Source organism: Abramis brama (genome assembly GCF_963993115.1).
Source record: "Abramis brama genome assembly, chromosome: 4".
Taxonomy (NCBI): domain Eukaryota; kingdom Metazoa; phylum Chordata; class Actinopteri; order Cypriniformes; family Leuciscidae; genus Abramis; species Abramis brama.
Window position 1 is genome coordinate 40,388,009 of NC_139966.1, and position 134,200 is coordinate 40,522,208.

The following is a 134,200-nucleotide window of genomic DNA, read 5'->3' on the forward strand; positions in this document are numbered from 1 at the left end:
ATATGAAATCCTATTAGCCTACATGTTATTATATTACATTTCTTATGGCTGTTCTAAAACAGAAAATGTTCTTTTCTTTTGACACTTTTCCAAGTTGTGAGTTTTCCAAGTCATCTGAATCTTTTCGAAGTCGATATAGTATTTCAAAGTCACTTTTGAATCGAAATATTTGTAAACATCAGCTCTCGACTGAAAGTGGCATTGGCCTTGGCATCTGTAATGCCGTGTGTTACGCGCCCGCTCCCCGCCCAGCAGTGCGTTATCGCGCGGAGATAACTCCGTCTAACGAGGGTCTCCTCCGGGTGTGATAAACGGCAATCCAGTCCTCTATCTCCTCCTCTACAACCTTCGATCCCTGGAACTTACATAATTCCCTGGGCGACCTAATGCTCGCACCTGCCGCGCCGCCGGTCAGTGTTGGTCCAGGCTGCTGCTCGTGCTCGCCATCATGACCTGCTGTGATCAGAGATGCGCGCTCATCACAGGGGCCGTGCTGGGCGCCCTGATCGCCGTGCTGGGTGGGATTTTAATCCCGGTGGGCGACATGGTCATTGAAAACACCGTCAACAAGGTAAGCCGTCGTTTTTGCATATCAATATTCGGCGCACATGCGTTTGCAGATACTCCAGACAGACAGATACGGTACATGATGAAGTTGCTGTGGAGAAATATTCTGAATAATTTGGGAACAGCACATGTTGGGTACAACGTACTCTTAATTATGTATAAGATTAAATAAAATGGGGTTTTGGGGTCAAGGGCTTTTTTTTTCTTTTTTTTTTTAATAAATGTAAGAATTTATTGATTAGAATTTTAATTAATCATGAACTGTCATAATTTTTAAATTAAAATGACGTCTAATACAATTTAAATATATGTTGTGTGTATGTAAGACATTTAAACAGCAGGTTCTTGTATTGCCTCATAGTGTCAAGGTCAGTGATCGTGTGTGTATTTTTCTTCTGAGGCAAAAACATTAGAAATGTTCAATAGCATTATTACAGTCAAGATTTTAAGGTGTGTGCCTATACAGAAATTGACTGAAAATAAACTCATGTTGAGAAATATTCATTGGATTGTGACAACTTGCCCCACTCTCCCCTATTTTTAAGCATTAAAAGGTATAAAATATGTATAGAGTGTCTAATACCAAGTGTGTTTTGTGTCTCTAAGGAAACAGTGTTGGAAAACGGGACTTTAGCATATGACACCTGGACGTCTGTTGATGTAGCAATATACAGGCAGTTCTGGCTGTTTGACGTTCAGAACCCCGATGAAGTTGTAAGTCAAGGGGCCAAACCTGTGCTGGTGCAGAAAGGACCGTACACGTACAAGTAAGGCTTGTGGCCATATAGATACATATTCAATCTATACTCATGCAAACAAACCATTCTTATTTTTCTCTTAAAGAAAATCTTCAAATTTCAAATTTACTTGACTAGATCTCCATCTCCATGTGAAATAAAGCAGAAAGAATCTCAGTACATCAGACTTTTGCCAAAAGTATAGACTATTTTTGCCTACTTCTAAGACTTAAGACTGCTAAAAAAAAGACAGTATCAACATAATGCACTTCAAGCTTGTTCAAAAGTTTTGTCATGCCGTTTGTATGTTGATAAGTTTATCTGATGGGGTGATGCTTGTCTAATCTAAGGCAAATGTGACACTCCGTCCTTGTCACGTACTAAAGTAATATAAAAAGCAGTAGTTTAAACAATGTATAGTGAGTACTGTTGCTCATTTTTTATTTTATCTATATATTTAATATATAAATACTATTTCACATATTTAAATGTTATTTAATTCTATTACCTTTACATTTTAAATGGATTGTACATTAGCATCAATTGGCTTAATTACCAAGGATACAAAAAAAAGTTACATAATGTGGTGATGTTATATATTCTTAAAATATGACATAATATGACCAGTAAAACACCACATTAACTAGCATTTATATTCCAATTTTAAGCCATTAAATGGTCATGATGTATTTCCTAGTGGTCTGATGTGCTCTCATCCTCTCTGTTGTCTTCCAGGACACGTTTTATCCCCAAAAGAAATATCACCTTCAATGATAACTTCACTGTGTCCTTTGTGCTGCCGTATGGAGCCATCTTTGAGCCTGACATGTCAGTAGGAACAGAGGATGACATGTTCACATCACTAAACCTGGCTGTAGCAGTATGTATTTTAACAACCATCTCTTGCCATTCCTCTCTGCCCTCCTGTCTTCCTCCTCGTCTCTTTTCCTCCCTAGTTCTCCATGCCAAATTAATGTGATGAGTAATCCTCAAGACTGGAGTAATGGCGGCTGAGAATTCAGCTTTGCCATCACAGGAATAAATTATATTTTTAAGTATATGAACTGCTATTTAAATTTGTATATATTTAAAAATATTACTATTTTTACTGTTTATTTGATCAGATAAATGCAGCCTTGGTGAACATTGAGACATAAAAAAATCTGGTAACTTTATATTAGGTGTCTTTGTGCAGTACATTAACACAACAAGTACATTACTTAGTACTTATTTTTTGATGTTGTATTGCAAAGTGTTTATGCAGCATATCAATTATTTAACGGATATCAATTATGGAAATGTGATAATGTGTTTTGTATTCTAAATTCAAAGAATTTGCATTGGATCTCAGAGGGTTACATCTCTGTAACAACACATTTACATGCAACATGCGGGTATTACAGTTGTATGCAAAGTATTTGACGTTAATGCTTGATTAAAGACTGACAGAGTGTGTCTGCTTCCTGAACAAGGCTAGGAAGACTGTTCCTGAGTGTAGGTGCTAAATAGGAAAAGGATTAACCGCCTGCAGTTGATTTTGATATTCTAGGTATTATCAACTGGATATAATTTTGAGATCGCAATAGACGAGATGGACTAATATATGTTAAGAGCTCGCTCAAGTACTATATATACCGTTACTTTTTAAGTGATATATACTTTTTAAATAGATTAAAAATAGAAACAGCTATTTATAAATTGTAATATTTCTTCATATTATTATTATATTAGTAATATTAAAATTATTTATTAAATATATACACAGAACTGTATATAACAAATTGTTACAATTTCAAATTTTATATATATCAGGGTCATTTCCTCCGGAGGCAAGGGAGGCAGAGTCTCCTCAAAAAATTGGATGAGAAAATAATCTATATTAGAAAAATAAAACAACTCAAATATTACAAAAAAGAGTATAAATCTAGTATAAATAAATACGTTTTTTTTTTATTTTTAAGTAACAGTGTCTAACAGTGACACCCGCAGGTAACGTTACCTTCCCTGAGCTTGGTCCTTTCCCAAATGGCTAACTTCATATGCACTTACGGTCCTGTGGACTTGCAGTGGCTACCACATGCGTGTGTCCATTAAGTCCACAAAACTGTAGGGCGACATTTCAAATGATACCAAACATGTATAATACTGTATGATAATTATTCACACTAAACCATATAGATTTTTGGGTGAATATCTGTTGCCTTTGGCTTGCTCAGTTGGGGATATTTAATTTAATTTAATCAATCAATAATACTATTGATCAGCCTTACCAAACGTGGATGTTTTTTCCACTAGAAACAAACCTTGTTGTGCTATTTTGATTTAATACTGTGAAGTTGCTTTGATACAATCTGTATTGTGAAAAGCGCTATACAAATATACTTGACTTGACTTGACTTGACTTGAATATCTGGTGATCTCAGCGTGAGAGAGAGACAACATGGGGGAGGGGATTGACTCGGGATGCTAGTTTCTCGAGAGAGTCAAATGTTAATTTCCAGGAAGGTCCTTTGTCTTCTGCAGTCTGTTCCTCAACCAGACTGCCCGGCATTTCTCAATTCTTCCAATTTCATATGATTAAAAGAAATTAGATACATTTTTTATGTCTTCATTTGATTACTAGTAAAAAATACAACACCGAATTTGTGTGGGAAAAAAACATTTCATAGATTTTTTAAAAAAAAATGTTGTATAAGTTTAATAATTTTATAAGTTTCATGATTTCAATTAATTAGACATGCTTTTAGATTACAAAAAATTGTACACCACGTATCACTAGTAGTTTTGGGGTTTCTACCATAGGAATAAATGTAAAAATGCTTAAATTAACTTGATGAGATTTATACTTAATGAATATAACATTAATTACATGTTTACATAGTTAATGTAAAAATACAAAATAGAATTGTATTTGGTGTCTCTTTTATATGTAATGTTTATTTAACCATAAATATGTGACAACATTACGTATAACTGGGACATGAATTTACATTTTATATGTATATACATATACACACATATATAAAATAATAGTAATATTAATCTTTAACTCTTTTCACTCACGTACTGACCCTTCATATAGATTAGACTGTTTCAGCATTGGTTGTCAGCTCTAAAGCATGTCAGTCATTGTTTGCCAAATCAAAAGATAAAATGTTGATATCTGCAATTATCTGTCCAAAGGCAGCACAGCACTTGACTCTGTATGTTAATGCATAACTAACAAAGTTGTATAATCATCATCCCATATTCATGGTTATAGCTTATATTTATAATTACAGATGATGTTTAATCAGATAAAAGTGCTTTACAAGTAATAAATGCAAATAAACTTTGCTTGAGGCTGAATACAGTTGTTGATTTCAAGGTTTTATTAGGCAGATGAATTTATGATTCCATTCTTGATCAGTCTTTATTTCCTTCTCTTCTAGGGTGTCTACGCTTTACTTGATCATAAATTGGCAAATTTGTTTATCCAAAGTTCCAATTCCAAACTTTTCCAGAAAAGGACTGTTAAGGAGTTGTTGTGGGGCTACAGAGACCCAATGCTGAACACCATGTTGGGAGTTTTCTATCCAGTAAGGATGACAACACTTGATGGCATTCACTTGCTAATAAAGGACCTTTATTGATTGATAAAGTGTACAGTAAACAGAAAAACTGCAATTAGATAAGATTTATTGTGTTGTTGTGAGTGTGCAAAATCATTTGCAAATTTGAACATGGCCAAGACCAATTTCACTTTACATGTATGTAAGAATACCAAAAATAAGAATGTCCTATGTAATGATTAAAGATACATGAAAAAGCCAGAAAACTCCAATTTTAACTTCTTTTAATTCTGAAGGTTTTTAAATCAGAGTTTAAAAATGCTTATGTTCCTAGTTGGTATTGCCCTATTTGTTGTGTTATTTATGCATTAATGTTCAAGAGAAAGTACTTTGTTTCTTTCTTTCAGTACAATGACACCACCGATGGACCATACACTGTGTTCACAGGCAAAGATGACATCAAAAAGGTAGCCACGATTGAACGCTGGATGGGTGAAACGTAAGTATGTTACATTAGCATGAAGAATATGTGCAACATGGAACATATATGTGATTATTTGAGTTGTAGCTGTTTGTTGTTCTCTAGAATACAAATGGTTCACCAATTGTCAATAAATGTCTTTCTGATTTTTTTTCTATTTTTTTTTTTTAATTAATCACATTCATATATTAAATCCAACATTAGTAAAACACAGACTAACAAAAAAAAAACTATTGCACAGATCACTGAGTTACTGGAATGACTCTTATTGCAACATGATAAACGGAACAGGCAAGTTTACCTCTAATATATTACATTTGAATTGTAATTATCTTACTGTTGACATGAAAATGTATGGTATGACTTCTGTCCCAAAGCTGTTGGCCTAAAACTGGTAGATGTGTCCAATAAAGAAATAGTGTGCAGAGCTTAAAGTTTTGCATCTGTTTATCATCTAATTATAGGGCCTTCAGCACTTTTAAGTCACAATTTATTCTGATTTCTTTTACAAATGTAATATTTCATACATTATTTAATTGTTATTCACTTTTGTATTCATATGTCAACAGATGGTTCCTCCTTCCACCCGTTCCTGGACAAGAAAGAACATCTGTACTTCTTTTCTTCTGATATCTGCAGGTATTTTCAGTTCGTTCCCTATGTTAATCAGTAGAAAAAGTACTTAAACCACACTTATAAATTATATCAGTGCCTTATATAACAAAATATGAAACCAAATCATCTGCAAACAGCTGTTTGAACAACATGATGTGTCTTTTACTAATGTTAGACAACCACAAAATGTCCTTCTGAACAGTGTATCTATTGATTTGTGAACTTCAAAATGTTTTGCTTGTGCTTATGCTAGCATTCTTTACAATAAATGGCATTTAGTTTGACACGGTGTATGACATTTATACATTACGTGTGACATTAGTGTCCACATATTTTATGAGGCTACTATAATACAGTATTTTGAAATGTCACACATCAGCAATGTTCTCATATTATGTTCTCGATTAAAGTCCCGTTACCTCCATGGACTTTCATCCTTTCCCATCCGATTAGATTTGATTTGGAATCATGATAAGATATAATGAATCCAAGTGCGTTTCATGCGTCCACTCTTTTGTTTGTCATTACCACCAGAGGTCAGGCCACTCATTTTCTTCTGCAGGGTCAGAGATGTCAGAAAAGATTCTAGCAATGCCAACAATCCTTCACTTTCATCATAATACATCTTCTGTGACTGGAGGAGATCAAAGCTAGACAGTGTATTTTTTCTTTTAGTCATAAGTGATGCAGTAATTGTTAAAAATGTTTTTTTATTTATAGAATTTTTTTCCTCAAGTTTTCATTCATGCATACACAATAGCTAAAAAAGCATTTAGACACTTAACAACACACTTAAAAATGTTATTGCATATATATACAGTATATACAAAAAATATTACATTAAATGGCACTTATTTTCAAATATATAGCACACTTAAAACAAAATATGTCACAAAAATATTAATGTAATATGATGAAACAATAAAAAAAATAAAACAATTCATATACACTATTGCTTAAAACGTTTGGGGTCAGTATGATTTTTTCTTTTTAAAGAAATTAATACTTTTATTCAGCAAGGATGCATTAAATTGATCAAAAGCGACAGTAAATGCTGTTCTTTTGAACTTTCTATTAATAAAAAATTTGAAAAGAAAAAAAAAAATTTTTGTTTCCACAAAAATATTAATCAGTACAACATTTTTCAACATTAATAATAAGAAGAAATGTTTCTTGAGTTGCAAATCAGCATATTAGAATGATTTCTGAAGGATTATGTTACACTGAAGACTGGAGTAATGATGCTGAGAATTCAGCTTTCATCAAAGGAATTACATTATATTTTAATATTCACATAGAAAACATTTAAAATTGTACTAATATTTCACAAGATTACTGTTTTACTGTATTTCTAAACAATTAAATTAGCCTTGGTCAGCATAAGAGACTTCTTTCAAAAACATTCAATCTTACCGACCCCCAAAGTTTTGTGTATTACATCAATTATAAAACTGAAGACAAAAAGTATGTGGACACTTTCTGGTTGTCAAACAGTACGATAGTGGACAAATCATTAATTAATGAATTAATGTGATGAAGCACACCTTGCCCCCTTTGCAATAAATCGTATGCTTGTCTTCTAGGTCAATATCTGCTGTATATGAGAGCACTGTGGACCTGAAGGGAATTGATGTGTATCGGTACATGTTGCCTGCTGAAGCTCTGGCCTCTCCAGTGGAAAACCCAGATAACCAGTGCTACTGTACAGACCCGGTGATCACCAAAAACTGCTCTATGGCAGGACTTCTCGACCTCACTGCGTGCAGAGGTCAGTGCTTTGAGCCTCTTATAAAGTCAGTCGAGACTAAAATGTATTGAATGCATTAGTCCTTCACAATGTAATTTGTGAATTTGCCCACAGGAACCCCAGTATTCCTCTCTCTACCCCACTTCCTCTATGGCTCCAAAGATCTCGTCCAGTCAGTGATCGGACTGAGTCCAAACCCTGATGAGCACTCCATTTTTTTGGACGTGGAACCGGTGAGGAGCTCATTTCACTTTACATAAGTTTTCTTTCTTTAAAAGCAGGAAGCTTGATGATATGATAATATAATGGTTATGCATCTTGTGTCATTTGTAGATTACGGGTTTCACTATGAGATTTGCAAAAAGGCTTCAGCTCAACATGTTGTACGGCCCATCGAATGATATTGTGTACGTAAACAGACATCACACGTTGTCATGAATGCCTGTGCGCTTTGCTAAAATTCATAAATGCCTGGTCTAACATGATGTCTTATGTGTGTTTTTTTCTCACAGAATTTTGAACAAAATCACAGACCACACAGTTTTCCCTATTTTGTGGGTGAATGAGGTGAGTGCTATTTAAAGCGGTTAAGTCCAGCTAAAGCATAAGAGTCCAATAAAGAAACCAGGGGCCGTATTCACAAAAAATCTTAAGTCTAAAAGTAGCTTCTATCTTACTGATTTAGGGAAAACTACTTAAAAATAATGTAGTCAGTCCTAATTTTAAGACTCTTACATTTTTATTTTTTCATTTATTTCACAAAGTATCCCAGCGCTAAAACCAGCTTGTCACTAGGACCAAATCACAAACAATCCTAAAATGGCTGTTGCTGGCAATCCGCCCCAAACACACTGGACACCATTGAGGCAACAGGCGATAGAGACTTGAGTGCTGAGCCTTTTCTTCATCAATGCAACAAATATTTTGATTTATGGATTTTAATCTGCAATGGCATAACAATAAGATTAATTTATGTACAGGCAAACACTGAATGATGTACTGCACTGTATATGTATTAGTATAAAAAATACATTATTTATTTTTAAATAAATTATATTTTAAATAATATTTTATATTTATTAATAAAAATGAATTATATATATATATATATATATATATATATATATATATATATATATATATATATATATATATATATATATATATATATATTTATTATTATTATTATTATTATTATTATTATTATTATATATATATATTTTTTTTTTTTTATATATATTTTTTTTTTTTTATATTTATCATTGTATTTTTCTTATGCCATTAATTAAAACATTAAAAAAACAAAAATAAAAAAAAAACAATTTAGGTTGAATTAAACCATTTAAGTCCAACTAAATCATTTATGATTATATAAAACATTTAGGTAGAATTAAAGCATATAGATCAAATTAAATAATTTAAGCTCATATAAAACATTTAGGTTGAATTAAAGCATTTAGGTCCAACCAAAGCATTTATGCTCATACAGTATAAGGTTGAATCAAAGCATTTAGGCCAAATAAAGCATTCAGGTCCAACTAAAGTGTTTAGGTTCAACAATTGACCCAAGGTATATATATATAACAGGCACATGTTTATAATATATGCAAATGTGACATGTATAGTGCGTGATTGTATGCTGTGGGTTATGAATATAGCATTTTGATAGAATAAGCCCTCTCTAGATCCGTTATCTCCACTAAGTACTTTAGACCCATTGGGACCAATGGAGTACTTTCTGAAATCTTACAACTGATATATCAGAAGAATTATTACGGTCCATAAACAGCTAATCTCACACATGTCTGACCCCTGGAGCATCTGATTGTCTCATCAGAGCAGGATTAGGTGCCGCCTCGCTGCTGACTATAAGATTTCTGTCTCTTATTTGTGTTAGACTGCAGTCCTGGACGACGAGACGGCCGACATGTTCAAGAAAGAGCTGATTTCTCGATTGGACCTGCTGGAGGGGTTTCAGATCGGATTTATAGCGGTCGGCTCCATCATATTTGTCAGCTGTATGATCGGATTGATAGTGGTGTGCACCAAGAAAAATAAACAAGGTTTGATTGCATAAAGGGAGGGATGCTTGGTGCTTTGTGTCTTTGATTTTGATAGCACCCTTTGGGGGAATTGTATATTGTAATTGTTATTTGAGCTCAGAGTATCGCAATTCTATTTATATCATTTATATACTCTGCAATTTTGAGGAGCAAAATGATTTCCTTTGTATTTGCTTGATATTGTATCAAGTCATACTTTCAATAGTTATCAGGGTAAATATTCTGCATTTATGTGGTCATACTGTGGTTGATTTAAATTTGAAATAGTTTTGTATGTCAGCAGAATTTCAGTAAAACAAAGAACTGTGAAACTTGGCCTCATTGTTTTTTTTTCCATTGTTTTTTTTTATTTATTTTTTATTCCTTTCTGTACTATTTTTATAGTTGTTGCTTTATACATGCCTCAAATCACATATCAAATTCTAGCTTCTCATGCGTAAGAACAACCACCAGGCTGAAGAACAGAGAAACAGCAGAAATTCTGGAACAGATTTCTCTGTTATTCCCTGTAAATCCATACGATTTATTTTCCACTCTCCAATGGCCGCTAAATCAAAATGGGAGGGTTTGTAGAATAAGAGGCCGGTGGTTGAGTGGGACACAGGGGCTTGTTTGATATTAAAAGTAGGGCTGGGAGCACCCTCTCTCTGCTTTATGAATTATGAAGCGCCACTGGTCATCTCCGACTGTTGCTTTTCTGCTCTGGTTTGAGCTATGGGTTTTGAAGTGGTAAAGGCCAGAGCGAACAGCATGTAGGTTTATACTTTGGAATACAGGCTTGGATAAAATAATAACATTCTGATAACTTCTCGAGTTATATGAGGCCATGTATAATGCATTATATACACAGTACATCAGAACCATATTGATACTTGGTTGGTATTAAAGGTTTTTTTTTTAGTTGTTGGTAATAGTATATCATTTACCCTCTTTTAACGTCCATGCACCATCATATGCTCACCCAAAATCGATTTCTAAAAACACTAATAATTTAATAACAGCATTGAATGTAATCTTTAGTAAATCTCAAAATAAATTGCGTATTCATTTTCATGCTGTCCATTATAAAGCTGTGGTACCTAAATTCTTTTGTAATGTTTAAAACAGTTGATTTAAGCAGTTTTGAGCAGTTAAATCAGGCCATAAGGAAAAATTGCTTTAAATGTTATTTTTATAATATAGGCTATATATGATTATAATATTGTAAAGCAGTCAAAGCAGGCTATTAAATTAAGATAAGGGACAGGGAATGTTATATAATTTATATATGATTTTGTACTGTAATAAACAATGTAATAATAATATACAGATTGGTTTAAAGTAAGTAACCTGGTTGCCTTAAAATTGCAATTGAGTTCATTGAAATTAAAATTTTGAGTTAATACACTGAAAAAATGGATAAATCATGAAAATATATATTTTTTACAGTGTAGCCAAGTATATCCGCTGCCTAAATGGTGCAGAAAAGGTAACGTATGTAACATTGTAAATTGTATGACTATCAAAGTCGATATTGGCTACGTGTTTGCATTTTTATAACAACTGCGACTCTTAAACTGTCCGATCGATGTTTTCTAATCTCGCGATAACTGACTGTTGAACGTCACCTGCAGCAGGTAGGCTATGGCGCGAGTTTATCAGTCAATTACAGTCTAATTAACCGATAGCAAATTTAATACCTGAGTGAAGACGACCATAAAACTGACTGGAGCAGCTCCGGTGGAAGATGACTGGATCTAAAACACTGTAAGTTACCAAAAACACACATGAAAAAACCCAACACGAGACGATGGCGCTTTCAACGTTACGTGACAGACAACTGTGGGTTCCAGTAAAATTCGGTTGTCACTCTCTTGAAAAATTCAGAGTGTGAACAACCTAACCGTATTATGCACTCAAACACAAGACTGATAAACGTATTCTCTGCTGCTCTGTGAAGTTGGTTTTCCCGTTCCATTATTGTCCTCATAACTTCAACAACTTAATTTGACTGTTAAAGTCATGAATTGAATGTGAATATTTTTCGGTACTACAAATATAAGGAATTCTCTGATTCTCTTGTAAAGAGTCCTAAAACATGACATGAAGTTGTTTAATGTTCAATCTTATATTATTAATAAATAGGAATACACGAATCAAGACATTTAATAAAATAAAATTATCATTAACATTCACAGGGAATACAGCATATTTTCTATAGTATAATATTAAAACGTTATATCGTTACTCCAAATGCCATTTATAGAGGGCACAAAATGCCACAGCAAAAAACAAAAACATGAAACTTCTGCGAAATGCAGATTATGTCAAAAACATCTCAAGTTTGGCATAAAAATTAATTTTCAAAGGAAAAAAATGTGTAGATGTGAATGAAATGCATCTAATAGCATGTTTCTAGAGCTGAGCTTTTGAACTATTTACAGACATTCAAAATACAAAAACAAAATATAAGTTACACAGACATCAATCCAAAATTATAAGCTGTACAATGCTATACATCATCTAAAATGAGAGACAATCACTGTTCACACTGAGCAAACCAGAATTCATTAACATATTCATTCCCAACATCATCAAACATGTGCCTGTATAACAATTATACAACATGCATGATCACATGCCTCATTGGGCATTTCCTTACGTGAATTAAATACTATGGTATTACTGGGGCTTGAGTAAATCTACCATACAAAAAAAAAAAAATCTGCTTTAAGGCCTATTCACACCAAGCATAACTATAAAGATAACTACTGTAGAATAACTATATTAGCGTCCACACCAACAGACAGTAACGTTCTGTTTTGTCGTCTGCAGTTTTAAATGCTCAAGCTCTTTAAAGTAGGATGGATTCTGATTTGCTGTCAATGTTTTTATCATTCATCAACTAAAATTAAAACTATATCTTTATTGTTATCATTATAGTTATTGTCATTGGTGTAAACGGGCCTTTAACTGATTTACTGTGGTTCAGTATACCATATTAATAAAAGAGGAAAACGTGCACATACACTCACATTTTAAACCAATAGTTCACCCAAAGTCTTAATTTACTCTTATGTCATTCTTTCTTTCAGGAAAGACAAAAGAAGATATTTTGAAGAATGTTCACACTGCTCTTTTCCATGCAATGAAAGCATGACCGGTGACTGTCAAGCTCCTTAAAGTCCTGCGTGTTTGGAAGGTCGTGAGGGTGAGTAAATGATGATGAAACTTTCGGGGGGTTGAACTATCCATAAGGAAGCAGTGATGTATTTGGATTATTGATGTTTCTCAAAGCACACTGGGCAAACACACAACACTCTTTACAGTTTTATGGGCTCAGAGAGCCACCTGTCTGGTACAGTTTGAAATGTCTCCAAACCATCTTCTCTTCCCTTATGAACATCTGTGGTGCAGCTGGGCTGATGTACTTTGGTCAGTGCGTCCAAGAAGAATTCTCATGATCCATTCAGTCACAATTAACAATTAATTTGTTAGAAAACAAGCTTTTACTTTACTTGAGATGAGCAAGTACTTGAGAAAGTGCCAAGAATATGTGGTATGTACCAAGAAATCCAAATTAAAATTAAAATTGTCTGACCTTTAGTCCATTTATGTTAGCTTTGAGGCTAATGCTAATGTTAGTGTTTGTCTAAAAGTTAAAACTGCTTTCATACTCTCATGAAATTCTCTTGCTTCTAATCCATTTATTTGAGCTTAGAAGCTAACTTTTAGCAGCTATATGTACCTAGAAATCCAAATTGAAATGTGGCTTTTAGTCAGTTTCTGTTGGCTTAGAGACTAATGCTAGTGCTAGTTTACACAAAATACTCTCATGATCCATATCTGATCAAAATGGTATTCGATATGTTGTACTAGAAACCAAAACTGAAAATGTTGTTAGTTTTAGTCCTTGTCTGTTAGCTTTGAGGCTAATGCTAACGCTGGTGTACTCCTAAAATTTGACAACATAAACCTTTAACACATATGCACATTTAAGTCTTTGTCTTTAGGTAAACAAACCAAAGATATTGATGACTCATCTTGCACTCAGGAGCATATGCTACATTTTGTCCAATCAAAATGCTCTTTAGAATGAGAATGTCCCTTTAGTTGGTACCACCTGCCTTTGGCTAGCATTAGCAAAAAGCAAATAACGGTTCATTGCTGTGACGTAAACTAAAGTAGCAACTATTGACTATTTAAAAGGATGAGCCGTTAGATATGTTCCACCAAAAGCAAAGAGCGTTGATTGATTTTATATATATATATATATATATATATATATATATATATATATATAAAGACGGCTATACAGGAAGCACCTGAGATGCTTTGAGCTTGAAGAAAAAAAAAACAGTTAAGGTTCATATCAGAGGAATCTTCTCCAATATTCTCCTCCTCTATTTTCCACTCGAGTTCTCTCCTGATGCATGTCTTTATTCCTTTTCATCATCTCTACATCCATCTCCTTCCACTATGTTCCACCTCTATGCCTCTAGTAAGTGGTTCCGGCGGTTCCTGCTCTTCCTGTGTTCCAGCAGGGGTTTGAGTTTGCCCAGATCGCCTCTCATGGGGCTCTGTATGCTCTGCAGACTCTGCATCTGCTTGCGTTCCTTGCAGTATTGGTGCATGGCCAGCGTCTCAGCCGGGCTGAAGGCCGACACCAGGGCTTTAGGGTGCAGTGCGGCTGCCCAGCTCCAGGGTGACTGCTGTTTATTGCTCAGGGCGCTGACTAAAGCCTCGCTCAGAACCTGGAGACGGATCTTAGCCAGAGTGCGCTTGAAGCCATTCTCTGTTGCCAGACAGTAGTACAGGCCCTGGTCTGAAGAATGCACCGAACGGATGAGCAAACCGTGATTGGTGGACACCACACGATCGCTCAGCTTCACCTGCACACAAAGAAAAGAAGGACTGATTAATGCATGGTTTTTAAATGCTAAGCAGATACTAAAGTACTTTAAAAAAGAATAAAAACATAATACATTGATTTTCGAAATTTATAAAATATCTGCTTATATACTATTTTGCTTATACATGCTTAACGCTCTGGTGTTTTTCGGTAATTTTTTTATTTTTTATAATTTTTTACAATTTTTTACTTCATTGGAATTGTAAAAAAAAAATATATATATATATATAAAAAAATAAATCATGGACATGATTCAAAAAGGTTAAATGGTCCTGAAAACAGTCATTGTACTTTTTTACTTTAATTAATACATTTAGAATAATGTAATCGTATGAGTATAGAATGCTATTATAGTAATATAATAAAAAAAAACTAATATTATATTAAAATATAATAATGTTTTATTTAATTATTTAATACATTTTATATAATTTTTAGGGGTGTAACAATATATCGTGTCACAATATATCGTAATACAAAAATGCAACAATATATATCGTGTCATAGTGACAATATGTATCGTGGATAGTTCAGTTTTCAGAGTCAGTACTACATTAAACTACAATATATTATGTTGAATATAATGTATAATAATGGGGGTATTAGTGTATATATATTAAATATATATTAGTGGGTCCTGATAATGCTTATGTTATAAGTCTTATGTTACCAGTAAAAAATGGCCTACATTATTATAAATATATCTAGTCAGTGACAGTGCAAGCATATTCGTCTAAAATAATTCTGTATTTTCAGGTTCAGAATCATGAATATATTTATTCTGGTGTCACCATTGTCCAAGCCTATTCATTTACACCCACAATTTTATATCAAATTTAGCATTTAATCAACAGTACATTTTTTCTTAACCTTTTATTATATGTCTTGGAGTATCGCAATAATATCGTATCGTGAGTTCAGTATCGTGATATGTATCAAATCGTGAAATTAGGGTATCGTTACACCCCTAATAATTTTACATAAAACATTAATAATATAATTTATTTTATTTATATAAAATATTTTTTTATGAGATATATTCATTCACAGTTAATATTAATTTGTTCATCATCATATTATAATAGCATAATTTTTAATAACTTAAAATGTCATCATATAATGAATATATGAAAAATAATACTATTATAATATAATTATCAAATTGATATTATATTAATATATATATATATAATGTGTGAATTATTTTATGCAATAATTTATTTAATAAAACATTTTAATTATTTTATATAAATAATAATTATTTATTTTGCAATATAATTATATAATATTCATATATATTATATAATTTTGTATATTTTATATAAAACAATTATATAAAATGTATAAATATATTACAATATTTATAAAATTTGTATAATGATATTCATTTCTTCATTATATTATAATATTACTTTTTTAATTTATTACTTATGATAACATTATTCTAAATTAAGTAAAAAATATACAATTTGTATTTTCTAATGGGAAGAAAGTCCTTTTAGAATGTTTACATTCTGAAAATTGTCATATATTTTCTTAAATGTAAATTGTTTTGTGTGCGTCCCTATTCTTCATTCTTTATTGTAAGTCAGATGTGTTTGTAAGAGAAATAAGTTTTGAACATCCCTGTGCATCCTTTTATTTTCTTATTCTCCAAGCACAAAGGAAGCATTAAACGTTTAGGAGGAGTCAGTCTAATGGGGCTGTTTGATGATTACGAACACATGATGATATTTCATTGAAAGCATTGGAGCAGTGTACTGTATGTTGCCTGTTGAGGATCGGTGTTTAATGTTGGACAGGGTTGTCTGACCTCTTTCCTGCGATCGTTGTCTCTCTGAATGAGCCATTTAACCGAGGCCTGGGGAGATTTGGGCTGACACTCCAAGAAGGTGGTGTTGTTTTTGACTCCATACTGAGTCATCTCCACTGCATTCCTGTAGGCTGAAACCAGACATCAAGTGTTAGCCAATTCTCTCACACACTTAGTGAATATATACTAATTGTAATTGCACTGCTGTTATTCAGCAGACACGCTAACATCTGCAGATCATGATGGGGTCCGAGTTCACCGAGTTCATGCTCTGAAGAGTAGTGGGCCAGATAAGCGAATAATTGGATAAGTTACCCTGTACACTGGCCAATGATATCATATATTCAACATCTGTGTTGACTTTATGCTACTTTTGTTTTGTGCACACAGCTGGGATAACGCTTTCGCTCTTCGTTAAGACTGATATTTAATAATTCTGATGCGTCCAAGTGTTGAACTGAGTCATCTGGATCACTGACAGCATCAGTGCCAATTGTATTCAAATTAGCAGGTGTTCTGAATCTGGTCCCATGACTTTCACAAGGACAGAGAGACTGAGACAAACAGAGAGAGAAAGAAGGAAACAAGGGTGGTGGAAGAAGAGAGAGAGAAATGTGTGAGGAATTTGCACAAGATAAGTACTGGAAGTATGCACTTCATTGGGAAATTACATGTAAAATGTACATGTAACAGTTAGTATTGGAAGCAATAGTATTGGACATGCTAGTATTGGAATACTACGTCAACACATCACAAAATGACTTTGTTGCATGAGCATGTTAGCATTAGCATTGGCTGCGTTCACTTTTGAATTAGCATAATTACAAGATGACAACTTGGAGATTCTACTCTGAGCAGTTTGAAATGATTAGTTTCTATGGCAACATTCATAACGGCTGTGTTGTTGATGAGCAAAATACTTAGTCACTAGATTGATTCACCTCTAGATGCTCTTGCAAAATGTTTAATTTTGTGTCATAACCAGACGAGATTTAGTTTCTAGCAATAAGCAATTCGTACTCGCATTCAGAAGCAAAAATGCAGCACAATCACAGCCAATCTGAACATTGTTCTGCAAATTTTCTGTGACAGGTTCTGCAAAATCCACGCAATCTGGAATTTTGCGTCCGAGTGCAAATTTCCACAAGCAGATTTCGCAACAGGTTGGCCACAGATTCACCGCATTGACTAACCGAAACACTATTGACAATTGACAATAAAATAGACCTTTTTTTGCCAGCTAAATTTAGCTAATATGACCAGCACCCCAACTGTTAAAACCACTGCCAGATGATGAGTTTTCAACTAGTAATTACAAGTTTAACTAAATAAAGTTGCATTCACGAAAAGTCACAATTGTGAAAAGTGTGTTAGAAAGTCACAATTTTGAAATATAGAGATATAAAAGAAATATAAAGAAATAGTCACATTTACAGGAAAAAGTTGCAATTATGTTAAACAAACTCACAATAGTTATGTTTCAATCCATCTATTTTTATGCAAATTTTGGGATATCGTATTAAAAAAAGCTTGATAGAAACGCCAATATGCGCATAAATTCTAAAAATGTGCATAAAAAACGTATGCGCTCAATTGAGGCGGATAATTTTTTATCTAAGACAGGGTTCCCACGGGTCCTTGAAATCCTTGAAAGTTTGTGAATCTGAAAAAAAAAAAAAGTGCTTGAATTTATTTTGTTCAAATTCCATATTATTCCCTCCGGTCCACTAATGTGTTATTTCGCCAACACTTCGTGGCCTATGCACACTAGCTTGCTTGATTAACATTATTTACGCGCATTTATTTGTTACGTTACGTGTTTCGCGTTACGCGCGCATGAAACTACTACGATGGTACCTCGAGTTTCACAGACACACTGAAACATTGCAAAACTAGTCTGAAACCGCTGAAACGCAATGCCTGGAAAATGCAAGTTTCAAGATATTTGGCTCAACAAAGAAGATTACAAAGAATGCTTAAGGTAATGTAAACCCATAAGGCAAGACTTAAACTTAAAAGCATATTCATACATATATCTTACAACTTCTGGTTACATGAGCCTAATTCTTTTCAATAAAATCCAAAATCCAGATAATTTTAGAATACAGTATATAGGATGTACCGAATATTCTTCAGTTTTATGCAAAACAGAAATACGACAAATAGAATATCAGATCTCTGTCATATGGACAAAAATAAATGCAAAAAAGCTTTTTTGCATAGTTGTGTTTGACACATGAAAACTGTAACAATGTATCTTACAAGGTAACACGATGTAACCTTGCTCTCTCTTGATATGTGTCCCCACATTAAGTCCTTGAATTTGAGGGTATTGGACCTGGAAAGGTCCTTGAATTTGAAGTTAACCAAGGTGTGGGAACCCTGTAAGAAGACGTGCATTAACTAGAAACACATTTACCGAATAAAATTCCTCGATGCGCAAAAAACAAACAAACAAAAAAAAAAGCCACGTGACTGCCTCGGCAGTGGATGTGATTGGATAACTGGACTAACCAGCAGAAGTCTGCTAAAGTCTGTCATCAGAATGATTTGGTATTATGACCTCTGGCTCTGTTACGTTCCCAATTAGATTTCTAGGGGCAAAAAGGGAGTAACGTTTTACAGCAAAAGTTAACAGAAGCGTCTCACACAATTGCGTTCACAAACACAGGCATCCGAACGTAAGATAACTTCACAGTGTTGTTTATTGTGTTTCGTCTTCGAGCTCTGAGACGCAAGTCATTTATGATGGAGGATAGAAGAGCCACAGCTGCTTCCCCGATTGCAGTTCCCTCCATTTTTATTACAGATATTTTGCACCAATTTCCCAGGAAGTAACAATTTTGTTCTCTTGAACACATGGGATGGAAACAGCGCTTTATTCGCAAATGTTTTATGCGACATTGTTTTGCACATAAAATAAATGTGCACCTTTCGATGGAAACGTAGCTAATTACTTTTTAAATTTTATTGAGAATCTTAATTCTCATCTCAGCACATAACTTTGTGACATTATTTGCTTAGCCCTAGTGTTGACATGCAGGTAGTTATTACCTTTTAGATTGAACCCTCTGCACTGAGTCAGTGGATTCCCATGCATAATATCCTGCCTTCTGCTTCTCCTGGAATAACATTTACACAGGATTAATCCAACATATTTTCATATATGCATTCTTTCCTTTCACTCTTACATTCTCTCACTTTATATCAACATCTCTGTCTGAATGTTTGCACACTTCTCACTTAAAAAAACACACTCCTTGTCATGAAAGTCAAATACATTTTAGCTTAATTTCTCACAATTAACAGGATTCAGCTGTCACAAGTGCAGTGGAGTGAAATATCTGTCTTTTCCACTTCATAACTTCGGGAAGGATGTTTTGATGGGTGTTCCTTCCATCAATATTTTCCCAACTCAACACATCTGACTTCAAGAGAAACTGTTTGACTAAAGTATCAGATTAGTTTTTAACATGTCCCATTCTGAAACAATCCACAATGTAAATACTTGTGAATATGCAATATGTGGGCTGTTCTGTTTGATTGACCGGCTGTATGTGTGGGGTCCGAATGCCAAAGACTGGGTGGTTTCTGAAATGTTGCCACACAGTTGCCAAAGTGTCATGAGTGTTTTTACTGTGTTGCTATGGTGGTACAAGGTGGTCACTTACCGGCCCAAGTCAAAAATACTCACCCTCAAATCTCTCTACTGTCAGTCTCTAGTCCGTCGATATGTCTCAGGCTTTTTTTTTTAAATGTTTTATCATCTGTCATGGAAAAATCTTAAGCCAAAACTTTTTAAAATATAATAGTGTCTAAATTAATTTTAATGTGTTGGGTTAGGGTTTTGTTCAAATCCCACAAATAATCTTCAGCCCAGACTGTGTGTCTCTGCATTACAACTAAATGAAACCAAAACTGTCCTCAACATTTATTTCTGCTCCACTGCTGCTGCAATTTGCGCCACCATGAGTGTTAGTGTTTGTGTGTGTGTGTGAATGTGAGTGTGAGTGTGTGTGTGTGTACCTCTTGCCAGTGGGGTAGAATCGAGAACAGCTGAGGCCATCCCAGGCGCAGTACGGGTCCCGCGCTAAACAGCAGTCTGCACAGGCAGAGCCGTATGCGTCGCAGCGGTGCAAAGACACCTGGGACACTCCGTGCTCAGAGCTAACATACAGCTGTTGCTGTAACGCAAACAAGCCACATATCACAAAAGCTGTTCATTTAACCCACAAGACTGGTGACACCATAATTACCCGGAATTAAAGCAAACATTTCCCCCGCCACAATTTATTACCACCCCCACTTACTATATGTAGCTCTTAGTCAGAAAATGCAGCTAGATAGAAGAGCTACTAAATAAAGTTACCTTTTTAGAAGAGATTCTTAGCTTGGTGATAGGAGACTGCTTCTGAAAATCAGAAAAGGAATAGTGCCATTGAATTTAGAAGATTTTTTGTCAGGATATTCATTGATTAAAAAAAAACACACATTAGAAATTCAATTTATGCATACAATATCTTTTCCTATGAATTTATCTATATACATGTTTAAATTTCTACAGATGTTGTAACTGTCCTGAGCTCATAAGAGATGGAAAAAAGATGCATTAAAAGGCTCAAAATCTTCTTCCTTAAAAAGAAACCTAGCATTGTTTTTTTTTTTTTGAACAGACAGTAGTGCAAATTACAGTTTGTTCCACCTAGCGGCAATTAATCCCCTATGATGTTGTTGTACTTTGTACGTTTGACTGAATTGTTTGCTTGTCTTTATTTCTTATAGCTTCTTATATTTTATATACTTATACTTTTATATTGGATATTGATCATTAAAACTGGCATTTTACAAAAAGAGACAGGGTTGTGTCATTTCATTTTATTATAGGCTACATGTTTATACAGTGAAAATAATCAGAGTACATATGCACATATTCCCTGAACCACTTATTAATGTTTCATATTTTTTAAATGAAAAGTCATGTATTACTGATTTAACCGGAGTAGCCAAGGCGAGGTGAGTGATTGATTGATTGATTTTTATTTGACCCTTTTTTTTTTTAAATACGATAGAGCTTTGCACCATACATTAAAAAGAAACTAAACAAAGTCAGGATAACACAATAAAGCCCTAGGGCTTATTTCCATTGTGGAGTGACGTTATAAAAACCGCTTTTGTACCATTTGCAGAATCACCGAACTTGCATCCTCGAGTTTGTACTCCCGAGTCGAACTTGGCAAGTCCAAACTACCAAGGACGCAATTCTGAACTTTGTGTACTTGGTATTTAGAAACGCCCTTTGCTGCGTCCCAATTCAGAGGCTGCATCCTTCGAAGGGCGCATTCAAAGGCTGATTGTGTCACTGCGGCACGACAAAGGCTCTCCCAATTCGAAGATTCCTTCAAGTGCGGCCTCCAAATGCGTCCTTCATTTCCCGTGAAGTGAAGGATACAACAGATGGACCCTTCGCGGCCTTGCCTAAGAATTCATTGAGCGACAGGGTTTTTTTTAGAGAAATTTACGAATTACACTTTTAAATGTAACTTTTGGCTTTCAACTTACTCAAATATCTAATGATACAAGTGTAAAAATTCAAAATACATTTTTAAACCGGTTCCAATGTTGACATATCTTACTAAGATGCGATTATATATAGTTTATACTCTTTATTATATTCCAAAATGGGCCGCGGTGAACATATTTAGACAGTTTGTAAAACCCTGTTTTGTTTTCAGAAAGTTTAAAATAACTTTCAGAAAAGTCTGAAAAAAAAAAAAACTGTCACTCATCAACGGCAGCTGGCTATACCATCACATTTAGCAATGCTCAGTCCGAGTCTGAGTCCTTCGAAGGATGCAGCCTTTGAATTGGAACACAGCTCTTGTTTTGGACTGGCTCTTGTTTCCTGTTGTGCGCCTCCTTCTGAATTACATTTTCTAAATGCATCTTATTGATCTTAATGTGAACAACTCATCCATGCATGTTTTATTAAATAAGAATAAGTTTTTCCGGTGACATATGCCAGACTTCTATCTTTTAGTCTGCTTAAACTCCGCCCGTTTCTTACAATCGACTGCAAGCTCGTATTCAGATCTGCCTCCATCCAATCAACAATACCCGGCCTACTCTCTCTTTTTTTTCGATAACCGTTTTGCTCGAATGTATGTCACAATACGAAAGAAAAGATCTGTCCCTATTTCTGTTACATCGCATCATTAATGACATTTCTAAGAACTGTTCATATGTGTTTTAAACTAGACTTTTAAAAATTGTTTGCTTATCATTAAAAAAGGACATCCTTTGCCTATTGGTCATTGATCCAATAAAGAACATCGCAGCGTTGAGTTTGTATGTGCAAGTGCGAATATGTGAGCGTGTGTTGAGATGCCAAATTAAACAGTCCAGCTACATTTCATGGTCCATAAATTGATGATCATGATGCCTAAACCTATTTTGACGATTTCAAGCCGTCAAAGCAGATCATATGAAACCTCACAATGCAACCTTTTCCTCACCTCACGCCCAGCCTCTGTTCCTGTTAAAAATGTGCCTTTGCTTAGAAACAACATTGAGTTCTAATAAACGCTTTGTGGCACTGCCAGCTCTGCTCATGCAGTCTGCCCTCTAGATACTTTGATGTGTGACGTGTGGCGAGAACTCAGACCTTAAACACTTCCAGCTCCTCCAGGATTAGATCCTCATCCAGAGAGCCGTTTGACGGCAGAACCACAACCTTCTGTACCGTGCCTTTATCTGTGAGTGGAATTTCAGAACATCAGAAGTGTTGGACAGTCAGGGAAGCAAAAACAACCTCGGGAATTTAGTCTGAACTGCGTATGAACTCTCCATTGTTCACAGATTTTCTCTGTGAAAGCTTTTGTGTGTATCTGGGTTGGTTTTTGATGTTGTTGAGCATTTGTTCTGAGAAGCAGATCTGCATACTAGACTTCAGAAGAAAATGTGAGTGCTTTGCCAAGGTGTTCTGGGTGGTTTCTAGGTGAACTGGTTCAAGTCAAAAGAGGCCACTTTCTAGTCTCTAAATATGGCCCGTGGCCCTCCTTCAATGGAAAGGGTTCTTGCCATCTGTCTGGTGGAAATTATTTATTGGATCTCTTCAGCTGTAGAAATGTTTAAAGAGATGAGTTTGCTGTCACTAGCGGCTAATGACATTAATTCTGTGAGATCATCATAGGTGTGTATATTTCGCTGAAGATGTTCAGAGAGAGGGTTGATGGGGAATTGAGCTCAAACTCTGGAAATTCCCATTTTAAATGGCCAGCATTTCAAGACGAAACCCTGCCAAGGAGCAGCCAGGCCGCTCCGCACAAGGCTCCTGGCTTCCCATCAGGAATTTTGATAGGCAAATACAAACAGCTGTGATTTTGAAGTCTCTCCAAATGTCCCTATCCCCGTTCCCTAGTAACTGCAGAGCCTGTCTGCTGTCGCGTCTCTGATTCTGTTCTCAGATAAACACACACTCACACTCTTTCTTTCATTCTTGCATACCCATCCCAAAATGTAATATTATGTATTGGTCCTGTGACACAGCAGGACTCTATCCTCCACTTAATATTGAATGGATAGCAAACAATATGTTTATGGTTAAATGATTAGGTTTTAATGTTTGTGTAGACTCGTTGCCCCCTGGTGGTAGTTAGTGGTACACACATTCATGCCTGAACAAATGGAAACAATAGTTCATAGAAAAACCAAACCCCTATAAGTTTGCTGAGGCCATCTAGTGCGTCCTGGCTCCCTGGTTGAGAGCAACTGCTTTACATTTATAGTATGGAAATTTGTGGGAATATATATTGGGAGAATGGGATGATGACATGTTGTAGGCCAGATTTCAAACCTGTTTCAGATATGAGAAATGTCTTATGTAATGTTTTTGTGGTAACAGTAACACTCTACAATAAGGGATTATTGGTCAACATTAGTTAATTACATTAGTTAACATGAACTAATAATGAACTGCACTTATACAGCATTTATTAATCTTTGTTAATGTTAATTTCAACATTTCGAATGTGTGCTCATTCCATAATTTATTAAATTACAGTATCATTTTAAAGTATAGTAAACAAAGTATAATTTTACTGACAAATCACTTCAAGTAAAACATCAGTCAGTAGAAGATTTTACAACTTTGTCATTTTAGTTGGGAAAAGTTAAGTGTGCTAGCTCCTTCCACGAACATGTGATCTGAGGCAGCTGTAGAAATAAATTGTGCCACATTCTAACATTTTTTCATCTGGTGGTTTTAATTCTGAGTAGGTAAATGTTCCAGCATGGTCATTAATTTTTCTTGAGATGTGTGGTGCTGTGAGCTTTACCTGTGCCCAGAAATAGAACCTGGTAGTGTCCGTCTGCAGCGGTGACCTGGTCCACGGCGATAGAGGTGTATTTGTAATCGGCATGCGTCCGCACCACCAGAGGTTTCCTGCCGACCGGGTAAATGGGGTTAAACATGACAGGGTGATTCCTCGCGAACGTCACCACATCATCTGGAAACTCTTTAGTACTCTGGATGTGAGGGGTGAATGCGCCACCAGGACACTGACAGGAAAAGGATAAAAATGAGAAGATTAGATGATCATGCTGAAGCTTAAAACTGCTTTATCCAGTGAAGCTTTGTCACTTTAATTGGGTCTTTTCATCAAACAGACTCAAACTCATGTGAGCGAGTCTTCGTCTACATGCACGTAATGTTATAAAGTACTGTTAATTTAAGGTTTTAAGTGAGGGTGGGGGGGACCCTCTGTGTTCCTTTAACATTATAGTGGACATAGACATATACTGTATATATATATATGTCTATATAACCTACATACAATAGGGCTGCACGATATTGGAAAAATTACATTGCGATATTTTGTTTTTCTGCGATATATATTGTGATATTAAAATAATTTCACCAGATGACTTGAATTTGGAGCTCTATTTGGAAATAATTAATCACACGCACATCACGGTATCGATGCTAAAATGATACATTGTGCAGCCCTAATATATAATATATATACACATATATTTTATATGAACAAAGACTTTTGTTAGATGAATTTAATTGCAATTAATCGATTTAACAGCACTAATATATATATATATATATATATATATATATATATATATATATACTGAACTGAAAACAAGATATTGATTATTATTATTTTTTACTCATAATTATTTGCCTTTTTAAATAAACTGTATAAACTCAACTGAAAATAAGACGTTGATTATTATTATTTCTCACCCATAATTATTTGCCTTTTTAACTAAACTGTATAAACTCAACTGAAAATAAGACGTTGATTATTATTATTTCTCACCCATAATTATTTGCCTTTTTAACTAAACTGTATAAACTCAACTGAAAATAAGACGTTGATTATTATTATTTCTCACCCATAATTATTTGCCTTTTTAAATAAACTGTATAAACTCAACTGAAAATAAGACGTTGATTATTATTATTTCTCACCCATAATTATTTGCCTTTTTACCTAAACTGTGTAAAACACAAACACTGACTCTGTTTAATGATGTTATAAACAGAGTTACTGTACCAAGGTGGGACATTAATGTGTGTGACTCACAGTTCCCGGTCGTGGGTAAGGGATCCGGCCCTGGAAAGCCACCCACTGGAAGTTGGGCCCTTCCCTGTGCGCAAACGGTCCATTGAAGACCGTCAGGATGTCGGCCATGTTGTAAACACAGACGGCAGAACCTCTGAATACAGAACTGGAGGGAATGACACAAAACACATACATATTTAACATGGAAGGAAGTCAGACAGTAAAAAGACGTTCTTGCACATCCTTTCTGACTGTTTGGATGGAAAGGATGATGTAACATGGTTACACTGGAGACTCAGTCCGCAGAGAGAGAAAAATGCCGTATAAAGGAAAGGGGACACCACTTTGGTTACACTCTGAAGTGTGGTTTGGCTGGACATCGTACATTTTGATCAGACAGCAAGACAGAGTTTCTTTGTTTGAACGCAAAACAAAGGAAAAGAGACGACATATAATGATAAATAACAGAGCAGGGCACATGGACAAAGAAGCCGTTGCTGTCTGGATTGCCCTCATTAGGAACACCACACCAGCTGAACGTGGTTAGAGATTGAGCCACAATTCGGAAACCTTGACCGAAGTCTCACCTCACATTAAACCACTGCCTGCGTACAAACATGCAACCGCTGACACAAGTAAACATGGAAACCCACTGGAGCAAATGTAATGAAATCACCCATAGGAAATATCACAAATGAGATTTCATATCTGACCTGAAATGAACTGTTTTCTCCTAAACAATGAGATAACTAATGGAGACTTTTGCTCCATTGGCCTCTCGGATCTTTCTCTTAAGAAAAAGAAAACAAAACTCTTTTTTTAATCTCATTTGTTTCTTCACTAGAGCTACAGAAGAGATCGCAACAATAACTCAAACTCTGCTGTACCTCACATGTCTCATACAGTATTAAAAAATGAAATGATCGGTGTTATGCTAGATGGCTTTTTTTTTAATTGCCCCCTAGAATGGATTTTCATGGGCACTTTTGACCTTCTTTTTTTCTATTTTTAAATTATATTGCAGAATAAAGTATTTAGAATATATACAAACACTTACAAATAATAGAATATAGTGAACAAATATCATATATTACCAAATAAATGTAATTATATTGTATGTACTATATTAAAAGTATGATATATTTATAAACTCATTAGTTCAATTTAAATATTAATGTAATTCAATGTAATAAATAAATTAAAATATAATAAAATATAAAAATATACACAAACATGGAAAATAGAAGAATAAAATTAATAATGTTTATAAACTCATACTATTATTTTAAATTAAATATAATAATTAATTGTAGAAGAATATAATATAATAGAATATTGTATATAGGAAGAATATAATGAAATAAATATATGTAATATAAAATATTTATAAACTTAAAATATTGTTTTTTAAATTATTAATTAAATTATTATAATTAAACCTAATAGCCTAATTACATTTTAGTAATAAATAATATGGGGGAAATTCAATTTAATGGTTAATGTCTGTCACTGGTAACTAGCTATATATTTGTCACCAATTGTCTCATTTGTCTAAGTATTCTGTATCATTTCTGAGAGGTAACACTCATTTACACAAAACACCAATAGAGACATTTAAACTGGCTGAGTGAAATCACACTTGTCTCTCCCTCTTTCAGTGTGACATTCCAATTTAAATCATTCAGCGAGACCTCCTCATCATAATGTAAAATTCATCACAGTAAAAAGCTATTGGATGACCCCCTGAACTAACATTAGATGCATGTTTGTAAAGAAGTGACCTTTCGCTCCCCTCACCACCCTTAGGTGTGATCACATGTTCCCAGAAACCCCGTCATCCCCTCAGCTCCAACCCCGCCTGACCTATATTTGGCAAATACACACATAAAAACATGCGCATGCATAAATACACACATTAGTGGCAAGCTCAATATTGCTATTGGCTTTACCTTGTAGAGGTGAAGACTCCGAAGATGAGGAGGCCCTTTGGGTGGTCCGTCTCCAATAAAAACACATTCTCTGGAAGGAAAGAGACAAGCACTCACTCAATGGCTGAACATCTGTCCTACAACATTGTTACACGGTTCTAGTGCAGCCTAACAAGAATAAAACAGGTGAACGTGTAAATCCATCATGGGCTTTAAACATCCAGTGTAAACTATTTGTGCTGAGTGTTTTATGATCGTAAAAGGATTTTAATGAGGTGAAAAGCTTTACAAATGACCTAGGGCCATTGTTGAATGGTAATACTGACAAACGACTGTTTTATGGTTAATGACCAATTATTAAAGGAGGCTGTTTAAATAGAATGTGAAATTTGTAAGGCTTTTAAAGGAATGTGTTGGGTTAAATACAGTCATGACACCATCCCCTGGTTTCACAGACAAGGTTTAAGTTAGTCCTAGACTAAAATGCATGTTTGAGTTGTGTTAACTGAAAGCAACTTTCACTGGCATATCCTAAACTAGGTCAGCTCCATTGTTTTGTCTCAAGATGCACGTCAGTAATGTTTTTTTTCTATGACATGTTTATTAAAGCTACTTAAATCTCCTAATTGAACTAAGGTTTAATCCTGGCTTAATCTAAGCCCTGTCTGTGAAACCGGACCTTTATCTAATTAGGGTGCAATGGGGTTAAAGGTCATTTTTTTTGTCTCAAAATCAATCAAACAAATATATTTATTTTTATTGAATATAAATAAAGCAAATTACATAGTGTAAAAATGAACCATAAAAGGTTTGTTTTTATTAAAACATTTACAATTTAAATATAAATGTACAATCTTAAAAATAAATGAAGAACCTTTCAGATAGAACCTTTCAATTGCACAAAAGGTTCTTTATAGTGGAAAAGGGTTCTTTAGATTATTCTATTAACTAAGAAAAATGGTTCTTTTAAGAACTGTTCGCTGAACAGTGTAGCTCTTAACCCAACAACCAGGGACTATAGTGATATGTTGTAGATACTGGAGCAATAGTGATATGGTAAAAATTGTCAAAATATGCCAATTCATTTCATATCACAACATATTAGAATTTGTATAGTCTTAATAACATTTTAAAGCTTTTTAAAAAAGAAGAAAAGTAGTGCACTACTGTAAATTTAGCTTTTTTGTTTATTTTAACCATTCCTTTACAGATCGTGTGTGTGTGAGTGTGGCCTGGTAAACTCTACATTATGAAGACAAAATGTCCACACAAAAATGGCAATATCTGAAATCCTTGTCCTTATGGGGACTTTTTATTTTGGTCCTCATGAGGAAAACAGCTTATAAATCATACTAAGTGATGTTTTTTTGAAAATGTAAAAATGCAGAAAGTTTTCTGTGATGGGTAGGGTTAGTGTAAGGGAATTGAATATACAGTTTGTACAGTATTAAAAATCGTGATGTCAATGGAATGTCCCCATAAAACATGAAAACACAACACAACATGTGTGTGTGGTTCAGATATTCCCTATGTTGTGGGGACAACATTTAGCCACAAAAATAGTAATACCAGAAACTTTTGATCCTGTGGGGTTATGTTTGGGTCCCCATGAATAAAATCATATTAAATAATTTATTTTTAAAATGTAAACATGAAGAAAATTTTCTGTGAGGGTTATGTTTAGGGGTAGGGGAGAGAATATACAGTTTATACAGTATAAAATATGTCTATACACATACATATGTATAACAATGTCTTTGGGAAGGCCACATAAAACATGGAAATCCAATGTGTGTTTGTGTGTGTGTGGGTGTGTGTGTGTTTGTAGTCTCACCAAGCTCATCAAAGTGGGTCTCGGTACCGTCTCCCTCTAGTACCGAACATACCATCCGAGCCTTCAGAAACGTGGTCCACTTGTTCACCAGACTGCGCTGACCACCAGTGTCATTCTAAATAGATTTTACAATGACATAAAATAAAATATAGTAATACATGTATATATTATAGAGTCAATGATATTAATATATTTGTAAAAAATTCTGCTGGCACTCTGAAATTTAAAATCTCAATTCCTTTTAAAAAACGGACCTCCCTGCACATCATTGCTTAACTCGCAAACCGTAACAAACTGACAAGATGCTCAAACACACACAGAGACTTACAGGGCACACTCGAGCCACCATAGTGTGGATGTTCTTAGTGTTTCCACTACTGTCTGTCATTCTCTCGCGCAGGAAAAAGTAGAGTTTGGCGTCGTTTGGGTCTGAGCCGTCAGGAATCAACTGGGCATCAATGAACACTGGCTCTAGTCAAAATAGAAGCATAACTACAGCTTAAACACTCAATTTGCTGTACATGAACCACAAAAGAGAAATAAGAATATTGTACCCTCTCATTTCTCTCCTAAAAAATCAAACATCTCTGAATGGTGCTAATGCCTGAGTTTATGTGAAATTTAATATAGCTGTTGGCGAACTGAGATACCTGACCAAATATGTGCTTCACTGTGTATATTTGGATAGTATCACACAAAAGATAATGTGACACCCTTGAGAAAACCATTATGCATGTACAATATGTTTTCACTTTCCTGGTGGACTCATTGTAAACAGACTATCCTGTCTTCAGCCTTTTCCTTTGATGTGGGCAAAGACAGTTTTTGCTGTGTGATTTGTGTATTGTTTTACTGAAATGCCATGGAACGTGAACGTGTAATTTAATGCCAGCTACACATATGTAATTATTTGTAGTTTCAAGTAAACTTTATGAGCAATTTCCTGATTGAACAGGCATAATAATGTAGATAGATGAAATAACATGTAGGGTTTGTATACCGCTCAGCCATTTGGAGTTATGTTGGTCTGTCCTCACTGCGTTTCTTGTGGTCAGGCTCCTGAAAATGGCCGCGTCCGTCCCCATGAAGTCGATGTACATGCCAGAGAACAGCTCCTGATCTAACCATAGACACAAACACAAACGTGTCCCATAGTTGCTTTATACCGATTTTTCATGTTCAGTGAAAGATTTTCGTTTGAGAAAACGTCGTATTCTATATCTTCTCAAAAGAATAGTGATTGTCCTTTTAGTTTTAATATAATCAGTTCCTCTTAAGAAAAAAAGTTTTTTTTTTTTATTATTGTGGATGACACTTCAATAAAAAAAATTATAATTCAATAATAAAATTTTCCCCGCACTTTATGGACTTAATATTACATGTTTAAAGATGTTTTCATGTTCACACACAAAATCACACAAAACAGACTGGAACAGTTATGATGTCAAATGAAATAAATGTAATATTGCTATAAATATATATATATATATATATATATATATATATATATATATATATATATATATATATATATATATATATAATTAGTGCTGCTGTCAAATCGATTAACCGCGATTAATCGCATCTAACATAAAAGTTTTAGACATAAAAATGTGTGTATATACTCACACATAATTATATATATATATATAATTGTATGTGTCTACATCATATATAAATATAATAATATATATACATATTATTTAAACAAAAACTTTTAGATGCGATTAAACGCGATTAATCAATTTGACAGCACTAATATATATATATATATATATATATATATATATATAAAACATAAAGATTTAATTGCATGCGTTAACACATTAACTTTGACAGCCTTGTTTAAAACACATTTATTTTGTAAACCTACTGCATATAACTGTGGTTTCTGCTACTGGCTGAACGGATCTTTCTGTTGAATATGAGACATAGGGATTTATTGTGGCTGTACATTTCTCTGCGGTGTGCTCTACTAATGACCTGCTCAAATCTCCATTCCCCAAAGCTCTCCTTCCTTTCATCAATCCACTACTCTATCACTTCATCACTCCATCTTGCTTGGTCCCGTGGTTGACGTGTACAACTAAGGGCCAAGTGTATGATGGAAATTTGCAGACAGACGTCAGACAGAGAAAGCTGTAGGCTGTCATGTCAAGGACCGTCAGTCTTTGATGCCGTCTAGACGGTTAGGAACTGTTCTACTTAATGGAATAACCACTTAAAACTTTCTCTCATATACAGATGACTTCACGATAACCAATAGCATATTATATTTAGGCATGCATGTGTGATTTCGTAGGAGAGTATATGTGGCGCATGCAGTTAAATGGAGAGATTTGTTTCAGGGTTATTATAGTTAAATAAAATTAAAACCATAAAACTTGATGTTAGTTTAACTTGATGAACTAAAATAACTAAATCAAATAAAAATGAATAAATGCTATGTAGAGGTGTGACGATACACAATGTTGAGTTCACAGGAAAGAGACAAGACAATATTTTAACACTAATTTTAAGAAATTCAGTGATGAAATATATGACTGGAAAATAGTCGACTGAAAGACACAAAATGCAAAACAATGCAGGTGCATTTTGAAATGTTTTAACAAATCGTCTTGTAATGAATGTCACTTAGGTGTATGAATGATCAAATACAGTAAAAGATAGAACAATTTAATGCAAGCATTGTAAAAGGTTTTGCCACAAACTCAAGTCCGTCATGCTGATATCGCGAGACAGCTTTTCACGTCAACTAGAAATATTGTGAGATATTTTGGCACAAGATCTTGTCACACCCCTGATTTAAGTGTAAAATTAAAACTGACATAAAATGTAAAAATATATATATAAAAAAATTAAAAAATAATAGTATATCAATTATACTAAAATAACACTGGTGTATTTATATTGCTGTTCTAATGGCTGTGTGTGTGTGTGTGTGTGTGTGTGGGAGGGGGGGGGGGGGTGTGTTGGGGTGTGTGTGGGTGTGTGTGTGTGTGTGTGTGTGTGTGTGTGTGTGTGTGTGTGTGTGTGTGTGTGTGTGTAATGTAGCCCAAGAGCTGTGTCAACAGCAACCTAACACCAACTAGCCAATTACAGATCAAAGGATTAAGGGGGCGGCACTGAGCGACCCAAAGTTGTCACATCGGAAGGGGAGCAGACACCCACAAAATGTGGGTGTTTGCTGACGCTATGGGGTCATGAACAAAGAGATCACAGAGAAAATTAATTTTAGTAAGTGTGCAAGACAAAATGGCACCTGTGGATAAAGACACAAAAGACGCCAGCACTCACTGAGCATGACCGAGACGGTGTTGACTTGTGGGTTGAAGGAGCACCTCCCTTTCCCTGATTCTACTCGGGAAGAGATTTGAAACACTTGCTCCTGCCAATGACACCAAAAACACACAAAAAATGTCACAAAAAATTTCACAATCACAATGTTATTATGGTATCAACTATTTCAGATAAACCTGCCCATTAAGGCACGTGTATAAACATTAGGACTGGGCATTTGACACAAATTTCACGATTCAATTACAATTTGATTCACAAGCTTGTGAGTCAATTCAAAATCTATTAATTGGAGCCTAAAGATAAAAAAATAATACTAATTCTGTAAACTATACAGGAAACCCCAGTTGGTACATCACTATAATATTAAATATTAAAATAAACTGATTTGTAGACTACTTGCGTTTAAATTACACATAAGGAAGTTGTTATAATAATACATTTTTAATGACATAATTATGTTTCTACTCTTTATATATATATGTATATATATATATATATATATATATAAACATTTTTAATGGTGGCTGCCATAAAAACATGAAGATTTATTCAGATTTAATATTGAAGAACAGTTTAAATACAATGAATATGTAATATAGTGAATAAATTAAACAAAATGCTATTATTTGAATTTTGTAATAAAATTGACAGAATTTGAAAGCTGAGACTTTTTCATATTAGAAAGCACAAAGATGATTGAGATTTATTGGATGGGTGTACGATGTAAAATTTGATTCTTGGGTTTTAAGAATCTATATCAGTTCTTCAAAATGAGAATTGATTAAAATAGAGAAATCTAATCTTCTTTCCAGCCCTAATAAACAACAAAAAAAGTCTGTTATATGTCTGTCAAGCAGTTTTACCCTGAGTGGCCGATTCTTTCCCAGAATAAGCTGCAAAGTTGACCAGACTTGAGGTTGATAATCAGATCATAGTCTTCATAAATATAAATGACTCTGACATATGCTCTTGCTATCATTTTATCCCATTTCCTTTCAATCTGATCTGAAATGTTTCACAGCCAATCTAAAATAAACAGTTTTCCGAGTAATTTCCTTGCACGCATTTGTGCTGTGATTTTGGAGAGCTGCCTTTCTTCTGATTGGTTGGACAGACTTGCCCAGATGCTTCCAGGTTTCCGACTGCCAGGACAATTTATCCCCTCCTTTGGTGTCGGGATGTTGGCTAGTCACGTGAAGTGAGAGAAACCAGAGACGTGGAGAGCCTCCGTCAGGACATACAGCCGCTGGTGCTAGAGCTTCTCATTTATCACGAGGACGCGTGTGTTCATTAACTAATGTATTGCCTCTTTACATCACACGCAACTATAGGCAAAGAAACAAGTCACATGGTGACTCCAGGGTGGCCCTATCATTGTTATGTCACAAAGCTACACTGCACACTTTTAAAGGTCACAGGTCACCCCGTTCTGGAGTTTTCTGCTCCTGTAATAGTCCAGCTGGTGTGTAGCCAAGAGAACTGGACACGGGTGGAGGGTTGAGAAAGTAAAATGCTTTTCAAACAAAAAAAAGAATGATAGAAAACAAGCTGCTGAACTCAGATGGCTAGCAGTAACTCTAATCACATCTGGTCTCGCCTGGTCTCTTCTCTTCATTTTTTTTCTTCTTTTTTCTCCTTTTACCTCTACAGATTCTAGTTCCATTTTGTGTCATCTCATCTGGTCTCACTCTCATCTATTCATCTTATGTTCTGTTTTAATCAAATCTAATCTCACTTCTTAATTAATTTGATCTTGCCTCATCTTAGCTTGACTCTTCTCTTCACCCCTCCTTCCTTCCCTTTTCTTTTTTCTCTTTCTCTAAGTATTTGTGTCTCGTCTCATCTGGTATCCTCTTTTCATTTTGTTTAACCTTGTCTCACCTCATCTCTTGTCTTTTGTTTCACTTTGCTGTGTCTTGTCTCAATTTATAATTTGTAATTTTTTCTCTTCTATTTTTCTCATCTTGTCTCATCTCTTCTCATTAAATTTAGTCCTGTCACATGTCTTCTCCTTTAACCTTTAATATTTAATGTATTCAGGTCTCCTGTTGTGGCTTGTCTCATCTCATCTGGGTCTAGGTTTATATTGTTTCATCTCATCTCAACTAACCTCATCTCATCTCCTCTCCTCTCTTTGATTTCTCATGTCTTGCCTCATCTTATCTCATATCTCTTTTCATATTGTCTCATCTCTTCTCATTTCATTTAATCTTACCTCATCTGGTTTCATCTCAGCTGGTCTCTTCACTTTTTTTCTTATTCTTTTTTATTTCATCTGGTCTCATTTTATCTGGTCTTTCTTGAAACTTTAAGGATTGTTGTCTCGTCTCTTTTCTTTTCTCTATTCTCTTCTTGTTTTAATTCTCATCTAGTTGCATTCTTCTTTCTTTTTTTAATTGTGTATTCCCATCTCGTGTCACGGCTTGTCACCTCTCGTATCATCCTATCTGGTTATTACTTTTTGTCATCTCATCTTGCCTCTCATCATCTCTTGTCTTGTTTCATCTTGCCGTGTCTTGTCTCTTCATTTTTATGTATCTTCTCTTCAATTTTCTTTTAATCTCATCTTGTCTCATCTCTGCTCATTTAATTTAATCTTGTCTCATCTCTTCTCTAACCTTTAATTATGTCAAACATGTTGCAGCTAGATAAAAAGTTGTAAACTTGTCTGGTTCTTGATTTTTCTTGTTTTGTCTAGTCTCATCTCACCTTGTCTTATCTCGTCCCTTGTATTGTTTTGACTAGTCTCCTCTCATCTCACCTTGTCTTTTCTCGTCTCTTGACTTTTCTCGTTTTTTTCTTGTTTCGACTAGTCTAGTCTCATCTCACCTCGTCTTTTCTTATCTCCTGTCTTGTTTCATCTAGTCTCCTCTTATCTCACCTTGTCTTTTCTCGTCTCTTGACTTTCTCTTGTTTTTTCTTGTTTCGACTAGTCTCGTCTCTTGTCCTGTTTCATCTAGTCTCATCTCACCTCGTCTTAACTCATCCCTTGTCTTGTTTTGACTTGTCTCGTCTCATCTCACCTCGTCTTAACTCGTCCCTTGTCTTGTTTTGTCTAGTCTCCTCTCATCTCACCTCGTCTTAACTCATCCCTTGTCTTGTTTTGACTTGTCTCGTCTCATCTCACCTCGTCTTAACTCGTCCCTTGTCTTGTTTTGTCTAGTCTCCTTTCATCTCACCTCATCTTTTCTCGTCTCTTGTCTTGTTTTGTCTAGTCTCCTCTCATCTCACCTCATCTTTTCTTGTCTCTTGTCTTGTTTTGTCTAGTCTCCTCTCATCTCACCTCATCTTTTCTTGTCTCTTGTCTTGTTTTGTCTAGTCTCCTCTCATCTCACCTCATCTTTTCTTGTCTCTTGTCTTGTTTTGTCTAGTCTCCTCTCATCTCACCTCATCTTTTCTCGTCTCTTGTCTTGTTTTGTCTAGTCTCCTCTCATCTCACCTCATCTTTTCTTGTCTCTTGTCTTGTTTTGTCTAGTCTCCTCTCATCTCACCTCATCTTTTCTCGTCTCTTGTCTTGTTTTGTCTAGTCTCTTCTCATCTCACCTCATCTTTTCTCGTCTCTTGTCTTGTTTTGTCTAGTCTCCTCTCATCTCACCTCATCTTTTCTCGTCTCTTGTCTTGTTTTGTCTAGTCTCCTCTCATCTCACCTCATCTTTTCTCGTCTCTTGTCTTGTTTTGTCTAGTCTCCTCTCATCGCACCTCATCTTTTCTCGTCTCTTGTCTTGTTTTGTCATCTGGTCTCATCTCTTCTCTTGTTTAATCTCATTACAATTCATTTTATTGCTCTCCTTTTGATTGGCATGTCTCATCTCATCTGGTCTCTTCTCTCTTTTTTTGACCTCTAACTACCCTCATTCCCATTCTGGTCTAAATTATCATGGAGGATGTCATATCAAAGGATGGATGATGTATGACCTTACAACTCAGTGGTAGATTACAGAAGCACATTTTTATCAGGAAATTAGTGCAGTATGGGCTTACTGTCCATTTCCCAATACAACATTTCAGAAATCTGAAGCAAATGTAGTAAAAATTAAGGTGAAACTGAACTAAATCAGACCGCCTGACTGCTTTACATTAGTAAGTGTAAACTGACCTCAGGACGCCTGCCACGGTTAACATATCCACACACTGGGCTGTAGGCTCCACTGCCGCAGATGAAAAGATGTGTCCTGTTATAAGGCTGGATCACTCGTAAAAAGTTTCCACATCCATGCTGAGGAGAACAAAAGAAACAGAGATCATTGCTTTTGATCCTAAAAGTTATACTACAATCTTTTTTTACAATCTAATTTTAAAGTCATGTAACGCTGATGCTACAAGAAAGCTGACTTCTTTCATTTTGGAAACTGAAAATGCCAATTAAAATTAAGACGACTTGTATCGATCCAAACCTATAATTCAGGAAGTGAAAGTTTATATAGGTCAGGAATTCAAGGCCTATTCAAGGAATCCAGGAAACCCAAACGAAAGTGTGGCCAAACCAACTGCACACGAAAAAGAGGGAGAGAGGGATGAGTCGAGAAAAGAAAAGCGCCAGGGGAGCAGTTAGGAACTTGGCGAAGTGTGTCAAAACAGCAGCTGCATGAGCTCTCGGTTAGCATGTGCACACACAGGCCCTTCATGAGCAACTCCAGGAAAATAACTGCACTTCCAACAGTACACACCCCACCATCCACTCCTCGCTTTCACATGTTTGTCATTATTTCTTTTTCTGTGGCACATATCAACATTATCCTCTTCTGGCTTGTAAACTTTATCTTCCGCAAAGGTTGAAAAGACGTCTTGACAGCTTACGGTTCACGTAGAGATCAGGCAAAATTAACAAGAGCAAGCTCTATAAACATGTCTTAATATCATTTACAGCTCTGTTAAAGAAATGCCTCAGTGTTTCCCAAATGATGCCGATGGATTCGGATGATGTGAGGTCACGCGCTGCTGATGATCCTATCAGGGGACAGGTATGGGGTGTATCCCTGTGAGGGGAGGAAACCTAACAAGTGGGCAACACTACAGATCCATAGATGCAAATAAAACGTCAGGGGAAATATGTGGTGCAAACCTTAGTTTAAACATGTACACAGATAGACTCTAGGAAGGGCTAGATAAACACAAATATTTGTCAAAAGCAGTGCAGGAAGGCTGAACTGCATATTCCACCATGTGACACATTGCTCTGTTAAACCACCACTGTTAAAGTTATTAAACCACTGTATTCCTACAATCAAAGTATCTAGGGCTGGGTAAATTTTGAAGTACATTTCTTTGGCATTTTTCACCCTAAAATGCAAATCAAAAGAAATAAATCATAAAAAAATAAAATACATTTTGAATAATCAAATATTTTGAATAATTTTAGATTTATTTATTTATCTATTTGCATTCCGGCATTATTTTTTTATGACAAATTAAGCGCATTTTCCTCCAATTCTTTCCCACAATACTGTAATGTAAAAAAAAAAAAAATTACAATACTTTACTGCAATTGCTAAAATATTATGATGTTATTTATATTCATAGATTCATAGAGTTGGAATGCTTTTAAATTATGTAGAATTTTATTTATAAAAAAATAATTATTTTTATTAAATCAAGTATGGAGACTTTTTTCTGCCACAGAATAAAAAAATAAAAAAGGTAATTCCGAGTTTTTATTTTACAAATCTGACTTGCGGAGTTCAATTCTCAGAATTGCTCAGTTTATTTCTGGCAATTCAGACTTTATAACTTGTAATTGTAACTTTATACCTCGCAATTCTGACCTTTTTTTCTCAGAATTGTGGTATATAAACTCAGAATTGTGAGTCTCACAAACATTCTTGCAGTTCTGACTTTATTTCTTGCATTTGCAAGTTTATAACTCTGAAAAGTCTGAGTTCTGAGATAAAAAGTTGTAATTATCTTCTATGTAACTGAACTGGAAGGACAATGTGCTTGCTGTCAAAATAATGTCAGAATGCAAAAAAAGTCATTAAAAACATTCTTTTTCCTTCTCTTTCTTTTTAATTCAGGTGCCCTATTTTTACAGTTACATGCAATTAAAATATACTTTATAATATTTAAAAAACATTAGTCCATTCCTGCATTTTACTTTATTCTAACACGTAATTAATGACACATTGTGACCTCCCATTGCGCTACAGACAACATCTAGAGACAGCTTTTATCACGGGCACTGGGGCAACAGCATCTGTTTCTGATCCAGCCATGACTGATAGAAATTGGAATAATAAAACGTTATTTTGAAAAACTCATGCATCTGTTCCTGATCCAGCCATAACGGTTAAAATCCGAGGTCTAAACACTGATTTAGAATCAGCTCATGTTTGGAGCTCTTTCGATTGATTTGGGACAAGTTTAATTAATTGCTGTGATTGTAGGGAGAACAATGCTTGTGAAAACAGCTCACTGGATGATCACTTCACCAAGCAACAGAAAATTAGGATTTGAATCAAGAATGCTGCTGCTGTGTGTGAATCGGAGGCATAAAAAGGTGGCCAACCATAACATGCCAGGAGTTTAAAAGTGTCAGTGTTCTTACTGTGGGGTCTTTGCCAGCCATCTGACACTCCTCGACCTTACTGGTGGATGCCGGCCAGAAGATCTGATAGAGAAAAAATAAAAGGAGAGCAATGTGAGTTTTGTAATATTGATGAAAGAACTTGATATGACAGTGTAGTGTTTTTGACTGATTTTCGTTATAATGCACGTCTAATAGTACTACTAGACAAGTGTTATTGTTCATATTTAATCAATAGTTGCCATTTTGTAATTAAAATTGACATCAAACCTGGCATGACACGTCTTGATGCACCACATTTGAACGTATGCAACCGCAAATAAGATTTGGGAGCTGTGGTGAAGGGTTTTCAGGGGTTTCAGAAGACTTCAAATATAGAAAATGAGTGAAATATACATTTCCTAATATTTTTTTTGTCATCAACAGTCCTAGTCACCTTTCATTGTATGGACAAAAGCAGCCTGGACATTCTGCAAATTTTCTCTTTTTTTTTGTGTTTCATGGAAAAAAAGTTACTATAAATATCAAATTTAACACCTAGGAGTTATTTAGCAATCACAAGCTCTAAAAGAAAACAAAAATCATGCTGTATTGTTCTCAGGCTTAAGGCTTTTTACTGGCGAACTCATGTGATTCGGGTAGAGCCCTGCAGGATAGACCAGCAGAATGCAATGAATCTGAAGTTTTGCCAGCCTTAGTTGGAGGAGGAAAGATAAACTTCCATACCGTGTGCCAGTTGTGTTTAAGCTGTCTCTGTGTTTAAACAAACTGCATCTCTCCCATTTGTCAAATGAGATGTGAAAGAAGAAATGTGGTCACCATTGGTTTTTCAACAGCTGCAGAAGTGTTCTGCTGCATTTCATGTTGATCTAGAGGAGTGTTGACTGCTCTCTAACCTTCAGCGTGGTCTGGCTGATGTTATTGATGTCCATCGAGAGTACATGGTCCTTGCAGCCCACGTACATGCGGTCCTGATCCTCATCCATGAAAAGGATCCTGTAGTCCATGGCCTTATCAGACAAAGTGTAGTGCTCAAAGGACGGGGTTTTCTGTAATTCTGTAATGCAAACACAAACATGTTCTTTTGCATTAGTGTGAGTGAGGTTGTGGTGTTTACTTGGACGAGGCTGCCGAACCCTGATCTTATTCAAAAACACACACACTCTCACATACTTCTAGATGCAGGGCCCTTCACTATACCATCAAAGTCTCTAATGAAGAGTGACCTCATGAATATTCATTGTTGTTTCTCATTAGTCATTCACTATTGTATGGAGAAACGGAGGCCACATTGATACCCTCCTCCTCGTCTTTATTCTTTTTTAACACTCTTCTAAAGCCACCCCTCCTTGTGTTTCTCTTCCATGTTCGGATAACTCCCTCCAGTTCTAATCAAAGTCACATTTATCTTCTCCACAGACATTTTCCTTTCATGTTTCTGCTTTTTATCCTAAAATAAAGAGAAGCCTACGAAGACAAAAGCAGCGCAATTCCCACCTTCCTTAGTGGATCTCATGACAAATATCTCCATCCCCTGCTTCCTCAATTCCCAAAATTCAAACCAGCACATCCAATGCAGGATTGGGCAAAATTAGGAATTTAAAAATGTGTAATAAAAACATTCTAAAATATATTTAAAAATATATTAGGGATGCACTGATATGAACATTTTGGCCAATACCGATAATTCTTTATATTTGAAAGCCGATAGCCGATATATTGGCCAATAAATTTAAATCAAAATTTGTATATAATTTTTGAGAGCCTGACCACTTAACTGTATTTTACTTTTTCGAAGCGATTCCAATCATATTTCAACCAATTCAAATTATTTATCGGCATTAATATATTGGTCAAATTTTCTTATTAGGCCAATAATGAAAACATTAAAAATGAACGTAACTAGCCGATATGGTCGCCGATATATCGTGCATCCCTAAAATATGTACTTTAATATATGAATCTCAAATTATTAAACATTTCTCATAGTTCAGTACTGTCAAAACAGCAATCAAATTCATATTAATTTTGTCAAACAGCATCACAAAATTGTGATGAATATTAAAAGCAAAAAATATACATATATACATACACTAGTTCTATTGGTGATATTTCAAAGATCGATTTAATATTATTTACATTTTTTTTTAATCCATTTTATGTTCCTTTTGAAATTCATATGTTTCTACTTAAAATTCTGTTTACAATTGTACATTTCAAATTCAATTTAAATTCAGGAATTTAAAGGAACACTCCATCGTTTTTTGAAATAGGGCTTATTCACCTTCTTTCCTACATTTAGATAGGTGGGCAAATGCATTTTTGTCTCAGTGCATGCATTGTTTTAGTTTGACAGGGTCGGCGCTAGCTTAGCTTAGCATAATGAATGGAATCCTTTGTTGCCAGCTAGCATGTCCTGAGTAAAAGTGATATAAAAAAAAAAAAAAAACCCCACCTAATTACTTCTTGTGGCCTGCATATTCACAACAAGTACAAATAGCGATGCAGATTAACACTAGGTGATTTCCTAGGCAGATATTGACTTGGGACTATATTAGGGGGAAGCACAGGCGAAGCACTGCTACTTGGGAGCAGAGATATCACGCCCAAGTAGCAGTGCTTCACCTGTGCTTCCCCCTAATATAGTCCTTAATATATAAGTCAATATCTGCCTAGGAAATGGCCTAGTGTTAATCTGCATCGCTATTTGTACTTGTTGTGAATACGCAGGCCATTAAGAGAGAGAGAGAGTAATTAGGTGGGTTTTTTATCACTTTTACTCAGGACATGCTAGCTGGCAACAAAGGATTCCATTCATTATGCTAAGCTAAGCTAGCGCCGACCCTGTCAAACTAAAACAATGCATGCACTGAAACAAAAATGCATTTGCCCACCTATCTAAATGTAGGAAAGAAGGTGAATAAGCCCTATTTCAAAAAACGGTGGAGTGTTCCTTTAAAAGACATTCCGATTATAAAGCGACCAGCACACAAGACGAAGTGAAGATTGTCACCCCAGGCTCTCTGAAGAGCATTGACAGTAGACAGCATGTCTCACCAGACTATTATGGGATTATATTAGGGGAGAGGGCCTTGTCAAACCCGTCATTCTAACGTGGGTTTAATAAAGAGGAGGTGCGGAGGGCAACAGATTACATCAACCAGGCTTCAAAGCACCACGGATAGCATCTCAGTAAGATAAGAGCGGCATTATTACTGCTCAAAGAGCTCATCAGGGCGAGACTGCAACGTGCTGTGAGCATGAGAACTAGACAGGAACGAAGACGTGACGTTGCAGAAGAAACATAGGAGGAAGCAGATGTGAGGAAATAAGTATTAAATAAAAAGCCTCGAAAGAGGGAGCGAAAGAGAGAAATCCCACTTCTGGTTAGGTTTCAGGAGACTAATTAGAAACATTCTGCTTCTGTAAACTCAGACAGGAATCGTAAAATCCCATTTCACCCTATTCAGCAGACTAAAGACTTCAGAAAGATTTTCCTTTCAGAAAATTGCGTTGGTGGGTGAGCCTTTAATTTCAGTTTATTTCAGCTTCTGTTTTAGGTTTGTTATAACATAAAAATGCTGTGTTGCTCATAACTTATTCTTTCTTTCGTAGCTGGTGTGCTGCACAAAATATTTCCCAGATGTTAAATTCTAAAGGCCCATTCACACCAAGGTCATAATAAACATAATTATAACTATATTAGCATACACACCAACATAAGTGCTGTCAATGTTTTTATCGTTTTAGCTGGGGGAAAAAAATCAATCAGTCAATCAATTCTTTGACTCTTTGCATTTTTGAAAGATTATGGTAATTATAATCGTTCTTGTGAACCTTAAGAATTACATTTTATATTTTCTGAAGGGAATGTGAGTGGTGCTTGCCTGGGCAAAAGTCACCACTTCCAGGGTGTTCTGGGGGATGTTAACACACACACACACACTAGCCTACCGTTTAAAACTTTTGGGTCTGCTTTAATGATTTATTTATTTTTTATGATTTAAGACTGCATTTATTTGATAAAAATACAGTAAAAAACTGTATTGTTCTTAATTATTTTAAAGCTGAATTTTCAGCATCATGACTCCAGTCTTCAGTGCACATGATCCTTCAGAAATCATTCTAATATGCTGATTTGCTGCTCAAGAAACATTTATTATTATTAATGTCAATAGTATTGCGGAAACCGTGATTGATGAGGGATCTGATGAATAGGAAGTTGAAAAGGACAGCATTTATTTGAAATAGAAATCATTTGTAACATTAGAAATCACTTTTGACCAATTTAATGTGTCTTTGCCGAATAAACGTGTTAATTTCTCCTACTTTTTAAATCTTACTAACCCCAAACTTTGAACGGTAGTGTGAATAAAGCTTTAGTTCAGGTTTAGGTTTGAGTGCGTTAGGTTAAGCAATGATTAACCTCAAACTGTTTATTGTTGAATCTGACTTTCATATATTCTGTCTTTCTAAACAGATTTCTGATATGGTGAAGTAAAAGACAGCACAGTGGGAAACGTTCACAAGACCTTCCCACCCCATGGATAAACAGGCACACGTTCCCCCTCTCGGGAGGATTGTGTGGTGTTTTGTGTCCGCCTGTCCTGACCCCTGAGCTCTGAAAACATGAATCATTCTTAGAGCTATGGACACATGTCTAAGTCAACATTCCCCACTGACAGGTGCTACCACACCTGCTCATAATGCGATTAAGAAGAATGCTGTAGTTTATTTCATATTTGGGTTTACAGAAGAAAATACAACAGACCGATGATCTAATTTACTCTAAATGTAAAATAATATTTTACTTAAGGCCAAAGGTCACTTAGCACATTTTTCAGTTAGGGCAGACAGAGGGTACATCCCAATCCACATACTTATACTATGCACTAAAAGTATGCACTTCAGATAGGAAAGTTTATACTTTTGAGTGTGTAGTAAGACTAATATATAGAAGAATTGCCTGTTCTGGTCTTATGAGTAGTATGTAAATTGGGATGCAACAAGAGATTTGTTTGAAAAGCATTTTTGACTAACTAACTAGCCAACTAACCAATTACAAATGCACAATTTGTTTTAACTAACAAGCTGAATTATGCTTTTATTTTAAATATATTTTAATATTTCCCAATAAAGCCCATTTTTCTAGGCAGATTCACTCCAGGTAGCCTGAGTTACAGTAGTTGGATCGCACTTATGCAATGCAGTTTTCAAATTGTGCCAGGCCAGTTGGATTAGGATCAAGGCTTTGACTGCGTCAATGCAACATTCATCTAATTGTTTATGAGCCACTGCAGTGTTAATTTGGCCCTGTGTTTTGGATCATGAACTTTCTGGAAAGAATGAGGGTGCGCATCACAGTGAAACACTGGCTGATCGTCTCAAAATGAGATCTGATTTGAAAAGGCAGTGTGTTTATATGCCATGTGATATTGCAGTATGGCAAATAGGATTACAAAATCAATCACAAATATAAAAATTGAAGATGATAAAAAGACAAATCCAGTTTAAACAGTTTAAAATGTTCTTAGAAATGTCAACGGTTTTGATTTATTCTTTCTGCAATTTACATCAATATGCCAGTAGGTGGCAACAAGTATCTGCCATTATGAATGAGTCATTGAATCATTCAATCAAACGTTTTGTTCAAAAGCACTGATTCATTCAGGTGTAGTCACATTTACCGTTGCTTACTGACATTTTGTGGGTGAAAGACACATTTCATGAGTTTCACTTGAAGGTGAAAAATTTCGCCACGTAAATTTAACTCATGTTCAGTTTGGTCATGTGAATTCGCTGCGCTCAACAGAAAGCTACTTGGTTTGAAAGTGACTTTTGAGTGAGCTGTGCTTCATACATCATTATGCTATTGTCAATGATGGTAGACATTGAAATATGGCTGAAATTTTGCATATTTTCCCAGGCGCAAACCTAAATTGGGGTATTAGTTAGCAACATTCTATCTAAAAGGAAAGATACTCAAAATTAACTTCTTGTTTATTGAACTATTGTATAAAACAATATCCTAATTACTTTCTATACAGGGTGTGAATAACATGCAGACTATATTTGTTAGTGTCATGATAGTTCAGCGACAATGAAAATCAAACTCACTATCCTAAAACTCGTTAAGCCAGTTAATTAGCCAGCTCTAATAAGTTAAAATATTCTAAAACTTGCAATCAAACTTAAACCGTCACTGTTTCACTCTTGTGTTTAGCTTTGGAAAGGCTGATTCATTCTAGTAATCTATTTTTTTGGATTATGTCAATGAAAGTCCCATTGGAAATGTTTCACCATTTTATTCATATCGAAGTATAGTTAAATGCTGCTGCTTATTTTCATTTCTGTTTTGAGAAGCTTTCACTGTTGTTTAACTACTATGAGCAGCATTCAACACTGATTAAGCTTTTTTTATGTTTTTGAATATATTAATAGGTCAAGACTCCAGCATCATGTCAGTGATCCATCTACAAACAGCGCAAGCTAATGTCTGGAGACACCATTCATCAGTTAATGGGAATTACAGACCACATACCGGTAAGCATTTCTGTAAAGGTAACCCACAATTTAATTCATGTTATTAATTTAAAAAATATCATTCAGTCCAATCATGACTAGTGTCAAGAGAATATTGATAAGGGGCCTGACCTAATATGAAGAATGCATAGTTATGCTACATCATGGAAAGTTGGCAGACATCAGCCTAGCAAACCGCTATACAGTGAAAACTTCAGAGAGACTCTGAGTTTAAATGCTTCCAGCAATCAAACTCACTGTCAGTAGTCAAAAGCAGCACACATGATGAATATGAATCAACATCAAGCAAATCAAAACCATATTCCATAACTTAAAGGCCAATATGTAACTTTAAACCCCAGGCTAATTCACGTCAAGAGGGCTTTTGATTAATGAATACATTTTGTTTGTGAACATACAGTATTAATCATGGGCTTGACCACATTCCTGCATGGTTAAATCAGGAAGATCAACCCAGAGATGTTCATCAGACGTCCTGGTAGGATTGGTCCTAGAGGAGACATTGTGGGTGTTGCTCTGTTGATACGGTTGACCATGACATGGGCTGTGTTGTCCACTCAGCGGGGTGCTCTTTACACTGCCGATGGTGTGGTTTTCTGGAAGGGTTGTATTGCGGAGAAGTGCTGGGAACATTTTCCTCACAGGCGTTATGTCTAGGCCTCTTCCTGAGCTCTTCAGTGGAGTGATATTTGATATATGTGGTTAAAAAGCACTTACGAACTTGTGTAGTCAAATGAGAAGGTTGATTCTCTTTTTTATACTACAGTTTGATTGTCTTTAAATCATCTGTGAAAGGAACGGAGCTGAAAACAAGTAGCAGTAACAACTCAAGAAGTTGGTTGACAGTTTGCCGCAGTTGTTGTGTGTAGCAGGGGTTTTCTAATTTGGGGCTTGGGGTTCTGCAAAAAATGGAGAGAATTTGCTATTTATTATTATTATTATTCAATTTTACAAAATGTATTTTTAGGGTTGTTAAATTGAAATATTAATTGTATATATTAATAATAATAATTTTAAACGAACTTATTTTTAAACATACCAAATTTCATACTGCTGTATTACATTTTCATTTAGTGACTTTAATTTGTTGTTATCTGGGGATAATTTCATTTCTAATAAAACGGCCCTGTTCAGTTTTTTTTTTTTTTTTCGTTTTCTTTTTTTTAAAGTAAGGCATAACATCCAAATTTGCATTTGTTTTTATACATGTGTTTTTTTCACTTATAGTGGGTAGAATATTTTTACATATTGGGTCATATTTTAATCATTTGTTTTTGCTTCAGTACAATGAGAATATGCAAAAATGTGTTTTTATAATAACACTCTTTATAATCTCCACAATAGGTCTTTATACATGAAAATACACTACCGTTGGGTTCAGAATTAATTTTCTTTGAAAGAAATGAATACTTGTATTCAGCAAGGATGCGCTAAACTGATGAAAAATGACAGTAAAGACATTTATAATGAAAATAATGCTGTTCTTTTTAATTTTCATTTTATCAAAGAATCCTGAAAACCGTTTGACAATCTCCACAAAAATATTAATCAGCACAACTATTGTCAATACTGACAAAAATAATAAATGGTTTTTGAGCAGCAAATCATCATATAAGAATGATTTCTGAAGGATCATGTGACACTAAAAACTGGAGAAATAATGCTGAAAATTTAGCTTTGCCATTACAGGAATAAATTATATTTTTATATATATTAAAATATTTTAAATTTTAGTCATATTTTACAATATTACTGTTTTTACTCTTTTTTTGATCATGTAGCTGCCTTTCTATTTTAAGAAAGGGGTTCCTCACAAAGAGATTTAAGGGTCTTTGGCATCAAAACATTTGATAGCCTCTCATCTATAGAGCTTAATTTATAGTGAACCCAGAACAGTAACCCATAAAGAAGGTTATTTCATTAACAATGTGAACAAGATGATCTTTTTCAGATCTTTAACATGAGCAAGCTTTGAGCAGCCATCCAAGTGATGAACTAAGAACTTGGACCATGCTAACTGGCTATAGATAAGTTTCCTCTTCCCCATTCCACTCACAACCTTTTTGTTTTCATTTACACTGAGCAGTCGAGCAGAACTGGAACAAGGCCCTTTTGAAACTTCTTTAACATCCATTATTAAACAGCACAGAAAGGGTTATGGGTCTCGATCTTCTCAGAGGAGACCACCAAGACATGCAAGACCGCATGCTTGATCAAAAAAAGAGAAGCTTCCAGAGAAATCCATACTGCATGTATGTGGCACAAGGTTACGAGATTAGAGAAACGCTGGTAGGTTTAAGAGTTTAATGAGTACATGGATTCACCTTGACATGGATCAAATAATCCATATTTTTTGCTATGCTTCCAGCCTGGTGTTGTCAATACTAGCTTCGCTCTGTTCATATTAGCTTTGTGAAGCTGCTCTACAACGATAAAAATTGACAGATACTTAAGATGAGATCAAATTAAGTAAATAAGTTAATCTCGGGCCTTATATTCCAATTAATGTAGCTTGGCCTGAGTCAAAATCAGCGAATTCGACTGACAATACAGTACAACAGTAGCTTTTTTTAGCCTGTTTTATCACCTGTCAGGTAAAACTCATAAGTCTGAGCTCTTAGAATATTAGCCCATCTCTTCTCAACTCAAGATTGTGCGGCTCATTCCATATCCCAAATATGTGGAACAAAGTTTAAAACAACAACAAACCTTTAAATGCAAGTATAAATGTGTGTAAACCTTAAGCTAATGCACTCGTCTGCTCAATGCATTAAATATAAAAGTATTCTAAGACTATTCTGATTATTGGCCTGATCAGAGTAGCATCAGGTTCCTAGAACTGGCTAACAGAATACTATCAGTCTGTTAGCTTTACAAGGAGCATGCTTGCTCTTGGCAAAATATCAGCTGAGCTCTTTTACAAGAGAAGCTGGATTGATTTAAAGTCATGATGCCAAACGTCTGGTGTAGGTTGCCCACTAATGTCACTGAAGTGCTGCATTCTCCTCTGTCTCGGCTGCCAATGCTTTAACCAAAGGCTGAAATTAGCGACGGATCCAAAATCAGCCTCGTGTCAGATTAGAATCACTACAACTGATTTCAGAACTGAGCTGCAGCTTTGTCATGTAATTTGAAGGTAAAACAACTATCAATCAGTCAAACTGGCAGCCCTAGCCATGTTTAACCAGTCTGTATGCTTAGATATCCAATTGAATAACCTTCATTTATGTATTCATCTTTATTATATACGTGTGTGTGTGTGTGTGTGTGTGTGTGTGTGTGTGTGTGTGTGTGTGTGTGTGTGTGTGTGTGTGTGTGTGTGTGTGTGTGTGTGTGTGTGTGTGTGTGTGTGTGTGTGTGTGTGTGTGTGTGTGTGTGTGTGTGTCTGTTACCCCTTTTCCACCCAAAAAGAACTGGTTTGGAACTGGTGCTGGTTCAAAGTTGGTTCAACTTGCGAACCTTCTCAGAACCTGTTTGTTTTTCCACTGACTAGAGAGCCCAGCGAACGACGTCGTTATATCACTGTGTACGTTGCCATAGGCTACGTCTTAGCTTTCCTAGAAAGGCTTGCGCCAAATTCAAACATAACAATTACAATGTTGGACTACATTGTCTTTCTGCAAATGTTTCTCCTTGCCTCGCGATCCTATATTGGGGTCAGAAGAAGACAGAACACATTTGTGCTGCTCGTCTGGATTACTATAGACGGAGATTATGCTCGAGAAGAAGTTCGACAATAACCCCACCCCCCGACGTAAGCGTGACGTGGTTAAAGAACGGTTCTAGTCCAGCAAAGAGTTGGTGCCGCTTTGGAACCAATTTTCCTGGCCGAGAACTGGTTCTTTGGCTGTCGAAACACAAATAACTGGTTCGCGAGTAGGCACCGGCTCCGAACCGGCACCAGCACTGCTTTGGTGGAAAAGGGGTAAGTATGAGAGGGAGAGAGAGAGATTTTAAATACTGTATTTAATGTTGTTTCTGCAATCATCTGGAGATTCAGTGTGAAGATATATTTTAGTAAAAAAAATGAACATTTTTGTGAAAATATATTTTAATGTTAGGTGCAATTAATTACATTTTTTTGGTTATTTAGTTTCATCGCTCGACAGCCCTATATATATATATATATATATATATATAAAAACACATATACATACACACACACATATATATATATATATACAGTGAGGAAAATAAGTATTTGAACACCCTGCTATTTTGCAAGTTCTCCCACTTGGAAATCATGGAGGGGTCTGAAATTGTCATCGTAGGTGCATGTCCACTGTGAGAGACATAATCTAAAAAAAGAAATCCAGAAATCACAATGTATGATTTTTTAACTATTTATTTGTATGATACAGCTGCAAATAAGTATTTGAACACCTGTCTATCAGCTAGAATTCTGACACTCAAAGACCTGTTAGTCTGCCTTTAAAATGTCCACCTCCACTCCATTTATTATCCTAAATTAGATGCACCTGTTTGAGGTCGTTAGCTGCATAAAGACACCTGTCCACCCCATACAATCAGTAAGAATCCAACTACTAACATGGCCAAGACCAAAGAGCTGTCCAAAGACACTAGAGACAAAATTGTACACCTCCACAAGGCTGGAAAGTGCTACGGGGAAATTGCCAAGCAGCTTGGTGAAAAAAGGTCCACTGTTGGAGCAATCATTAGAAAATGGAAGAAGCTAAACATGACTGTCAATCTCCCTCGGACTGGGGCTCCATGCAAGATCTCACCTCGTGGGGTCTCAATGATCCTAAGAAAGGTGAGAAATCAGCCCAGAACTACACGGGAGGAGCTGGTCAATGACCTGAAAAGAGCTGGGACCACCGTTTCCAAGGTTACTGTTGGTAATACACTAAGACGTCATGGTTTGAAATCATGCATGGCACGGAAGGTTCCCCTGCTTAAACCAGCACATGTCAAGGCCTGTCTTAAGTTTGCCAATGACCATTTGGATGATCCAGAGGAGTCATGGGAGAAAGTCATGTGGTCAGATGAGACCAAAATAGAACTTTTTGGTCATAATTCCACTAAACGTGTTTGGAGGAAGAAGAATGATGAGTACCATCCCAAGAACACCATCCCTACTGTGAAGCATGGGGGTGGTAGCATCATGCTTTGGGGGTGTTTTTCTGCACATGGGACAGGGCGACTGCACTGTATTAAGGAGAGGATGACCGGGGCCATGTATTGCGAGATTTTGGGGAACAACCTCCTTCCCTCAGTTAGAACATTGAAGATGGGTCGAGGCTGGGTCTTCCAACATGACAATGACCCGAAGCACACAGCCAGGATAACCAAGGAGTGGCTCTGTAAGAAGCATATCAAGGTTCTGGCGTGGCCTAGCCAGTCTCCAGACCTAAACCCAATAGAGAATTTTTGGAGGGAGCTCAAACTCCGTGTTTCTCAGCGACAGCCCACAAACCTGACTGATCTAGAGAAGATCTGTGTGGAGGAGTGGGCCAAAATCCCTCCTGCAGTGTGTGCAAACCTGGTGAAAAACTACAGGAAACGTTTGACCTCTGTAATTGCAAACAAAGGCTACTGTACCAAATATTAACATTGATTTTCTCAGGTGTTCAAATACTTATTTGCGTTCACAATTGAATTTAAAGTCGGCATGAAACGGAAGTTGCGATAGTCTATTGTGAAGTATAATTGAGTAAAATGCTTCTCGAACAAGGACAAAATGTCGAGGGGGGACTTGACTTTGTCAGTGGGGAATTAATTGGATCAGTGGATGGTTGAGGTTTATTGCTGTGATGTCATGTGATTGACAGGTTGTGCCGCCCTCACGCAAGTAAACGTCATCTGAGGAGAAGTTATTTTGATTTATGATTACAAGGGCACATGAATAAATAAATAAAAACTATTTGCACAGATAAATCATTTATAATAAATAGCTACCACAATATTCCATAAAAAACAAGAATTGTCCATTTTGATTTCATGGTAACTCATGTACATAGGCCTAGTAATGCAGTTTAAGATAACTTAGACATCTCAGATTGACTTGGATTCACAGAAATCTGCACGTGTAAACATAGTAAATATAGTCACTCTAACAAAGAATGTCAAAGAATTATCAAGACTATAACACAACCAACACCATGTGAACAAATGATTGCACGGACCTGCTGAGAGTCACTAATTGCAGTTCAGCACTCGAGCCAAAGTTTTCCAAGCTCCATTAACTTTGCTTTACTGGCTTAAGCTCCAATTACAGCCGCAGCTTTTGTTAACTTCCTCCTCGATGCCTGAACACCAAAAGCTTGCGTGCATAAATTAACTGTATGCAAATATATCGGCCATGTCCCATTCATTCAGAACGCTACTGGTGCCAGTGTTGCTCGGGGTAGAGCCCGAAGCCATTTGTTTTGAGAATAATGGCTGGCTGATGAAGTTATTGGCTGGCTAGCCGGCTCAGCCAAAACCTAAATGGCTGCTGCAGCCGCCAAACTTTTCATAGCTGCAAATGGCTGAAGCTGCCACTTCATGTCTACAGATGTCTATGTTATACTGATTTACTAGATCTCAATATTTCCAAGCAATGCATGGCTTACACTATATTTTACACTATATTTCTACAAAATGCAATACAATGTAATAAAGAAAACACCAGATTTTACTTTCACAACGTATGTACATATTTATTTTGTAGTCTGTATGCTACTAAACATTTTCAAATAGCCTACAATGTGTTGTGTTTAGGCTAAATGTATGTAGGCTAAGTTGTATACAATAACTTGGCATTATCATGGATGAAGCTTATCATATTACACCTTGAAGGAGCAAGTGATCCATATTTGGATCCAACAGAATTGTACAGAAGAGAGAGAGCTTCCTAACGGTGCATGTGAGAGGGTGACGGCAGAGATCGCGGAGAAGTATGTTGATTAAGAACGCAAAATTTTGTTGAATTTATGAGAAATCTACAGACGCAAACAGACGAAGTGTAGTAAAATAAAGACCTAAATGTGTATTTCGGACTTTTTTTCACCACAAGTCTGAAAGAAGACATGTTATTGAAGACAAATATCCAAAAATCTCAAAATTGACCAGTAAAAAAAAAAAAACGATGCCTGCCGTGTCTCGCCTTAATATAAACACATCAGTATTATTTTGGACAAAGTTTTGCACATTTCACTTCAATTTACACTGAAGCATGCGTCGTGAATTAGAAACGGTGGTTTGTTACTGCAGTAATATCACGTTCAGTGCTATAAATCTCCGTTCCAGAATATTTGGTTCATAACATCAATCTTTGATTCAGGTGTTTGTGCAACCGTGCCCTGAACAAAAGTCTGGGTAGGCCTAAGTTAAAAAAAAAAGTAAGTAGGAATTAGGAAAGTATGTGAGAAGTGAGATCAAAATTACCTTGCTTGCTTCTTTCCACCATTTCACCTCAGTGCGAGAAAAAAATGCATCGCTTCTTCTGTACGGAAAACGAGCAATTTTAATTGGTCGTCAATTCACTGTGAGTCTGTGTATCGTAGCAACGAGCACAAGACTGTGCTGTTATGAATCCAGTGAGAAAATAGATCTCATGTATTGTTTATATTTCGTGTGTGTATGTCTCTATGTGATAGAATTATTATTTGATGCAAATAATTCTAGCCGGCTCAGCCAAACTTTATCAGATGGCGGCTCAATTTGGCTTACGAAATTATTGGCTGGCGGCGGCTGAAATTCTAAATGGCGCAAATGGCGGCGCCTGGCGGCGGCTTCGGGGTCTAGCTCGGGGAAACAAGTGAGTGGAGTACCCAAAACTCATGTTCTTCATTGAGATGGAGTGCCCCTGCCTTCAAGACATGACTTAAAACCCCTTTCAAAAGCCACCGCTGTTTAGACAATAGCATGGTTCTTTGGTTTGGTTCTGCATGGTTACACTCACATAATGTGATGTGTAAGTGATTTCACACATACTCGTAGAGCTCAAAGCCTCTGTCCAGGCAACTGTAAACGTCATCCTCGTTAAAGCGTACAATATATTTAGCCTTGATTCAGACGTATGATCTATCTTGCTGTAAAATGGAAACATGGAGGATGCCAAGTGATTGGTGCTTGCTAGGGCACCATTACTGTTGATCATGATTAGAGTCTTAAAGTCTTAAACTTAAAGGGCCCTATCTTACACCTGGCACAATGCAGTGCCAAGCACGATGCAAGTGTCTTTTGCTAGTTTCAGCCTGACGCAGTTATCATTTTCACGTCCTGCGCCACGTTGTTTAAATAGCAAATGCATTTGCACCCATTTGTGCACCCATGGGCGTGCTAGTCTGAAAACAAGGTGTGTTCTGGCGCATTGTTGGCACGTTGCTATTTTGAGGCAACAGACATAGACTGTGCCATTGACTTTAGACCAGGTTTCAGTTGGTCAGTGACACAGTCTATGTATATATTATGCAATATTTTTTTTTTTGTTATTTAAAGAGCGCATTAGTAATGTGCGCCTATAAGCGGGTCCACAACGTGCATACACTCTGCTTATTAAACACAGGAACGCACAGCAGCACACAAACATGCCAAATATTTAAAATAAAAGGATTACAATGTAAAAGATTATTATTGTGTACATAAAGATATGGTGGAATCCGGCTTGTCCCGTAGATGGTCTTCTTGCGCACTTTTACCTCGCGCACGAGCAGTTCCGTTTGCGCTCTGGAGATGCGTTCGGTCTTTCCACTATCAAATTCCGTCATGTAAATAGCGAATCTGCCATGGCGCGAGCACAACTGGCATTTAAAGGGAATGGGAGATGAGACTCTGATTGGTTTAAAGTAAATCCCAAAACACACCCATTACTCATTAAGAAAATAGGGACAACCCTTTTAGACCATGCGCCTGGCGCGACGACCATTTTTTCCTTCGTTAAACTAGCAAGTGGATTCGGACGTGCCCTAAGTGAACTTGCGCCCTGCGCTTTAGATCATGCGCTTAGATCGTTAAAATAGGGCCCAAAGTCTTAAACTTAAAATCGGCATGAAATGGAAGTTGCGATAGTCTTTTATTGTCTATTGTGATGTATATGAGTGAAAGAGCTTCACAAAGCAAGAAAAATGTGGGCGGGATTTGATTTTGTGCATCAGGAATTGATGGATGGTTGTGGTTTGCTATTGACTGATCTCATGTGATTGACCAGTTGCCCCTCCCACACGCCAGTAAACGCATCATCAGAGAAGAGAAGTGATGTCACTGCAAGGGAGGGAAGTTATTTTCATTAAAGATGACAAGGGCACATGAAGTGAAAAACAATAATTATGTGCACGGATAAATCATTTATAATAAATACTTCCATTAAAAAAAAAAAAATCTAAACTAAAATTCAATGTGATCAAGTATTACACTGTAAGGCGTGGTAAGAAACTACTGATTTAGGGTGATCAGGTGAACACAGCAAGCAGGTTGGGATGCGCTCAATGGGTTATGACCACACAGACTGTAGGGTAACATGCGACAGTGTCGTCAGACAGTCTGTCCTCTTGACATTACCCACATTCCTCTGGCCTCTAGAATGCACACATACACAAATACACAAGCACTCTCATTCAATAAGCGTTTATAAATACTGGCATAGGGGAAGAGGACCTGTATGCATTGCATTGCATTGCACACTGACAGCACTGTTAGCAAATGACTGCATCAATTAGCAAATGGGCTGCCATTTTGCCCTTAAATCCTTCAACACATCTGTCCTCTGGGGTAACCAGTCAGAGAAGAACTGTTTCTGCCACACTATTTCCATATACAATGGTTCTCTTGTACATGGTACAAGAAAAACAGGACTAGTTATATGGTTGTGTACCAATTTGCATACTCGTACACTGCATAAAATAGTAATAAAGTTGATAACAGCTCCAATTTGTGGGATACTTTTTGCAAGTGTTGGCATCTAGCTGAATTCAGTTTCTTAAAATTATATAATATATAAATAATAGTAAAACTTTATTTACTTTATAAAAAATATATTTATATATCGCCTTTAAAGCAAGCTTCTAATAATATAAAGCAAAACGTAGGAACAAAAGGGTTCCTGAAAAGTTATAAAAATAGTTTATCTTTATAACATTTATGTTACAATTTATTATATTATATTGTATTAGGAAATACAAAAAATAATCATATATATAATAATGTATAAAGTACAATACTTTTAGTACTCTTTATTTTTTGTCCATTTCTGCAGCATCAACGATCAAATACACACTGACATATCACAATACATCACAAACATAAAAGAACCACATAAACCGGGCATTTGTTGAACATCCATTGTATGTCTTCACTATGTCAAGTGAACCATCACAAACTCTTCTTCTGTTGGACAATGGATTATGGGCGTTATTAATTATAATTGATGCACTGATCTACACTTCATAATTGGGTTAAAATGTTCAACCTGCTGTGATTTGGGATGTTTTATTGCATGCTATTAGGATGGATAGTAACTAAATAGGCAAAGTGAATTTAAAGGCTGCGATTGTCATCATCATGCTATTTATAAAAATTATAAAAATGAATACTTAAGCTTCACAAATGAAACTGTTGAGGTCAACCGAGAGCAAAGCATGTAATACAAAAAGCCTGCAAAGAAAATAAGTGCTTCCTGTTTAAATACGATTAGAAGTGATTGGGCTTTCATTCACATTTATTTGTAATACTTTTACAGTTCTGTCAGATTCCCCAACAGATAGCATAATATTAGCACTGAGTTCAGATGGGGTAGCTCTCTTGGCAGCATTGAAGTTTATCAGCAGTCTCAGATCCTCCGTATCTCTCTGCGTCAGGTCGGGCTCAGTTACAGTGCTGTATTTCTCTGGCACCACACAGGGTTTCCCATAGGAGCTGTAACTTTACACGTTAACCTACCCATCGTACTAATGGCTGCTTTGCCTCAATTAGCACATGGGTACATCTTCACCTGTCACCGTTCCCCCTGGGCCCCCCCGTGACCTTTCACCTTAACACGAGGCACCCCTACCTTATACATAAACATGCATGCCGATTTACTTAAAACAGTGACAATGGAAAGTCTGTGGTGAATCCCTAAAATATTTCAACCCAAATCCCCCCAACCCCCATACATTTTTGTTTTGCTTCCTTTTTACTATTTTCATGACAAATAAGGACATTTCATACTACGTAGTTTAAAATGAATAGTATTTTGTTGTACAAAAATCCTCGTAAAAAAGTTAATGTGCTGTAACTTTGGAGGTATACAGATGAACACAGACATGACTAGAAGAAGTCTCATTTTGAAAGTGAAATTCACATTAGAGCACAGGAAGGACCTGTCGACGCCAATGTTTCCTTCGTTTTTCTTTTGAACCAACCTCTTTCCTTTTACAATTTAGAGTTTTGGCCACTCGGCTGGAAAAGCTGTAAGAATCTTCAAACCATAGACCATATTTGGCTTTAAACATTCTTTTCAAAGTCTTAGGCCTGCACGGTTTGAGCAAACAGATAGCATAAAAGGCTTAAAGGAAATCTTGGAGGATGAAACATGGAACAACGTTTGAATACATTAGCATGAATCAATCGGGGAGAACATGCATGTTAACGGCAACATTATGACGGGCCGTTCTCAGTATTGATGGACATGGATTGATCATGGTATCTCCATGCAAACAGAGTGAACCAGTGGGATTTAGCAAGGTTAGAAAGGTGAGCGACAGACCTTCAGGCAGAGATGGAGGTGAAATGGGGGCGAGAAAGAGGACAGAGATTGTCTGCCTTGAGCACTGCAGTCCAAGCTCTAACTCGATCAGTACAGTTACCCTAGACATAGCCTGCAGATAAACACATTTGTTGGCCTTAATATGCCACTGCTGACAGCCTCGACAAACTATGTTTTGTACGGAATGGAATTCCCCCAAACGTTTTGCACTGTGTTTGTGTGTGTTTGTGTTCATTGCTTAATATTTTACATGTGTTCAATGTTCATAACTGTTGTCCTTAGCCAAAAAAAATCAGTGTTACGACTACAAAGAACTATTCGCACTATTCAGATCTCAACTTGAAAAAGACTGACGCTCCATATAGCAGACCTCACTTTAACTCTAACCTATAACTACGACCTCTTAACCTCACACTCAACATAGAGGCTAGTTGCAGGCAATGATCTTTCACCCAGCATTGATATTTAGTGCTGTTTGCTAAGGCAAGCATCAGTGTTACTATTTCTCATACTTGGTGATAAGCAATCCTCTAGAAAAAACGGCAAAACACTACTAGAAACCATCCTAGCAACTGTCCAGAAAACCATCGCAAGCACCTACACTGAAAAAAATGATTCGTTGAATTTACTAAAAATGTTTATGGTAAGTGGTTCCACACAATTGATTTTAGCTACATTTAAAGAAATGCATTAAGTTGAACTTAATAAATTTTAGTTCAACTTAATGCATTTGTTTAAATGTAGCTTAAATCAATTGTGTGGAACCACTTACCATCATTTTTTTTAGTAAATTCAACAAATCGTTTTTTTCAGTGTAGCAATGAGCTTACAACTACTGAGAACAAAGCTCATATTTTTTAATATCAGGTCAGTGGTCTCAAAAACCCATTACAGTCAAACTAAAGTATAAACTTTCCGTCGTTTGAATGGATTGATCATCGTCACACTTCTGGGCTTCAGCCACAGCTCTGAAGTGATTTATGCCTAAGACGTTACCTTATAGACGATGAATGTGATGTTGGCTCAAGTCATTTCAAAGTGATTTTTGGGGTAGAAAATTCAGAGAATGTTTTACCCTGCCTATGACTGGGATTGAGCAAATGTTAGTTTTGATTTTCTGCTCTAAATGGGCTATAGTTAAGATAAAAATCAGCCCTTCATAGATGAGGCCTTTTTCAACGTTCCCGAGTGTGTATTTTCATAAATGACTTAACGGTCTCAAATTATGCCATTGTTGCTATAGTATATGGCACACATACACTCTTAAATTATGTGTTGTGTTGCTAGAACATAAAAGAGTTTTAATACTGCATAATTGCAGTACGACTAAAGCAATCAGAGGACAAAAATGCGGTACGTGTTTTTGTGGAAAGAGAAAATTAATGCATGCACGCAAACTGGCATAAATTTGTCATAGATGATGGCTTGTTGCAACATAAAAACACCCAGCTATGCTGTCCAATACAGCTGCTTTCTCCATCTCCTATTTTTCATCAGCAAGGCTTATGAGATGAAATGCATTTGTTGCCTCAGTCGATACTCTGTTAAATATCAGTTTATAAATAACAAAGAACAGATCTGTCAGCTGATGTAAACAGAGTTTGACACAGCTAGTAAAGCAACGTAAAGGTCAGATTAGTCCTGTTGTGTGTGTGTGTGTGTGTGTGAGACATGAAAAAGCTGCATTAAAGGGCAAACATTTATGTTGATCTCATGATTGGAAAGATTACTTTATGAAGGATTCCTAAAATGCCCAAAATAACCAAAAACCACAACAAACAACCCAGACGTGGACAAATCAACATGGGTATCGATTAAATCATGCATGATCTCCTTTATTTGCGAAGGGTGTTGCCTTGTGTTACCTGGCTCAATTTCACACATGTGGCTTAAAGCATATTTTGGAAAGGGTCAGAACTGATAAACAGTTCTCAGTAATCCTTACAAAGTTATCCTTACAAAGGGGCCAAGTTAACACCCTATTGTTTGCGATTGTGGCCTAATTTAAGTAAATGCATTATTACCAAAGCTGATTCATGACACTGGCAAATGTGCAAATGTCTCACTGAATCCTCCCAAACAGTAATGCACCAAAAATGTGAATGGGTGAATCTCTTGCTGAGAACATGTCTTGGTCATAAGCTAAAATAAATTTTGGTCATTGTGACATTATTTCTAGTATTAAGCCATTTTTTTTACCCATTACTGTAATGCAAAAAAAAACCCCACAAAAAACACTCATTATCATTACCATAATGTAAAAAGTGTGTATGTATATATATATATATATATATATATATATATATATATATATATATATATATATATATATATATATATATACATACATACATACATACATACATTATATATATATATATATACATATATACATATATACATACATACATGCATACATACATACATACATACATACATATATATACATATATATATGTATATATATATATATATATATATACATACATATATACATACATACATATACATACATACATACACACACACACACATATATACATATTTATTATTATATTATTACATGAGGAGAAACAAATCTTTTGGATAATTTTCTGATTACTCAGGGGAGATTTATTATCATACATCATCCCTAACTTATTGTTGTTTAATGCAGATGTTTATTATTATTCATCGGGACCACATGGTTCAGATGTATTGTTTATTATTGAGTTTCAGTTGCCAGGCTATTGCATTGGATGAACAGATTATTAGGCAGAGATAGGGAGAATGTCATAGACAGCAACTCTCCTCTCGACACGACACAAGCGCTCGACATTTTGCCTTATGCCAATATACCCTCAGAATCAAGTTTCAGAGCTCTCGCCGGACTGACCGGCACACAATCAAACACTCTGACCCCCGACTTTATCAAGCAGGTTTATTTTCTCACAGGGTGTTAGTTTGCTTCAAAATCACATAGAGTAACTAACCCTTTGCCAATTCTGGTTGCTGTTTTTGGCAAAAACAAACTTTACAGGACGCCCTATGCAATGGAGATTTTCACAGTTTTAAGTAAAATGTGCTCATAAATTATGACATTTAAAAGCACATTTATCTTTAGCATTTCTCAATTGTTCAGTTAGCATCTAAAAGCTACATTCTGCTGTTTATTGCTTCCTTCATTAAGGAAGATTAAAATTCCACCTTCCATTACAGTTCCATATTGAATTTGTATTTGTATTTTACTGCCCCCGCCTCCCCTTCTCTAGTCATGGAAGCTGAGAGACACCCAAAATTCCCAGCTCTCTCCATAAAGATGCTTTCAGACATGACTTTAATGGAGCACCTCAAACACCCCTGAACATCTGGAGTATTCCTAGTGCGATCCAGCTGAGATATTCAGACCCTGTTCTGTGTTAATATTGAGTTTTTTTTGTAACCTATACATCTGTCTTCTTCCGAAACTCTCAGAATGATGAAAATGATCCAAAAGGTCTAAGGGACTAAAGGGATGTCTAAATCATGTAGATGACAAACCGGGACCTCATAAATTGTTTCTGTTGATAGATTCCCAGGCTATACATTACATTGTTCTTTTACAATGAAACACTCTCCAAAACACAAACACATCTGATTTTTCAGATATAACACCTGTCGAAATAGCACCTATAGCACCTAGCGAAATCTTTTCTCAAAACTAAATAATTTTTAGAGGTCTCTGTACTGAAAGACTTATCCAGAGACCATCTCAAACTCAGAGACATTACTAAAATCCACACCTGCAAAAGACTAGTCTAAGATCAAGCTGGCTTGATAATTGCAAAACTAATCTGGCTCGAAAACTCATATTTGGACACTTTAATTTGCAGCACAAGGACTTTCAGCTGTTTAGGATGTCCCTATCAAACCGAGCGTGTTACGTGGCATTCTTCAGAAAGACACAAAGCCGTTCCAGAATGTTTTGAGTCTGAGCGGAGTTTTTCCATGGCACAATCCACTCTGACACTACTTGTGTCTCCATGACGAAAGCTTCCCACTGTTTCTTTTCAGCACATAAGACATAGACGGATGACTACACTAGGGAATGCTCTGGATTGACAATGAGAAAGAACGGAATGACAAATTAGGCCAAAAACATGAATTGAAAAGAATGAGAACGCTGGACAGCATGTAAAAACAGTTTGAAATGTTAAGAACAAGAAACAAATGTCCACCACTGACAAAACCAGACAATGAAAAATACTGTGGAACAAAGCAAGAACTAGACTCTCATATTTGAGTCAGTGACATGATGCTCAATATTTCCTCCAAATCTATTACGTGTTTTTTTTTTACATTTAAATACACAGTTTCATTGATGAAAATGTTTCCAGTTTCTGAATTAAAAGTAACTTTGTTACATTGTTAATTAGTCAAACGTTTACATGGAGGAACTTAAGGGATATAAAAAGAAAAGAAAAAGTGAAATCCTTGGAAAAAGAACTGGGGATATTTTTTCTTAAAAAAATAAAATAAGCATAAAAGTAAATACTTTTCATTTTTAAATTGTCAGGTCAAATGGGGTAACTTTTTTAAAAAGCGGGGGTGGGGGTGTATAAAGTTGTAAACACTTGTGTCTATTTATGAGATATTTTACTACTTTCCGTATTATGGTTACACCACTTGACTTTTACTAAAGCTTTTTTTTGTGTGGGAAATGGTGTAAATGTTTTTCAAAAAAAAAAATTGTTGGATTATGCCAAAAAAAGTTTCTGATCCATTCAGATCAGAAAATCACTTTTTTTTACCACCTTTTCATGTTTGCAGTTGTCCTGGCAAGCCCAGCAAATGGTATCCTATGACCGTCTAGATGCCCTGTGCACTGACACCCCACCCATTTCCTCACTCAACTATATTAAATGTTTGCTACAGCAGATAAGAGAGGAAAGATCACCCTTGACATCTGATATGCGACCAGCGCTGTCAGCCATTTCCATTAGAACGATCAAAGTCATGAAAACATAACTCTTGATTTTGCACTCAGAGATAATGTTGCAAGCACATAATATAAGCTTTATCTAATACTGTGGATATACAACAACAAAAAACCTGCATTACATGTTTCTGTGATGTTTAGCACATCAACTCAACAAACAGGTTATCATTACAGCCCATTAAACCATCTGCAGTATAGGGACCACATCACTTTTGGACTGTGCAAGTCTTGTGTGACGCACAAGCAAAAGATTATATATTTTTACACAGTTCAATGTGTACCCAAAAAGTATTCACTTCTTTCCTGATCACACTTTAGTTTAATCATACTAAAGGGTTTTGTCGCAAATTATGTTACTTTACCACATAGGAGCTAATCCAAAAATACAGCCTTTCAGAAAATGCTCACATTGTTCGACAAGGTTCAAAGGTGACATGAATGAATGTGGAGCTTTTCTCTGCCATTCAATTAACAAAATATAAGGTGCCAATCGATCAATAAACAACATACCTTATGTAATATAGTAAAAGCTTTTTTTTATTTCAGCTAGTCCTTTGTAAAAAGTATCTTAGCAATGTTGAACACATAATATTGTTAAAGCAGAACATTCAAAGCTCATGGCAGCGGCACTAGGATGTAATGAGGAACAAATGGAGCCCTCAATCTGGTTTAAAGCACTCTGATGAGAATACTTTTATCAAGGGAAGTGACCTCACTTAAAAAGGACATGATGTCATTACATAAGAATGTAATATGCCACCCTGCTATGCCTTCATAACATCAGGAAGCATTCTTATAATTAACGTAACCCCATCTAAAAGGAAATGCCTTGATTAGAGAATGACATTGACCATTCTTACCTTGAAATGACAGGAGGACTCGTGGCTGTGGCGGAGAAAGACCATGGATGCAGGTGATACAGAGGACGAGGGGAAGGAACAACTGCACGCTCGTCCCCAAAGACCAAACCCGGAGCGCTCCTGACCTCCCCATGACTGCTGAGGAGACACCCGGACCAGCCCACCTGCAAAGACAAGGTGAAGGAACTGTAAAGGACAAAAGAGTCTTGCCAATGGAAAACTAGGTTTCAAAGACTTCAAAATTGCACAATAAAATACAATTGGAGTAAGAAATATATGCACTTTGAAAATAGACATGGATTACTTAGAGGAATAGACAATTAGAATCATATTCTTAATAAAGAAAGATTCTTAATATCGTTATATATTTTTATTTTCTAAAGTAAGTTTTAATATCTAAACATTCCTGAAGCAAGATACATTTTGATAAGCAGCACTAAGTAAAATGAATCTAGATGAAACGTAAAATGTACAAACTTAACACATATTGTCATGTTGATACTAACTATATGTGCAAATCACAAGAATTACCTTAGTAAATTATTATAATTCCCCTTGAAAAGAAGTCCCAGCTGTAGAAGGACAATTTGTATAACTTTATTTAGCTCAAATAATGCACATTTTTGTACGAAACAATCAGCATGACCATTTTAACATAAAAACAAGCTTCACATTTCTGCTTTTAAAGTTTTGCTCTATAGACTTCCATTGTAAATGTATCACTGTCCATGCAGTTTTACAAAATATAGAACAAATCTTAATAATCTGTGGTAATTGACACCTTTCTACAGATTTTGATAATGCTCAACTTGTATTTGAACCCACAACATTCCTTTTAAAAGTTCAACATTTGTGACGTTAGCCACGTTCTGGGTGAGGTAATGTATTTGATATAGTGTTAAATCAACAGTGTTTCAAAAGCAGCAAGTTAAAATGCATATTTTAACGGTTATATCATAACAGTTATGCTTGAAAGCTTTTTCCTTAAAGGCATCCTGTACGTCTTCTAGTTAATTAGTCTGAGAAAGTGTCATGACATTGATCCACTTAGTTATGTTTTTAGCCAATGCCATATAAACAATGGCTCCTGTCCAACCTGAGTCATTATTTTACCTTTAAACAAGGACGTCTTGTACAATGTAATAGGAATGAAATTAGTAGTGGTACCTCAAAGAAATGGATGCTTTTTTTTTACTTCTAGTTCTAACAAAAGAATGAATGGACACTCCCCTGTGTTTCTCTCCTCTCTATTCTATTATGGGACAACAGAAGTTCAATAATACATGGAGAGAAGTTTTGATTTCCTGTGGAAGAACTCTTTCTTCATGCTCCAGGGAGAACAGACAGCTTTCTCTGTCCAGGACACTCTTGGAAAATAAGAATGCATGCAGTTCATAATTATATATTAATAATATGTTTGTTTTGTAGCAGAGAGGGTGCAGAAGGACAAAGAACAGAGTAAGAATAGCACAGTCTCTCTGCTCATGTCTTATACATGACTCATGTGAAAGATTGATAGGACATCTACAGTGCATGTCTGACTCAGTGAGGTATGAGCACAATGCACAGGGTGTGTTCACAGTCAACAGAAGTGCATGAATACCAGAAAACACCATGCAGGGTGATGTTTAAATTATTTTGTATGGAGTCATCCGCTATATGGATGATCTTCAAGTGTTATAGTCCGCTTTAAAGTCAATAATTTTAAGAGAATTTAGAATTTCCCTTTTTTAAAGGGAATTTTTAATAGGGGCCCTCTATTAAAAAATATTGAATTTCTCTATTGAATTTCGCATAGGGGACGCCTTTTTCAGAAAAAAAGTAGTGTAATGAACAGTGATAAACTCTTCCTGGCCTTAAAGATACTTTTGTTTGAGGGTGAGCCAAAGTAGCCAACAGGCGGGCATTATGCAAATGTGTTACATGGTGATGTAGCCATGTCTCATATATAATGGCATAATATATAATAATGACAATGCTACGAGGCATTAAAGGCAGCCGTTTTCTGTTGGAGAGATTCACTCTATTTGGCATGGACTTTGTGCTTTGTAACTTTGAAGATTGTTTACATGCACAAACAGCTATATTACACATTAAAGGAAAGGTAAAATAAAAAAAACATAATAGGCCCCCCTTCAACCTGTGTGACTTTAGTTATTTGCTGGTAACTCTATCGCCCCCTTACTGACATTTGTTACCGTCACACTACTGAATGAATATTATGTACATTCACTACTGGGCAAAAAAAAAAGTCTTAACCACAAACTATTGGTCAGAAACTTGGCTAAATTTAAGCAAATACACTACTAAGTAATTTCCGTCTCAAAGAACGTTTGTTGGCAGAATATGGGAAGTTGTGTGAGTAGTGATGAATCACAGTGAGACACGAGTTGTGTGGTGACGCTCTAGAGCGGTGTCTTTGAAAATCTGCTGAGAAATATAATAATAAACTCAGTTGGAAGCATGGAGGAAGAGGTGTCATTGTGCGGGAGTCTATTTATCTGCTGGTATGTGTGAGCCACTTCACTGTGAAAAGTTAATTAATGCATTGGAGTACAAGAGAATATTGCAGAATGGCTTGCTTCCCACAACTGAAAAGTTGTTATCTAAAGAGGAATGATCAGATGTAATTTTTCAACAAGGCAATGCCTAAATTGCAAAGACAACCAAGTAGTGAGAACAAGTCCATCAGGCTCATGATTTGGCCTAGGTCAGAGTCCGAATTTGAACCCTATAGTGAATTTGGACTCACATTAAACTCAAACAAACTGAGAGACATTTTTCAACTACTCATATTAAACTGTTTGAACTGAGTGGAGCAACAGTGACTCTTCTTTCTGTAAAAAGCGGCCTGAAAGTTGGGGAAGGCTATTCCGTGCTAAGTATCTATAGTATTTGTGCAATTCGTGCTAATTTCCTGACCAGTGATTTGTGATTTAAAATGGTTAAGACCATTAAAAGACTACCAAATATTTTGCCATTTTTAGCATGGCCCCTTTTCTTTCTTTCTTTTTTGCCCATGAACAACAGGACCGCATGAGTTTGTAGGCTTGTGCAGAGCATGTTTATAAGTGAGAGTGTTTGCCTGAGTGTTTGTGATGGGGATGCTGTTTTTTATGAGTTAGTACATATTTACAAGTGTGCGTATGTGTATACATATATGCGTATGTTTGCTTGAGCATATGATAAACGGCAGAAGGCTGAAATGTCTTTGGCAGTGAGTATTGGAGAGAAGCTCTTAAACTGGGTGGAGGCTACCGCTCTCTGGACAGTAATGGCTTTCTACTGCTGGTCAAGGCCTGCCAGACATACATACAGCTGCTAAACTCATCACCGGACCATCATAGATCCGTCACTGGCCCGACACTGAACATGAGCTGATGTTCAAGCTTCTATGATCACAACCCTTAAATGAGACGTAATCCCTCATTATTTATGTGCCTAATGAACAGGTTCCGTCAAGGCCTTGATATAAACTGAGCAAAGATTTATACGGCTTTTCAGTAAATTTCATCAATGATGAATGCTACTTTAATGTCTCACTATGTATCACTCCGCAGTCTCTCTCTCTTTTCATAACAAGTTAGAATAGCTACTTGCCACCATCTGATGACTTGAAACCATTAACTACCAAATGTAGTAAAAAATGGCCTGGGAGAACTTAAGGACTTTAATGGTGAGCATAAAACATTTGATAGATGTCTAGAATTTGGGTTTCCAGTTAAAGCAAGAGGATGAAAACATCACTTGGAAAAATAAATCGGTATCACAAAAAGCTGGATGAGTAAGACATCAAATTGTATCTAAATATTGAATTGAGAACGAGATCATTGAGAAATTAACTTAATTGCATATTAATAATAATACAATATAAAAATATAATCTACAAATAACATTTTAATTTAATTAGAAAGTTAATCACTTCATTTCTTGTTGGTTGTCGCCTGTTGCGTTGCATCTGGTTAGGCCAAAGAAAGAAATTTTGGCTTCACTGTATCATAGGACAGTGTGTGAGTATCAAACTTTAAGATAGTGCCTCTCTCATTTCTGGAGAAAATGTGAAGTCTATGACATCTGGTAGACTATTTGCTGAATTGTTTCACTGACACCTCTAGATTCCTAATGAGTTCTGTCATGAGGTGATTTCTGACTGGCTTTTAACCACAACACTAAAACTGGATCGCAGTGTCATCTTAGAAACTCAAACGTCTGTCAAAGCTGTCATAATGCGCATTCACGCCGCTTCAGCTGAGAGCACAGCAGCCTGGATACGCATTACGAGCGGTTTATCTTCAAGCTTATCGTCTTGTGTTTGTCATGGCTATCTGCGTAATGAGTTTTCCATCTTTCTCCTTATGAAAGTGTCAGTCAAAACCAATTATTGCTCACTAGAAATATGACAGCCAACTTCAACTAAAAACTGGCTCATCTAAACAGCTGGAAGGAAATTAAGTGTCTTTTGTGATGTTTTAAAACAATGATATGGAAACGGCATTATACAGTATGAATGTTATGTTACTAGATTGTAGTGGTACTTGCCTGTAAATGCTGTGATGCTAAGGTGGTGTTGGTGGTTGATGTAACATGCTATGTGGTTTCACTAGCGTTTGTTATATTCAGGTCTCTATACTGTATACACTGTAAAAAGTGATTACTTCATTTTTAAGGCAATGGGTTTCCTCACTTTTTTCAAGTCAACTGATCACTTCTTACAGTGTATATGGCTTGGGTCCCTCCTTCAAATTAATTAAATGAGAATTATTTCTCCACACGCTTAAGGTGTGTTGACATTTACCCCATTCACATTTTCACAGAAATCCAGTCTTTTAAAAGAATCTACGCAATCTGAAAATTCATGTGATGGTGAATAATTTCCCATCGCAGATGTCGCAACGGGATCAATTTGGTTGCGCAAATTCGCTGTGTTGACCAACAGAAAGCTGATTTCTGAAAACAGAAAGTGACTTCTATGTGAGCTTCTATCACTACACTATTGACAATAGACAATAGACCTTTTTTGCCCAAAATGTGATTTCGCGCTTCGCCACTACATGATGTACATATCACAAACAGTACTGGACGATAATGTGCCAAAGTTTAATACCTTAAGGTTAGAGGTTAAAATCTTTCATGAAATAGAAAACATCAATCCAAATATTATGTTTTACACAAGTGTTTCCCTAATTTGATGCAGAGAAAATGTATTCTGGAAGCCTACTGTGTAAAATTTTCTTGTTTTTTTTCTGAGAGATGCCCATCACCGTACCACACCCTGTCATTCACCAGCTCGCACACATTTCCAACCATTCACACACTACCACAACGTGACAAAAATACAAATCCCCATTCAATATTGCATTTTGTATTGGACAAAATCTCAGATACTATCTTTAGAGCACATTTATATAATAACATCATTGTCTTAGTCTCAAATTCCCTAGACTCATTCACACTCTCTGCTGTCCTGTCTGTGAGACACAGCGCACATTCCCCGACGTCTCTACCAATATAAAAAAAAAGCTCAACACCCACAAAATAATACATATCAACTGAGTAATGAAAGAGTGTTCTTCACGATACTTAATAATCAAGAAAATTACTAAACATGAAATCAGATTTTGTTAAAAAATATATGTATCAAATATGGTTGAATGCAAAAATTGCACCTTTTGAAACAGGAAAAACACTTAAATATAGCAATTTTCTTACAATCAAGCAAAATAAATTAATTTAAAAAAAAAGCCAATGGGGAAAAACATACTAGCAAAGTAAATTTCAGTTTCAGTTAACATATTAATGAATCTTAAACCTAGACAGAAATTATGCTATTTAAACTTTTTGGCACACCATCAGGTAAGATAATTGCTCATAATGTTTCTTGAATAAATAAAACATATTAACAAAGATTAGATATAATAATTAAGAGTGTATATTTGTAAAATAAGCATTTTTTTTTTTAATATAGATGCTTGTCTCAGTGACTGAAGTATGTGTAAGGTCTTGATTTCCTGTCTCTGGTGGGCGTCTGCACCTGTTAGCCTGAGCCTGACGTCCCCCCCCCCCCCCCCCCCCCCTTCCCTAAATCTCCCCCAAACGGGACTCACCTTCTGAGGCTTCCCAGCCGGACTGTCCTCACTGAGCAGAGAGTGGGTGAATGCTATAGTCACAGACGTAGTGAAGAAACAGCCTTGTGTGGACTTCCCCAGCGAGAGTGAAGAGAGGTGTTATTCCAACTGGCTGACTGTGGGACAGGGAAGAGAGAGGTTGAGAAGATTGAGAGAGGTAAAGAGAGTGAGAGAGAAGGGTGGACTGGTTTCCTATTACACTCCTCTCCTCTCGAGCCCCCCCTCCTCTTTTCCCTCCTCTCTCTCTCTCTCTCTCTCTCTCTCTCTTTCTCTCTCTCTCTCTCTCTCTCTCTCTCTCTCTCTCTCTCTCTCTCTCTACGAGTAACTGAACAGATATTCCAGACCTCTGACTCTGAGTCTCACTCTGCCTGTGCAGTGAGCAGAAGTTTAGGCAGACAGTGCCAAGACTCCAGAGTCAGATTCTGCTTATTTGCTTATCTATCACTTTAGATACCATCACTGGATGCAGAAGTTACTTAATTTACTTATACATAAAATGACAACACTGCAGGGAAAAAATATTTTCCATAATTCACAGACTATTCTTAATCCAGCTGCCATCTTTAACTGATTAAAATATCAATCTTTATAACTATTCAAAATAAAAGTATCATATGCAACTAAGTTAATGTAAATATAAGACATGCATATACTTTCCAAAGTTTGGTGTCGGCTAGATTTTTTCAATGTTTTTTTTATTTTTTATTTTTTTTATAAGGCTTGCTCACCAAAGCTACATTTATTTGACCAAAATTACAGTAAAAACAGTAATATTGTGATTCATTAAAATAGAAAATGGTTCAGTTGAATTGTAATAATATATATATTGTTTAATTTACATTTATTTTATATATATATATATATATATATATATATATAAAATATATTAAAAAAAAATATATATATATAATGTGCTGGTCAGAATGATTTGCCCCCTTGGTAAATATGATCAAAGATGGCTTTAAAAAATAAATCTGCATTGTTAATCCTTTTGATATTTTATGAAAAAAAATTGCAAAAATCTAACCTTTCATTGACGTAAAATAATTGAAAGTGGGGGGAAAATCACATTATTAAATAAATGTCTTTCTCTAGAACACGTTGGGAACAATTATTTGCCCCCTTTTATTAAATGCTTTTTGCAACCTCCTTTTTCCAAGATAACAGCTCTGAGTCAGCTGTCAGGTTTTGATTTGTTATCTGTTGGTATTTAATCGAATCCATGATGCCATGTATCCAGACCTCTGGCAGAAAATTAGGCCCACAGCATTAAAAATACAGCAGAATATTACATTTTAAACATGGGGTACTTTTTTTTATCCCTGTATGAACCAAACCCATTAAGTGTTTGCTGCCAAAAAAGCTACTTTTTTTGTTTCATCTGACCATAGAACCCGTCCCGTTTGAAGTTCCAGTAGTGTCAGTTACTTTTAAAACGTTCTATGGACAGATGAAACAAAACAAAATGGCTTTTTTGGCAGCAAACACCTAATATGGGTTTGGTTCATACAGGGATACCCCATTGAAAACCTCTGGAATGTGATCAAGAGGAAGATGGAAGGCCACAGGCCATCAAACAAAGCAGAACTGCTTACAATGTTTGTGCCAGGAGTGGCATAAAGTCACTAAAGTACCAACAATACCAAATACTTTCATGACCTTAAAGGCCCTTATTTATTTATTTATTTATTTATTTTATACAGGTTTCCTGAATGCTCCCTTGAGCAGGAAAGTGTTTTCTCCTCAAATATTTTTTAAGTTGATAAGCATCTAGATAATTTACAGTCAGCTGGTTATTATCATAGAATGAACCCCAACAGGCATGTCAGGAAACCTATAATTTTGCTGTCCTAACTGGACACACAATTATATGGTTAGTAGCTTTTTATTATTTGCATTTAGAATTTCGCATCCCTGCTGTATATGGCTATCAGATCAGACCTGCGGTGTTGGGGCCCACTAGTTGATAACCACCGGATTAAACTATCATCCTGCCGTTAATAAAAAGCCCAATAAATCAACAGAGAAATGTCTATACACACTTCCACAGCCCAGATTAAATGTTATTTCTATCCAAGATTCCAGTTGCAAAGGGAGTGCAGGGAGCTGGACGCTCTGGAGCCAATTTCCAAACCACATTGTGCAGACTTCAGCAAGGAAAGTCAGAATTGCCCTCACCACCGCAATTCCACTGCCAAGTTATTAATTACAGATGGTGAAAGCTGGATCTGTATCATGTGAATGATAGCCAAATGTTCAATGGAATTGCGAAGAGCCCATATATAGTACTCCAAATGAAATGCACAGTACAGTGGCCCCTAAAGGTTTGACACTTAAGCCACTTAAAAATGTTTCTTACTGTTTTGCTTACTTGCTTTAAAATGAATGCCACTTGGTTTAAAATTTTCTGTCTAATGTAATAACTTTCATGATTTTTAAGCGTGACTTTTAAGCGTGAAATTATTCTTAATACCTTTAATAGATATAATAGTAGATATGCAGTCAAAACAAGCAAGAAGATGCTACATTTGTTTAACAATAAAGCAAACACTGGGTGCAAATGGACGATCGATTAGAAAAGACAATTTGATCACCAGTGTTGTGACACTACAAAGAAAAGTGCCATATCTTGTAATCCTTTTACCAAAAAAATATTTTCTAAAAAGAAAAAAAAGTGTACTATTTAGTGTACTAGAACTATTTGTGATTTATACACGTTCCCTACTAAATAATGAATAAATTAATGAAATTAAATACTATTTAAATACTAATTTAAAAAAATATTTTTCTTAAGTATTTTTATATTAGAAATAGTCATATTTACATAAAAATGTGATTTGATTTAGTAGAGAACAAACATTTTCTAAACTTTTCTAAAAATAAAAAAGTTGAAAAATGAATTGTATAATTGTTTTCCCTAAAGAATACGTATAAAAAAGTGTATATTATTTGTTTGTTTATGTTATTATATATATATATATATATATATATATATATATATATATATATATATATATATATATAATAACATAAACAAATATATATATATATACACTCACCTAAAGGATTATTAGGAACACCATACTAATACTGTGTTTGACCCCCTTTCGCCTTCAGAACTGCCTTTCGCCTTCAGAATTGATTCAACAAGGTGCTGAAAGCATTCTTTAGAAATGTTGGCCCATATTGATAGGATAGCATCTTGCAGTTGATGGAGATTTGTGGGATGCACATCCAGGGCACGAAGCTCCCGTTCCACCACTTCCCAAAGATGCTCTATTGGGTTGAGATCTGGTGACTGTGGGGGCCATTTTAGTACAGTGAACTCATTGTCATGTTCAAGAAACCAATTTGAAATGATTCGAGCTTTGTGACATGGTGCATTATCCTGCTGGAAGTAGCCATCAGAGGATGGGTACATGGTGGTCATAAAGGGATGGACATGGTCAGAAACAATGCTCAGATAGGCCGTGGCATTTAAACGATGCCCAATTGGCACTAAGGGGCCTAAAGTGTGCCAAGAAAACATCCCCCACACCATTACACCACCACCACCAGCCTGCACAGTGGTAACAAGGCATGATGGATCCATGTTCTCATTCTGTTTACGCCAAATTCTGACTCTACCATCTGAATGTCTCAACAGAAATCGAGACTCATCAGACCAGGCAACATTTTTCCAGTCTTCAACTGTCTAATTTTGGTGAGCTCATGCAAATTGTAGCCTCTTTTTCCTATTTGTAGTGGAGATGAGTGGTACGCGGTGGGGTCTTCTGCTGTTGTAGCCCATCCGCCTCAAGGTTGTGCGTGTTGTGGCTTCACAAATGCTTTGCTGCATACCTCGGTTGTAACAAGTGGTTATTTCAGTCAAAGTTGCTCTTCTATCAGCTTGAATCAGTCGGCCCATTCTCCTCTGACCTCTAGCATCAACAAGGCATTTTCGCCCACAGGACTGCCGCATACTGGATGTTTTTCCCTTTTCACACCATTCTTTGTAAACCCTAGAAATGGTTGTGCGTGAAAATCCCAGTAACTGAGCAGATTGTAAAATACTCAGACCGGCCCGTCTGGCACCAACAACCATGCCACGCTCAAAATTGCTTAAATCACCTTTCTTTCCCATTCTGACATTCAGTTTGGAGTTCAGGAGATTGTCTTGACCAGGACCACACCCCTAAATGCATTGAAGCAACTGCCATGTGATTGGTTGATTAGATAATTGCATTAATGAGAAATTGAACAGGTGTTCCTAATAATCCTTTAGGTGAGTATATATATATATATATATATAAAATATGCCAAGAGAACAAAGTGAGAAAAAATTAAATCACATTTCTTTCTGAAAGTAAATATGTATTTTAAAAATAAAAATGTTTATATATTTATTTTCAGAATTTATTTTTTTATCTCTGTTTTCATTTTGTTTTCTTTGCATATTATATATGTACAATAGCCTTATTTATTTATTTATTTAGTAGGGGAACAGATTATAAATGAATTGATTTAAATTGCAGTAATAAATTGCAGTAGGCAAAGCTCTATTGTAAAATATCTGCATTGTTTAGCAGTTGTGTGGTCACTGATATGTGAAAGGGCTTCCTGTGGTTGTGAGTTGTAATTACACGTTATTATATTGCTATGTTGTAATTACAGTCTGAAGTTAGATACTCTCAACAGGTCTCAGGTTGCTGCCACTTTATGGTTTCAGTTTAAATAAGCAGTCTGTCTGGCTTGCAGTGCCTCGACAATAAGACTAGCCAAAATCAATTGTGTGTATTTGAGTGTGTGTGTGTGGGGACAGCGGGAAATAATTAGCTATTCTCTGACTCTTGAAGTGATTTACAGCTTTCCAGTGAAATGGTCAGAGAGAAAGTTAATTTGGCTGTAAAACCACACACACGCACACATCGCATTACAAACAACAGCACAAATCAGAAATAGTAAATTACAAAGTGTCTCAGACAATATCTAAGGCATAAATCAGCAAAAACAAACACAAATGTGACTTGCTGAGTGAGATGCTGAGTTGTGATCGTAAAACTCAGTGTCTGAGTCTCTGTGATATCTCAGTGTCTCAGATATCTGTGATGATAGAAACGTTTGCCTAAAACGGGTGGTCACTAACTGCCAAAATACCTCTTTGGCTGAAGGAATGTTTCTGGCATATTAAGGAGATTATTTTAATGAAAGGAAAAAAATACATTGTAAATGGAGATCAAATCTGAGTCACAGAGCAGAGAAGTGCTGCATTTGCTTTTGTCCACTTGTACTGATGTGTCTATGTGCTTCCTTGCGTGCTTACAGATGTTTAGCATTTGTCACACTAATGTTAAGTGGCTCATACATAATCTGGGGTCAGAGGTGGCTTAAACTCTGCATTAGTAATGGCCATCACAAACAGACACACATGCTAATGTAAGGACATTCTACACAGACCAACCCCTCCATTGCAAAACTTTATTTGTAAGGACAGAACAAGTGGAGTAAAGTAGGACATTTTTATTGAGTTTGGGAATGAAAGACTTAAACGTGTAGCCTGGTGTGATCAGTGCTGCTCCAACAGGTTTGCTTGTGTATTTAAGATGGTTTCTAGTAATTACCAGAAAATAATTTAGACTTTTCCCTCAGTTTTTAAAAACAAGCAAAATGCACTATAAATGTAAAATGAAAATTTAGAAAATAGAGCCACAAGAGTTAAACATTACGTCTTAACATGAGAATAGTGTGATACAATTGCTTACTAACATTATCTGTGTGACGTTCTATCCCATTTTCTCCTGGCATGACTGTAAAATCTGAAAAGTTGAAACTGTTCGAATGGAGAAGAGTTTCTTGAACTTCAGCTCTTAAATCCCTGAGGGTTCGTGAGCTGATGAAAAGCAAAAAATTTCAACAAAAAAAAGTAACATTAAAAAAAAAAAAAAAAATGTCAAATGAATCAAAATGAAACCCTCACTATAAAAATATGAAATATCTTATTTGTTTACTTGCATGTCATATGAACATTAACCGACATCAGAGAGCCAGGATGATGTGAATGTGTTGTTAAATTAATTATTGATATATATATATATATATATATAAAACACTAAAAAAGATTAGAATTCTTATTTGTTTACTTGCATGTCATGTGACCCTTAAACGACATCAGATAACTGTCACGGTACACACACACGGGTAAAGGTAAGTTCCAAGAGCAGTATTTATTGGGTAATCCGTACTCAACTAGTCCAGGCAAGGGTCAAAAAAAAAATCCAAAAACACTCTCAAATATCATTGCTGTGCTTTATTTTAAAACCGGGACAAGATTCTAATTATATAACACACTAATAAATGAACATATGAACAGCAGATATATTAAACATTTGAACAAAATATGAAATATAAAAATATAAAAAATAAATTAGAGCAATGACATTCAAGGTAAAAAAAAAATATAAATTTAGCAGCATTATCTCATTTATCATAAGAAACATAAGAGCTTTATCTTGATTCTGAACTTTGAATAAAAATATGAACAGCGATTATATTAAACAATGTTTAATATTGGTAACATATGATAAGCCTCATTAGTGATATATTTGACGTGGGGAGAGAGTTGTGGAAGGCCTATACTTCATGTTAAACATAAATATATAGCAGCAAAGACAACGTCGACAGTGTTGACGGCAAAATAGGCTACAGAATAATTAGTTCTGTATTGAGAGGTGCAAATTACATTTTATATTGTATTTGTCAAAACTTTCAAACATCAAAATGTCATTGATTAATATGTATTCATGTCAAAATGACAGAAACATCTTTTCCTATTCTATTTTGCCTGGAAACGCTTCCAACACGCGTGCGTGTCACGTGAAAAATAGGCGTCGGTTCTATTTCTAGCATGCACACGTTTTCCGCGCGTCTCGAGCTGCGCCCAGACTCGTGTGTCACGCAGGCAGTTAACATGGGAGCCGAAATAATAACGGACACGACACGCAGCCAGTGTGTCGCCGGCCTTACAAATCTGGTACGCGGTCATTCTTAGAAGTATCGATACTAATAAATTAAGGAATCGTGACGTTTTTAATTTCCGGTTTACTTTTGAAGTATCAGTGCACCGTGCAACAGAGCAAGGTAGGCAACGTACTTCCATATGTCACTCCTCTCGTCATCTTTTTCTACGAGTCGTGGACCACTTGTGCTCGCACATGCAGCCATGTCGCTGTAGTTTGTCACATGACACTAACAGCGGCAGGTTCTTTGCTGCGTGCGTCAGGAAAAAAAACAGACGTCCATAGGGAGGCGTTTTTTTTTTTTTTTTGTATCGATACTGATAAATTTAGGTATCGTGACGTTTTTAATTTCCGAGTATCGCGATACTTTTGAAGTATCGGTACATCGTGCAACACTAGGGCAGATACAAACTTCGGAAGTGCTGTGACATAAAACAAGGACTCCATGACAAACACTGAAACAGACAGGGTATAAATAGACAGATACAAACAAGGTGATGGGGAACAGCTGAGTGCAATCACGAGTGATGGGAACAGACAAAGGATTATGGGAATTGCGGTTCCAGAGTGAATGGTGACAGGAAGGGAAAGCGACCTCTAGTGGACACCCGGGGAAACAAACCAGACACTGTGACATAACCCCCCCTCTACGGAGCGGCTACCAGACGCTCCACGACACGAAACAAAAAAACCAACAAAAGTCCAGGAGGGAGGTGGAACGGTGGAGGATCAGGGGGAGGGATGGAGGGCCAGGACCATGGAAGGGAACGGAAACAGGGGGTGACGGTTTAGCCGATGGCCAGAGCGAAACAGATAGTCCGTCGGGTGGGCAGGGCGGAGACGACCCTTCAGGCGACCAGGGCGGAGCAGATAGTCCATCGGGCGGCCATGGCGAATACGACCCCTCGGGCGGCCGCGGCGGAGACGACCCCTCGGGCGGCCATGGCACAGGAACAGACACCGGCACTGGAACTGGAACAGGCACCACCGGCTCTGGAACTGGAACAGGCACCACCGGCTCAGGAACAGGCACCACCGGCTCAGGAACAGGCACCACCGGCTTCGGCGGTGGCCATCTTGTCTGAAGACACAGGCTCGGCAGACGTGACGTGAACAGTCTCGGCGGCGGCCATCTTGTCCGAAGACACAGGCTCGGCAGGCGTGACCTGAACAGTCTCTGGATTGGCAAACGTGACGTGCACAGGCTCTGGATCGGCAGACGTGACGTGCACAGGCTCTGGATCGGCAGACGTGACGTGCACAGGCTCTGGATCCACGGAACTCATGCGCTTCCTCCATGCACTCAGAACAGTCAAAGTATAGAAAAGGAAGACCACCTTCTTGGCCATGGCAGGACTGATGATGGGCAGTTCTGGGATGATCTCCGGGACGACAGCAGGCTGCACGGGGACGGTCTCCGGGATGACAGCGGGTTGTTCGGGGACGACCACCGGGACGACAGCGGGTTGCACAGGGACGGCCTCCGGGATGACAGCGGGCTGTTCGGGAACGGCTTCTGGTACATTGGGGAGGCAGGAAGTCCTCCTTCTCCTCCGCCGTCTTTGATGGCGAATAGCAGGCTCTGGGCTGGACAGAACCAGTGGTGAAGGGAGATCTGGGTTGGGCATCACCAGCCCAGGGTCGAAGAGAGACTGAAGCGGAGAGTGGTGCCGCGGCTCACATCTAGCACCTCCCCTCCCACGACCTCCACGGGTCCCAGAAAACCTGGCCAGACGAGTTCCCTCAAATGATTGTCCGTGTCTGATGGAAGGGGACTCGGGGGAATTAACCGTCATGGCCTCCTCAGCCTGACGGGCCCACAGCGCGAAACACTGAAAAATGTTCAAATGTGGTTCCGTCTCTCCGGCTCGAGAAACCCCACCGTGCTGGGTTCCTTTCCTCCCAGTAGGGGGAAGGATAAGGAAACCCGTACTGCTGGACATTGTGATGGAGTCCTCCTGTCACGGTACACACACGGGTAAAGGTAAGTTCCAAGAGCAGTATTTATTGGGTAATCCGTACTCACAACTAGTCCAGGCAAGGGTCAAATATCCGGTAAGGCAATCCAAAACAAAAGAAATAAACATGAACAGGGCAGATACAAACTTCGGAAGTGCTGTGACATAAAACAAGGACTCCATGACAAACACTGAAACAGACAGGGTATAAATAGACAGATACAAACAAGGTGATGGGGAACAGCTGAGTGCAATCACGAGTGATGGGAACAGACAAAGGATTATGGGAATTGCGGTTCCAGAGTGAATGGTGACAGGAAGGGAAAGAGACCTCTAGTGGACACCTGGGGAAACACAAACCAGACACTGTGACAAATTACCGTGATGTGAATGTCGTTAAATTATTAAAATATTAACTTAAAATCACAAAAATTGTAAAATAAAAACAATCAAAATTAAACGCTTATTTAAAAAAGTTTTTTTTTTTACCTGAATGTCAATGTGACCATTAACCAACATCAGACAACCGTGCCTTGAACATTAATGTTGTTAAATTACTATAAATTATTTAGACAACTTTACAGCTCAAATATGGACACATTTATAACTAAACTTTAACTAAAATATAAGCTTCACATATTGACTGAACATTCTTGCCCCATAGACTTCCATTGTTAATTTCTTGAACCAAAATTATTATTTGTTGTCATCAAAATCTGGAGCTTGAATCCAGTATTGGATAGCCCTTTAAATATCACTCTCTAGGTAAATCTGTACTTTATTTATGCCTCTTTTCAAAGTTTTTGCTGAAACCTTTTTCACCCAGCATGCTCCAGGGAAATCCACCAGCTTCCCCTCCAGTCACCCAGCACGGCCCTTTGTAGCTCTCCTCTGGAAAAGTTCCTCAGTTCTAGTAAAGTTCTTTGAGCAAGTCACTTCTAAGCACCAGATCTGCTGATTGATAGCCTTGCATGTTCGCTGATGACTCTGAATAGAAACACATTGTTTCCTGAAAGGCCAGGGGACCTAGCTTTAGCATATCTAGCGTAGCTGCGGCCGGGTCTGGAACCTGGGAAGCAAAGCTTGGATAAACAAAGTAGAAAGGTGAATAATGAGAGTGCTAAGTAGCAATACAGAGTGCAGAGCCACTGAAAGATTTGGTCAATGAGCTTCAAATTTGAATCATTGTCAAAGAAACGGCACTTTGGTTGGCCACCAACTAGACAACGGTGGTATTCACGGCTGAGGGATGGTAGTCATGCTTCAAGCATTGAGAGTTCCTCTTCTCTGAAAGTCATGCTAAATCAAGTTGCTAATACCTCAGAGAACACACAGACCTGTAGGTTTAGCCGTCTCAGTTGCAAAGGGCTTGAGTGAGATTTCCATTGACACTCGTTTCTTGAAGAATGAGGCCGTTCAGACTTGGTTATTGATTTCAGGCTCTTGTGTTTGATGGGAAATGACTCGGAGTTTAGAGTATTTCCATATCTAAGGGATATCGACAGCACTTGATTTTAGGAGTGATCCAAAGGATTGGGCGAAAGTGTGTGAGCAAGCGACGAGGAGGAAAACAGACAAAGTCAGCTTTATACCAGAGCTGCGTGATCTTGATCTAACAAGATTAGCTCATCCTGACTCACTCAGCAACCATTTCTCCCTGAGTGCATGTCGTTGTGTCAGAATCATTCGGTTTCTTTCCCGAACAGTAGCCCAAAATAGACAACTACACATGGACCTAATGACTACAGACAAGCGCAGCGGTGCAAGTGGTGAGAGCATCAAAAGTTGAAATGGAATCTGTTTATAGTGCTGGGGATTATATGCTACTATATTTAATTTAGATTTCAGTTTGTTGTGGCTGGGTTAACAAATAATTAAATTGACACCATACTTGTATATTATGTTTTCAAAGGGTAATAAAGTTACCTATGTGAAGTACACTTTAGCATACTTTTAAAAAGATTACTTAATGTACATTAATAATGTACATTAAAAGAATATACTTAAGTCTGAACTGAATGTAACACTTTCAGACACTTAATTGCATGTTTAATACAATTGAACTTCAGAGTATTTTTGACCCCCTTAAAGGGATACTCCACTTTTTTTGGAAATAGGCTCATTTTACAACTCCCCCAGAGTTAAACAGTTGAGTTTTACCGTTTTCGAATCCATTCAGCCGATCTCTGGGTCTGGCGGTACCACTTTTAGCATAGCTTAGCATAGATCATTGAATCGGACAAGACCATTAGCATCTCTCTCAAAAAAATGACCAAAGAGTTTCGATATTTTTCCTATTTAAAACTTGACTCTTCTGTAGTTACATTGTGTGCTAAGACCAACGGAAAATGAAAAGTTGCGATTTTCTAGGCTGATATGGCTAGGAACTATACTCTCATTCCTGCATAATAATCAAGAAACTTTGCTGCCGTACCATGGGTCCAGCAGGAGTAATGATATGACGCAGCGCCTGAAAATATTCCCCAGCTCGGTAACTTCCAACGTGACCGGGACTTTGAAGTTTGTCTAACCTATTAGACCTATTTTCAGGCGCTGCGTGTAGCATATAGGAAAAATATCTAAACTCTTTGGTTATTTTTTTTTTTTGAGAGATGCTAATGGTCTTGTCCAATTCAATGATCTATGCTAAGCTATGCTAAAAGTGGTACCGCCAGACCCGGAGATCGGCTGAATGGATTCGAAAACGGTAAAACTCAACTGTTTAACTCTGGGGGAGTTGTAAAATGAGCCTATTTCCAAAAAAAGTGGAGTATCCCTTTAAGTCTGAACTGAATGTAACATTTTCAGACACTTAATTGCATGTTTAATACAATTGAACTTCAGAGTATTTTTGACCCCCTTAAGTGGGACTTAAGTACATCTTTATATGTAGTTTCATAATTACTTTGGTTGTTTTCGAAATACGGTTGGAGTGTGTATAGCCAAATGTACTGACTAGGATTTATATTATACTAAATATACTGTAATGTCAATTTAAAAATTGTATGTATTTAAATATATTTTAAAATATAAATTCATGTATTAAAACATTTGTAATTACACTTTAATGTTGAAGTTGCAATATATTATATTTAAAATATATTAACTTTAAAAGTAGTATTGAATAACACACTAAATCTGCCAAATATGTACTTTTTCTGACCCGTTACATCCCGTTTTCCATGCAAGCAGTAATTCAGTCTGATTGTTGTCGAACTGAGACATTGTGAAGCGCTGTGAATCCTCTTTGTTTTACCAATAAAAGACAAATCCCATCTATTTCCATAAAAAACATATAATCACACAATATATTTATTAACTTCCATTCTCCTAGTGCTCAGTGGGAGTACGGATACATTAATTTTGGCCCCCACAGCTAATTTTAATACTGACATATTTCATAAAGCTGACGGCCAAAGACTTGCTCTCATGATTAAATAATCACTGGATTTTAAATCAATTCAGTCTTGCATTAAAGTTAATATCTCTTGCATTTCGGCTCGTTACCCTAATAAAGAATACGCTCATGGAAAGATCCCCTGGACAGATCATATTTCCTGCACTTTAAAGAGCACCGCTATTTTGATTCATGGCGTAATTTGGGCTGAAAGGCAGCGTGGGTGTAAGTCTCAGAAGTTATTGCGTATGTCTTTTGTCCCTTGACATGAATTAATTTATATAAACAATCAAATTTTTTTTAAGGCTGTCACTTTAATGTGTTATTTTACTGCAACTACAGGTGTTCATTGTTTTGTTTTGCTATGCAGTCAGAAAATGTCCGTATTCTGACAGATATCATTCAGTTAGTTGTCCTGACTTGTCTCTGTTACAGTAGGCTCTGTAAACAGCAAAGAAAATTGCCAGTGAAAAGTTTAGTATTTGACAGAACTGCTCAAAGCCAATGAGTAAAGGCAGGTGTACACTGTGCGAGTTTGGACACTCGGGAGGTCGCGAGCCATTGCACACGTTACGAGTCAGTTAACCTGATAATCGTGTCAAAGCAGCTGGTACACGGCACGACTGTACAGTAAAACACGGCGAGCTGGCGGAAAACACATGAGCTTTTGTCTCTAAACACAGAGACTGGAGCTCTCAATGTTCCTGCTATAGCTTTAGATAGAAAAAAGGAGTATGCAAAGGATTTGGTGAAAAGCAGAGAAGATCACATCCATTCCTTTAAACAAAAACAACTAGAGAGTGTATTTCAGCGTTGCAGCCACTGGGATATAATAATATAGATCTAGCCTATGTGATGTGGTTGTGTATGATTTAGCAATAGGGGACATCCTATGCACTGGTCATAGTCGGGCCGACTCCCCGAATGTTTTAAACGTTTAAAAATTATCGGGAGGTGCTCGTAACATGCCCGGCTCTGCTCGCAATTCCTTTCGCCTGCGAGCTAGTATGACTGCAAAAATCGCCTGGCTTAAGAGAGACAAAAGTGAGACACATGTTGAAGACTTACATAACACAACATACTTGACAACATTTGGCCATGTAGGGGACAATAGCCTCCCTTCATTTTCTAACAGTCTTTGGCACTTTCCGTCTTCCTCTCACTCTCCAGCACTCAAGGAGCCTCATTCAGAGCAGACACACATCTGCGGGACATCACAAGACAGATATAATTATCTACTAAAAGAGTAATGCAAATTAGGAACACGAAGATCCATTGGCGTGAGTGACGGAGAAAATAGAGCGCCTCTCTCTTCCTGTCAACAAATTATCTCTTTTTTGGACATGCATCATTATGCATTTTATATAAAAAGAGATATTTCATGTGCACAGATAGATTTGCATTTGCATTCTGTCGTTGAAGGATAGTTCACCCACAAATAGAAATTTTGTAATTTACTCAATCTCATGTCGTTCCAAACCCATATGATTTTCTTTCTACAGTGGAATGTTTATGCTGTTCTTTTTTCAAGTGAATGAACAGCATCATAAAAGCGATTCATACAACTTGCGCACTATATATTCCAAGTCTGATGATGTCATACGATAATTTTGTGTGAGGAGCATTCCGAAATTTTCCTTTTTTAGAGCTTATCAGTCCCAAGTCACTATGTGACCACTTGCATTATATGGAAAAGAGCAGCATGAACATTCTTCAAAACATCTTTTTTAATGTTCCATGGCTGAAATAAAGTTATAGAGATTTGGAACAACATGTTAAATGGGAGAGTAAATGAGGATGGAGTGGTAAACTTGAATAATACCAATTAAACTCGCTGTCTCTAGGTGAACCAAAGCTTGCAGATGAAGATGATTTGGGAGTATATAACTTTACATAGCACTGCACCATGTACTAATCAATGTGACATACTGCAGAACATGCTCTCTGCCCTGGTGCCTCCAGAACGCCTGTAAACAATCACCTTCTTCATGGTCTGTCTGCTCTCTGAGTCTCTGTTGGACTGGATCCAACAACCTCACCTGAAAGGAAATCAGACAGGACAGAAAAAAGGGAATATTGGTCCATCTGCATTTCACAGTATTGTTTGACTCGCTGGTAGACAGGTGGAACCTACAGCAAGTGAAAACAGATGAACATACCAAGCAAACACCCTAAGAATGCATACATTGCATTGGGATGAGAGAAAGTGAACATTTTTAGACAGTGAAAACAAAAACAACGCTGTTGAGGTCTACCCTCAAACTCGGGTTTTCACCAACCTGCTTGACCTCTCTTGAAGGGGTCACAGCTTCGTTTCTATACATTCTGATGACTGTCACAGACCTCCCTCAATGTGGATAACTCTGAAACAAGCGTGATAAATTAGACTTGTTAAGACCATGGAGCACCAGGTTCAACATTCCCTTCAAGGATTCATCCATCAAAATTACTCCCCTTATTCCATTCAGTTGGACAGGCCTAGTGTGATTTTGGCAAGTAGGACATGTTCTTGTATTCACATCATTTTGGGTCCTGGAACAACATTTCAATTGAACAATCAGATTTTAAGGTTGCAACTTCAGCTAAATTCCTGGGTCAATGACATATAATAGTGTCCATGATAAAGAAAAATATAGTTTTAAATGTACAAATTTAAGAACTGTACTCTTTTTGTTCATTTTGGTTTCATGGGATCTTAAAATGTTGAATGTTTCTGAATGTTATTTATTAATTAATAGTCAAAAAATCTACATCAAGTCATTGGCCATTTTATGCACTTTGTGATTGAGGTTAGAGCATTAGTAAAAGATGAATGTGTCCAACTTCGCAAGACCACGATCACCATTGAACAGACATTGGATAAGATTACCCGGAGTGGTTAGACATTATTTTAAGGTGTCCGTGTTACTGTGTAATTATACATTTAAGTACTGAGTAATAATAATCAACTAGTACTTACTATAGTGTTAGGATTAGGATTATGGTGTATAGGGTTAGTTGCATTCAATTATGTACATTTTATAGTAATTACATGTAACGTGTAACAAGGACACTGTAAAATAGTGTTGCCGATTACCATTGGGGAAATTGTGGAGGCTTAATCTATTCATTACAGTGTTTTAATTTAATTGCCTTTGCAGCTCGCTTCTAGTATCTTGAAGAGCTCAAAATAATTTAATTTGCTTGTGTTAATGGAATACTTCTATTAGTGCAATTGTGACCCTCTCTTTTAATGATATAGCCTATGGCTCGATACTTAATTCCTCCATCTAGGCAGCTGGTGTCAATAGATCTTGTCCTGTGGTCATTCTCTTTTAGAAACATGGCTGTTAGCTGCTGTGAATGGTCATGATTCCCCTATTGAGCCTGAGGAAAGGTTATAGGTCAGCTGTCCATCTCAATTGTCAGTCTCTCCTCGACCTCTAGGGAAATAAGGTAATGAAGAATACTCATCTGGTCAACTGAGCAGCCTACTCTTGATCAAAGTAACAAGTAGATTTCAACTGGCAGTGTCAGAACAGATATGGTACTAAGCAAGCGAAACTTGAAAATCAACCAAATGTGCCTCATTCTATTATTAAATAAAAACATTTTTAACTTTGAACTACTTGTGCTAAATACTTCACTCAAAAATGTAAAATCTGCCTTTATTTTCTCAAACTTTATGGCTTCCTTTGGTCTGTGGAACAAAAGAATTGACATTTTGAAGAACCTCATACAATGTTCATACAAGTTTCTTTCTTCTGTTGAACACAAAAGAAGATATTTTGAAGAATGTTGGTAACCAGACAGTTGACCGTAGCCATTGACTTCCATAGTAGGAAAAACATATACTATGGAAGTCAATGAGACCAGAAACTGTCTGGTTACTGATATTCTTCTAAATATCTTCCTTTCTGTTCAGCAGAAGAAAGAAATTCATACAGGTTTGAAACAACATGAGGGTGAGTATATGATGACAGAATTTTCATTTTAAAGTGGAGTATCCCTTTAAGCACTTCTTCAAATGCCTTGATTGTCTTGATTTTTTATTCTGGGAACTACCGCATCACAATATTTCTCATTTAAATAATTCCCGCCTAAGGCATACGCAAAAAAGGTGCGGACCTGGTTTAGTTGTGTTAGTAGTTTGCTGAAACTCCTGGTTATGGAAAGGGGCGTGACATTTCCCAAACACGCTCGCAGTTGACCAATCACAACATACAGATCCAGTCGACCTATCAGAGCACATTGTGCTTTTCGGAAGGAGGGGCTTCATAGAGACTGAAACTATACAGAGCGTTAATGACAGACTGGGAAGAGAGGTGCTGCAACAATGTAAAGTATGTGAAAAAGAATGTGCTTTTTTAACATGAAAACCTATTCTAGTAGACCCCAAAAATAAAATTAAGACTTTGTAAAGGGGCATAATATGACCTTTAAAGTACGAAAGTCTGAAATTAACAATGCACAAATCATCAGATGTTAAAAGAAAACGAAATACGACAAGGTAACTACCACTTGGTTACCAAAGCTGACTGAAAGTCAAAATCATGTCCCAAAACACAGTTAAGACTGTTTTCCCCAGAATTCACAACATGTGAAAGACTCTTTGACAGTCATAGTAAATTCAGATATGTATGCTGACTGAGGGCCTGTCTCGAGTCAGTTTCCATTAGCATCCATTCATCATGGGCGGGAGCACCGACCCTGTTTGCCCTGGTGACTACCTGCCTTCTGACAGATGTTCCAGAAGCCAAGTCCTGCATGACAAATGTTGGCCTTTCTGTCGGGGTCAAAGGACAAAGCGTATCACTTACCTCTCTAGCCATTGAATGCAGATGCATGATGTGACATTATTCAGTCCCTGGGACCTCATGCGACTCTGAGGGAGGGAGAACCGTCCCTCGTGGAATAATTGATATACCTCAGAAACCACATTCGGTATTCGTGCAGCCACCCTTTTGACCTTAATGAAACTTCCTACACCCAACCAAACTATCCCCTGGATAGCTACTAAAATCCCAACGTCCCCTTGACACCTACCAAGTTCACTCACCTGTGGTTAAGAAACCAGGGCAGGATGTCTGCTGCTGCTGGCTCTCCTGAGGGACGACCAGGTCAAGGCTGCATTGTACGGTGGCCTAAAGTTCACCCAACCCAACTGTGTATTCATTTCACTGGGAAAAACACAGACAGATGTCCAGATGAAAAGCAGATATTGTTCGATAATCTATGGACTGCTTGATTCTGATTGGTCAGTTGTGACATTCTGTGGTCAATTTTTTTTTTTTTGTATTATAACACTAAACTGTATAACTCACCATTGTCCCAAGCAAACAAACTCTCATAACACGCCTCTCATAATTTGTTGCTGACTGTTCCATTACCGTACATTGCGCATACAAGTATTCTCAGACCTGACAAAATCATTTTTCTACTGTATAATTAGTAGTATGTTATTTCAGATTGTCAAGCTTTTTGATGTACAACATTATTGGATAATCACAGGTCTATGATGCTTGTTTTACCAGTAGCTGAGCAGAGCAAATTCTGCCTCTGGACAATGTTGCCAGATGCTCTGCTTACAAATATTTTAGACTTATTTTCCACTTTGAGTCATTATGGGTTCAGATTCCTATATCATTATTCAGTAAACACTCCCTAAAGAAAATCTGACTTCAGGATGTAGGCGCTTCAGGAAGTGACTCCCACTGAAAGTGCTCTAATGTTTAACTAATATTGTGATGGCCTCATCTGAAAATTGAATTGTATTGCAGCTATAAATTTCCTCTACCCTGGAAAAAGACCCTGTAAGACTGAACAATCAATAACAATGCACTCAACTTGTGACTTTGTTTTTGTAATTAAGAGTAGGACAGCATGCATTATTCCCTTGCATACTGGGTAAATTAACGTGGGACAACGCCACATTTCTCTGATTAGTCTGGTTGGGAGGAATGAAAGAGTATTGGCTAAACATTCGGGGAGCTGTTATGAATTCGCCCTGTCCAAACATCCTGCTGTTTTATATGCTTCCTGGGGCCAGAGGTCATTGCAGACAGGCATGACCAATCATCATGTAAATCTAGATCTGAGCGCGGCCTGTCATCCACACAGTGCAATTCAATTACATTTCATTTACTGAAGAAGAATGCATGTTGACTTCAGCTGATGGATTGAATTTTTTATGGACAGAGTTAAAAACATGCATTCCAGATTTTAAAAAAACTGCAAAATGTGCATTTAAATTAAATAAGCGCTAGCATTCCTGCACCCGTGAAAGTTTGTCTTTTGTTTAAATAAATGATTAGATATTATAAATTAATCCTCATTTAATATGTACACAGTGACAAAATGTAACATACACTGTGTCCTAACAATGAAAGATAAATATGCTTTATTAGCGGGACAATTAGTAATTTGAATGAACTCCTGGCCTTAAGTATTAAACTTCAGAGTGTAGCTCACACATATATAATCCTGTAAAGTTTAATATAGACATTAATACCTCAAATCATATAGTTTTTTGAAGAAAGATGTGCTGTAACATTCCCAAGCAATCATTCTTTATCCTGCATGACAGTTAAATTAGCACAAAAAAAATACATTAAATGATTTTTTTTTTTTTTTTAATTCTTGTCCTTCCATATTTTATACATCCATAATAACTTATATGAGTGGAGTAGAGAGACAGTAATTTCCCATTCCCGCTGAAAGTTTTCTGTAATCACTCCGTATTTTCCATTCTGCTCACATACTCTGGAATGTTGGGAACACAGACGAGCAAAACAGTGCTTTTACACTGAGGGCCCTATTTTAACGGTCTGAAACACAAGTATCAAGCGCGAAACGCAAGTAACTTTGTGGGCGGGTCTTGGGCGCTGTTGCTATTATACCGGTGGGATAAATGACTCTTGCGCCCGACGCAAATCTAAAATGGGTTGGTCTGAAGTAGCTTCATTATTCATAGGTGTGGTTTGGGTGTAACGTGAAATAAACCAATCAGAGCGACATCTCACATTCCCTTTAAGAGCAGGCGCGCTTGTTCTATAGCGGATTCCTATTATAACGGCGGATTTGCCAGGCGCACGCCGGCAGCGGTTCACAGCCGAGGAGACCGACGTTCTCGTCAGGGCCGTAAAACACAGAGAAGTGATGTTGGGGATGGAGAAACACACCCAAATTAGCTTCGGTTAAACTGGCGTATGATAATTTGGGTAAATGTATAAGCTAGATGTATAATAAACTGTCTATCTATCTATCTATCTATCTATCTATCTATCTATCTATCTATCTATCTATCTATCGTAATAATGTATGATTTGCAAAAATGAGAACTGCTGCTTCTGTGTAGATGAGAGAATCAAAGTGTATGCGCGTTGTGCACACGCTACATTGATTATGGCCAAGTATGCACCCTTAAAATAGCATATGAATAACATGCGCAACGCGCCACTGACTTTAAACTAGTTTTTTTCGGTTAGTGGCGGAATTGTTTTCTAAACCTGTAAAATAGCATGAGGGAACGTTTGCGCTGAAACGCCCCTGGGAGCGCAAGTGTATTTCTTAGTTAACCGACGTGCTTCTGTGGAGGGAAAAGTCCACTGTGTGCGGGTGCAAAATAGTAATGATACATGCGTCGGTGTACAAAGTCAATTGCGCTGGGTGCAAGATAGGGCCCTAAATGTCCTCACTTATATATAGACTACCACTTCAATCAATTTTGGGAAGGAAACTGTTGTTTTAGATGCTCAGACTCTGACTGACACGGACTGGTTGCATTTTGAACATTTTGTACTTTGAATATCAAGTATATATAAATTATAGCAAAAAATTTGGAGTCCAGATATTCACATAAACACCAACTTTTAAGAGTTCCAGGTACAAACCTGGTAAAGATAAGGCTGCAGCCAGCAGATGGACTGGATCATGTGTCCATTTACATGAGGCTTTGGTTCTTTACTGGAATACCTCATTGTGCCATTACCTCATTTGCTGATGAAAGGTTCAAACAGTGAGAATCCTGGGAAATGGGTTCATTACAGCAAACCAGGCTGGCCAATCAACCACACACGATTACAAACATATGTGACCAGTGCAAACCTAAGCTGAGAAATTGGGATTATCTATTGACATGGACATGGAATTTCCATAATCCCATACGAAGTCAATAGTATCTCTTGGATGTAGTTTTTTTTTTTCCAAGTTTAAAGCAAAGCTTTTGTGCATATTCTATTGTACACTTCTGCGATTGGTTATGATACACAGGAGATCCAGCGACGCTTGCCACTCAATGCAAATGTGTTCAATCTCCAAGATTATTTTAAGCTTATTTGTTAGATGCACATAATTACATCTCCCAGACATTTACCAGTTTTAATTACTTAAAAGGTTCTGAGCTATATAACTGTCACTGTTATTGATCTGCTCATGAAAAGAGGAAATGACATCATCTGGTCAACAGTGAGGAAATCTTTGAATCTCTTTCTCTCACTCTTTCTGTTGCAAACTGTTGTATATTATTCATAAAACTCTCTATAAATATAAATATAAAATATATATATATATATATATATATATATATATATAAAACCTGCTTTAAAAGAGGTTCAGTTTATTAGTTCGAAGTTTTCAACTCAAGCAGATCAATCTTCAACATATATTTTACTTGGATTACAACTCTTATCCATTTTGTTTTTCTGCAGGTTTCTTCTAAAAACATTGTTAATGTATTATTAATTTACTACAATATGGTTTTAATTAAAAATAATTTAATTATCATCATAATGTATATTTTGTCTTCATTATCGTATATGAAATCACAAAATCCCTCATCAGCTAACATTTCCATCAGTAATTTTGTTGACAAGATTAACACTGAAGGGCTCATTGACCACCAGGCCATGTTAATATAATGCTGTTTACGCGTCTGGTGCATTTGTCAACAGCAGCCTACAGTATGATCTCGCTCATCTAACCGTGACTGTGTTCATTAAGGCTGGGATTTGCTGCTCTGCTTGACTGAACCACACACACACACACACACACACTTAATGTACATGGCAGCATGTTAGTGGATATCGACTCTACAGATGCACTTTCATATGATTTATTTAGCTATCAGTACAAAAAAAATGCTTGTTTATTCTGATGAATTATAGTGCACTTATGAGACATGATGCATTAAGGATTTTTAGGAGCTTGGAAATATCCTTTGAATCTTTGAATTTCAAATTTCAAATTGCATTTGGGAGATTTAAAATTCTTCCTCAATATCATTTTGGTTTGAGTAAATTTTGATGTCAGCATCACAGTGGAAGATAGAAGATTGGCAATGAGACGTCAATTAGAGATGAGATCATTGTATGTGTATCCATTGATCATTTTGTAAATTTGTGGAGGCACTTGACATGGGTGTCCAGTGGCATGCAGGGTAAACATGGTTGTGTGCTGCAGCTTATAGAGCCAGTAGGGCTCCCTGGGGCCCAATCCAACCTTTCACAGCCAGTTTAGCACTAACTATATAATAGCACAGCCTGTGGTGACCTGCTGCTCTTGGGCTGTTTGTGTGGTATGTGTGGATTTTAGCTTTTCTTGCAGTGAACAGAGACTTTATGCTTATCATTATGCTAAAATACCTTATTTTGGCCTAAATGTAAGCTTACATGTATGCTTTATGAATCCCAGAATGCATTGCAACAAGCTCAGTGGGGGGAAAAAATGCCAGGAATGAGAAAAAAAATGTTAATGATAAGTATACGTCTACTTTATTCAATTCTACAGAGTCCCACACATGACATGCAAAAAAAAGAAATTAAGATAATTGTCATAATAATTCGTCAAAATGTTTAAGTTAAATCATGGCCACAATTTAACTACACTGAGGGAACGAATTAGAGTGTGGCCATAATCATGAACTGTATCTTGCATATGCACGTTTTGTTTCTCAAAATTCCAACTTAATATAGTAACTCAAAACTTGATACAACATCTTACAATTGCAACTTTATATCGCATATAATATAATGTGACTATCTTGCAATTGTGATTTCGCATTCTAATAATTGTGACTTTATAACTCTAAATGTGACTTAATATCTTGCAATTGCACTTTTTTTTTTTCTTGCAAATGCAACTTCATATTTCACAATTTCCATCCATCCATTTTCCAAACCGCTTGTCCAGTGTAGGGTAGCAAGGCTGCTAAAGCATATCCCAGCGTAATCCCTAGATTTTAAACTTTGTCTCACAATTTTTTTTACTCTGAAGTGGAAACAGGCTTCCATATACTTAGTTAATAAGCATTCCAAATGCTTTAATAGAGCATTCCAAAATGAGTCACTAATTTTTATTCACTTTAAGATGTCAGTTAGGATGCTAGGCTCACTATATTCGTTTTTCACACCCTTGAAGAAACTTCCTGTCTCTTTATCCTTGTTTTTCACTTTACATTCACACATTCTTGGGCAGTAAATATAACACTTTTGCTAAAACAAACTCTCTTCTCTAACACCAACTACTGGGATTTCCCCATTAATGTTCTCGTTCTGCTATGTGTTTGTATGGGCACACAGTGAACACAAGCCGTGGTGGTCAGGCAAACAAGAAGAGAACCACTAGCCAGTGAGTAATTTAAAGGGGTGGTATAATGCCTTTTCACAAAATGTAAAATAAATCTCTTATGTCCCCAGAGTGTATATGTGAAGTTTTAGCTCAAAATACCCCACAGATATTTTTATATAGCATGTTAAAGTTGTAATGTCACTTTTTGAGGGTGAGCAAAAACGCACCGGTTTTGTGTCTGTCCCTTTAAATGCAAATGAGCTGCTGCTCCCAGCACAGGGGGAGGAGCTACAACAACTTGCGTCCTTTTACCTCACACAGACATGCACTGAAAATTTAAAAAACTTTTAGCCTTTTATGTTCAAACCAGAGTCAGAAAGATGGAGAGACAACATTTCTGAATGGTTAGTTGATGAATTTATGTTATCTTCTAGTCATTGATTAGCATATTCTGTCTTGATAATCTATAAATCGTGTTCTGGGGGCGGGGTTTGTGTAAATTTTAGGGCTAGTGATGTCACTAACCCGGGAGGAATGTCGTGTAGTCCCTACCAGCCGTTTGTTGGAGTCCTTAAAAAGCAATTTCTTTAAACTTTGACCGTCGTAACTTTGCAGATGTTGTTTATGCTCAAACAGCAACATTACACACTAACTAAAGTTAGAAAAGTGAAATCATAATCAACCACCCCTTTAATGATTAATTATAATGTAAACAAAACAGAGATTATAATGGAAATCAGCCAACCTTTCAAAACAGAGGGCATTCATTCATAAGCAAGTGGCCATGTGCCACCCTCTGTTCATAAATCAGGGATTACAGTGTCGACTCCAAACCAGAGAACTGCTCACATATTAATCAAAGTCATATTTACCAAGCCTACACTGTAAGTAAGTCCATTGTAAATGATGTGTTCCTCTATACAGCCTCAAAGGATAATTCAGATATATTTAGCAAAATCTCTGGCCAGGGGCTGTCAAACTTCGAAAAGTACAAAAAAAGCAACATAAAAGTAGTCCATACAGTGTGTGTGCTATATATTCCAAGTCTTTTTAAGCCATATAAAAGCTTTGTGTGAGGAATAAAAAAAGCAACATTTTGAACTACTTCTGGTGGATCAGATTCAGAAGGATGATCAAAACATAGACAGAGTAGATCAAGTCCATCAACACCCTCAAAGCTTCACAGTCCTGTACCTCGTCCTGGGTCGACATTTCGTCTGAAAGACGAGTTCGTTCAGAATCAGCTACATACAGCAGGTCGGCTGACTCGATTTCCTTCTCATACATTCCCGTAGCGTCACAGACAGTGCATTTCCCTGTTGAAGCCCAGCTTCCATTGACTTCAATGGGGCTGCTTCAAACAGTTTTTTTCAGCGCTTCGAAACTAGACGGTCATTGGCTAAATGCTGCGATTATGTCCCGCCCATGGAAGCTCAGCTTCTCTGGGGGTGAACGCGGAGTGGGCTGGCCTGGACTCCGGGCTTCCGCGTGATGATTGGACGGTCTGTCGAAAGGCTGTGTCTCTTTTGATTGACAGCGATTTCATACAATAAAAAGTCGCTGATGTTGAAGCTGTTCGAGCTCAGTCCCATCGCGGATTTTTCAAAGACAAACTGCTGCAATCTATTTCTTGGTATTTGCTTGTCGAAATTGCTAGCCAATTTTTACAATACATTTCACACAATTATAAATGTATACCTTTATTATATTATTACTTATTATATTTTTTTATATTATTAGTAGTAGTAATAATTCAAAAATATTTAAAAAAATATCTTATTATTAGTAGCATTATTATTATACTTTATCATATTATTATTTCTACCTTTATTATATTATTACATTCATTTTTCACAGAGCATTTTCTTGAAAAGGAACATAGAATTTACGCTTAAATAAATGAATAATTTTTATGATGTAGGCCGAAAATGAGCTTCCCCTCTTTGAAAGACCAGCAGCCGCCACTGCGATGCATGTATCATTACTATTTTGCACCCGCGCACAGCGGACTTTTCCCTCCACAGACGCACGTCGGTTAACTAAGAAATACACTTGCGCTCCCGGGGGCGGTTCAGCGCAAAGAGGAGGCGTGTTCCGGCGCAAACGTTCCCTCGTGCTATTTTGCAGGTTTAGAAAACAATTCCGCCACTAACCGAAAAAAACTAGTTTAAAGTCAGTGGCGCGTTGCGCATGTTATTATATGCTATTTTAAGGGCGCATGCTTGGCCATAATCAATGTAGCGTGTGCACAACGCGCATACACTTTGATTCTCTCATCTACACAGAAGCAGCAGTTCTCATTTTTGCAAATCATACATTATTACGAACGAACGAACGAACGAACGAACGATAGATAGATAGATAGATAGATAGATAGATAGATAGATAGATAGATAGATAGATAGATAGATTATTATAAAAGCATACATCTAGCTTACACGTTTACGTTTTAATAAGTTTTGTGAGTTAATTTTTAGTCCATCTCCTACCCTGAAGTCCGTTTTGCAGAGATGGACTAAAAATTAACTCACAAAACTTATTAAAACGTATTCTGGAAGATGAATTCTTCAAACAGTGGTAGAAGAGGATGTGGTGCTGGTCCTTCAAGAGTCACTCTCAATCTGTCTGTCTATAAAGCCTATAAAAAAACAGTCTTCATGTATTTCACAACACTTCAACTTGTGATTCTTATTAAGAGGGGGTACATTTTTAGGATTCTTTACCTAACCCAAGTCTCTGAGATCCTGACACCTTGCTCTTCTGGAGACTCCAGGTAGGTTGCAGTTCTGGAAAATGGTGGCACTGGAGACTAAAGGGTTCCTGGTGGTTTCACACTTAATTCTTCACCTTAATTCTTCATTCTTTTGCAGTTAACATGTGTCTTTTCTTCTCCACCTGTTTTTGTCTGACCCTGCTGACCCAATGAGGATTTCACTGTCCAATGGTCATGCCTTAACTGTAATCTCTAGTATTGCATTAGTATTGCATTCTTCTCATGGGGATTTAATAATTTTTGACTTTTCAGTCAAATCTCTTTTTTGGCTTATTTTATCTGTAAAAGAAAACTTGCCTAATAATTCTGCACACCTGAAAATAAGTGTGCAGAAATACATTTTTCATTTCCAGCCTTCATGAACAATTATATATCACTTATACATAATTAAATACAAAATTAATAGTAGTTATTAAGATTAATATGGTTTGGAATTGGCAAAATGTTCCTGGAAATAAAATATGATCAGAAAATCAACGTGCCTAATAATTCTGCACACACTGTATGTATATATACATATATCATGTGTGATTTTTGGTGAATTGTATTGGACCCACTTAACAGTTGTACCCAGATTTTTTAACTAATGCCACAAATCTTTGTAATATAGAAATCGATTTTGCCACAAATATGCAGATTCTTGGTTTTGGACAATTTGATTTGATCTAACAATTTCATTTTTGTAACACTTCTACACAACATACGATACTTCGAACATGTGTTGCAGGCAAAGAGGCAGCACAGTGGTCATCTTTGCCGCTCTGGTTATTGGTTGTGATGTCAGTTCAACCCTAGACCTTAGTGATTGCGGGTCTGAAGACCTTTTTGTCTGCTGCTTAACTTATTTAATCAGCAGGCCAAGGGTTTACAACAACAACTATTTCACTGAGTCAACCAAGACTCACTCAAGACCTCACTTTACACGCCCCAGGCACGGCACACTCTGCGAACAGACACACACACACACACACATGCCGCTTGGTAGTCATCTGGAATGCATTGCTGTTACTTCGTTCTTGGCATATTTTTTCTTGTGCTCCCCGGCCCCATGCTCCTGTTGTCGTTGTATAAGTGATACACACTGCACTGAGCTAAAGATGGAAAAAACTATCATCACGCCGCAACATTAGCAGTGATAACAGTAGTATTAGCAGTGGAATTATTACTGAGAGCAGATTTCTGCATCGCTGCACGTCTGGACCACTGCCATGGCTTGATATCTCCCCCTATGTGTCAGAAGAGTTAACGCTTCAGTCTGTAAACTATTAACCAGATGAACTTTAGTATTCCAGAGCCAGACTTTTGACTGTCTGCAAGGTCTGTTTCACCTTACAGCTTATTCCAGCCATTTTAGATGATCAATGACAAACAAACGGGGCCACAATGAAGACAGTTCTTTTAAAAATCAGTTTTAAACGCATGCCAAGTTCTTATTTACCATTTGTATTTATGTTGGAGTCATCTTGTTTAGAAAAAAACTTGCCATTTTCAAGAAAAGATTTTGGGTAGTCGCTAATCTTGCCTTGTCGTGAAAAGGGTCTTCATGGGTCCTTTTGTCTGTATGTTTTTGCATGTTGGTTCTGCAATATTAAGTAGTGAAATAAGCTGTTTGTTAAAAAAAAAATGGTGGCATCACTTTAGTTTAGGGTCCAATTCTCACTATTAACTAGTTGCTTATTAGCATGCATATTAGAATATTGGCTGTTTATTACTTATAAAGAACATATGAATGCTTTATTCTGCATGACCATATTCAACATCCCAATCCCTAAACTTAACAACTATTAATAAGCAGTAATAAGGAGTTTATTAAGGCAAAATAATAATAATAATAATAATAATAATAATAGTGAGAATTGGACCCTAATCTAAAGTGTGACCTTTTTTCGTCTAAAAAGTAATAATAACATATGCCAAACTACTACTTTTTTTTTTCATTATGATATCAGGACAGTTATAGCACCTTGACACATTTCATTTGTTGTATTTTATTAATTGGCTAATAAAAATATAGCTTATATTTTGTATTGTCTAATATAGTTTACTATTAATAATAATAATAATTTTATGCCAATATATTATTTGAATTTGAATTTTAGACCAAGACAAAAGCTCTTGTCTCTCAATATAATAATATACAGTAGTCTATATTAGTAAGTGAAAGGTGGCATAATAGAAAACATCATACAAAATATAATCTGTGAAGACAGTAATATTGTGGTCTGGGAAACTCTCACAGGAAGAAGCCAGACGCTTTTGATGAGATATAGATATGTGCACTGGTCCACGGAGACCCATAAGACAGACAGAGAGGCATGGGAGAGGAGAAATACAACACTTATCTACAAGTAATGTGTTGATACACACCACTTATCTGCAGGGATGTGTGGTGCAGATTAGGTTTTCCAGCTGTTTAGATGCATCAGAAGAGGAAACGAGGTTAAATAGGTTTTTATCACATGTTAAAATTAGCCCAATTCTATGCATCTTTTATATAAGACAAAAAACCTTATAAGGATATATGAGTAAGAAGTCAAGTCAACATAAACACTTTGAGTTGGAGCCATGGGATACAGCCTGTCAGCACATCTATAGATAGACTGTTCCTGTGATGTAATGGAAGAGTGTTTGACTTGGCTTCAACGTGTGGATGTATTTAACGTTATAGGTATGTACTAACTGCTCGTACTTATTATTAAAAAAACATCCCATGGGTTTGCATTGAACGAGGGACCTGAACCATATTTATCTTTACTTAAAGGATATTTTGTCTAGGGCCACCTATAGCAACACCTTAGCAACCACACAGGCAATTTAGAACATTTTAGCATCATAGCAAAACACTAAAATCTAAGCAGCATGTTTTTCTAGTTAACAAAATGTAGAAATCACTGTAAAAAGTGAACAGTTGGATCAACTTAAAAAAATTACTTCAATTGGTAACACCTAAAGAAATGAAGTTTTCTCAACGTAAATTATCACATTTTATCATGAAAAACGTGATAATTTAAGTTGAGAAAACTTAATTTCTTTAGGTGTTACCAATTGAAGTAATTTTTTTAAGTTGATCCAACTGTTCACTTTTTACAGTGATCTTTACATGCGTATCTGTTTGTGTGTTTCTACTGAACGTTCAGCGCATGGTAAACACATTAGAATATCTGGTTGCATAAACATAGATTTTGTTCGAAGTTCTGGCCAGTTTGATTTCATAAACTCGGTTGATTTCATTCTTGGCTTGTTTAATGTTGATACAGTAAGGACTGGTACTGCCGCTGACCTTTCTGCATGTTAGCAAATTTTTCAGCTGTCTTTTTTTCACACCCTCTCATTCTCCACACATACTTTGACAGTTCACACAATACTTTCACATTTCTTCAACTGGCATGCATAAATTCACTCACACATTATTAAAACGTTGTCAGATTTCCTCAGTTTTCGAGTTGAGTCTGATTCTTCCCACTCTACTAAATATCCTATGTAGGATATTCTAGCTAAAGGCATTACTGGTAAATTCAATAGCAATAAAATTATGCAAATTCAGCGTATTCATTGACTGCATGATTGAACACATTTTTTTTTTAAATTGCATTGTATTGCAAGAAAAGCTTGGAGCATTGGTGTCAGTGCAGGCTGTAATATCAAAGAAGACACTAGATGGGGATTGAGACCTACATTTTTTTTATTTATTTTTTTTGCTGTGGTGAAAAAATAGCAATAAGACAATACAGAAAATGGCATGATGGGAATTGGCTGCCATGTCTGTCATTGTACAGTATAATGGAAATGATATAATGAAGTGGGTCTAACAAACTACATAAATGGTGAATGTATGATGCATTTTGATTTTGACAAATGTAGAAACTAAAATGGAAGGATGGATGAGAGGGTACCACCAGCATCAGTTGAATAAATCAAATTTCAAAAGACATACCAGTGTGCATTTAAAACCAGGGCAAGAATGTGAAACGAACAATACACCTTCCCACAGAGAAGAAGAGCTAGAGAAGAGGAAAATTAGCTGGAGGGAATTGTGGGAGATGGAGGCAAGCAGAATCAGCTACACTGTAAAAAAAGAAAAGTTGACAACTTAAAATTATAAGGCAACTTGCTGCACAGATTTTTTGAGTTGACTCAACTAACAGAGTTTACTCAACTGGAGATGTTATAGTTGAGTCAACTCAACTATAGAGATGTTTTAGTTGAGTCAACTCAAAAAAATCTGTGCAGCAAGTTGCCTTATAATTTTAAGTTAAGTCAACTTTTCTTTTTTTACAGTGTATCTGCTCAGGGCAACCTGATGTCCTGCTTTCACCCAATAACCTCCAAATGAGAGGAAGCAGATGCTCAGCAAAAAGGATTGAAAGCATTGGTCCGTCCGGTAGAGATTGGCTGAAGGGGATTTGTGGCAACATCGACCATCAGGCTGCTGAAAGAGCTGGGAGTCCATGGACAAGCACTGCACCAGATCATCAAAGAAACAGCAACCACTGCATAACGCTGTAATCAGTGGCTTTGGATCAGGCGTAAAAGACCCCACTTGGGCCCCAAAATGATGCAGACACACACCCGGGCCTGATTAGCTTAGAGTTTAAAAGGGACAATGCATCTTGTCCTGTGTGTTCAACTTGTTCCCATTAAGAGAGTAGGCTACTATACAAAACCAGAACACACAGTGAGTTCTAGCCACATCTAGTGGTCACTGAGAAAGTTATCATACTGAATGGTGATTGTGATGTTACACTCAGATTCATGGTCACCCTGATGATCAATGCCGTCCATACGAGGTCTCCTGCTTTGAGGATCTGCGTCATCTCTGCCATCCTCATCTTCTGAATCTGTTGCACATTGATTGAAATGCTATTTTACTTGTTTCCCCTGACCAACAAGCCAAGTTCTCAGTCCTAATATTACGTATATGAGCATCACTCAGACCTGAAGACCTGTGTGTTATCTGACCTCTTCACTGAGGATCTCACAACTGAGAAAAAAGACAATATGTTTATCACTTATAATGATTAAAACACTTTTTAATTGATCATTTATATCAGATACACTGATAATATCAATAAAATCGGCACAGTAAAAATGTTTTAAGCGAGATTGTCGTAATCACTCGTTTCAAATTAGAAATAACTGCCAAAATCACCGGGGGGGAAACAGATGAGCTGATCAGCATTAAAACATTAAATTCCAAGTAGGGACCATCAATTATTAAAAATCAACATACTATAGTGAAAAACAGTTATATACACTATTTCTAGTACTACATCTATACAATTAAAGCAAGTAGGCCTATTACAAGCCTACAGTTATGACTACTAGTGTTAGGATTTAACAAAATAGTAATCATTGAGATTTACATCGTAAGCAGATACAACAAAAGCAATTTTATTTTGTTATTTTTTATTTAATCAATTAGACCATCACCTTATGCATTCATATTTATTTATTTTATTTCTTTTTTTTTTACCGTTACTATGAAGACATTTTAATGTACGTGTAGTGTGGTATCAGTACATGTCAGTACGGTCAGTACAGTGACATGGTCACATTCATCCATCTAACGCTAGATGGCGCACAAGTCTAAGTCGTATTTTCGCCGTCACCATGTCCTGTAAATTGCTTGTGTTAAATTAAATTTTAGATTTGGATCCCTCATCCTCCATCCCAAATTATTTTTGAAACCATTAAAACTGATCAGCTACTTCATGAAGCATCGTATTACTGATTATTTCCCTATGAAATATATACATACATACATTATGTATGTATATATATATATATATATATATACACACACAGTCACACACATACATTATGATCAAACATTATAAAGTATTAAGGTAAAGTTATATATACATATATATATATCAACAATATCATCAATATATAAAAATACTTTATAATGTTTGTTTATATGTATTTGTATCAATGTTATAAAACAAATTATTTTTAATCATTTTGTCAATATTTATCTATATACATATTCAGAATGTATTTATAATTATTTATGTTTATTTATATTTGATATTGATATTTATATTGATATATATTATATAGTAATGTTCATTTATTTTTCACATTATATCAAATGTTATTTTAATGTGTTAATGTGTCAACATTTATGTGTCATTTTTTTGTTCAAAATATTGTTTGTACTGCCATGGCGATAAAACACTGAAGAAAAAAAGAAAGAAAGAAAGAAAGAAAGAAATTGCCAGTGCAGTGTGATCTGTTGCTAGCCCCTCCCCCCAGCTACTATGTGCGCATGTCACAGAGCGCCGCTGATCACGTAGAGCACGTGCAGCACGCCGATTCTGAGTTATGAGGAGATGTTTGTCTATCTTCTGTGCAATTGTTCCAATTACCCTCGCGTCTTTACCTGTATAGTCTACCTTTGCGTACTTCATTGGGCATTTGATCACTATTCAATTATAAATAAAGTGTGCATTATTACTTATGATATTGAAATGGTATGTATTAGCCTATATGGAGTAAAAAATTGGCAAAGTGTGTGATTTTGTAGTAGTTATCAAATCTGGCTTACAATTTATATTACACACTTGCTTTACTTTTAGTGTCTCGCCTCAGGCAGTGCCCTGTGTGTCATTTGACATGATCATCATATTAGTAGGTCAGTGAATTGTATGGTGTTATCGGTTCAGAAAAAAGTGAAAATCGAGACCTTAATAATAATTTTAACAGCAGTGATGTGTATGAATTGAATTTTATTGTTAAAATTAATTATTCGTTTATTGAAACCTCTCTAAGTGTTCGTGTTTGAGCCCATGTATGCAGTGGAAGGCACAGATGTCGGCACACACTAGTGGTCGGATTTTCCTTCGGCAGTTTCCGCTTGGGTTAACCACGCCCCTATTCCCGTTCGGGAGATTCCGCTGACGTTAACCCCGCCCCTACAGTGCTCAGCGTTGTTTAGGGACATTAGGAAGATGGCGGCTGCCCCGCTATACTGTGTCTGCCGGCGGCCCTATGATTTTAACCGGTTTATGATCGAATGCGACATTTGTAAGGACTGGTTCCACGGCAGGTATGTAAATTATGGTCTATTTAACATATGTGTGAAGGTTGGTATGTACAGGCTGCCATGCCACGGGTGTATTTTTGGTGTAAATCAAGGGTGTCATGTGAAAGTGCTGGTGACGCGCGTTGGGGCTATTTAAATATGACGGTGCGCGATCACGATCGACTCGCTTGGTGTTTTGAGCGTTATTGATCGATTTCTGTCAGATTTCTTCATGATAAATGTGTAAGAGGAACTTTTAATACAACCTGCCTTCCACAATCCTTCCCCCAGGATAAGATTATCCTGCTTTCCTTTAGAAGTGAGCTGCCAAAAGCCACATGGCTCATCTGTATGTCTGTTATGAAACTAACGTTAGACATTTAAATCGTCTGTCTGCTTGAGCTTGACAGGCTTAGCTGAACTTGGAGAAAACTGTTTTTTTATCTCACTTTATAGCTCAGATTTAACGCCAAAACAATCCATTTTGTGACTTCTATGGCTATTAGTCAAAAGTTTTCATCTGTGATTTTAGATGGGTGCAGATGGGTTTCTAATTACCATAGTAACCGTAGTCTCTGACAAAGTACATTATTTACTACAGTTACTAAACTACACACACACACACACACACACACATACATATATATATATATATATATATATATATATATATACATATACATACACATATATGTGTATGTCTTAATATAAGATTAATAGACATCAATGGGATGTCTTGAAAAGTAGGCTATGCATACAACATTGTGTGTATTTATGATAATCATGCCATCTTTATCCTGTTCCCTTGTGTCACATTGTTTTATGTGGTAAGACAAGTTATGCAATATGAACACTTCTAGTGCTTGGCAGAATATTTTCTAGATATTTTGATAAGTAAATAAAAAATCAAAAAAACTATCTATCTTGGCTGGCACACCACATTTTTTTTGGCGTATTGTCAAAAGTAGCTGCCTTTAAGCTTCAAGACAGAATCTTCTCTGTAAATGAGCCAGGTCTCAGCTTTCCTTCCTGTCTTGTGAATTAACTGCCGGTTATACAGTGAGCGGTTGTGCGGGTGTTGAGAAGTCTTGTGTAACTTTGCGGAGCTGCCAGATTCCCCAAAGTGCGAGACAAAGACTGGCGCCTTTTCAGGCCTGAAGAAGAAGTGAGAGAAATGACTGAATCTGCAGTATCAGTGAGTGACGCACAAAATCGCTACGACATGCTCGGTATCACTTCACTCTGAGCATCTAGATTGACGTGACGCAATTTTCCATAATCCGGTATGTGAAACTTCTTGTGGAATTTGCACGCCAAAAAGTGTGGCAGAATGTAGATGTCTGCCTTAATGCACATTAAGGTGAACGTGTGTCTGAACCTGTGAATTAATCACTATAAAAGACAAAGGACTCTGAAGGCATGTGATGTTATAATTGGTTCTCTTTAGAAGGAGAGTCATAGCAGGTTGTGAATTGTATAATGAGACCATAGATTTTTTTGAGGTTTACAGGTGAGTTTAGGTGGCCATAGATCTGGAGCTGCTAGTTCAACACGCAGTTCAAATCTCAGGTCAAGACCATCTTTTGTCATTTTCAGACTGAAAGTAAACAAATTCCGTCAAAGAGTGCCGTCAAAGAAGCCAAAACACAATCTATTTTCCATTTGGCTGTTAAACCTCCTAATGCTTAGTGTCAATTGGAAACTTCAGGAATGCATTGGTTTATTTAGGCTCTACTTTTTACCATTAGTCTGGTCTTGAAACGGTCTTAAAATTAAACATAGCGTTAAGTCGGCATGAAATGAAAATTCACCCAGTCTATGTCATTGATCATATTGTGAACAATTCACCCATGCATGTTACATTTTTAAAAATTAGTTTTGACCTGGTTATTTTGAATCAAAATGTCATAATCTTTCAGTGAAACGACTGAATTCTCACTGGTGACGCTTGCCGAACCAAGTCCCACTCTATATTTTATAATTTGTTGATAATTCATTTCACTCATATCTACTTCACAGTATATAAGAGAAGACTTGGTGCTTCTTCTGTTTCATTGTGAATTGTTTTTGCATTTACCGACGACTTGTTTCATGAATATGCCAAATAATTTCTATAAGATGGTGGTATCATTGATGGATTGGTTGGATCATACAAAAACTTTTAGCAAGAACTGGGCTAAAAGTTTCCCCAAGCAAGAAAGGCTTAGGGTCACATGGGGTCAGCAGATCTAGCCATAACCTCCCAAATGTAAACTTGTTTGGCTCTGGATTACTATTTGGGAATGCTTCTGCATTATGCAGTGGATGGATTGACACTGGCCTAAACATCAGTCTTTCTTTGGATCTTGAATGTGTGTACTTGTGACAGGAACATGAAGACATGAAGATAGGCTAATTTGTATGGCTTACGAGGAAAAAGTGCAAGTAAAGGCAATGTTAAAATACTTTCCCTCTTCTGGTCACTTGGTTTGTCAGAATGTTTTGCCGTTCAACTCATTATGTCTCATTAAATCCTAAATGGGCTTCTGAGTCTCAACAGAAGCCTGGTGTGAGCCACTTCCAGACCTGAGACGGCATAAAGATTTGTGTTCACTAATCAGGGCCTGGTTTGGTGACCCCTGTCTGCTCTGTCTGCTCTGTAGTGTGTTAATCCAATGCAACTGTGCTGCTTATTTGTTAGGAAAGTATACAGACAATAAATGATGAAAAATCTTAAATCGTCACTATTTAGTTGGCTGTATTTATTTGACTTTCACCATTAACGCAATCCAAGGTTGTAATGCAGATCCAGTGGTCTGGAGTCTATTGTTCTGCTTAAGCCCAAAGTTGTTTTTTACGCTGCATGTGACATAGGCTAAATGTCATCATCAATATTGTTGTGTACTGTAGCCCCGTGGTCCGGTTTTTATAACTGCATGTGTTTTGAACATTCGCCTCATGCATAGGCCTACAGCTTGAATTTTTTTGTACTTACTAGGCTAGTTCACAAGGCAGCAACTCTGGCCCCGGCCAACAGTCCAAAAAGAAAAAGAGACATAGCAACAACAAACTATTGAGGATTGTAACAACAAGAGACGCCCGCAGTGATGAGCGCTTGTGTGAGGTGTATAAAAGATGCAACTCGCAAATCTAGTTAAAAAACTGACATTTTTATCAACTTCGGGAGAGAAGTAGTGCAGACACTGGACAAAAATAAAACTTTCTAGTGTGCATTTGTTGTGTGCCTGTGTTTGCACTTGCTATTGGATGCAGTACTTTGAAAGGCTAGGCTATGCCTTTGGCTGTACACAGAAGCTGAATGGTAGTGTCAAAAGTCAAATATACTTTTTGAACTTTGTAATGTATTTAGAAATATTTAGTGTAGGAACAGTCTAAGCTGCCATTGCTAGTTCAAGGTCAAGACTTGCTTTTTTTGGGGCGGTAAATAATGGCGCAAATACCAGTAAATTGACTAGCGCAAACCTTAGTAAATCGATCTTAGAAGTAAATTGTAAAAAGATGGTTTGAGCTGTCGCAAGCTGTTTGTAAATCTGCTAAACCTAAATATTTTTGTATAGTAACTGTTTTAAAAGCATTAAGGCACTTATTTTTGTGATGTGCCTAACATGGCATCCCTTTCCTCGTTGCTTGCTGAATATGTGTAGTAGGCTAAGTGACGTATAGTAAATGTATACAGTGGGTTACGCAAAATAAAGGGCTCTGACAAGCTGGCCACTGGAAACATGTTCAGTAGGTTCATTCCTACACACTTTTTGCTTTCACTCCCTTTGGTTCCCTGTTGGATAGTTAATCAGTTACTCAGGTGACAGGAAGGCTGACTCGACTCCAGGCATGTGGCACACTGACCTGATTCACATGCTGTGATGAAACTAAGACAGGGAGATGAATGGAGCACTTCATAAAAAGGCATTATGGGAGAGATGGTTAAACTCCATATAGTTAAATGAATGCAATAAGATTAAGCATTTTTTAACTATATTCTAGATTCACATGAAAATGAGAGTTTGGCCTATAACAATAAGTTTCCATTTCCAACATTTTCTTTGATTGGCACAAGCGAACTTGTAAATGTGGTGCTCAGAGAGCTTTCATCTGGTTATTTGGACATTGTTGTGCCATTTCATAAATGCGATTATTCCAACATGATTTCGAGGCATTATGGGATTGTGTATGGATTATATGTGTGTAGTGCATTGTGGGAGCCTGTTTGGTTATATGGTAAACGTACGGCTTTATATTTCACTTAAGCAGAGTGAATTGTGTGTCCAAACTGCTGAGAACTTCAGTACATTCATCAACTGGGGGACGGGATCTGAGGTCTCTATTCTTTCCCTCATTGTCTGTTTCACGGAGGAGGGAAGCGGAGGAGGCGAGTGGGTGTAGAGTCATTCATCCATAAACCCTTCCTCCCCCATCTGCTCGTGTGTCATTGCATGTCTGGCTCCTCTGATACCCAGGTGATGCAGCATGAGCTTGGAGACTGGGATTGTGTCACAGGGGTAAAAGACAAACATTCGATGAATGCTACAGACTTTGGATTGTCTTTTCAGACCTCCAGTCATCATAACAAATAATTAGTGATGCACCGATAATAAAACATGGGCTGATGCCAATAACATGTTAGTTAGGTTGTGTTATGGTCGGTAACTAATAAATATTAAATCAAATATTTATATAAAAATAACTTTAATATTAAATAAATATTATGTAAAAGATAGCCTATACATTCTATTGTATTTTGTCTAAATTAAACAAATCCAGTGCTACAAGTGAATTTAGACATCACACCATTATAATGCTCTGTATAAAATATGGACATTAATTTTGCGATTTTCTAAATATAAATTTAACAGTATTATTCAATTATTAATGTTTAAAATATGAAATTTAAATGAGCATTAGATGATGGTAGAGTGGCACGATAAATCGTTAAAAGATCATGATCTCGACCCACACAGTCTTTTCCCTGAACGACAACGATTCAGCTGTCTACTAAACCTTTGACAACTGCGATCTTAGCAAACATTGAAATCTGTGAGAGAGCAGTTATCATATATAGGTATGAAATGGTTCATAAATATTTTCACACACAGTATCATTATTTCTGTGTTTTAATAATTCAAATTATCACAGGTACTGGGATAAAAGTTTATATTCAGAATATAAACTGATGTGTAAGGTAGTGATCAAAATTGAGTAAATCACCTTTTGAAAGTAACTTGACTCTTCAAATAAAGATTTTATCAAACACTGTTACACCAGTTGGCATTTAATGACTGTTAAAAAAAATCTATTTGTCATTTGAATCATTTATTCAATATAAGTTTTTGTTAAAAAACACTGATTCATCCAGTAATGAAACAAGTGACTTCTTAATGAGTGAGTCATTGAATCGCTGCAAAGGTATTCAAACGTCTTTTTCCCCACAAGCGAAAAACAAAAAAGATCTATGCCGTTAGTACATAGGGGCTTTTACCTCTTCTGGGATGACAACCGCTTTAGCTACCTGGTTCTACTCTGTCTTTCTTCCAAGTCTCCTGCAATAATGAGGAGATCAAAGCTTAGACAGAAACACTCAGTCCTTTGCATGTGTTCAAAGGCTGTCTTTTCTTTGAGGAGAATCACCTTTCTGCTGAAGACCCCTGCTGATTTAACAGCCCCATATAGCACAGGATCCACTCTTGATGTTAACTCTATTCTGATGGTAGAGAGAGCCAAAGCGTTTACGGCAGCATCATTCACTCCATTCAACTCAAATAGGAATTAAAACCACTTTTGAAATGCATGATTGCAGCAACATCCAGCAATCTACAGAACATAAGGTGTCTATGTACAGCTTCTTCATTGCTAGCATCTACCAGAGGCTCTGTCTGTCCCAAATAGGGTACTTGATGTACAGAAGTCCATGAGGTCGTATGGTGTCCCATTTGTCATTTAAGACCTTGGAAGGACGGTGTGCCAGTACTACTATCTGACTACTGGGATACAGTATTATGTCACCATTTGGGATGCCACCGATACTGTTTTTTTGATGGCCGATGCTGATATCTTAGAGAGCAGGGTGGCCGATATATATAATAAATATAATTTATACTTATTTGAATTAATATTTAAGAAATTAGAAATAAATATGAAAATAAATTAAAAAATTTCATCTTTAAAATAAACATACTTATACTTCAGGTGGCAAATTCTTGATTGCAGTCACAAATAAATGTAGGCCTATTTGTTTAAAAATATATGAATAAAAAGGAAATAAACTTAATAACAGGGTGGGCTACTCAGTAATCTGGTAAGTTTGTGCTCACTGGTAATCATATTTTTTCAAATAAAGACATGGTAACACTAATTTTACATACACCGCACAGTGAAAATCGCATGAATATGACATAATGGGCAACTGAATATAGCGCAGCATATTTTAAAATCAAGGATTTAAAGTTTGTCAATCGTGCGTCTCCAGTGAAGCTGAACTGACCTTCACGCACAGAGTAGCCTAACACGTTCATGATGGCTACAAATGCGCACTTCAGAGTATCTGACAGCTGGTTTCGTGATATTAAATATTTATTACATATTAAAAGATTTGTTTAAATTATATGCGTATTTGCTGAATGCTGATGGTAAATGAGAAAGTATAATAGTGTTTGCCTTCCTCTAACTAATAATATAAACGCAAACGGTATACTTTTTAGCATACCGTTTCATTTCTTTAACAGGTCTATTTAATAAAGTATTAGACAAAACTGTTAAACAGAGTCCGTAAACTAATGAAGACTGAGAATGTGAGCGTTGTGTACTTAGGCGCAGGCGTTCTCAGTGCCGCCCGTCAAAATAAAAGTCCAGCTTCTGACACATCAACCAATCCGAAAAATTCCAAATATCGGCCGAGATACCGGCATTGGCAATATAGCGGTCGACCACTAGACAGGGACAGAATATATGTGACGAAATGCCTCATACACTTGTGAGTATTTGTCCGCTGTGAAGTCTGCACATGTGGGCGCAGCAAAAGCATAAACGGGAGCATAGTTGCACTCATGTGCTCTCTTCTGAATCGTAAATCAATAAATGGGACAGCCTATCGTTTTGTAGACTTAACAGACATATGTGAGCGAAGGCCCCAAGACTGTCTGCAAGTGCAGAATCTGCATTTCTCAATATTTTGGCTGTATAAAAGAAATCCCTTTTGCGCATAATGCTTTTGTGCTGTAGCTGGGCCAATTTGAAAGATAACAGGGTTGTTGTAGTCAGCTGAAGAGGCTGAATTTATTATTTTTAACAGATGTAATCATGCAACCGTTTATTGGACATCACAACCATTTCACACATTTAGTTGAGACCGTTGTAGTGTTCTTGCGTGACTAAAAAGTAGCTAATGTATATAAGCTACAGGAAAAGTAGAGTATTTATCAGACTAGGTGTCAGTAAACACGTCCGTGTGAGTGTTGGCACTTTCCTGCGTTCTCTTGTGTGGCCCCAGTTGTCTCGGCATCAGTAAATCTCTTGCCGCTGGACTGTCAAAACTCTGCTAGCTGATTTCACATGGTTTGAATCTTAGGAACGTGTGTTTGTGTGGGTGGCTGAGCATTATGGTTGTGGTTGTGGTTTGGCTTTTTTGGTAATGTGACTTGGCATGCGGTTTGAGTGACTTAGGTGGTGAAGGAAATCCCACAATTGTGACGCAATGCTCTGTTGATTGTAGTATTGCCTGCCCACACAATGTTTGACATATCCAATGGTAAACTATGTAAAACATTTTTGACATTTGTAACATTTCCTGAAAAGTTCAGATGATGACGCCATTGTACAATGCATCATAGATTATTACCGGCATTGACTGAGTTTAGAAAAAGGCACATTGGACATGTAGGACCATAAACACCATAGGGTCTGCTAACAGCCATTCCTTGGGTGGCATTGGTGACCCATTTTATAGTTATGTGGTTGTTTTTGGTTTTATTTGTAATTGTAAATACATTTTGATTATACCATGTTCATGTGGTAATTTTGGACATTCATTGTGTAAGTTTTGGTTGATGGATAGGCCTATATTAGACTATTTTTATTTGACCATTTTGATGTTATCGTCATAAGAAAATTAGCCTTTCGAGAGACTTATATATTATAGACGCATGAGGAGGTCCTTTTGAGTTTATTTTAGACTCAAGTGTTTTATTTTTTTTATTTTAATATCAGCCATTTTTCTGTTTATAAAATGATTATCAGTATTGGCTAGAATTTAAATGTCAGTGCAAGCACCATTTGTATTTGCTTCATAAAAAACATTTTTGATTATGCTGTTTCATTGTAAATTTTATCTTTAATAAATAAATATTATTTTTGTCATTGTTAGTCTAGTGTGTGAATGGGCATTGAGTTCTAGTCCAAAGAGAAGAAACTTGTAATATTCAAAATAGAGCAATGCTAATGTTTATAAACACAAGTTTAGGCTAAATGTTTAAGATTTAGACTTGTTTTTGTAATTTGCTTGAGGCTACTGCAACATTCACATGTGTGGTTGTGGCAGAATTCTATGGGTACTTTATCTTGCTTTCCTTTTTTCAGTTGTGTTCAGGTAGTGGAGCACCATGCTGCTGATATCGATGTTTATCACTGTCCCAACTGTGAGCCCATCCACGGACCCTCCATGAGTAAGTGTGTGCATGTACACATGTTTCTTTATTGCTTTTGTTGTGTCCAAGGATCAGTCTTATGAATATTTCTTTCTTTTTCTCAGTGAAAAAGCATAACAACTGGCACAGGCATGACTACACAGAGCCAAATGATGGTACACACCCCATCCAGGCAGGAACTGCTGTGTTTGTACAGGAACTCCAGGCCAGGAGCTTTTACAGGTACAAGCACCTCTGGATTAGATTTTGAACTTTCCTACTTTGACGTCTAATGTGTTTTAAGGACATAATCAATCATTGATACATGTGTTACGGCTTTGAAATTTGCACCTACCTGATAAGACTTGCAATTGATTTGTGTGTCTTGGCTGTTCCAAAGTGGGGATGAGGTTCTGGTGCCAATGCATGGGAGTCAGGTGACCCAACGCTTCCTGGAGAGGGAGGGCTTCCATTACCCCATAGTGGTGCATGACCTGGATGGACTGGGCCTTAAACTGCCCTCTCCTTCTTTCTCTGTCAGCGATGTGGAGCATTACGTTGGTAAGACCTCAGTTTGTGTGTATTGCGTTTATGGTCTATCAGATAACAGCTCAGGATAGTGTCTGTCAAGTGGGGCACTAGAGCAAGAGATGCATTTAGATCACATTTGGGCTCATAACCAGTGTGATGGATTTTTTAATTAATCATAACTAACATTCATTTTTCTTGCAGGAACAACATTCATATGCTTTTGAATCTTAAATGTTTCCAAACCCTTTGGTCGAAAACTCGTGACTTTGAGTGTGTGAGTGTATAAATAACAAATGGGGAAATGAAACTAGACAGATGTTCTGGTCTAGGTTTGAAAACTTGTGATTAACAATGAAGAAAACAGAGTTTGCTTCTAGCTAGTAACAGAAGGGTTTGCCTATGAAGAACCAATCAAATTGTAGGAAAGGATGTAATGTATCATGTAATTTTCAGCATGCGGGTGGGATTCTCTCTGAAATTTGTCTTAGATCCTCCGGCCGTGATTAAAGCATTTTTCGAAGGGATTGTCTGAAGTCTGTTTAGTTAATGCTGCGCAGCAAGTTAGGGTTAGAGGACTCAGCCTAAAATATATATATTATTGAACGGGGGACGTCAATTGTAGAAGAGACCCAGATAAACTAATGTTGACTGTAGACGTTCGGGGACGTTGATTGTAGACGAGACTCAGGTAGACTTAGGTCAGGTGTAAAGTAAGAAAAATCACCACACCAGACACACACATTTGTGAATATATGCTGTTCAGAAGTTTGGGTCAGTAAGAATTTTTTTTAAGGTAGGGTAGGTGATTTCGGAGCGGCTAGCAATAGCAAGCTAACTTACAAAAGCATAAGATCCCACCCTCCCTTCAGAGCGCTCTGCAAAGACAGGCCTCCAACAAAAGACATGAACGTGCAGGTCTCGTAGCTCAGGGTAGATCGCCGCGGGTTGCCATCATTTAATTACGGTAGTTATGACGTGAACTCAACATGAGCTCCTTGTTTCGGTTGAGAGGAACTGTAAAAGGCGGGTGCTGCTGCTATATTTGCCTATCCTACCTTTAATACTTATTTCAGGAGCGATGCATTACATTGATCAAACGTCACAAGACATTTATAAAGTTAAGAAAGAAAAAAAAAATATATATATATCTCAAATAATTGCTGTTCTTTTGAACTTTGTTCATTAAAAAATCCTGGGAAAAAAAATGATCTAAGAGACCCCAAAGTAGAAAAATAATAAAGCACATGAAGGCAAGTTTCTGATGTGGGCACATCAGTGCCTGAGGATGAAAAATCACCCTTTTACTCAAACCTCTGTTGGGTTTTAATATCATTTTATTAAAGCTAACAAGTAGTTTTTTGAACAACTTTAAACACATTGGAGCGTTAGGTAAGGTTACCAAGTGCCATTGTGATTGTGGTTATCCGTCCGTGCTAGTAGTGAATGGGTTTGGACCGGACTCCTGTGGACAACTGTGGAGGTTATCTCCTTTCTTTTCTACATTAGACCTAAAACATTTCATCTCCAGTTACAAAGCCGTTGTACAGCACAGCCAGTCTGAGCTCAGGTTCCCAATAGGGATGTTTTATCTCAATGCTTATGTTACATGGCTCCCTCTTTCGCACACCGCTGATCTTTAAGTTGGAACTGTTTTAATAGTAACAGGTGTCGAGGGGAAGAGGTGTGTGTGTGTGTGTGTGTGTGTGTGTGTGTGTAAGAGAGAGAGGTGGGGGGGAACTCAATAGATCATGTTACCTAGCCAGTTGGACACAGACAAAAGGCCACTAACCTTTCCTGTCTGTCGTTTCTTCCATTTTCTCCCTCCACCTGCTTTTCTTTCTTTTCTTTTCTTTTCTCATTCTTCCATCCATGTATGGGCAAATAAAAAAATAACATTGTTTGTTGTTGTCAGACTGTCAGACTTTAACAAATTGAATGCAACATTATTCATCAGAGCAACAATTTTAAAAGGAATTTTAAGGGGTAGTTCACCCAATTTTTTTTACATCGATTACAGTCAATTTACATCGAACACTGTAGAACATAAAAGACGATGTTTGGCCGAATGTTCAAGATGCTCTTTTCAATATAATGAAAAAGTTATCCTGCAGCTTCACGAATAATTTTGTTAGTTGTATGGTATTTTTGTCATTTTTGAAGCTTGACTCTAGTCCCCATTAGTAATGTTTTTGTTAACTAACACTGAAACGAAAATTATACTTTTTTTAATTAGCTTATGCTATAATCTCGATGTGCAATACATATTTTCCAGCTTTCGACTGACAGCCATGTTTTTTGTACTGTCCTTATTCAAATAAACGTATACATTTAAAAAAAATAAAAACTATAAATATTAAATGAAAAACCTAAACTAGAAAAACATTATAAAAATGTTTTGAACTAAAATAAGTTTAAATTGAAGTGAAATAAAAATAAACCTGTATAGAAAACAAAAAGCACATACAATTATTAAAACTTAAACTAAAATTTAACTGAAAATATCTAAGTAAAAGCTATAAATACTATAATAGTATATGAATAATACTAAAATAACACTGGCCCATTTACTTCCATTGTGTGGAAAAAGCATGAATATTCTTCAAATATGTTAGTTTGCATGTTGAGATTGAGAAACAAATTAAATATGATAAATAAATGAATAATTTTGGGGTGAACTTTAAATGTTTACAGACATTTTAAAATTTATATTGGTGGAAATGAATGGGTGATGACCATAAAAATATCAGCATTGGTTCAAAAGCTGTGCAGAGTTTTGTAGTTATGTCCTGTTGCCAACTTTGGCTTGAGCCTTTCACATTATGTGTTTGTGGGACTGTTCCTCCAGCTGTTCCCTGTCATCAGACGCTGGCCAGCTGTGTGTGTGTTGAGGGATTGCAGTCACTTCACCAGCAGCTGTCCAGCGTCGTTTCCGGTCCTCAGCTGTCTTTTGTGATTTGCGGCCCTGCAGCTGTGTCTCTCAAAAGCCTTATTACAGAATATATAGCAAAGAATTGATGGATAAAAAAAAATCTTTCTTTTCCCAGGTGCAAATAAAGTCATTGACGTGATTGATGTCGCAAGACAGGCAGACAGCAAGATGAAGCTGGGAGAGTTTGTGAAGTATTACTACCAACCTGAACGGCCCAAAGTGTTGAACGTTATCAGCCTGGAGTTCTCTGATACAAAGTACGTCTGTGTGAGAAACTGTCAGTTTTCTTTCTATGCAACATAACTTCACTGCAAATGAATTTATTCTACTGGTTAAGATAACATACAGTGTTACTTTAACACTTAGGTCATATTGTTGTTGCATTAGATGACAAAATAGCAATCCAAATATCCTTTGTTTTAAAAGAAAGATTGTTTTTGGGGCCTTGATATACAATTACATAGCTATTTTATGATTTACATGAATTCATCTAACATTTAGCATGTATAAGTGCTTGTGTGAAATCTGATTTTTGTTTCCTGCTCAATTTTAGGATGTCTGATTTGGTGGAGGTTCCTGAGATAGCGCAGAATATGTCGTGGGTGGAGAACTACTGGCCTGACGACTCATTCTTCCCCAAACCATTTGTGCAGAAGTATTGTCTCATGGGAATGAAAAACAGTTACACTGACTTCCACATCGACTTTGGAGGAACTTCAGTGTGGTATCATGTTCTTTGGGTATGAACTGAGACCTGTTTGATGCTTGACAGCTCTTTTAACTTATGTTAGTTTTTGTTTTTTTTGTGATATTGAAATTGGTGGTGAGATTTATGAAATTTCAATGGCATCAAAAATGTTGATCTAACTTCATTTAAAGCAAAAATATTTATCGTAATATAGTAGTCACCATTTGAAGTGGATCAAAAACCTTCATCAAAGTTATTCATGAATTTTGAACAATACCCATTCTTGTCTTAGGACAACTTTGAACTTTTTTGATCCACTTCAAATGTTGACTACTGTATATATCGTTTAACGTGAAGTAACATTACTCATCTCGTCATATCGCCCACCCCTATTCATGAATAATTAATGGTGCTCAAGTGATTTTACAGTTCTACAAGAGCTGATAAGCAGTTCCAATGAAATGTTGATAATCATTTTGTGTTTGTGTGCGCAGGGAGAGAAGATTTTCTACTTGATCAAGCCGACTAAGGCTAACCTTGCACTATATGAGTCCTGGAGCTCATCACCCAATCAGAGCGAAGTATTCTTTGGGGAAAAAATCGACAAGTGTTACAAATGTGTGGTGAAGCAGGGAACTACCATCTTCCTCCCCACCGGTGAGAACACAGAATTAGACAAACTTCTGAATCCCTTTTTGTGTCCATTTAAAAGATTATGCCCACCCACCTGTTTACATTATTGTAATCAGAATAAGCTTTATTCGCCAATGTGCGCAAACACAAGGAATTTGTTGTGGTTTCCAGGAGCTCTGAGTGCATACATGCATACATCCATACATGCATATATAACACAAGAGGATAGAAAGAACATTTAAAAAGTAAGATTAAGAAAATAGATATAAAAAATAATACATAAAAAAAACTTGTGTACAGATGTGTGCATTATGTACTGTATATACAACTGTATTAATAAAAATATGTATTTTACATAGTGAGGATCTATTTATTGCCTAACTCGCAGGTGGCATAAACACCATACTGATTTATGAATTATAAAAACAGGTAGTAATTGACTGTTTAAGGTGGAGATAGCCTGAGGAAAGAAACGTTTTTATGTCTAGATGTTCTAGTGCACAGAGATCTGTAAGTGCAAACAGGCTGTGGGCGGGTTGAGAGGGCTCTGTGATGATGTCATGATGCGCGTAGTCCTGAAGGTTGGGCAGGTGTGCACCAATTATCCTCTTTTGTCCATTATATCAGTTCCTTCTGCAGTTTCTGTTGATGATGCAACAGAACAAATGGGTCAATAATGTTAATTTCTAGTTGATCTATTATTTATATATCAAAATTGCAATTAACATTTATTAAAAAAAATTATAAATTAAATTAATATTATATTAATTTCTATAATTTATTATAATATATTAATTTAAGATATTTTATTAAATTATATTTAAATGGTTTTTTTTCATGTTAAAAATGTCAGGTTGGTACAATGGTAATGATATCAAAATGAAAAAAAAAAAAACAAGCATTATTAAAATAGTGAAAATCTTAAAGAAAGTCTTAAGTTGTTTGCCATAAACTTTTATCATCATCATAAGTCATGTGATGCAACAAGAAATGTTTTTATAGAGAAGACCTCAGACACTCGTGACTAACTGTCAAGCTCAGTGTGTCTCTTAAAGGAATACTCCACTTTTTTTGGAAAGAGGCTCATTTTACAACTCCCCTAGAGTTAAACAGTTGAGTTTTACCGTTTTCGAATCCATTCAGCCGAACTCTGGGTCTGGCGGTACCACTTTTAGCATAGCTTAGCATAGATCATTGAATCGGACAGGACCATTAGCATCTCTCTCAAAAAAATGACCAAAGAGTTTAGATATTTTTCCTATTTAAAACTTGACTCTTCTGTAGTTACAGCGTGTACTAAGACCGACGGAAAATGAAAAGTTGTGATTTTCTAGGCTGATATGGCTAGGAACTATACTCTCATTCCTGCGAATTCCTCCAAAATGGTAAAACTCAACTGTTTAACTCTGGGGGAGTTGTAAAATGAGCCTATTTCCAAAAAAAGTATCCCTTTAATATATCAGATAATTTGTAACATGGAAAGTGTAGTTCAGGTTGTAAATTGTCATGTAGTGACTTCCGAAAAAGTAATATTTATAAATTAATAATTCACTATATTTGTTGTAAAAACATTTTTTACATGTTTGAAAGTAATAATTAAGATGTGTACACTCACGTGTTCAAGGCGTAAAGGGAAAACAAGTAGTTTTCTAAAAAATAAATAAAAATGGTATATGTTTCAAACCCATAATAACCAATAGGATTACAAAGTGTACATTGCTAAGAGCCTAACTAACTAGATTTGTAAAGGATTTTTCCTTTATTGTTGACAGTTATCATTTACTTAAATAACAACTTGCCTTTTTTATCCTTGATTGACCCCACAACAAGAGAAAAAATAGGATGTGCGCTATCGTATAAAAACACATACACGGTACGGCAAGGCGAAAGTAATATCAGGCGGTTTCCCAGGACTTCAGCCAGGAAAATGTGGATCAGCGTCCAACACTGATGACCCTTGTTCCAGTGGGATTGTTGGGCAACGGTCTTCGCTGAGCAACGTGGTAAACAGAATGGAAACACTCCGAAGGGCTGTGATGCAATTCACGTGCATCTCACCGAACGGAAAGAATGAAAAGTGTCTGAATGTTATTTTAATCACCCATGAGAGGCGCTTTAAATCAGAATACGTTTAGAGTTCTATAAATGGTCTCTGACCAATGCGGAGGTAGTAGACGTAACTCTAGGGGGAAGGATTCATTATCACAGCATGTCTGTTTGAGGAGTGTGAAAGCGAGCTTGTGGGTTTCCCTCCTCAAGCGGAACGTCGCGTATGACGAAGCAGAAATCCCCCTCTTGTTCAGCAGCATGTCTGCACACGACGGCCAATACACATCCAGCCAGACGGAGAGATAAAACTCAGAGAGGTGTGGGTGTGAGATTAGGCTATATTTAGCTTTTGCTGATGTGTATTTGTGTGTGTGTATTACTCACTGGTTACTGATGTGAATTGTGTGTACACTGTGTTTTGCTGCTGTCTTTACAAAAAAAGACTACTGAAATGTTTAGGTGGTTTAAGCTAATGTTTAAAGGAAATAATATGCATATGACATATGAACAGAGACATTGTTAAAAAAAATGAATGGATAAAAGAATTATGGTGGGGCTTGTGAAAGGGAATTAGGTCAGCATAGAACTATCTTTGTTGAGGCCTGAACGTTGATCTCTGTTGCCCTCTACAGGTTGGATCCATGCAGTGCTCACTTCTCAGGACTCCATGGCGTTTGGTGGGAATTTCTTGCATAACTTAAACATAGGCATGCAGCTCAGGTAAAACCCTGCATTTATTCCTCAATATTTATCCTTTTGATTAAGCTGTTCTAGACGGTCTATGCTTTTCCTGTCACTATAGTTCATTTAGGTTTCTAAAAGGATATTCCTACTGGAACTGATATTAATTTCAGGTGTTATGAGATGGAACGCAGACTGAAGACTCCAGATCTCTTTAAGTTCCCATACTTTGAGGCCATCTGCTGGTATGTGGCCAAAAACCTTCTGGAGACCCTTAAAGGTGAGTGGGACAGGACAGCTCTTGCAGTGCTTTAGTCTAGGGTAAATGAAAATAAAACATTTGCTAAAAACAGATTTTGTTTGTTTAAACCATCATGTGACTATTAACCAACATCTAACATATGGTGTTAAAATGTTGAAATATCAACGTAAAGTATTGTCAGTTATTCCTTTACATAAACATTCCACTTAACAGTTGCGGATGTAGCCTCTTGATGGAGTGGAGATTGAAACGTTTGTGTTTTCAGAGCTGCGGGAGGATAATTGTCAAGCTCAGGATTATCTAGTGGACGGGGTGAAAGCTTTAATCTCATCGCTGAAGACATGGCTGAGGAGGGAGGCAAGAGAAACTTCCACTTTTACTGTGTCGTTATTTTTCTAGTGAAACTCCTGTGGCTGTTCTACATGGTTATTTTCTCTGTGTGTTTCCTCCACAGTTGACTCAACCTAACAGTGAGGTTCCAGACCATATCAGGCCAAGCCATCTCATCAAAGCTCTGACCAAGGAGATCCGCCACCTGGAGGTAAGACGAGCCCGAGGAGCTCCAGTGGTTTTGAATGGGGGATTTAGACAGTAGTTCACAGCTGTTGTGACAGTAAGAGATATTTGGTGCTTTTTGTTTTGATCTTCACTTTGCAACTTTATGGGAACAATTCCTTTCTGTCTTGCCATATAAATAAATTCAATTCAATCAAAATAAACTAAATTAAATGAAACTTAACTAAATCAAATTATATGAAATAAAATAAAATTATATTAAATCTTACACATTGGAGTAAATAATTAAATTAAATTATATGATATGATAATATTATATTATATTAAATTATATTAAACTATATAGCAAATTTACTATTATATTATATTAAATTATATAGCAAATGTACAATTAATATTCATTTAAATTTAATTAAACAATTTAATAGCCTAACTTATTACACTTACACAGTCTGCACTTTAAATTAAATGAAATTAAAATAAATTAAATTTGAATTCTTACACAGCTTGGAGTAAATTAAAAAAATATATTTTACACATCTTGGACTTTAAATTAAATTTAAAAATGTATTAAATACAATTTAAATCTTAAATTAATATACATTTTTGCACAGCCTGGACTTAAAATATTAAATTAAATATAAATTCTTACACATCTTGGAGTAAATAATTTGTTCAACTAAAGCAAGTTTACTATTAATATTCATTTAAATTTCATTAAATTTAAAAGATTAAGTTAATTTTTAATTCTTACTAAGCCAAGTTAAATCAAATTAACATTAATTCTTTAAGAAAAAAAAATCCTTTTAATTTTTAACTAAAATATATGCTCATTAATATAATGAGTGTTTCCACATAACCTAAAACAGCTCCAAGTTTAAGTGATTTGCTGTGGTATTTTCTTAAACAGGATGACTCGAATAAAGCTGGAAAATCTCAGGGAAGTGCTGAGTGCCCTTTAACACGCTCAGCACTGGAGAAGGGATATCAGGCACGGCGTGCAGCTCGGCGGCTACGAGACCATCATCATCGACACCACCACCACCATCATCATCACAGCCGCAAACTGCCCTCTAACTTGGACATCCTGGAGCTTCACACGCTGGAGGTATTAAAGAGACTGGAGGTCGGACCGCTTGTGGAGGTGAGCGAGTCAGATTTTTTTCCCCATAATGCACTGCGGCATGAAGCTCAAATTTCTTATCTGTTCTCTACGGCGACATTAGCCTTCATTATTCCTTATCATATGACTGTAATGCAATGCTATCAAATGGTTTTAGAGGGCATTTTCACCTTGATATTAGATAGGTTCACTGCTTTAGCAGCATGCAATTATTCTATTTCCAGTAAAAACATCTCTCGTTTCGTAACAGGACCCAACCTTCAGCTCCAAAGTGAATGGCAAGTTTAAGAAAGTGTCTTCAGTGTCTGCAGTAGCTGTTGATGGGAATCATGACAATGCCCTGCGCCTGGTGCTCTGTAATGGCAAGATTATGAGGTGAGGGTCCCGGTAGCTTCTCTTTTTGTGACCATTAGATTGGCTATCTGTTAGGCACTAGTTTTCATTATTATGAGTGACCCAGAGATGTATAATAATGCCAGTCAATGAACAGTAAGATTTAATGGTAAGACTTTAGTAATTAAAGGACATTATTAAATATTATAAGAAAAAGAAAATAATATTAATTTTGTATATATATTACTGTTTATTTAAATATTTAATTTGAAGCTAAATACATATTTAAGAAATAATTGAACGGCTACATGCCTTTGTTTTCATTTAACTTGTAAACATTTACATTATTTATTTAACTTATTTAATGTGACATACCCAAATTAGTAGTGAGAATAGTGACATTGAGAGATTATTTGTACCTCTTTAATTCTTGACATGGAATGGTTTGATATTTTTATATTGATAAGTTTGATCTGCTTTTATTATTATCAGAAGTAGTAGTAGTATTAGATAAAATAATATAAACTACTGATCAAAAGTCGGGGGTCAAAAAAATGTTTTAAGAAGATATTAATACTTTTATTTAGGAAGGATGAACTAAATTGAAAAAGTGAAGTCAAGACTGAATCCTGAAAAAAATAAATAAATTGTGGTTTCCACAAAAATATTAAAATGTTTTCAAATGTTTTTTGTTGAGCTGAGAGAGAAAAAAAAATGTTTTTAAAGATTTTAACCCCCCACCTTTTGAATGGTAGTGTATATTTTTTAATAACTTATATATATGTATATGTGTGTGTGTGTGTGTGTGTGTGTGTTATTTATTAATGTAATATATTAATTGAATAAAGTTTTCTGTTTTGGTCCTCCTTCCTCACAGGGAGAGGTTATCTATCAGTAATGTGACGGCCAAAGTCAATGGAGTGGAAATGTTGCAGTTCCATCAACACAGGATAAAATTGGAAAGAATGCCAATGTGCCCACAAGAAGAAGTGAAAAAAGAAAAGCGAGAGGATGAATTTGGAGTACACTGCACCATCAAGAAGCCACTCAATCATGGTGAGTCGCTTGAAGCTGTAGAGGTTGTCACAGCTCAGCTTTTGCTATCCAGACTGACTATACACCTTATTTTGCAACGTGGATGTAAGCTATTACAGCTGCTAAAAGGAAATAACTAGAAGAATAACAAAGTGCAGTAAAGTGTGCTACAGTACAAAACAGTATTATTTTAATGTACTGACGTAATTACAAACACATAGTAAGAAATACCAGTTTGGAATATCAATCAGCTGTTTTGCAGAGCAAAAAATACCTGAAGTTAAAAATGGCCGCACCTGCTCTTACTTTAAAAATGAGTTGGCTATAAGCTTGAAGCCAGTCTGTGAAAAGACAAAAGCATATTTTTTTCTGTCATTATTGATTGATTAGTATGTATAAAGATATTTGTTTGACCAACATTTTATTTTGTCAGGTCTAACTGTGCAGGCAGAGTCGCCACGTGTAGCATCTTCAGACAGTGACTCGGAGTCAGAGGCGGAGGATTGTGCCGAGGTACTGTTGATGTCGATTCAACTCTCCACGAGCTGAACACATTTTTTTGGTTAAATGGCTTAAAGAGGTCATGAATTGAGAAATCATATTTTCCTTGGTCTATTGACATATGAGGTCATTGTACTATAAAAATATCTTGTAAGTTTCAGAACTCAAAAACAGAAATTGAAACCAAGCTCCCAAAACAACTCGTTTCGGATTTTGTCACATTATGACGTCATAGTGCGACGAAAGACCACATCTACAGAAGATCAATGTCTACTTCTACATCATTGCCTCTTTAGCTCCGCCCACAGATTCGCGCGTATGATGTAGTAGTAAGTACGAGAGAGACGAACACAGGACAAAACCATAGAGATTCCTCTGAGGATTACAAGACGTTTTCCAGTGCCAAAACACAGTTTTTCCATTGCCTTCCTTGTGATTATAACATTAGGAAATGTGAATGAACTTTATATTTAAGGAAGTTCCAGTGTCCACTTTGTTTGTTCGCTTCGTTTTACTGTGGATTCATTTTTAAACAAGACACCATTTGACACCGTCTTCTCAGAGGAACTAAAAATAAAAAGTGATGCAGTGCCGACTACATTGTATCTGACAGTAATGCTGCAACATGTGAGTAACCGTGTTTTTTCCATGTGTCACTATTACTTTGTCTGTTACGGATCATTTGATATGTACTCACTTTACTAAAAATGATGAACGGTGAATATAATAACGACAGTGCAACATAATTCGTAAGTTATCCTGTCAACTATAACTGTGGTAAATCCAAGTACTTAAACTTTATTTGCCACAACCAAGATATATAAAGCATATGTAATACGCATAAATGTTTCACAGTTTGCAAATGTTTCGACTATCTAACGAGATAAACACATTTCTTTAGCTTTTACGTTTCAACACTAATATGTGATAAAATACAATACTACCTCACAAATACATAAGGAATAAATATAAATAAAGCTGTTGCAGACTGGACTACCCTTGTTATTTGAGGTGTAGGTCTGTGTTCAAGTTCAGGGCTGAATTTCACCGGTTGCCTTTTTTCAACATCTGAAGTTTTCTAAACGGTTCCACACATGTAATGCCGGGGACGTTGAAAAATATTTTATTTTCCAAAACTGTTACCCAATCATAGCAGTGGACGTTTACTTCCAAGTCGTGAATGTGGCATGCCTAACAGCGTTTCAAAGAGAGGGTCCAAAACTGGATAGAAATTAGCCTATTACTCCTACAAGTCACTGGGTTTTGATGTCAAAATATTGCTAGTATTATAAGTGGACCTCAAAGAACAATTTAAATGCAGTTCATGACCCCTTTTAAAACATGTTCTGTCATCTCATTCCTGTGTGTCACCCTTTCTCTAAACAGAAACGCTCATCAGAGTCAGGGAGTTCTGAGGAAGAGGATGGAGCAAGCAAGAGAGACTCAGGGAGTTTTGTGGAGCATCTGAGCGGCCACCATAAGCAAGCGTTAAAACGGTATGACTGCCCTTCATTTCACACACCTGAGAAAACCGGCACAGTTTAAAAGCTAATTTAAGTCATTTCTTCTCCACAGAGAACGTCCTACCTCACCGAGAACAGACAGTGCCATTCAGGGCATGCTGTCCATGGCGGGGCTGCTGTGTCAGCAGGCTTCAGAAGGGGCCGATTGGTGGACCAGTCAGGGTAACAGTAACAGTAACAGCAACAGCAGCAGTGATATGTGGGACAGCAGTGAACCCTGTTCAGCGCCCCGCAGCCCGGAGGGAGAGGATGGGAGTCTCGGGGAGGAATATTCATATAGAGAGAGCTCACTTTCTCCTCCACTCCACCCCTCCAAAAGACATGCGCCCAACCCCACGCCCATCAGCAACCAGGCCACTAAAGGTGAGCTGTTTCTTACACTAAAATAAATAATAGTAGTAATATTTGTATTATTTCTTAGAAAAAGTCATGTGGTGCAACCAACATGCAGAAAAAAAGAAAAAGAAAAAAAAAACTGGGTAAAAAAATAACTATAGAGAGAGAGAGAGAGACCCCCATGCTGACCCTCATTACTGTTTTTCCATAAGTTGTCAGTAATTTTACCTTTTTATGACAAGGCAAGGTAAAATGTCATGTGGTGTAATCATATTTGTTAATTTGTTGATATTTGTACATAAAATAAATATTGTTGATATTTGTACTTAAAATAAAATAAATACATGAATCAAATTTGAAAATAAGTTAAAACTACATTTTTCAAAATAAAAAATGTGAATGAAAATATAATATATTTTTCATTAAATTTGTAAATGAAAAATTTGAAAAACTACTTTTTTTTTACCTTGAATATTATGTAAAACTTTTTTTTATTATTGTTGAAACTATTTTTTCCTGGAAAAATATGTAAATGGAAATTTTGAAAATTGATTTGTTAAAACTACTTTTTTTTACCTTGAAAATTATGTAAATTTAATAATTTGAAAATTGATTTAAAACTATTTTTACCTTAAAATATGTAAAAGATATTTATTTATTTATTGAGAATTATTTGTTAAAACCCATTTTTTCTTGCATGTGTAAATTGAAAATTTTAAAAAGAAAATGTAATAGTGAAAATATTTTTAAAAAATAATAGTGTACACACATTTATTCGGGTTACATGACATGACATTTTTAGAGTGATTAAATTTGTCAAAACCTTTCTTGAACATGGTATATACTAAATTTTTAAAGGATTTTCCTTTATTTTGTTTATGTATTTTTCCTGTCATTGACCCTCTTATGTTGTTTACCTATAAAACCCATGTGGGAGATCACTCCAAAAATGTGTATTTTTGGGGTAACAATTATGTTTGCAAAAATTATACTTTAAAGAACATGCTAAACTTTTTGTATCGACTTATGTCATGTTTTTGTGGTTGTATTGCAGGAAAGCGTCCCAAGAAAGGAGAGGCGACAGCTAAACAGAGGCTTGGGAAGATATTGAAAATGAGTCGCCATAAAGGCTTATTCCTGTAGCATGACGGAGGAAAGAATGAGACTATGTGTAATAAATCAACACAGCTGCTTTTCTTTATACGCTGGGATTATCATCACACACACACACACGCACACACACAGTTCTCTTACTCACTGTGCATGTTTAGGTGACAGGGTATGTTTAATGGCTCACCTTTTCCACCAATCGCACGAAATACACAACAAATTATCCATCAACGCAGGGAAACTGCTTTACCTTGGACAACATTTAAACATTAACAGCCAAAAGTTTCAAGAGGAAGCACAGAAACGCATGGTCGGATGCCAGAGAGCAGCGCGTTCCTACAGGCTAATGTGTATCACGGGCTGAGGCCTCTCCTCTCCTCTCCCCCACCCTACCTCTTCTCACATCTGTAGCATGAGTGTCCAGGCGCTCGCACACACTGGGACTGTTCCATTGATCCTCGGATTCCCCTCAAGTCATTATCAATTTGCCTATTTCTCTCTCCTTTTGATTGTCTCAGGCTGGAGTATGAGCTTTTGAAATGGTGCTGATCGTTTATAAACCCTTTCCCAACCCCCTCTGCCCCTTTAAGCAATAATTGTACAGCAGTGAGTGATGTATTGATGATTTAGTGGGCCGCACTTTTAGGATGCGCAGGAAGTCCTCTCATGGTGGAACCATCAAATGAACGCAAAGATACAACTATATGACTTCCCCTTGATTTGACAGTGTTAATTCTTTTTATTGGTTTTAAGTTAATTAAATTAATATTCTGTTTTTTTTTTTTTTTTTTTTCTTAGTTTGTAAAAACAACATTTAAAAAAAAAAAAAAATGCTGACAAATGCACATACAGCAGAAGGCTGTGTTTGCAATCCTTGTGTTGCAAGTGCATCTGATTGTGTCAACCTTTTTGGTTCGTTTTTTATTTATTTTATTAATATCCCGAAAGGTAGTGAAACTCGGAATAGTCATTTTACACTGGCAAAGTTGAGAAAATCGTACATGTATAGGTATTGTCACACATTTATTCGCCTGTCACAACCCAGTGGCCGCATAGAGGTACTGCATCCTGGAGCGCTGCCCCTGAAATACTGTATGTGATGTAGTTTGCGAGGACTAAATATGCTTGTCACGTGATTGACAATGATCTTTAGCTAATTCTGCATAATTTATGTTCTATTAGGTTTGTTTTAAAAAAAAATTTTTTTTGACTGGATAACTTATTTATTAATTTCAAAGATCTAAGGTTTTATATTGCATTCTGAGTTTCCCGTTTTTTCTTTGCATTAAATAGTTCTGTAAATACGAGTATAATTTCGAATGTTACCAATTCAAGAAGAATGAGCTTTTGTTTAGGTTCAGCTTTATGGGTTTTGTAGTTAGCACATTTAATGCTACTTTTTAAAATAATAATAATTTGAATGACTTGTTAAATTTACCTCTGAAATGTTCGCGCAAGTTTGAATATTGTTGCTTTATGTTGTCTTTGTGACCTGTTGAAGCGGGACAAAAGAATTTCAGCGGGGAAAAAAAAATGGTGGTGCTTGTGTGAATTTCTTAGAGAGGCTATGAAACGTTTTCTCAGGGAAAATCAAACAGGTGACATCTTTGAATTCATCACCAGCACCGTCATATTAATCGCGTTTTGTACTCGTTCCCACAAACTTGCCAACAAATGTATATATATTCCCATTTATTTTGTGTCTGGTAAATGTAAAACCCAGATTCCGAACAAAATTGTGTTCCACTGTTAAGTATATAAAATGAGTTTGTAAGACTGTGAGGATAGATCAGTCTGTTGGTTCAGAAAGCAAATGCACTATTTTGGATCTGCATGACTTGAGTCGGATAACCGCTAAAACTCAGGCTTTGTTACGGTTTTGAGTTTTGCTCACCCGCAAGTGTTTTATGATAAAATGTTCCTCCGTTCCCACTCAATAACCTTCACATAGGCAGATACCCTTTGAAAATGGCAGCGTTCTGAGGAAAAACAGCTCATATCCTTCATATTTGATCAATCGAGCTGTTCTTCAGACAGGTTCCCATTGCTTTGACGCATTAATTGTACAGTATTTATTAAGCTCTAGCATTCATTTCCATACTCAACTGTGGTATAGACTTAATGTCACTGTGTTTTCAAATGCTGTGTTCTGTTCCTTCTCTTCAATAGTTCTCTTTGAAAAGTTTTGGATGTGATGGACTTTCTCCAATGCAATGTATATATATAAGATGAGGGAAATGTTTTGTAGATCACACTGTTTTCCCCTTCCCTTTACCAAGTGTTAAGTGATAAAACACTGTTCTATTGACAAACTCAAGAGTCGATGGTTTTTATTTATTTAATCCTTTTTTTTATAATGCAACTTTTACAATTGGACTTGATAATAAGTCCATACACATAACAGGAACTTTCAGTTTCCTCTACAGAAAATGTGCGGGTTTGCGATCACACCTGCAAATGCAAAGTGGAGAAGAGAAAAATCAGTCATGTGTGATGTGGCAACACACCAGGTAAGAAATAAGCAATTTCCTCTGCATGTAAATGACTTGAATTCATATGTGTACATTGGGGTGTTGAGGGCAAGTCTACTCTTCATCGTCAGGTGGGATTCCCAGCTCCTCGTCGGTCCATGCTGAAGTGTCCGGCCATGGGAAATGACCCTAAAGAGACATTTAGTTAAGAGGCTGGTGTTCTGTTTATTATGCCTAAGAACAGAGGCATTTCATCTCTCATCATGTGCTGATGCAGTTTCCGCTCACCAGGATGGCGTCCGGGTCGTGCCAGGTGTGCCACAGGATCCAGAACCACATGGCCCCGCTGAGCAGCTCTGCCTGGAACTTCTGGTTCTTGGTGATCTGGGGAGGTTGTCTGTACTGGGCCTCAATGTGAGGGCCACCTCCTGCCCTAAAACACACAGAAACATCTAACGTTACAGTAAGTATAGAACAAAATGTAATGGCTGGTGATACTCATGCCAACCCACAGTATTACAAACAATGATGCATGCAGTGATAAGCTGGATTATTTATATATTCTATATTATATATATATATATATATATATATATATATATATATATATATATATATGTAGTAGTTTTGAGAAATGTAGGTCACAGTGTTTTTGGCCTTGTACCTTGGAGTACCGTGGTAAATAGTATAGTATATAAAAATGTGAATCATTCATCGCCATGGTATTACCATTTGATACCGTCACTGTACCATGGTACGACCTGAGTACCTACTTTTACTTAAGGCTATCCTTTTATATCCAGATTCCAGCAATCTCTAAAAACTGACCAAGTTCGTATATTTCAACTAAATTACTGCCGTTATTCCGTTTCTAAAGTATCGTTTAGATTTTCCATGATACAAAACACAGACCGTACATGTTTAGCCAGTTAGCCTTCTGATCATAAACACTCACTTTCTGAGGGTCATCTGCTGAGGTCCGCGCCTGAAGAGCTGCAGGCCGCTTCGGAGGACACCCGCCGTCCTCCCGAGAGAAGACATGCTTATGCCTGTGCCAGCGCTCTGTGTTTTTACAACGAGTATTAATCGAATTGACTGCAGTGATCAGACGGAGAAATGTCACCTTTACAGCGGCTGTTTCGTGTTTCTTTGACCTGCTAATAACGAGCGCTGTGATTGGTCACTTAAAAGAAGGCGTTTTGATGCTACTCACCGTCTATACGCTAGAGGGCGCCAGATACCCACTGAGAAAAGATCGTATAAATATAGATCACAATATTCATGCGTCTATTACGGAAGCCCTGAAACGCAACGTAAAAAATAAAATAAAAAAATCTAGTACGTAAAAAAAAATAAAAAAATCTAGTATTTCGAGATTAAAGTCGAAACGTTTCGAGATTAAAGTCGAAACGTTTAGAGAATACAGTCTTCTGCAGAAGTTGCGTGTGTGTGCATTCATAACGGCGCGCGTCCACTGGTGCATAGGGCGTGTTTCCAATTCTGAATTGTGTGTGTGTCTGTGTAAAGAAATGCACTTGTGAAGTCGAACTGCCTCGGACATGGATCTACACAAAATAGTAGCTTTTTACTTTTATCTGTGCTTTCAACAAAAAGGTGCCAATCTACCAACATGCATTACCATGGCGTTGCCTATAGACGAGCACAGACTCCGCCGGAGTAGGTTCACAATCTGGTCGAAACTTTATGTGGCAGTGTTTTACGTAAAATGGATACATTTTAAGTGCATCATTCTGTATCCAATCATTTGGCCGGATCCCGTTATTTCCTCAGATATAAAGCTGGCTACCTCCATCCAGTCTGAAGAGTGTTTTCGCCTGTAAAGTCTATATTTTGCAGTATATTTTGTAACGTCCTAAGACAAATGGTAATGTCATGTTGGTAGATTAGCACCTGTAGAATGTCCTTTTGTTGAAAGCCCAGATAAAAGTAAAAAAGCTATGTTTAGATCCATGTCAGAAGCAGTTCGACTTCACGAGCGCAGGTCTTTTACTAAAAAAAATATTACGACTTTATTGTCGTAATGTTTCGACTTTAATCTCGAAACATTTCGACTTTAATCTCGAAACGTTTCGACTTCATTCTCGAAATGATAGCATTTTTTTTTTTTTTTTTTCAGATTTCTTTTTTTTTTTTTACAGAATTTTTTTTTTTTACGTTGCGGTTCGACTTTAATCTCGAAATGATAGCTTTTTTTTTTTTTTTTCAGAATTTTTTTTTTTTTTACGTTGCGGTTCGACTTTAATCTCGAAATGATAGCTTTTTTTTTTTTTTTTCAGAATTTTTTTTTTTTTTACGTTGCGGTTCGACTTTAATCTCGAAATGATAGCTTTTTTTTTTTTTTCAGAATTTTTTTTTATTTTTTTTACGTTGCGGTTCAGGGCTTCCGTAGTCTTTGGTAAAAGATAAAAAAATAAAAAAAATAAACTGTATAAAACATGAGTGTCATGATGATTACAGAAATGAACGAAAATATATTTATTTTTTTCTGTCAAAATATATCTACTTCGTTGGGTCATTTATTTATGGGCCTATTTTATTACACTGAAAAACTACATTTTATTATTTATTACATGTTTCCTTTCCATTTTGTTAGATTCTGTAATTGGCAAAGTTTGTAATCTATAAGAGAGACTCTGCTTCTTGAGTAGCCCCCTTTTTTTAATAATTTATTTAATGGGAAATACAGAAAAAGGTTCAGATTTTATTATTGCATGCATTTAAAGAAACAATCATTAGGAACGTCAATTGCGTCTCTGAAAATAGGACAAAGGAGACAAGTGATAATTATCTGTGAAACTGTACTTTATTGGCACAAACAGCAATAAAACTAAACAATTATTATTTTCTGACTTGATAAGACTATCCTCTGTGGTTTTCAACACCAAGGCCGTCTATTGTCCAAGGCTGTGTTTCCCAAAAGTATCGTAAATATATTGTAGAACTATTGCCACAAACATTATTTTTCTAAATAATAATAATAATGTAGCCTGTGGACAAGAAGATAAGTTGCTTCAATCTAGTAAATGTTCATCTTGAAACAGTACTAACAATAAAAGCAATTTGTTAACTTTATAAAAATCACAGCAAAAAGACATGTGTACCACAACCTGAAGGTGAGCATTTATACTAAAGGACCTTTTACGTGATACAAAAAGTATGAACTATCAATTAGACAGCAGATGGCATGTAGAAGATTGTGTACAAAGGATTTGGATCATGTCAATCATTTAGAGGCCTTACAAATGCATCGTATTAAATGATACAAATGGCTTTATAGGGTTAATTAAGTTTGGTTATTTCAATATAACTTTTAAATTATTTAAGTCATCTGCAACACTTTATTTTAATGTGCCTGTGTTACATGTGCATGCCCTTGCCCACGTTACATGTATTTACTGTAGTAATAACTACAACCAACCATCATAATTAAATTTCATTTTAAAGCTGCGAGATGTTTTGGCAAGTTGGCCGTTATACACCAGTCCTGGAAGAAGTATCAGTTTCTAAGACATAGTATACAGTGTATTGTGTTGGTAGTATATACTTATTACACATAATTTTAATCAATTTCATCCCTCATGTATTAGACAAAAATAATAGTAGGTTAAAATAATGCAACTAACGAAATTGAATTCTATAACAGGCGATTTGAGCTTTACTTTCTTGAGGGAGCCGATACACAAAAACATCTACACACTAAGCAGTACAGAAGAAAATGCTCAAATACGCCATTTACTAATCATCATCATCCACAGACTAGAGCAGAGGAGGCGTGGGATCATCGACAACATGGCGGCTATGGAAACACAATCAATGAAAAAAGCGAGCAGCTCAAAGCCACGACGTTACCAAACATCAATCTTAACAAGCGCAAGAAACAGATTACTCATGCAGTCATTATCGCATCGCACACCAACGATGTGAAACCTCGGCCGGGATGTTTTCTGCATTCGTTTCCTGACTGAGTGACTGTGTACAGCACCGAAACAGGAAATGCGCGCTCCCGCGGCTCAGTTCTTTTGTTGCAGCTGCAGCTCATATGCGTCCGTTATTATGACGTAACAGACGATGGCCTGACTTCTGATCAAGTCTATATAACGTTAGTCATAGCAGCAGGCGTGCTTACCCTTTAGAGTCGCGGAAATCCCCCCAAAAACACATAGGCTTGGATATAAACATCAATATCTACATAATGCCTTTGAGAAGTTAATTTAGATCGAGAACGTACTTTGTCACATCATGCTGCAAGGGACCACGTAATTACGTCATGACGCAAAATAAAGATTCACTGAATCGTTTATAATAGATTCTTTAAAACGAACCACCGAACGCCCAAATCAGCTAACGTTACTTTCCAATATTCCGGTGTTTGCGACGACAAATGCCCATTAACAGGTTTTATTAGTCAGCGTTTATTTTAAAACACACGACTGGTGACGTACACTTAAGGAGCTCAGTCTGCTTTTCGGCAATGATACTTTCTGGAAAGACCGTCCGTGACCGTGACCCCGCCCAGTGTGGGCTTTGTGCAGTGCTGCGAGCGAGCGAGGACGCCATCTTCTTGCGATTTTGTGACGAGAAACGAACGAATAATGTTTATTGCCAACTCCGTGGAAGGGCTCTTCTATAACGCCGTGTTTCAGAGATCCATTGAAATCTAAGTAATTCAAATGGTTGATGAGATTTGGAGTCAATGGCACCCTACTGTCGTCCACAAACACGGACGGATCTCCGGGTGCGCCGCTCTCCCCTCGCAGCTCAGTGCCCGCCCACTTACGGAATTCAGATGATGTCATCGGTAGCCAATCAACGCCGAGAAAACAGAACAATGAGCGTATTATTGGTCAAGGGCAATGTCATTCATTCTATTCAGGGAGGGGGAAGAGCGGAGAAAATCGCCATTTTGAAAGCGTAACAAAATGAACGATATCGACACTGAAATAATACCCTAGCTCCAGAATTGGTTGAATGCAGCCCGTCTTAATATCCACCTATAATCTCAATGTCCCGAAAGTTAAAACCTGACGATGATTTGACTGGCGTAGGCAATCCTGTGCAATATAACAGCTCGATTTAACTATCTCTTTGGTTTCGTTTTCCTTTAACAGTGCATATTCGATGCACTGTACTCGCGTAACATCGCAGTTTTTAGCTTTGTCTCGCTGTTTCTCCACTCTGTGTAGCATAGCTCTTCAACTGCAAGTGGTTGGTTTTATAGCACAGACTGCGCATGCGCAGGAGGATGCGGTTTAGATCCAGTTTAGCATGGGGGAGGGTGTTTGTTTGTAGGGTGAGCTGCTCGGATGAAGCTGTCTGCTCGAAGAGCAACATTTGGAAACTCCTGCAACAATATGACATTAGTTTTCGAAAAAAATGATGCAGGTCAACAGTTGTATTAAATGTCCAATATGTGTGTTATATCTCAACATGAACTCGAGAGACTGCTGGCTTGAAAGGATTTAACTAAATGGAAAAAAATCAGAGAAGGAAGAAAAAAAAAAAGAGTAGGTCTGTCCGCAGCCAACGGAAATATTGCCGTTTCATTAGTCTTCTGCAGATGTTTGTGTTTATACTTGTGGTCATCTCACTCCAGTTACCTTGAGCAGAATGAAAAAGAAAACACTGCACTTGTTTAAAGGGTTACATAACAGATTTGCAGCCATTTACTGTTTTGGGCCCCACAAGTAGGTGTTCGTATTCAACCATAGTAGGCAATGACTTGCGTAGGATGCCTCCTGCTTTGTTTTCACCGCATTCTTAAAGCTCTTTTTATTATTTCATAAATGTTTTGACATTTGGATAGGATATAATGGGGGTGGGGATTCCATAAAAAAGGAAACACGTGTAGGGAAAGGGTTGACGATTAGACTTCCACATCAGGAACCCAAGAAAAGATTACCACCTACACGCAGATACAGATTGTTTTATCAGACATGCTAGGAAAAAGATTGAAACCTTTTTACCAAACATTTATTTGTAATGGTAGACACTAGCTGTTTTGTAAATGTATATGTCTAAATATAAATTCAAAAGCAAAACGTGTGGAAAAAAATATTGGGTGTGGAAATAAGACAATAAGTGCTCCCAGGGCCGTAGCTAGGGTTGTTGCTGTGGGTCCCCCTTGGTTGAAATTGCGGGGACCCCAAAGCCCGGGCCCATAGAATTGTCTCCACCTTTCACCCCTCTAACAATGGCCCTGAGTGCTCCTCTGCTGCAATCTACTGGTTATGGTGGTAATTCATGTCTTTTTTGTTTGCCACCAAGTGTTAAGTTTTCCTACATCTCGAAACTTTTAGTTTTACAAATGGGGACAGTCTTTGAAAGATGAACAAATAATGTTTTTGGTCATCAC

The 134,200-nt window shown here is 36.6% G+C and overlaps 4 protein-coding genes and 2 long non-coding RNA genes across 6 annotated transcripts; 2 read left to right on the forward strand and 4 right to left on the reverse strand.

Moving 5' to 3' along the window:
- The first annotated feature begins 253 nt into the window (after window positions 1–253).
- On the forward strand, window positions 254–10,069 carry cd36 (CD36 molecule (CD36 blood group)). Its single transcript, XM_084112531.1, has 12 exons — window positions 254–571; window positions 1,174–1,334; window positions 2,040–2,184; window positions 4,736–4,882; window positions 5,263–5,354; window positions 5,578–5,627; window positions 5,906–5,975; window positions 7,535–7,719; window positions 7,813–7,931; window positions 8,032–8,105; window positions 8,211–8,265; window positions 9,596–10,069. The coding sequence occupies exons 1-12, from the start codon at window positions 449–451 to the stop codon at window positions 9,773–9,775; spliced, it is 1,401 nt and encodes a 466-aa protein (XP_083968657.1). The 5' UTR covers window positions 254–448; the 3' UTR covers window positions 9,776–10,069.
- Window positions 10,070–11,890: 1,821 nt separating this feature from the next.
- sema3c (sema domain, immunoglobulin domain (Ig), short basic domain, secreted, (semaphorin) 3C) lies at window positions 11,891–69,945 on the reverse strand. The gene is made up of 18 exons (XM_084110939.1): window positions 69,776–69,945; window positions 63,672–63,835; window positions 40,519–40,679; window positions 39,644–39,706; window positions 37,199–37,318; window positions 33,100–33,190; window positions 30,803–30,922; window positions 30,131–30,273; window positions 29,803–29,917; window positions 27,990–28,059; window positions 26,062–26,206; window positions 24,799–25,021; window positions 23,127–23,215; window positions 20,835–20,876; window positions 20,492–20,649; window positions 19,520–19,587; window positions 16,466–16,596; window positions 11,891–14,632 (listed from the first exon to the last, which is right to left on the reverse strand). The coding sequence occupies exons 2-18, from the start codon at window positions 63,802–63,804 to the stop codon at window positions 14,231–14,233; spliced, it is 2,274 nt and encodes a 757-aa protein (XP_083967065.1). The 5' UTR covers window positions 63,805–63,835; window positions 69,776–69,945; the 3' UTR covers window positions 11,891–14,230.
- LOC311080802 lies at window positions 33,774–37,162 on the reverse strand. Its single transcript, XR_014605720.1, has 3 exons — window positions 36,490–37,162; window positions 36,126–36,177; window positions 33,774–36,073 (listed from the first exon to the last, which is right to left on the reverse strand). It is a non-coding gene; the product is annotated as an uncharacterized lncRNA (long non-coding RNA).
- A 32,454-nt stretch (window positions 69,946–102,399) lies between the features above and the next one.
- Window positions 102,400–127,668, forward strand: kdm7aa (lysine (K)-specific demethylase 7Aa). Its single transcript, XM_084111356.1, has 18 exons — window positions 102,400–102,515; window positions 111,060–111,145; window positions 111,232–111,349; window positions 111,507–111,667; window positions 114,682–114,823; window positions 115,120–115,306; window positions 115,749–115,911; window positions 118,569–118,656; window positions 118,791–118,897; window positions 119,145–119,236; window positions 119,334–119,420; window positions 120,306–120,539; window positions 120,769–120,893; window positions 121,729–121,907; window positions 122,320–122,399; window positions 123,774–123,883; window positions 123,963–124,273; window positions 125,301–127,668. Exons 1-18 carry the CDS (start codon window positions 102,418–102,420, stop codon window positions 125,387–125,389), a joined length of 2,457 nt encoding a protein of 818 aa, XP_083967482.1. The 5' UTR covers window positions 102,400–102,417; the 3' UTR covers window positions 125,390–127,668.
- LOC311081020 lies at window positions 115,985–118,247 on the reverse strand. Its single transcript, XR_014605778.1, has 3 exons — window positions 117,687–118,247; window positions 117,503–117,536; window positions 115,985–116,529 (listed from the first exon to the last, which is right to left on the reverse strand). It is a non-coding gene; the product is annotated as an uncharacterized lncRNA (long non-coding RNA).
- Window position 127,669: 1 nt separating the features above from the next.
- ndufb2 (NADH:ubiquinone oxidoreductase subunit B2) lies at window positions 127,670–129,310 on the reverse strand. The gene is made up of 4 exons (XM_084111357.1): window positions 128,783–129,310; window positions 128,116–128,260; window positions 127,921–128,016; window positions 127,670–127,807 (listed from the first exon to the last, which is right to left on the reverse strand). Exons 1-3 carry the CDS (start codon window positions 128,866–128,868, stop codon window positions 127,942–127,944), a joined length of 306 nt encoding a protein of 101 aa, XP_083967483.1. The 5' UTR covers window positions 128,869–129,310; the 3' UTR covers window positions 127,670–127,807; window positions 127,921–127,941.
- Window positions 129,311–134,200: the final 4,890 nt, after the last annotated feature.

Excerpts from the sequence above, each read along its gene's own strand:
- sema3c (XM_084110939.1), bottom strand. The coding sequence starts at position 63,804 with ATGGGGAGGTCAGGAGCGCTCCGGGTTTGGTCTTTGGGGACGAGCGTG. Across the intron at positions 40,680-63,671 it reads AGTCCTCCTGTCATTTCAAG|AATTACAGAAAACCCCGTCC; the intron begins GTAAGAATGGTC and ends TTTGCATTACAG. Across the intron at positions 23,216-24,798 it reads GGTTCTATTTCTGGGCACAG|ATAAAGGCACGGTACAGAAG; the intron begins GTAAAGCTCACA and ends TTCCACTCACAG.
- cd36 (XM_084112531.1), top strand. The coding sequence starts at position 449 with ATGACCTGCTGTGATCAGAGATGCGCGCTCATCACAGGGGCCGTGCTG. Across the intron at positions 5,976-7,534 it reads TTTTCTTCTGATATCTGCAG|GTCAATATCTGCTGTATATG; the intron begins GTATTTTCAGTT and ends CTTGTCTTCTAG. Across the intron at positions 8,266-9,595 it reads CTATTTTGTGGGTGAATGAG|ACTGCAGTCCTGGACGACGA; the intron begins GTGAGTGCTATT and ends TATTTGTGTTAG.
- kdm7aa (XM_084111356.1), top strand. The coding sequence starts at position 102,418 with ATGGCGGCTGCCCCGCTATACTGTGTCTGCCGGCGGCCCTATGATTTT. Across the intron at positions 111,668-114,681 it reads CGATGTGGAGCATTACGTTG|GTGCAAATAAAGTCATTGAC; the intron begins GTAAGACCTCAG and ends TTCTTTTCCCAG. Across the intron at positions 115,307-115,748 it reads TGTGGTATCATGTTCTTTGG|GGAGAGAAGATTTTCTACTT; the intron begins GTATGAACTGAG and ends TTGTGTGCGCAG.
- ndufb2 (XM_084111357.1), bottom strand. The coding sequence starts at position 128,868 with ATGTCTTCTCTCGGGAGGACGGCGGGTGTCCTCCGAAGCGGCCTGCAG. Across the intron at positions 128,261-128,782 it reads CAGCAGATGACCCTCAGAAA|GGCAGGAGGTGGCCCTCACA; the intron begins GTGAGTGTTTAT and ends TGTGTGTTTTAG. Across the intron at positions 128,017-128,115 it reads ACGACCCGGACGCCATCCTG|GGTCATTTCCCATGGCCGGA; the intron begins GTGAGCGGAAAC and ends ATGTCTCTTTAG.